The sequence below is a fragment of the Phacochoerus africanus genome, chromosome 7, assembly GCF_016906955.1.
Source record: "Phacochoerus africanus isolate WHEZ1 chromosome 7, ROS_Pafr_v1, whole genome shotgun sequence".
Classification (NCBI taxonomy): Eukaryota; Metazoa; Chordata; class Mammalia; order Artiodactyla; family Suidae; genus Phacochoerus; species Phacochoerus africanus.
In genome coordinates, this window is record NC_062550.1 from 81,999,049 (window position 1) to 82,130,493 (window position 131,445).

The 131,445-nt window shown below is 49.6% G+C and overlaps 2 protein-coding genes across 8 annotated transcripts; one reads left to right on the forward strand and one right to left on the reverse strand.

Moving 5' to 3' along the window:
* Window positions 1-2,006: 2,006 nt before the first annotated feature.
* On the reverse strand, window positions 2,007-63,652 carry VDR (vitamin D receptor). Of its 3 annotated transcripts, XM_047788074.1 has the most exons (10): window positions 63,586-63,652; window positions 42,252-42,335; window positions 39,217-39,364; window positions 25,058-25,188; window positions 16,836-17,020; window positions 16,334-16,454; window positions 13,307-13,478; window positions 6,425-6,576; window positions 6,153-6,269; window positions 2,007-4,630 (listed from the first exon to the last, which is right to left on the reverse strand). In XM_047788074.1, exons 3-10 carry the CDS (start codon window positions 39,360-39,362, stop codon window positions 4,371-4,373), a joined length of 1,284 nt encoding a protein of 427 aa, XP_047644030.1. In that variant the 5' UTR covers window positions 39,363-39,364; window positions 42,252-42,335; window positions 63,586-63,652; the 3' UTR covers window positions 2,007-4,370. The 3 variants fall into 3 exon arrangements, with proteins under 3 accessions (XP_047644030.1, XP_047644028.1, XP_047644029.1); XM_047788072.1 differs by lacking the exons at window positions 39,217-39,364; window positions 42,252-42,335; window positions 63,586-63,652 and adding an exon at window positions 27,234-27,692; XM_047788073.1 differs by lacking the exons at window positions 39,217-39,364; window positions 42,252-42,335; window positions 63,586-63,652 and adding an exon at window positions 27,174-27,230.
* Window positions 63,653-115,793: 52,141 nt separating this feature from the next.
* Window positions 115,794-121,759, forward strand: TMEM106C (transmembrane protein 106C). Of its 5 annotated transcripts, none has more exons than XM_047788077.1 (8): window positions 115,794-115,871; window positions 116,418-116,632; window positions 117,908-117,971; window positions 118,469-118,628; window positions 118,719-118,859; window positions 119,311-119,360; window positions 120,142-120,195; window positions 121,065-121,759. In XM_047788077.1, exons 2-8 carry the CDS (start codon window positions 116,446-116,448, stop codon window positions 121,159-121,161), a joined length of 753 nt encoding a protein of 250 aa, XP_047644033.1. In that variant the 5' UTR covers window positions 115,794-115,871; window positions 116,418-116,445; the 3' UTR covers window positions 121,162-121,759. The 5 variants fall into 5 exon arrangements, with proteins under 5 accessions (XP_047644033.1, XP_047644034.1, XP_047644032.1 ...); XM_047788078.1 differs by having other exon boundaries at window positions 115,796-115,867; XM_047788076.1 differs by having other exon boundaries at window positions 115,815-115,871; window positions 116,369-116,632.
* Window positions 121,760-131,445: the final 9,686 nt, after the last annotated feature.

Sequence of the window (131,445 nt, forward strand, 5' to 3'; positions counted from 1 at the left end):
TCCACTCTGCAACCTAATGATGAGGCTGGCCGGCATGTATGACTCACGCCCAGGTACCGTGGTAGTAATTTACACAGATTATATCCCAACGGCAAACCTAGACGCGACCTGTTATTGTTGCTATTGTATAGGTGAAGATGCCGAGGCTCAAAATATTAAGTCACTTGCCCAAGGTCACACAAGTAGCAAGAGGCAGAGCCAGGACAGGGAGAAGGACCCAGCCGTTTATGCTGTTGCGTGTTCAGCTTCTGCTTGCGCTGCTTGGTGATGGTCTGTTTGCAGGTCTGCCTTCTCCCACTGGACTGTGCCTTTCTTGGGGGCAGTGACTGTCCTATTCATTGCTGGCACTGAGCGCAGTGCCATGTCTGTGCTTGGAGACATCTCAGGACTGCACGACCAGGCCGGACCTCAGAGGGAAACGGGGATCAGCACAGAAGGTGGTCAGAGGCCCCCGGCACAGGGCCTCAGGGGCCTTTCACAGAGATGGAGAAAAGCAGGAGTGGGAGATGGAGGAGAGGGGAGAGCAGCCAGGCCAGCCCCTCAAATCTGTCCGTGTAGCACAGTAGCACCACCTAGTGGTGATGCTCCAACACACTTTGGGAAAAAACCCCAAACCACCTGGTAGTCCAGAGCAGAGAAGAGACTGGAAACTCCTTCCCCTGGAGGGAGCTCCAGGGACTATTGTTGCCCAGTCCCTAAAGCCAAAAGGACGGGTCTGACAGCCTCCTGTGCCACGACAGGAACTCCATCCCTTGTAGGCTTTTTGATAGAGAGCTGGCCCAACCAGCTGTTTTGTCAGGCCCCTCAGCTCAATAGGAAGCATTGCAGTTAGCAGCTAATCAGTGGCTGCCGGAGCCGGCTGCCAAGGGTTCAAAGCCGGTCTCTCGCTTCCTACCAGTCTGGCTTTAGGCACGTCCTCTGCTCTGCTCAGTAAGGGTAATAGCGGTCCATCTCCTCTGGGGTCCTTACAAGGACAAGGCAGGCTGGTTTGCATAAAGCTTTTATTGACAGCAGTACCTGCCCAGAGTAAGCGCTATGGAAGTATGAGCCATTTTATTGCCATACGCAAAGCTCTCTTCACTGGTTTATTGGACAAATTTCTGGCACATGGTTTCTCTTTGAAAGTCACTCAGGAGGCACTCTTCAAAGCCATCCTGCCACCGTATTTAATTCTGGCTTCCACCAGGTCTGCTGCACTTCCCCAGCTTCCCTGTTGGCCTCTTTTGGTTTTTCCTACCACTTCCAGTCAGCCCGAGAAGGGTTTCCTATCTCCCGGAATCTTGTTTAGGTAGTTGGCATTTTGGGGCACACTTTCCTGCTTTCCAATAATATACTTTCTTACTTATTGGCTGCACCCACAGCTCACAGAAGTTCCTGGGCTGAGGATTGAACTTGAGCCACAGCAGTAACTAGGGCCACAGAAGTGACAAAGCTGCAGGATCCTTAACCCGCTGAGCCACCAGGTAACTCCTCCAATAATATACTTTAAAAGTTGGAGATTTATAAATATCTACCTTCGTGTTCTCTCGTTTTATTTTTTTTCTTTTTACGGCTGCATCCATGGCATATGGAAGCTTCTGGCCTGCAGGTTGAATCAGAGCTGTAGCTGCCAGCCTACACCACAGCCACAGCAACGTGGATTCGAGTGGCATCTGTGACCTACACCACAGCTCACGGCAAGGCCCGATCCTTAATCCACTAAGTGAGGTCAGGGGTCAAACCCGCATCCTCATGGATACTAGTCAGGTTCTTAACCCGCTGAGCCACAGTGGGAGCTCTCATTCTCTCATTTTAAAGCAAAAGAGGTGATAACATTTTTTCCCAATTTAGTCCCAGGAAACCTCACTTTTTCTCTTTTCTTTTCCTCTTTTCTTTTCCTCTCAGCTCCTAGACTTTACTTAGGGACTGGACTGGACTGTCGTGTGCCCCAGAGCCGAGGAACTGGTGTTCAGTGTCCCGTGGGCCCACTGGGGAAGGCAGGGCCAGACGAGCTTTGGGAAGGCGGAGACGGTACAAAGACAAATGCACTTTATTGGTAAGGCAACAGCATCATACAGGGCTGAGGCGGAGACCCCATCCGGCCACGGCCACAGAGGGGCGGGGGTCCGATTCACATTGACACAGGCTGAGGTGTCCCTTCTCCTCCCCCTGATGGGTCAGTCAGTGGGGTGACAACCAAGGGAAGCAAGGCAGGGGTCTGGGATCTGGACTTGCTCTGTTGAAAGCCCAGGGCTTCCCCCAGGGAAAGGTCCTCCTCTAGGGAAGTGAGACATGGGGTCTGAGCTCAAGCGTGGTGTAGCGAAACGAGCACTGAACCCTAAGTCCAAATTGGGGTGCAGCCCTGGGGCTGCTTCTAACTAGTTCCTTGAGCTTGGGTGAGTCACACCCTCCTCTCAGTGTCAGTTTTCTTTAACCAGAGGGTTGAACTGGGTTAGTGATTTTCCAGCTTTTTCTTTTGCTGACTAGCAGCCGGGCCAACAGGTTCGGCAGCTAAAATCAAATCCCACTTCTCCCTGCTTTGTAAACTAACAACAGCAATGATTAAGATATAGAATTTTCACCCTGGTCCCGTAAATCTCGCTTCACCTGTGGTCCCTACCACCGGCTAGATTAGCACGTGGTACCACAATGGAGCCTAATTCGGAAGACAACCCCCATCTAATCAGCATCAGGCTGAGTCTTAGGACAGTGGCCGGCAGTAGGAACATGGCTGCCAGATGGAGAAAGCACTGGCCAGGCGGGCCCTGGCGGCTGTCCCAGCGGTTGCAGTGGTAAGTCGTTGGCTCCTGGGGTCTGCAGGGAACAGCAGGTGCAGGGCCGGGGCGGGGGGCGGGGGGGTGTCCTGCTGAGACAGAAACCTCCGTAGGAGCTGAAGGACCCTCTGTGATTCCTGGGAGAACCTTGTCTGCTCCCCTCCCACAGGCCTGCGGCTCACACCCCCGTGGAAGCCCAGAGGTCCCGGGGCCAGGAGTGCCCCCTCCTGAGTGCCTCTGGATGTAGGGAGGACCCACCGCTGATGTCACAGTGGTGCGATGGGAGCGGAAGGAACCAGCCCCGCTCCCTCGGGCTGGACAGCAGACCAACCCGCTGTCTCTCACCCCCACCCCCACCCTGGGGGCCGGGGCACTGGCTCCTGCTTCTTGGGGGAACGGCGGTCTTGGAAGCAGGCAGTGGTGGGCAGGGAGGGCATGGCTTGGGCGCCGGGCCAGGTGGGAAAGACGAGGCCCTGCTGGTAGGCAGAGCGGCACTGCTTCCCCAGACTGTAGGGTGGGGTGGGGACAGTGAGCTGACCTCTGGGTCACCACCCTTGGCCATCCCAGGGTTAGGCCCCTCGGGTGCCCACGGCTGCTGTGTGAGGGGAGCCTGTGGCCGGTCCGGTCCTCTCTCAGGGAGCAGAGGTAAGGCACTGGCAGGGGAGGATGACAGAGCCCAGCGCTTCTCTGAAGCCTGGGGGCCCGTCAGTCTTGCCATGTGGGTTGTCAGAAGGAGAGCTCCCGCCTTGGCCACCCCCTCAGATCCAGGCTGCAGAGCCATGGGCTCCACCACAGGACAGGTGAGGCCTCTGTCTACCACTCTTCCATGAGGCTGGATGTGCCTGCCTCCCCCAAGCCCCCCCGCCTGGGCCCTGCTCTCTTCCCTCCTGGGCCTCTTGGCAGGTGGGTTCTGGGCCAGTGTCCCCAGCCGTGGGGAGGCAGCCTGTCTTACCACAGCTCCTTCTGGGGACGTTACCATAGGGATGGGAGGAAGGTGGGCACGGAGGGCTTAGGCAGGTGCCCTTTGGGCAGCAGAGATGGATTTGTGACCTTCGTCACCCTGGTTTTGGTCATCCTTGGCAGTGAGTGTCCTGGACAGGCAGAGGGCCAAGGCCCCCTGGTGGCTCGCTGCCTGGGGACGGAACAGCGCAGACCGGCAGCAGGATGAGGTGGGGCTGTGGGTCAGTACGTGCCGTGGATGAGGCGGAAGAAGGAAGATCCCACCAGGCTCTGGACACGGGGGCCTGGAGTCGGGTGGAGGTACGGGTGTCTCTGTCCCTGAGGAAGGGGCTATTTCTCCTGCCTGCCTGTTCCCTCGGCATCACCAGCAGCCGCTTCTGGAGCAGCGGGGGCGTCCCCGGGTCCTCAGCCTCTGCCCTCTGCCCCCACTTGAGTTTCTCTGTCAAATAACAGCAACTCCTCATAACGGAGGTCTCGTGGGATTGGGGGCAGCCTGTGGCAGGAGAGAGGATGGGCCGGGTGGGGAGGGGAGGTGGCAGAGGAGGGGCTGAACTCCAGGGGGGGTGGGGAGGGCTGCTGGCCAGACGCCCACCCCAGGCCTGGGCGCAGGGCCCCAGAGAGGCAGCCCCGGCCGGGTGCCACCGCAGGCTGCCCTAGTCAGGAGATCTCGTTGCCAAACACCTCAAGCACAAGGGGCGTGAGCTTCATGCTGCACTCGGGCTGGAAGGAGAGGCAGCGGTACTGCTTGGAGTGCTCCTCGTTCAGGCTACGCAGGTCGGCCAGCTTCTGGATCATCTTGGCGTAGAGCAAGTGGCTGCCCGGGGGCGGGTGGCGGCAGCGGATGTAGGTCTGCAGTGTGTTGGACAGGCGGTCCTGGATGGCCTCGATCAGCGCGGGGTCCTGCACCCCGGGACGGTCTGTGGGCAGAGAGGGTGGTGTGGGGGTGGCACAGGAGATCTGAGCTGGGTCCCTCCCTGTTCGATCCACTCCCCTCATGCCTCAGCCCACATAGATGGACACCTAGCCTCCGAATCCATCTGTCACTCCTGGATGGCTGCTGACCTGTGACACCAGAGTCCTCCCCAACATCTCAACCACTCTCTATTGCCTTTTTTTTTTTAATTTTTTTTTTGCTTTTTCAGGCCATGCCTGAAAGTTCCCAGGCTAGGGGTCAAATCAGAGCTGCAGCTGCTGGCCCACACCACAGCCTCAGCAACACTGGTTCTACACCACAGCTCACGACAACGCTGGATCCTTAACCCACTGACCGAGGCCAAGGCTCACACCTGCATCCTCATGGACACTATGTCAGGTTCTTAACCCGCTGAGCCACAGTGGGAACTCCTAGGAATTGGCTGTACAATGGCGTGTGTTTGATGTCTCCTACACTTGGTGGGAGAGGTCTGCGTCCTGTTTGCTGCTGAGTCTCTATGCCCAGCACAGTGCCTGGTACCTGACAGGAGCCCAGTAAATCACTGCCGAGGGAACAAATGAATGGATGAGTCGGGGAGGGCTCACTGGGCAGGAGGAGGGTGCCCAGGTCCTTCCCTCGGGCCCCAGCCCAGGAAAGCATCCCTGGATGGCAGCCACTAGTTTGTTCCCCAAACACAGTCCAGGGGGAGGCCTCACCAGCGTCTAGAGTCCCCGGGACCACAAGACCCTCCTCCTCAGCCTGTCTCCCTCTTTCCACCCCACACAGGCAGAAGAGCTCGAGACTGACAGCATCCCGCCTCCAAAATCAGTCAGCTCAACTGTCCATCAGGCCAGACGTCCAGCCAGCAGAACATCTATCGGGCCCCAGGGTTTTGTGCCCTGACCTCAGGGGACCTCAAGGGTCAGGGAGGTCAGTCCAGTTCACACAAGAGCAGAGCCAAGTATTGGGAACACCCAGGCCTGTCTGTGGCCTGAGACACTCCATCTAGGAGTTCCCTTTGTGGTGCAGTGGAAATGAATCTGACGAGTAACCATGAGGTTGTGGGTTTGATCCCTGGTCTTGCTTAGGGGCTTTAGGATCCTGCGTTGCTGTGGCTGTGGTGTAGGCCGGCAGCTATAGCTCTGATTCGACCCCTAGCCTGGGAACCTCCATATGCCGAAGGTGTGGTCCTGAAAAGACAAAAGACACACACACACACACACACACACACACACACACACACACACACACGAGAAAGAAAGAAAGAAAAAAAGAAACTCCATCTGTCTGGCTCCTCAAAATCCCTCCCAGCAATGGTTTCACTAGGGAAAGGCCAAGGCCAAGGGCAGTAAGGGAACCCTCAACATACACACACCACCCTGGCTGTGCAAACCCAGCAAAAGCCAGGTTTCCCTGTCGTTCTCTCCTTTTGCTCACTCCTCCCTCCAAACTTCCCCGCTGGTCTTCAGTGGGGCTTCACCTGCACGCTCCCCACATCCCAGGTCCCACGTCCTCACTGCGAGTACCTGGGGAGACGATGCAGATGGCCATGAGCAGCACGTGCTCCTCCTCGTGCAGGTTCAGCTTCTTCAGCCCCACCTGGAACTTGATGAGGGGCTCGATCAGCTCCAGGCTGTGTCCGGCTGCGAGAGAGGATGGCCAGCTGCTGTGGGCACCCACAGGACCCCCCCCCCCACCCCACATCCAGCCTGACGTTGCTCCCTCGGATGTGCCCGGTGGGGCCCCGGACCCCAGGCGGGGTGGAGCTGGGGCAGGCGGAGGCAGAGCCCGGACGCACCTTTGGTCACGTCGCTGACTTGGTACTTGTAGTCCGGGCTGCCACAGGTCCAGGACATGTCGTCCATGGTGAAGGACTGGTTGGAGCGCAGCATGATGACCTCGATGGCACTTGACTTCAGCAGCACGATCTGGTCCTCAGCGGTGAGGTCCCTGCCAGGGAGGGGAGAGGTGGAGGTCAGGTTCCTTTACTGGGCAGCACCTTCTCTCTCTCTCTCTCCTTTTGGTTCTTTTTAGGGCTGCACCTGTGGCATATGGAAGTTCCCGGGCTAGGGGTCGGATGGGAGCTGCCGCTGCCAGCCCTCCCCACTGCCACAGCAACGTCGGATCCTTAACCCACTGAGTGAGGCCAGGAATCGATCCTGCATCCTTATGGATTCTAGTCAGGTTCTTAACCCACTGAACCACAATGGGAACGCCGAGACCTTCAAGTCATGTAAATTAGTGCAGTGTTTTGACAGGTATACACCTGCCAGGTGCCCAGCATGGGCCCAGCTCCTCCACTGAGGAGCTTGCAGCCTGGTTGGAAAGAAGAAGACTTGTTTCTTGAGGGAGAACAACTTGCGAACAACTCAAGACTGTGACCAAATGCCAGCTAGATCAGCTCAGCTACTCAGTGACTTTTTGGGGTGTCCCAGGTCTAAGCAGCCACAGCTCTTCTGGGGTTAAGAAGAGAGAGCTTGAGGAAGCTCCCAGGGCCATGGCATGACTAAGGTGGTCTGCAAAACATGGTAGAGGAGTTTCCGTTGTGGCGCAGTGGTTAACAAATCCGACTAGGAAACATGAGGTTGCGGGTTCGATCCCTGCCCTCACTCAGTGGGTTAAGGATCCGGCGTTGCTGTGAGCTGTGGTGTAGGTTGCAGATGCGGCTCGGATCCCGCGTTGCTGTGGCTCTGGCGTAGGCCAGCGGCTACAGCTCCGATTGGACCCCTAGTCTGGGAACCTCCATATGCTGTGGGAGCGGCCCAAAGAAATAGCAAAAAGACAAAACAAAACAAAACAAAACAAAACACAAACAAAAAAACATGTTAGAGTCATCCCAGTGGCTCCCATGCTTTCTCTCCCTCTCTCTCCTGTCCTCTGGTCCTTCCCCGGAGTGACACCCAGCCATCTCTGGGCCCCGTTCCCACTCCTCCTGACTGCTCTGATTCAGAGCTCCCTCATGTCTTTCAGTTGCCTCTTACTAGAATCCTGGGGTCAAGTTTCTAGTGCACCTTTCCTACCGCTGCTACAGGAAAGTGTCACGCCTGTGCTCAGAAATCTGCACAGACTATCAAACGCCCCGAGATCAAGCCCGTACTCCATAACTTGGTTCCAACCTGTCTTTCCAGACCCTCTTCCCATCGCAGGCTCCACCAACCCTCCCTTCTAAACTGTGGGACTACTCCACATTCAGGTGATGCATTCTCACGCCATTGCCATGCCCTTGAACATGGGACGGCTCCCGCGTGGAGCACCTGTCTTCTTCTGCTCCACCTGGTCTTTCTGGTCCTGAATCTAGGAAGGTCTCTCTTGGGTCCTCCACTCTCTGATTCTCTTCATCGAATGAGAGCCATTCCTTTATGACCTGCTGCACATGGCTCGTACATTGCTTGTATTTTGCCCTTTCCCCTTCACCTCTGTCCTTTAGGTGCTTGTCTCTGAGCTACTTGAGGGTCCGTACCACCTCTTAATTACCTTAGTGTTGCCCTCACATTGAACATTGAACCCTGAGCACTAGGAGAGTGTCAATAACTAGGTGTCGATGAGTCAAGAGGCTGATGACGAGTTCCATTATTCTGAGTCACGAGCTGGGCTTATCTGAACCACGACAGGGAGAAAGCAGGGCCCACGGATTAAATCGCTTCCGGATTTTCCTCCCTTTCTCTTTCTGACTATATATTTCCTCCTGGATATCCTGTGATGGGCTGTCAACTTCTGTGGCTGCACTTTGGAATATAAAAAAAGTGGGAAACGGATGTTAACAGATGCGGGCCCTGTATCAGCAAGTGATGGATGAGGAGGCGTGAAAAGGCTTGCCTGATTAGGATGGCCACCAAAGCGCAGTGAAGGAAAATCACAAAGTGCCAGCATTGGGAGGCCCCCCTTCAACGCTGTGTGGTCCAGTTCCTCCTTCAGCACTCCCAGCAGATGGCGCTCACACAGCCTGTGCAGGATCCCCCCAGGGCCAGGGATACAGCCACGCGGTGCTGTGGGTGAAGCGCCTCTTCTTCTATTGAGCTCTAACCCACACGATGACACAGTCATCTTGCTCATAGTTCCATCCTCTCAAGGAGCACAGAACTCCGACTTCTCCATCAGTTATGGGACATTCCTCTCACCATTTAAAGAAAGACACTATTTCCTCTTGGTGTCTTTCCTGGGATAAATAGCCCTGATGACGTCTTGCCATCCTTGCCACCTTTTTCTGGGTGCTCAGTCCACATTTTGTTTTTGTTTTTTTGGCCATGCCCGTGGCATGTGAAATTCCCAGGCCAGGGATCGAACCCATACCATAGCAGTGACCCAAGCCACTGCAGTGACAATGCTGGATCCTTAACCCACTGCACCACAGGAGAACTCTTCAATCCACACTTGAAAAAGAAAAACTAACATCACCCTCCTTTGGGTTTTAATTCATTATACAGTAAAACATATTCGATTATTAAATCTTTGCAGAAAATGAAAACAAATAAAAATTGCTCAAAACCATGATGAACATTCTGGTTTATTTTCTTCCTATCTGTTTTTTATGCAAACCTCTCTCTCTCTCTCTTTTCCTTTTAGAGCTGCACCAGCAGCATAGGGAAGTTCCCAGGCTAGGGGGCGAATCAGAGCTACAGCTGCCAGCCTACACCGCAGCCACAGCAACGCCAGATCCGAGCCACATCTGCAACCAATACCACAGCTTGTGGCAGCTCTGGATCCTTAACCCACTGAGTGAGGCCAGGGATCGAACCCGCATCCTCTTTTTACTAGTTGGGTTGTTGGAGAACCCTAACGGGAACTCCGCAAATATCTCTTTCTTAACATGTAGGAGGTCACAGTGACCCTGTGTCTCACTTCCTACGTTAGTTCATGGTGGGTTGCATCACATTATAACAACACACTCTATAAGTTATTTATCAATCTCCCAGTCACTTATTTTGGGGTATTTGGGCTGCTTCTAAGTTTTGCTATTATAAGTAATTCTGTGAAGAATATCTTTATACGTAACCTTTTGTTCAAGGGCCCCCTCAAAATGGATGGCCAGAAATGAACGAATATCCCACGCGTGTTTGGCCAGAGAGATTTCACTGGCCGCTGTGATCGAGACATACTCCTGCTATGAAAGCCAACCTAGAACAACCTCAAATTACTACCCATGGCCTGGAAATACAGAGAATTTCTACGAGCCAGCTCGAAGCCAGAACTGGGACTGGCGGTGGGTTGGGGGCAGAGGTGGAGCCAAAGGGGAATCCAGTCAGAGAAGTTTCCTGCTGTAATGGACACTGGCTCGGGCTCTGGGCCTCCTCCCTGGACCTCCTCGTCGGTTTTCACCCCTGCCGCTGCTTCTGGGCACCTACCACACGCTCTGGGAATTCGGGCTTGTCTCCCCTCCCCCATCCCAGGCAAGGCTCCCCCCTCCCTCCATGGCCTGCATTCTGTCTGTGCCTCCAACAGGCATCTCTCGCTGCCCTAATCTTGTCACCACAGCCGCTCACAGGCCTCTCTCTTCCATCAGACGCTGACCCTCTGGAGGCCAGAGGCTGTCCGAGGCAGCTTTCTTCCCTCCCAGTTTATATAAGCAAGCTGATTGCTGAATCGATGAGCAAATAAATAGAGGAAAGGGCAGAGGCGGAGGGAAGCGCTATGACCCCAGGCCTTTGACAGAGGCAGGAGTCCCTGGGGATGGAAATGGCAGCGGGGTTGGAGGCCTTTAGCCCTCTGTGGTCTCTCCTGCACCAGTCTGGGCAGTGAACACTGTGGTTCCACGCTCTGGGATCCACCACTGCTCCTGCACCACCTCCTCCCTGCGTTTCTCTTGCGGGACTGAGGTGGGGAGGCTTGGGGGGCTGCCAGACTGAGAGGCCGAGGGGGAAAAGGTCGGAGGCAGGAGCAGGGCCAAGACTGCACCACAGGGCCGTTGACACCCAGCACAGCCCATCCAGTCCCACCCCACTTTGGTCCCATGCCCGCCCTAGAGCCTCATCCCGTACTCCCACCCCGCTCCCACTCTCCCACACAGAAGTCTCATCCTGCCCTCCCCACACCCTCCACCCCCGCCTCTAGGCAGCAAGATCAAAGCCACCAGGGACGCAGCCACTGTTCTTTCACTTCTTGGAAACACAGAACCTCTAAGTGCAGAAACCGGCAGAACCAGAGAGCTGTTGGGCTGGCCTCGCCTGGGTCCTCCAGGAGCCTGGGCTCTGGCCCCAGTCCTGGTACAGCATCAGCTCCACGAGGTCACAGAGCGTCTGCGTCAGTGTCCTCACTCCCCACCCCCTGCCACTCCACCCCATCCCCAGAGCTCTTGCTAAGGCCTGCTCCACTTTTACTAGGAATCATTCCACTGTGGGACTTGTCAAGTCAGGCTGAAGCGAGAAAAGTCAATCCAGCTTGTTTAGATCGATTTAATTGATTTTCCCTCAAGAGCTGGCTGGCTCCAGCAGGTGCTCTTAGAGACCTCGTTTTGACCATGACGGAACGGCTAGACCAGGGAACTCTGGTGAGTGAGGCCTGAAGGGAAGGAAAGAGATTTCAGCTCATCCTTGGGGAGAAGAAGAGAGGGGCAGATAGTGCTACGGGTGCAAGGGTATGAGGATGGGGGCGAAGAGAAAAACTGGGGTTCCGTTTACTTAGCGGAGGGCGCTGCGCTGGGGTACTTTGGATTCCAGCCACCACTCAGAATCCCCCAACCTCAGCATCTGAGCTGGGCCTCAGGTACCCTCTGGTCCAGCGCCCCACTAGACAAGGTGGGATGAACCCTGGGTGTAGAGCACTGCTTCTCCTTGGATCAGGATGGGAGCCGCCGGCTATTGTGTATCCACCAGCACCTTGAAGTGTTTTTTTCTCTAGATGTTGACACAAAACGAGGCTTTGGAACATGAGCCGTCTGCAAACAGTAACGTGAAGAGTGGGGGAGGGACTTGGAACCTGTGCTAAACGGAATGTGTCATCAGCTCCAAGGAAAGGCTCTGGAGGGTAAATCCCAGGCCCAGTGCAATGCTGACCTCACAGATGACACCTGTTCTGCCTGCCAAAGTGGCCTTTGCTCCCTTTGCTGCAACCAAAACGTGCCACGCAGAACGAGCGGAGTCTCAACAATGCTGAACATTTTTCTCTCCTTTACAATTTTCACATTCATTCCAGGAAAGAGCACTGGCACATTCCTGGTGTTTGAATGCGTGCGAGGCATAAAATAACACAGAGCAAGTTGTCTCAGGACAGAAACAAACTGAGAAGTACTGGGTTTAGCTCTGTGAATTACCATCGTCTAGCTGGCAATGCGGCAATTTAGACAGTGACCGATGGCTTTCCCACACAGCAGAGTCACCACATGATAAATGGTCCCTCATATTAGTTTTCATTCAGAGTGGGCCAATGTCAATCATTTTCCAGCTCCTAGTATTCTAGCACTGAATCTGAGCATCAGTCTTGAGGAAGCCTTCTGCCTCTTCTGCCACAACTGCGGCTATTGCTACTACTGGAAATGATGAGACTATTGCTTGATATTAATTTATTTCTATTTCTCAACCACATTGTATAAGTATTTTATGACAATGTTCTACATGAACTTTTAGAAAGAATGAAGCTATGAATATACATATAGATACAACTGCCTACCAATATACCTGCTAAAAGTGTCAACTTTTAAGTATTTTGAAAAATATTTAGGAGTTCTCTTGTGGCACAGAGGGTTAAGGATCCAGCATTGTCACTGCAGCGGCTTGGGTCACTACTCTGGTATACAGGTTCAATCCCTGGCCTGGGAATTTCCACATGGCATAGGGTGGCCACAAAAAAAAAAAAAAAAAGAGAATATTTAACACTGCATGACTATTTAATATATTATATATGCCATTATTACCAAAACAATAAAACATTTGAATGAATGAATGAAACTTGTATGACTGAATCCATAACAGAGGGTCTTTTTTTTTTTTTTTTGGCTTTCTAGGGCCACACCCGCAGAGTATGGAGGTTCCCAGTTACAGCTGCCAGCCTAAGCCACAGCCACAGCAAAGCCAGATCTGAGCTGCATCCAGCTCACGGCAACACTGGATCCTTAATCCACTGAGCGAGGCCAGGGATTGAACCTGCAACCTCGTGGTTCCTAGTCGGATTCGTTAACCTCTGCGCCATGATGGGAACTCCGTAAGAGAGGGTCTTGACTCAAGTAGAACTCCTTATACTTATCTACTTTGGCAAAAAGATCTTGGTATGATTAGGAAACAGCCTTGGATGAGGGGTAAATTGGATGAAAGATGCCCAGGTTATATACGCCAGAAAGTTCATCTCCCTCTAAATTACTTTACAAGTTTTCCTGCCCAACCCTGGCTAGGGATCAAATCCAAGCTAGGAAAGGAATCCAAGCTGTAAGCTGCAACCTACACCATGGCTGTGGCAACACCAGATCCTTAACCCATTCATTGCACAGGGCGGGGATCGAACCTGTGCCTCAGCAGCAACCCAAGTCACTGCCGAGACAACACCAGATCCTTACCTTGCTGCACCACAGTGGGAACTCCTGGACTGCACTGCTTAAATACAGATTCCTGGGCCTAACGCAGAGATTCTGATTTAGGTCTAGAGTAGGCCCTGAGACTCTATTTTGGGAAGCAGTAGATTGGTAATTTCTGAGTCTTCTTCTGACTCCGTCTAGGATTCTGACTCTTCCCTGGATGTCCCAGAAGCTCCTTACCTGAACCCTGGGATCATCTTGGCAAAGCCGATGACCTTTTGGATGCTGTAACTGACCAGGTCAGCCAGGTGGGGCAGCATGGAGAGCTGGGACAGGTCCAGGGTCACAGAAGGGTCATCAGAGTCTTCTTCGCTCAGATCCAGGTGGGAGAAGCTGGCTGGCTCCATCGTGTCTGGGGAAGGATGAAGGACAAGAAAGAACTACTTGAGCCAGGCTCGCTCCTGCTGGGATCTGTGAGGACGTCCTGCACCCTGGCTGCAGAGCTGGCTTGGAATCCGGCAGTGACCACCTCCCTTCACGGTCGCTTCAGCCCAGTCTTCCCTCTAGGGTTCCTGTGTCTTTCTTCAGCAGAATGCAGTGGGAAAATCAAGGTCAGAGACCCTCTGAGATACAAGACTTCTGCAAGCTGTGACTTTACCCAGTGTTCCTAATGACTTCAAATCAAAGATGGATTTGGACCAGCGTTCCCACTGTGGCTCAGTGGTAATGAACCCGACTAATAACCATGAGGACGCAGGCTTGATCCCTGGCCTCACTCAGGGGGTTAAGGATCCGGCGTTGCCATGAGCTGTGGTGTAGGTCGCAGCCACGGCTTAGGTCCAAGTTGCTATGGCTGTGGTGTAGGCTGGTAGCTACAGTTCTGATTTGACCCCTAGCCTGGGAACTTCTGTATGCTGTGGGTGCGGCCCTAAAATAAAGCCAAAAAAAAAAAAAAGAATTTGGACGAATACACTTGTGGAGAACAATGTTCAACCTCAGTAGTAACCAACGAACAGCCAAGTAGAGCATCTACTTTTCATCCTTAAACTAGAAACAAGTGCATTTATTTTTATTATTTTTTTATGGCTGCACCCAAAGCATATGGAAGTTCCCAGACTAGGGATTGAATCTGAGCCTCAGGTGCAGCCATGCTGGACCCTTTAACCCACTGTGCCAGTTCACACCTCTGCAAGCCGCTGCAGTTGGATTCATAACCCACTGTGCCACAGCAGGAACGCCACAAGTTCCTTTCAATGTTGATACCAGTATTTGTAAAGATGCAGGGAATCAGGCAATCCTTGTGCAGTGCTGGTGTACTAAAGGAGGCATAAATTTGTGAAAGTAATCTGGAAAGTTATTGGACCATGAGGGTCCAAAGCCTACAACTATGTACACACTATGACCAGTAATCCTACTTCCACGAATACAGCACAAGGAAAAGTTCAGAGCAAGTGCAAATATTTAGCCACCAGCATGCTGTTCACTTAATAACAAGCTGGGAAAAAGAAAAATCCACATATCCAAGGAGAGGAGATTTAGATATGTTATTGTACATTATACTGCAGAATACTAAGCAGTCTTTAAAAATTATACTCTAGGCGTGTAGTGGATGGCATGAAAATGACATAACACACTATTAAGAGAAAAAAGCAAGTTGGCAGGCTAAGTATGGCATGATTCCATTTCTGAATATACATATGTATTAAAAATTGGGAAAAAATATATCGTAGTGTCAGTAGTGATTATTTTGGGGTGGTATGATGAAAGATTATATAATATATGTAATCTACATAATTTAGTTTCTATTTTCTGAATGTCTATAATGAACATGTATTACCTTCGTATAATAATTAAAAAAATAAAAAATGTTAATTAGTTTGAATTTTTAAATAAACATATGCTACATTGAACATACCATGGCGGAGGGGGGAGCTCCTCAAATTAACCAATGAGAGGGAGTCAAAACTTCTAAACAAAACCATTAAAAGTTGAAGTACAGACCAATGTATCACATGCAGACTGGCCCTCATTGATTAAAATGAATATACCAGCAAGTAAAAGGAGCAGGAAGGTGGGTTGAGAAAATTAACACTGGGGAGAGGTTTCTACAAGGTGAGGGGCTCAGAGGATGAGTTACCCGTGTGGTGGTAGTGCAGGTGAGTGGACATGACAACCAGCTCCTCTGCCATCTCTGTCCACCTGGTGCATGGACCCTTCCCACCTACTCTGGATCCGGGCACAGACCCATAAATGAGCCGAGAAGTACCCTGTCTGAGGGTTCTAGTTCCATAAAAGGGTGGGGGCTTTTCCATTCCTGCCCTCCCACAGGCCCCAAGCCAAGGGCAGCTGGGTTGGGTGAGGGATGAAGGCAAGGGCAGCTGGAGGGTAAGGCAGGAAGATAAAGAGGAAGGCAGAAAAGGACCATAAGAAAAAAGCAAAGATGAACTAGAAGGAATAGGTCGTCCAGGGCCTTACTGGCCCCCCCGGGGATTGAGGGGAAGATGGGCTGCGGTGGGATCCACATCTCCTTCCATGCCAAGTTTCACTCTGCAAAGACACAGGGTCTGATGACTGTAGTTAACAATACAGTTTATTATATTTGAAGGTTGCTAAGGGAGTACATCTCTAAGTTATCACAGAGGGGAAAAAAAAACAACTTTGTAGGAGTTCCCTGGTGGCTCAGTGGGTTAAGGATCTGGCGTTGTTGCTACTGTAGTATGGGTTCGATCCCTGGCTCAGGAACTTGCCCTTGGCTCATGCATGGCCGAAAAGGAAATAAAATAAAAATCTTTGTAACTATGTGAGATTAACTAAACTTACTGTGGCAATCATTTTGCAATATATACTTCTATCAAATCATTATGTCGTACACCTTAAATTTACACAATGTTATGTCAGTGACATCTCAAGAAAACTGGGGAAAACAAAACCAAACACCAAACAAAAGAAAAACCCCAAAGGCCCAGGCTCAAAATACCATTTAGAGGAACCAGGTCGCTCCCAGGGAAGGAGCCAGGGGCAGAAGGCTGGCTTAGAGGAAAGCAAATTGACTCTACAGGCAGACCCTTACCCCCCCACCCCACCCCCCGCCCCGGACCACAGCTTGGCCTCTTCCTCAGTGTCCTCAGAGTGGACCCTCGTGTGCATTAAAAAGGGGTTGTTCTGAGGACGCCGCACAGCACAGAGTGCTGCCCATCCAGCCGCAGCCAAGGTCAGGGGTCTAGGGAAGCTCCGGGCTCTTGGGGAGGGGGCGATAGCCCCACTTACCTGGAGAGGAGGTGTATTGATCTGAGCAGGAAGAGGACGAGCTTCCGGAGAAGCTGGGCGCATGCGTGGAGAAAGACCTGGAGGGGAGGGTCCCTTCCCCCTCATCCCCGCGAACCGGAGCCTGGAAGGTAGAGGTAGAGTGTCAGAAGCTCGTATTTGGAGGCCCCCTTCCTGCCTCAGCTCTGACCTCCGACAGGATTGGTTTCAAGGAGGGTCTATGGGAGGGGTCCCCAGGCTAGGGGTCGAATTGGAGCTGTAGTCACTGGCCTGTACCACAGCCACAGCAACGTGGGATCTGAGCGGCGTCTGCGACCTACACCGCAGCTCCTGAACCCACGGAGCCTGGCCAGGGATTGAACCCACGTCCTCATGGGTACTAATCAGGTTCATCACCACTGAGCCACAACGGGAACTCCCCTTCCCAGGTTTTGTGCGGGGATCCCCCTGCCCTCTAGCCCACTTGCCAGCCCTGCTCATGCTCCCGGCCAGCGGGTGGACGTACCCGGAACTGGCCGAAGTCAGCATAGGTGGGGTCATAGGTCTTGTGGTGGGCGTCCAGCAGGATGGCGATGATGCGCTGCTGCTCCTCCGACAGCTTGGGCCGCAGACTGTCCTTCAAGGCCTCCTCCTCCTTCCGCTTGAGGATCATCTCCCGCTTGCGCTGCACCTCCTCGTCTGTCAGGATGACTGTGGGGCGGGGAGAGGCGAGTCAGGGGGGCCGGGCCTGCACCGCCTCTGTGGAACCTTCCTCAGGGCGCAAAGGCACGAGATGTGAGGGGGACGCCAAGGCCACGATACGGATGGACCATCAGGTGCTGCACGTTGAAAGGCAGGCTCGGGAGAGAGGAGGAAACAGGATGTGGGAGGTGGGATGGTGGGGAGCCTGGGATCTCAAGGACAAGGTGTCTGACTCTGGACAAACTGAACTCTGCAGGTTTTTGTTTGCTTTTTTCTAAAGTGAGACATTTGGACCATATGATCTCTCTCTTTTTTGTTTTGGGCCACCCTGTGGCATATGAGGTTCCCAGGCCAAGGATAAGATCTGAACTGCAGCTGTGACCTACACTGCAACTGCAGCAACATGAGATCTTTTTTTTTTTTCTTTTCTTTTTTTTGTCTTTTCAGTTTTTTTTTAGGGCTGCACCAGCAGCATGTGGAGATTCCCAGGCCAGGGGTCCAATTGGAGCTGCTATCGCTGGCCTATGCCAGAGCCACAGCAACGCCAGATCCAAGCTGTGTCTGCAACCTACACTATAGCTCATGGCAACGCCGAATCCTGAATCCACTGAGCGAGGCCAGGGATCGAACCTGCAACCTCATGGTTCCTAGTCAGATTCCTTTCCTCTGTGTCACAATGGGACCTCCAATCCTTTAACCCACTGTGCAGGGCTGAGGATGTAAGTTGCATCCTGCTGCCACAGAGACGCTGCTGATCCCGTTGAGCCACAGTGGGAACGATGGAAGTTTGGACCGTATGATCTCTTCCAAGTCGTTTTTTTGTTCCCTCCTTCATAAAGTGAGTGTAGGTGGAGCACCAGACTGTTCTGGGATCTGAATGCAGGCCTAGCACAGAGCAGATCCTCCTCCTCCCCCCTCCCCCTTTTCCCTGACCCTGCGGGAGACGGGAGGTGGGAGGAGTCACCGTATACAGTCTCAGCACCGGAATCTCAGAGATGCCGAGAAGATCCCTCTGCACGGCCACCCCCACGTCCAAGTTTCCAGGCCTGGGAGCCACTGTGACCAATGTAGAAAGACTTTGCCTCTTTGGTTTTCTGCAAAACAACCCCTCCTCCAGCCCTTCTGTTCTTGAAATTTCTGCCCAAGGAGTTTTCAATTCCTCTGGAAGTGCCTAAGGATAGCAGCTCACAGCTCTCATCTGGGAAGTTGTCTCCCCGGCTACTCAGTGTCTGCTGGTGGCGGGGTGCAGGGGATCCCGGCCTCACAGTCCCGGGGCTGCTGTTTGGAGGGTGGGGCTGGGAGCAGGGGTGCCTGGCACAGCAGCCCAGCACCCAGATCTCCTGGCTGGGGCTTGCCGAGCGCTGACGGCACGAGTGGGCACTGGGGCCCTCGGCCTGTAGCTGCTTGCTCTGTGCTGGTGTTGCCAGGGCATCTGCCCACAGAACTGAGACTTTCACAAGAGCAAGGAAAGGAACCAGAATCCCAGAGTGGGCGGGTTCCAGGCTTTGAGAGGGCCCATTGGCCTAGGCCTCTAGGGTTGCGGGGGGTGGGGGTGGGGGAGAGAACAAGAGAAGTTGGTGGAGGGGGAGGGAGAGACTGTGGGGGGCAGGAGTGGGCACAGCGGAAAAGGGAATTTTGCAGCAAAAGATGGCGTGTTCCCTCCATACCTAGAGGAAGGCTGCGAGGAGGCCACGCCCAGGCTCCTGACTCACTTGCCCAAAGAGCTGCCAGCCCTCCTCCCGCAGAGGCTGTCTGCTGAGACCCCAAGAGCAAGTGGGGTGGGAGAGCAGGGAGCAGGGAGCATCCTGTTCCAGACAAGGTGCAAGGCCCCAGCGTGGGGAAGCCAAGATGAGGTGTTGGGTCTTTCCTGCTCATTGGAGGGGCCGGTGGAGGAGGTGATGAGGCTGGAGCTGGGAGGCTGGCTCGGTGGGCCCACAGGCGTGTTTCTCGGCCCGATGGGGCTCCCATAACCCCCTGTGATTCTATGATGTCATGCTCCTGCTCAGAAACTTTCTGGATCCTTCCTGCTTAGCAGGCCCAAACTAAAGGCAAGATCCTCCATGATTTCTCTTCTTTCTAACTTTGCAAGTTCGTTTCCTGGCGCTTCTGGACGCAGCTCCTGCTCTAGTCATGCTGGGTGCTGGGATGCTTGCTGACTTGTGACTATAGTCCTCTCACTCTTTTTTTTTTTTTTTTTAATCTTTTTGCCTTTTCTAGGGCCGCTCCCACAGCATATGGAGGTTCTCAGGCTAGGGGTCTAATTGGAACTGTAGCCGCCAGCCTACACCAGAGCCACAGCAATGTAGGATCCGAGCCACGTCTGTGACCTACATCAAAGCTCACAGCAACGCCAGATCCTTAACCCACTGAGCAAGGGCAGGGATCGAACCCGCAACCTCATGGCTCCTAGTCGGATTAGTTAACCACTGTGCCACGCCGGGAACTCTGATCCTCTCACTCTTTCCACTGCATTCCCCGTTGTGCTGGATGCCTGTCCATCTGGGAAGACCCTTGCCCTGTAGCCATGCAAGTTCCATCTCTTCTCCAGCACCCAGCACCCAGCACCCAGCACTCAGCCTTCTTGTACCACTCACGGAAGCTTTCTTATTGCCCTGATCTGCAATGAACAGTTTTCCCCACACACACTGGCACCCAACTGTCTCCACTCCGCCACGTTTATGGTTAGCACACTTTCCAATAACTGCCTGTTTAGAGAGAGCCTGAGAAGTTCAAGTTCTCCTTCACCATAACTGCAGGCGACCTAAGGGCAGGGGCCACATCTTCCAAGGCCTGCGTCTCTCCAACCAAGCCAAGCCCTATGGGGTTTCCTGGCTGCCATGGTGCTTGCTCAATAGTCTGATGGACTGGACACCCTACATCTCCATACGGACTGTACCTACTACTAAGTGTTGTTTGTTGTCCTGATTCACGAGAAATGGTGAGATGTGCACCAATGCCTCACACCCCATATGATGTCAGAATGGCACATGCCACATGTCACTGAGCACAGCTTCCCTTTTTTTTTTTTGCCACGCCCAAGGCATGCAGAAGTTCCTAGGCCAGGAATTGAACCTGTGCCATTGCAGTGACCTGAGCCACAGTGCTGACAATGCCAGATCCCTACCCACCAGGCCAGCCAGGAACTCTGAGCACAGCTTATATTCTTAACTTAAATAATTCTGATTGAAGTATTTTCAAAACAGAATACCTTGTAACGGAACACCTGTAACATCATATAACATTTTCTTGATGATTCACAGACATCATTCTGAATAATTACGGGACTCTGCAGGAACCAGGTTATGACCTCAGAATTGTATAGGGATGTTTTCCTGCACTGTATGACTTAGCCTGCTATATTTTGAGTTCTTGTGCTACTTTTCTTTCTTTCCTGCTTGCTTTTTTTTTTTTTTTTTTTGGTCTTTTTGCCTTTTCTAGGGCTGCTCCCGAGGCATATGGAGGTTCCCAGGCTAGGGGTTGAATCAGAGCTGTAGCCACCGGCCTACACCAGAGCTACAGCAACACAGGATCTGAGCCACATCTGCGACCTACACCACAGCTCATGGCAACAGCAGAATCTTAACCCACCGAGTGAGGCCAGGGATTGAACCCATGTGCTCATGGATACTAGTTTGGTTCATTAACCACTGAGCCACGACGGGAACGCCAATAGAGTTTTATGTAATAAAAATACTGTTAATAAATACACTGTAAATAAAAATAGAATTTTTCAGACTCATGGATATAGAGAACAGACATGTCATTGTCAAGGGGATGGATTGGGAGTTTGGGGCTAGTAGATGCAAACTATTACATTTAGAATGGATAAACAATAAGTCCTACTGTTCAGCACAGGGAACTATATCCAGTCTCCTGGGATAGGCTATGGTGGAAAAGAATACAAAAAAGAATGTGTGTGTGTGTGTGTGTATATATATATGTATGTATGCATGTATGTATAATGGAGTCGCCTTGCTATACAGCAGAAATTGGCACAATTTTTTTTGACCACACCCATAGCATGTGGAAGTTCCCAGGCCAGGGACTGAACCCATGCCACAGCAGAGACCCAAGATGCTATAGCGACAATGCAGGATTTTTAACCCGCTGTACCAAAAGGGAACTTCCCCCTGGCACAACATTGTAGATCAGCTATGCTTTCATAAAACTTTTTTAAAAATAGTTTTTATGTAGTGGGCATTATTCAAAGTGCTTCTTATATATTAATTAACATTATTTAGTCCTTGTAATAACCCCTAAGGCAGGTGCTATTATCCTCATTTTGCTGATGAGGGCACTGAGGCCCAGGGAGGCTGTATACCTTGCTCAAAGTCACACAGCAAACAAGTGATGGAGGTAGAATTTGGGCCTGAGCAGTCTGGTTCTGGAGTCCAAGTTCCTAACCACTGCCTCATACCGCCTGTGACTATAACTAGCTCTGAAGGCGTAGTCGGACCATGGACCTCAGCCGTGGAATCCTGACACATGCATTCCAATTCATTTGTAGAGTGTGAAAAATTAAAGTAGCAAAGCTATCAGTGATTTACTTGAAAAGGATAAAGTTAAGAGACTGAGGTTAACCTTATGACACTGATCATTTTCCATCACTGCTGTCAAAGAGCAACCACCATCCTGTGTGTGGCACTAGAGGGAGGGATGCTGAGATCTGCTGGTTTCAAACGGAGGCTGCCAATCAACAGGTCTCTCTCCAGGCAACACTGTCTGGGGACTAAGTCACAAGTCTCTCACATATGCGGAAGTCATTGGGATTTATGTAATGTCATTTGTTTAAAGGGGTTGTTAATTTAATAGGAGATTTAAAGAGTCATTTTCTCAATGAATCCTGCTAAAAAGACCATTACGGAATTCCCATCATGGCGCAGTGGTTAACAAATCCGACTAGGAACCATGAGGTTGCGGGTTTGGTCCCTGCCCTTGCTCAGTGGGTTAAGGATCCGGCGTTGTCGTGAGCTGGGGTGTAGGTTGCAGATGGGGCTTGGATCCCGCGTTGCTGTGGCTCTGGCGTAGGCCAGTGGCTACGGCTCCGATTGGACCCCTAGCCAGGGAACCTCCATATGCCGCAGGAGCGGCCCAAAGAAAGAGCAAAAAGACCAAAATAAATAAATAAATAAGTAAATAAATAAATAAATAAATAAATAAAATAATTAAAAAAAAAAAAGACCATTACTACTACATAGGAAGATGTGTTTTGAAGTTAAAAGCCATGGAAGTAAAAAGCCCACTGATGGGCTTTCCAATGAATAAGGGCCATGAGCTGTGTACAAGGACTTAGTGAAAGCCATGGGCCTGCACAGAGCTTCCCAACTCCTTGCTGGCCATGTAAAGGGCCTTGCTCCGTTGGCTACAGCTCCGATTCAACCCCTAGCCTGGGAACCTCCATATGCCGCAGGAGCAGCCCTAGAAAAGGCAAAAAGACGAAAAAAAACAAACAAAAAAACCCAAATAGAATTACTTACATATATAGGGATTGTTGTCCGACTTTAACAAGGAAGTGCTAGTGCCTGACACTGGTACAGTTAAATGGTCCATAAACCCTGACTCCCACTCTCATCCCCTCCGCTTCTTGTGCCTCCTCGAGGGAAGCCACCTCCCTGCCCCGCCAGAAAGGAGCCTGGGTCTGCAGCTCCCTTCCAAGGCAGCCCTGGGCTGGCCTGTGGTTTTTCTAATTTGACCCTCAGTTGTCTCTAGGAGGCAAGGCCTTGGGGACAACAGCCAGCCCAGGTGATAAAGAAGCAGCTCTCCTAGAGATCTGGGTCGGGGCACTCCAGGCCTAGACATATTGACAGGCCTCCCAAGGCTTGGCTAACCCGAGGCAGGGAACGATAACTCTTCCTGGAGGACCTTCCCTTTGGGGCATGGAAAGAATGAGCCTAGGGTTGGCCCACCATTTCTATTTTCACTGGAGCTCCAGCAGCCCACCCCTAACTCCACGCAGCTCTTTGTCCTAGCAGGGTGAGAGTGGCGGACACAGGACTGCGCCGGGCTTAGAGCAGGACAGGGACACAGGGCTCTGGCGGAGGAACTGAGGCTGGGGTTGGGGTGGCTGAGGCACAAAGCTGATGGGGGGCTGGGGGTAGATTGCTGCTTCCATCCCCCCACGTGGTGTTCCTGGGGCAGACGCGCCCTGAAACACCCCAGGCCTGCTCCTCATGGTGGATGCAGGGCTCTCTGTGGGGACCAGCGAGGGTGGAGAAGGGGACGTGGCGTTTGATCCTGGACTCAACGTGCTTTCCGACTCCAATCATGGTATTTTTGCCTTTCTGGGTCTCAGATGATTTCTCTAAGTATTCTCCCTGTTCCAAGCTGATGGAACATCTTTCTCCTGAGACATAAGAGAGGCACCTCGGGGACTTCCATGAGGCTGGCCCTGTCTGGAACTCCTGTGGCAGAGCCTTAATGAATCCCCGTGGTGCGACTCTGGGCCATTCTCTGTTGGCTGGAACCTTGGAACCATGGCTTCCTGCCCTGTGGAGGTTCTGTGGGGCGGGGGCGGGACAGGGGCAGGGACTGCATGTGCCTGGTCCTGTTTATGTCCAGCTTAGCACCTCGCACAGAGCAGGGTGCACTCTGCCAACCCACGTGTGAGAAAACCATGAGACACCCAGGCCTTGAGCCTCCACTGCTCCAGGATAAACAGGAGGCGGGTGGGGCAGAGGACAGGGCTAGGAGGGAGCAGCGTGCCCAGGCTTGCATGCTCACGCGGTGGTGAGGAGGAACGATGGCCTGAAAACTTCTTCCGGGGCTGCCAGTGTTGGCTGGGGAGCTGGGATCAGGAGCGAGGGGCTGTGGCCCCCCAGAAGGGAGCCCATCAAGGACTGAGGAGTCCTCTGTTTCCCCAAAACACAGAATTGTTTTGCCATCAAGGAAGAAATTTCCCCTCCCCTCAGCCGCGTCCTGTGGCTATTTCTCTGTTCCAGACACACCTTCCCTGTATCTGACTTATCCCAGCCCTCCCCCCAGAAACAGCCCCACAAGCAGGAGGGCCTCTGGGATGACTGCATCTGACACTCCTCCTGAGCCTCCTCCCGCTCACAGTTTAACAGGGCACAGCCTCTATCTCAAGCCTAGGAAGGGGGCAACGGGCAGATCACAGAGAGGCTGAGCAAGGGGCAGGGTGGGAGCAGAGTGTGCAGAAGGCACCCAAGCCCAGGCCCACCCGGTGCCCTTGTTTCCGGCCCAGGGAGGGCCTGGCCAGTCCTTCCCAGGGTTTGCTGTATTCAATGGCTACTCTGGTTACCAAGCAACTGGTACTAGCGCTCAGATGCAAAGTCCAGGGATTGTTTTTAACAGTGGGTCAGAACATGTTAATCTGCCCTGTTGGTCCCCTCTTGCAACCCCAGAGCTGTACAGAAAGTCCTAGAAGATTGCCCCTCTTTCTCTACCAGGATCTAGAGGGTCCTCCTAGAGTCTAGTGCTCCCCCAGCAGGATCTTTCCACCTGGCCCTGAGCACCAGCCCTCAGGTCCGCTTACTGGGCCAGAATGGCTGGAAGGCTAGGTCAGGGTGGAATCTCAGAATATTTCTTCCCCCATCACCAGCTCCTCCCCACCCACAGTAGCCCTCTCTCCAAAGTCCAAAGGACCCTGGGGTCCTTGAGCCTCATCTTTTCCCTGAAGGTCCTAGGAAGAGGCTGCGGTAACAGCAGTGATGTTTGAGAGGAAGACTAACCCCGCAGGGGGCGCGCGCTGGGGCGGGGGTGGGGGGCTGGGGAGGGCGGTTGGTACCTGTCCCTCCTCACAGGCCTCCCACTGGAGGCGCCCTTCCCAGGCCTCCAGGACACACACACAGATCCTAGAAGGGCTTGCAGGACCCCTTGGGGCGTTTGACCTTGGAATTCAAGCTGCCCTGCCTGAGGCTGCTGGTCCAACTCACCCCCCCCCCCCAACTGGGGCCCCCAGTGCTGGCAGCTACAAAGGGTAAGCAGACCAGACCTTTCTGACCAAACTTCCATAAACTGCAGCCCTCGCCTTCCCCTGGCCCCGCCCTCCCAGGCCCCGCCCCTCCCCGGCCCCGCCCTGAAACTCACACTCCTTCATCATGCCGATGTCCACACAGCGCTTGAGCCGGCAGGCCTGGCAGTGGCGGCGGTTGTCCTTGGTGATGCGGCAGTCTCCACTGAAGGGACACGTAAACAGCGCCTTGCGCTTCATGCTCCGTCTGCCAAGGAAGCACAGACCCTACGCTGGATCCTCCACCTCCTTCCCAGCCCCTCAGCCCTGCCTAAAGGAGAGCGGCCTCCTGCGCGGGCTGTGACAGGAAACCTGCCCGCCATTCCCGGGCTCCTTGTCCTGCCCAGGGCCCCTCTCGGCGGCCACCCCAGCCCACCTCAGACTTGCTGTGTTTGCCAACGTGCTGTGCTCCTTCATTGGCTGCGCTGTTGCCATCATTGCTTTTACTTAACTTTACAGTATTCTATTTATCCCTCTCTCTCTTTCTCTTTTTTTTTTTTCTTTCTTTTCTCTCTTTTTACTGCTGCACCTGTGGCATATGGAAGTTCCTGGGCGAGGGAACTGGAGCTGCAGCTGCCAGCCTGCACCGCAGCCATGGCAACATGGGATCCGAGCAGCATCTGAGACCTATGCCGAAGCGTGGGCCACTGCATCCTCATGGACACTATGTCAGGTTTTTAACCCACTAAGAAAGGAACTCCCCTCCCTTTCTTTTTTATTGCACAGGAAATATATGAGTGGATTAGCCTAGCCAATTTTTCAAAATCTATAGAGTAGCCCTCACTGCCTTTAGTGCCATCATGAGAGGCAAGGATGCTGGTCTCAGCTACAGGTCTTCTAGAGTCCAGATCTGTGCTTGGAGCATCCTTGGACCAGGGACAGACAGGTGCACAGTGAAAGGAGAAGAGATAAAGGGCCCAAAACATGGCTTTAGACGTTCAGACAACCTGCCCAGAAAGAGAAGCAGCCAGGTGAACACGGGGAGACCTGAGGTCTGACCTTGGCTTTCTGAAAGGCAGAGGAAGTAAGGGTTCTGTAAGAACAGAAAACTACCCCTGGGCTCTTAGCTAGGAAGCTGGCACCCTCCTGGTAACCTATGTAAACTGGTGTGTGTGTGTGTGTGTGCGTGTGTGTATGTGCGTGCTCACATGCATACATGCATGCAGGTGAGTGCAAGCCTGATGGCTCATCTTCCTAATTCTGGCCTTCTCCCCCTGCTGCTGGCCACAGCACGCGGGACTTCTGTGAGGCTGCCTAAAGGACATCTCCCCAGAGGTTTCTCAGCACCCACATCCTGGAGGGTCCTCTTCCTCTCCCAAACCCCGGCAAGGGGAGAGAGGCCCCACTTTTTTGCCCCAGGACAGGTGACAGGATTTAGATGGGAAAAGACAGTGGCAGAAGTGCTTTCTCTGTGAGCAGCAGCATCTTTTAGGGAGATGTGGAGACACTCAAACCTTAGACGCCAAGGCCCAGGCTCAGCCCTTTCCCTCTCCTGGAGATGAGCTACTGACAGTGTCTTCTCCAGATGTCATATACACGTTGGATTTTTGACAAAAAATGACTTCCTGTTCGCATTCACTAGAACTCACATGGGGTTTAGGACAAACCCCAGTCACGTGTCAACATGGCCAGAGGGAACGAAAAACTGGACCCATGGCAGAGGGGAGGAGAGACCAGAAGAGCAGGCAGTTGCCGGTAGTCAGACTCTAGGACCCTTCAGGGACCCAGACATTAGTGTACCCCCTCATTTTGGGGACGGGACCTCTGAGGTGAAGAGACATACTGTGAGGCTCCAAAGCTGGGACCTGAGGAGTGTGAAGCTCAGCTTTTAGCTTCCTGGGATAAACATACTGCTTCATCCCCAGACACCCGAGCTCAGTGAACCTGAGCCCCCAGGAAACAGCTCTAGGCAGCTGGCCCTTGAGCACAACTCCAGGCAAAAGACATCCCAGGGGCCTGGGAGTGGCCGCTGCTGCTTTGGGACCTCAGCCCAGGTACCTTCCTGTCACAACCCTCATTACCCAAGGGGCCACCCGCACCTCCTCAGGGAGGTAGAGGCGTGCCAGCTATTTGGGTGGCTTAGCCCTCAGTCCAGCCTGTCCAAGGCTGTGTCCTGCCCCTGCAGTGACTCCCCAGGGAGAGACTGTACCCCAGGCTCTTGCTCACGGCAACAGGGAGCCCCTCTCCTTGTACCTTCATCCATTTGCCGCAGCTGCCTGAGGGAACAGAAGAATATGGAATCGACTTGCTTACCCTGAAATGAGATACTGTCACCACCACAGGTCGCAGGGTATGAGACTGGCTCCACCCTTTACTCCTTTCTGGCTCTCCCATTTGGTGGTCCCTGAAGCTTCACTGTTACCATAAATGCTCAGGCCCAGAAAGCCCATAATTCTCTAAACCTACTCAAGGGCCGGAAGTTTCTAATTAGAGCAGATTCTCACTTCCTTTTTTTTTTTTTAAGTGGCTGGTCATGTTGCCCAGCGGCTGAGCTGTGGGGCTGCTCTGTCCTCCTGCCCACCGTCTTGTCTGGCCCAGGGGTCTCCCTGCCCATTCTTCAGGGCCATGGGCACCAAGAGGAACACACATCATGGCTCCTCCAGACACAAGAGCCAAAGCCTCTCACCAGCCCTGCACTGGGGGCTGAGAGCTTCCTGAGGCCCCAGGAGAGAGGGGGGCCCCAGCATCCTTTAGAGGCCTGACTCTTCTTCCTCAGGCTCTACGGGGCCAGCTTCTGACTCTCACGGGTGGGCACCCCCCAAGTGGAAATTTGCTTGGAGAGAGATTTTTGATACTTCATCTTTCTTTCTTTTTTATTTTATTTATTTATTTAGTCTTTTTATAGCTGCACCCACAGCATATGGGAGTTCCCAGGCTAGGGAGTAGAATCAGAGCTACAGCTGCTGGTCTACACCACCGCCACAGCAACACCAGATCCAAGCCACGTCTGCAACCTACATCACAGCACATAGCAAGTCTGGATCCTTAACCCACTGAGTGAGGCCAGGGATCGAACCCGCGTTCTCATGGACACTAGTCGGGGTCGTTACCTCTTAGCTACAACGGAACTCTCTTGCCTTCTTTCTTTTATCTTTCTCATGTTATGCATATGAAGCCAACCCCAAGCTCCACACACAGGAGGGTTGAGGATGGTTGCTCAGCCCACCTTCGCCTGACTCCAAAAGAGGCTGGGGAGGAGACACAAAGGACGCAGGGCTGGGTGAAAAGACACTTCTGGGGACCAGTGTCCTTGTTTAAGAGGATGAAGCCCAAGAGTACTGAGAAAGAGGAGGAAGAAGAGGACCAAGAAGATGATAAGGAGGGAGAGATGGAGAGAAAGGAGGAGGTGGAGGGAAGAGGAGAAAAGAGGGAGGGTATGCGAGAGAGGAGACGGAGAGGGAAGGAAAGAGGGAGGAAAGGAGGAGGGAGGAAGGGAGAAAGATGGTAAAAAATCTATCGGCCGGTCACTCAGTGGGTTAAGGGTCTGGCGTTGCTGCACGCCCTGGCGTAGGTCAAAGAGGCGGCTCGAATCCTGCGTTGCTGTGGTTGTGGTGTAGGCTGGCAGGTGCAGCTCTGATTCAGCCCCTAGCCTGGGAACTTCCACATGCTACAGGTGCAGCCCTAAAAAGACAAAAAAAAAAAAAAAAGAAAGAAAGAAAAAAGAAAAAAAGAAATTCTACCTGCCAGGCACCCGATCCCGCAGCAAGACTCAGACCTGGGATAAGAATGCGCTTGAGCGTTTCACCCTTTGCCACACCGTGTCCTGCAGCCCACCAACCTTGCAGTGTGTCTGTCTGCACACTATTTGAGCAGAGCAGAGAGGCGCCTATAAACGTATGGAGCTCTGAAACTATTACTACGAAAACATTCAGGAACCAGCTCGTCCCTGGCTCCTCTATAGTCAGAGGCGCTGGGATAGTGGCTGGGAGGGCAGAGGCTGCACATCACGAAGAACAAGCTCACGCTCTGGATTGTGGGGTCAGCCCTTGCGGGCTGGAAAGCTCTCTTACCAACTCCCACATGCAGACCCAGGCCCCTCCTAGAGCCCGGACTCTGGAGCCAGTCTTTCAGGTGTGTCTGGCCCAGCACGCCTCTTGGCCAGCACACAGTTTCCCTGAGTTCGGAGGCCCAGTTCTTTGCCCTTCTCCTGCCTTCCTTTTTTTTTTTTTTTTCCTGGCCTACACCACAGCCACAGCAACACGGAAGCCAAGCCATGTCTGCAACCTACACCGCAGCTCATGGCAACACCAGATCCTTAACCTACTGAGTGAGGCCAGGAATTGAACCCACATCCTCATGGATACCAGTCGGGTTCTTAACCTGCTGAGCCACAACAGGAGCTTCTCTCCTGCCTTCTAAGGCATTTCCCACACATGCAGCTGTCATGTGGCCTCTGCCCACAAGGAGTCAGGGCAGCCAGGCTGGCCAGCCCTGGCTCTGTGCTTCGTCCTGAAGATCCACACCCTGCCCTGCCTTCTTCCCAACACTGATTGCCTGGGAGCTGGTTTGGTTTTGAGAAACAAGAGCCTCGGGTTTCCTTGGGAGCCCATTTCCTCAGCAGCACTCTGAGCCTGGACCCTGTCATCCTCTGCATGGTTGGCAATTATACCCCAGCTCAGGAAGGAGGGGGTCAGGGTGGTGCAACCAGGCTAAATATAGATGCAGTTTCTAGAAAGCCAGGGGTCAGGGAGGACATTGACTGATTCTTGTGCCAGAGACCAATTCATCAAAACAGGAGACAAGCAGCTTACAAAAGCATCAGGCGCCTGGGGCCAGGGTCTCAGGCCTGGGGCAAGAGGGTCCTTTTTGGGGAGGTGACCCCAGCCAGCAGAGACACACCTTGTAAAACCCAAGATTGAGGACAAGTTCTAGCTTGGGGCTTTCTCCACTGCAGCTCTGGTGTCCCAGAAATCCCAGAGCCTGGTCTGGATACAGGAGCCTGATGGAGCTCCTGCTACGAAAGGCTGGTGTGAGATCTATGGGGCACATTTGTGTGTAGTGACATCAAGGGGTCCTCAGCAGGTAGCTTAATAAAGGAAAACCAACTTTAAAGGAAGGTAGGTTGACACTGGTAAAGAGCCCAGGCCTCTGTTTTGGAGGCAGTTTGGCAATACAGGCATACGTTGAGATACAGTGGCTTTGGTTCCAGACTAGTGCAATAAAGCCAATATCGTAATGAAGCGAGTCACACAAGCTTTTGGTTTCCCAGTGCACGTGAAAATTATGTTTACACTCTACTGTGATCTAGTAAGTGTGCAATAGCATTACATCTATAAAAACAATACACACCCCTTAATTAAAAAATACTTTATCGAGATTATCGCACTCAGTGAAGGAAGTCAGAGACAAATACCATATGCTATCACTCATATGTGGAATCTAATAAAAATGATAGAAAAGAACTTCTTTCTTTCTTTTTTTTTTTTTGCCATTTCTTGGGCCGCTCCCGTGGCATATGGAGTTTTCCAGGCTAGGGGTCTAATTGGAGCTGTAGCTGCCAGCCTATGCCACAGCCACAGCAACTCGGGATCCGAGCCGCGTCTGCAACCTACACCACAGCTCACAGCAACGCCGGATCGTTAACCCACTGAGCAAGGGCAGGGATCGAACCCGCAACCTCATGGTTCCTAGTCGGATTCGTTAACCACTGCGCCATGACGGGAACTCCGAAAAAAACTTATTTCTAAAACAGAAGTTCTTCTGGTGGAGCAGCAGGTTAAGAATTTGGTGTTATCACTGCAGAGACTGCCCGTTCCCTGTGGCTCAATGGGTTAAGCATCTGGCATTGTCACTGCTGTGGTGTGGGTTCAATCCCTGGCCCAGGAATTTCCGCATGCCATGGGAGCAGCCAAAATAAAAAAATAAAAACAATAAAAAATTAAAAAAATAAAACAGAAACAAACTTACAGATTTTGAAATCAAACTTATAGCTACCAAAGGGGACACTGGTGGGGAGGGCTAAACTGAGGGGATGGGATTGGGGTATACATACTACTAGGCATAGAATAGATAACTGGCAACTCAATATTCTGTAATAACCTGTATGGGAAAAAGAATGGATATATAGCTGATTCGCTTTGCTGCACACCTGAAACTAATGCAACATTGTAGCTCAACTATACTCCAATAATTTTTTTTTCACACTCTCCAACACAGATTTTTTTTTTTGAGTGTGTGTGTGTGTGTGTCTTTTTAGGGCCGCACCTAGCACCTACGGCATATGGAGGTTCCCAGGCTAGGGGTGGCATCAGAGCTGTAGCTGCCGGCCTACACCACAGCCACAGCAACTCGGGATCCAAGCCGCATCTATTGCAGCTCACGGCAATGTCAGATCCTTAACCCACTGAGGGATGTCAGGGATTGAACCTGTGTCCTCATAGATACTAGTCGGGTTTGTTAACTGCTGAGGCACGATGGGAACTCCAGATATACATATTTTTTTATTTAAAAATTTTAAAATTATAGTTGATTTACAATGTTATGTCAATTTCTGCTGTACGGCAAAGTGACCCAGGCATACACACACACACACACACACACACACTCACATTATTTTTCTCTCATTATCCTCCATCATGTTCCATCACAAGTGACTGCATATAGTTTTGTTCCCTGTGCTGTATAGCAGGATCTCATTGCTTATCCACTCCAAATGCAATAGTTTGCATCTACTAACTATCAAACTTAAAAAAAATACTTTATCACTAAAAAATGTTAAATATCATCTGACAATGCAGGGTTGCCACAAACCTTCAATTTTTAAAACAAAACAAAACAAAACAAAACAAAACAAAACAAAAAAACACAGTATCTGCAAAGCACAGTAAAATGAGGTATGCCTATATCTACCAATATAGAAAATGCACAGAGCCTTTAACACAGTAAGGTTTCCAGGAATTCGTCCTGTGGGTAGACCAGTCCATGGGCCCAAAGACACATGGACAAGGATGGTTATGACTGCACTGTCTAGGGAAGCAGAGGCCGAAACCTAGAGGCCCATCAAGAGGGGGCTAGCTCATTCCATCACAGGACATCTGGACAGACTGTGAAAAGAGCAGCGGGAAAATGCTGAAATAGAAAACCAGCTGGAAGGAACATTCTTCAGTAGGAAAAAGCAAGACACAGAATGGTGAGAATAGTAGAGTCCCATCTGCAGGTGTGTTCAGGTGTGCACCTACACACACAGTTACACATCCACACTCTTTAGAAAGAATCTGGAAGTGGACACAATGAGCTGGCAACAGTGACAGCTTCTGCGGAAGAGGTGGGGATCTGAGGATTGGGTTGAGAAGGAGACATTTTTCAATTCTATCCCCTTTGAACAGTCTGCATCCTTTTTAAAAACAAAAACAAAAACAAAACCATCACAGGCATTACTTACCAAAGAAACAGAAAAGCCAAAAACCCACCAAACACCAGCCTTTATAACTGTTTAAAAATTTTTTTTTTGTCTTTTTGCTATTTCTTTGGGCCGCTCCCACAGCATATGGAGGTTCCCAGGCTAGGGGTCGAATCGGAGCCGTAGCCACCGGCCTACACCGGAGCCACAGCAACACGGGATCCGAGCCGCGTCTGCAACCTACACCACAGCTCACGGCAACGCCGGATCGTTAACCAACTGAGCAAGGGCAGGGACCGAACCCGCAACCTCATGGTTCCTAGTCGGATTCGTTAACCACTGCGCCACGACGGGAACTCCGTGTGTAAAAATTTTAAATGAAACACAGATGTGGTTAGATTGACCTGTCTGGGTTTAAATTCTAAGGCACAACCTCAGGCAAGTTGCTTAATCCCTCCATGCCTCAGTTTCCACATCTGTAAAATGGAAACAACCATTCAGAGGGGATCGTCTTAAGGATTAAACAGAGGAAGCAGGACCTGGTACAAATTAAGCATTAAAGGGGAGGGAAGGTGGCGGGCAGAGGCGGTAGAGGGAGTGCTGAAGGATGGCTGGAGGGAGCAGTACGTAACCATCCCACTGAGCATCTGAGACCTGGGAAGTAGACATCACATCTTAAGCTACCCCCTGTAGGGCTCTGTGGGCGGAGAGGCTTGAAATGTATTGTTGCCTCATATGTTGCTGCTCCTGATGTCCAGAGCCACAGCCCTTATGCGAGTTACAGCGACGGATGTCCAGTTTCTGTGAGCACCAGCAAGGTCCCGCGGAGCCCTTGGCTGACGTGCGTGAAGGTCTCTGGAGCCCCTGGACCAGCCCTCCCTTTCTCACACCTGATCCTTAACCCTTGTTCAGGGGTCTTTTGTCAGAGACTCTTGCTGACACATCACAGTCACACACATTCCAGGTTCCAGGATAGAGGACAGGAAAGGATTACCTGTTCTCGGAAATGCAGGCACTACAAAGAGACGGTGACCACAGGTACCACTTACTGAGCGCCTTCTCTGCCAGCACCTTACATATTATCTCCAGTGCCCTCAACCACCTTTCTGGATAATAAGTATGACCCCTATTTTACAGGTGGTTTTTTGCTCAATGTCAAAACCTCTGAAAAGTGGGAAAGCTGGGATTAGAATCAAGATCTGTTTGATTCCAAAGCCTCAGGGCTTCTTAGGTAACACGGTCCTCATCATGAATCTACTGTTCCCCAACCCAAGCCAGAGCAGCATCAAAAGTATGCCCCCTACCCCTCACAGTCCACGGGCACGAAGCAGGGACTGTCTGAAGGACTCCTGTGGGACAGGAAGCTGCTTGGCAGGACCTCGAGAGGCAGGACCTGAGATGGGCAGGTTGGAAGTGTGGGGACACATACAGCCATCCTCTCCACTGGCCCATCACTGTCATCACAGTGAGAGGATTCCCAGGGCACCCTGAGAAGGAATTCACACCAGTGAGCCCCAAGGAGAGGGCTGGGCTCCTAGAGTAATAAAACGCTCATCAGGATAAACCCTTCCGTGTAACTGCCTTTCTTGACACCTCCAGAGGCGCTCCCTCTCCCAATATTCCGGCCTCCTCCACCCAAGCGTCCAAACATCACTCTTGGCTGATCCATAAATGACCCCCCTCATGCTCTTCCGCTTGCATCCTTGAGTAGCTGCGGAGGGAGGCCAGCTGCCAAGCTGACCCGGACAAAGTCCTTGCCAGCAACACTGACTTTTTGGTGACTCATTCACTTGTGCCCACAGATGCCCTGAGTGGCCGCTCCTCCCCTCCTGTCTGTTTACTCAACTGCCTTTAAGCACTCGGACGCGCGGGGCATCTGCCCCATTTCTCTGCTTCCCTTCCCGTTGCAGCTCCTGCAGGCATCATCTGGGCGAACTGCCCGAAAGCCAGAACATTCCTCGTGTTCCTGGCTCCTCACCCGCCTGCCCTCCACCAGACCCGTCAGTAACACGGTCCCTGAGACCCTTGGGGCTCGAAAACAAGAAAGCATTTCCCCACACTGTCTGTGTCAGCGTCGCGCTTGCTGCACACAGCGTCACGGCATCCTGGGGAAAGAGGTATCAAGAGAAAGGAAGCAGACAAGATGCAGAAGCACACAGCCATCTGTTTCTCAACCTTTGCCTCCAGGTCCACCTCTTAAACTTTACCACAGTTTTCATTCTCGTCGCCAAAAGGGTCCCTCTGATTTTTTTCTCTGTTCTTTATACTTGTCCCCTTGTATCAGATCCTAGACAAAGCCATCCGTGGCCAGAGATTCATCCACATCCACACATCATCACTATATATGTATATACACACACACACACTATATAGAAACCACATACAAAATATGTAGGTCTACTATACAATATGTATATTTTCATATATATATGTATATATTTCCCCTACAGCCCTTGCTTATGCTATAATTGTTAACATATTGCCAGGACATATAGCCACCTAAAAGCCTGCACATGCTAACCTTTTATTCACATTGGAAATATCATCTTTCTTTGAGGATGTCCATGTGGTCCAGAGGAGCAGGAAGCAGAAACAACATGAAATAGCCTGCAGGAGGAACTAGCCAGCTACAGTTTCTAATCCCTGACCATAGATCAATAGAACTGACCAACCCCCATAATCACACTTTGGTTTGATTATGAGTCTTGCACCTGCTGCAATGACCACAACTAGCTTCTAGGTCATTGCAGTTCTAGCACAACTGCAATGACCTGACTATCTTAGAAGTCCATCAAACACTAAATGGTCAGATGGGATAACTGGTCCCCAGGGCTTAGGAAATAGCCAGTGACTCAACATGAAAGTGATGCTCTTTCCTTGAGCCCTGCTATGGCAGGGTTGAGGGAACTCCTTGAGGACAAGGATGTGGTTTCTCTTTGTGTTCCCAAGGATGCGATGCCCAATGTGGAGAAGTATCCCCCACTGACAGGGGCTTCCTTCCTGGGATCAGGAGTTTACAGATATAAGTGACAATGAAGGGAGTTCCCGTCGTGGCGCAGTGGTTAACGAATCCGACTAGGAACCATGAGGTTGCGGGTTGGGTCCCTGCGCTTGCTCAGTGGGTTAACGATCCGGCGTTGCCGTGAGCTGTGGTGTAGGTTGCAGACGTGGCTCGGATCCCCTGTTGCTGTGGCTCTGGCGTAGGCCGGTGGCTACAGCTCCGATTCAACCCCTGGCCTGGGAACCTCCATATGCCGCGGGAGCGGCCCAAGAAATAGCAACAACAAAAAAGACAAAAGATTAAAAAAAAAAAAAGTGACAATGAAATTCTTGAACAACTAGTTGAACTAGACTAAAGGGGAAGAATACCAAATAGAATTTCATCAATCCATCAGCATATAACTTTGTTTCACGCGTGCTTTCTGTTTAAAGACACCTCATTTAATACATTAACAATGAACTCACAGCCAACAGCACTGTAGCCCACATCTGAATCAAGCTTGTCTAACACATGTCTTTTTTCTGCAAGGCACATGGCAGCTTTCATGTGCTCAGGAACACTTGACAGCATTTCAGCACCATGCTTGGGTGTCACCTTAAACAGTGACATCACCATCAAAAAGTACCAAAATGCAAAGGCAGTGGCACTAAATAGACTGAGAAAAGGACATTTGTTTACAGTGTGAGAGCTGAAACAGAAGGCAGGATGTCCTGCTTGGCTTCAGCTGGGAAAGTGCGTGTGGAGAGACTTGAAATTTTCACCACCCTGCATGTGTTCACGAATGACCACAAAGATGCTATAAGTATTGATTTGGGGATTACAAGTCAATTTTAGCAGGTGGTCAAACTTGAAGAAATGGAATCCCAAACAATGAGGATCAGCTGTGTGTGTGTGTGTGTGTGTGTGTGTGTGTGTGTGTGCACGCACATGCACGTGCATGTGCATGTGTGTATTTATAAAACAAAATTCAAGCCAAAAAAAACAGAGATACTGGCTCTTCAGAGAGTGCAGCCTGGCTCAGTCATCAAGACAGAGACAGTAAAGATATAAAGTAGACTGAGGCCAGGGAACAGGATAAAAGCAGCTGCTGCCGGTCATGCCAGGCCTTGCAGGCAGGGGTGTGGCCGACAGCCCACAGGAGACTGACTCTAAGGGGTCTTGGAGAGAGGGGCTAAGGGTGGGTTCCAGTAGTATCACGTGCCCACATGCAGCAAGCCACACTGCTGGTCCATGGTGGCGTGGGTTTGCCAACGTGCCTGCCCTGTCCACGTTGCCATCTCTCACACTCGGCTCTGGGCATGAGGGAACCTGTCTTCCCTCCACTCAGATGCCTCCCATGGGCCTGTCCCAGGGATTCCCTGCCTGGTGGTGTGTCTGAGGGCAGCAAGCCCACGTGCACAGGGCTTGGAGCTACTCTAGTGAGGAACTGACTCAAGTGTCATAATCCAACAAGTGGCTCCCTAAGAGTCCTACCTTCCAGAGCTGAAACTACCCCCTGCCCCGGGGCGGGGGGAGGGGGGGTAGCCCGGAAAGAGAGAGGATTTGGAGGTAGGGTCCATGAATTAACCAAATAGCCCCAAGAGGTGTCAGAGACCTTTGGGTTGCAGATGGATGAGATATGACCTTTGCTTTTTAAGTTAAAAAAAATTTAAAAAAAAATTTTTTTTTTTCCTTTTTAGGGCTGCACCCATAGCATATGGAAGTTCCTGGGCTAGCAGTTGAATTGGAGTTGCAGCTGCTAGCCTACGCCACAGCCACAGCAACGTGGGGTCACATCTATGACCTACTCCGCACCTTGCAGCAACACTGGATCCTTTAACCCACTGAGCAAGGGGCCAGGGATTCAACCCACATGCTCATGGATACTAGTTCGGTTCTTAACCCACTGAGCCACCACAGGAACTCCAATATGACCTTTGTCTGAGTCTCCATGTTGCCAGCTCCCAGCCCAGTGCTTGGGTCACAGATTCTCACTAAAATCTGGTGACGGGGGAGTTCCCTGGCAGCTCAGTGGGTTCAGGAAATGGTATGGTCACTGCTATGACTTGGGTCACTGCTATGGTGCATGTTCGATCCCTGGCCTGGGAACATCCACATGCCTTGGGTGCAGCCAAATAAATAAATGAATAAATAATAAAAGGGAGGGAGAACTTCAAGATGTAAAAAAAAAAAAAAAATCTGGTGAGAGAGTGCGTGAGAGAAAAATAAGGAGAGGGGATGGCTGGAGAGACTTGTGTTTATTAGGGTGGGGTTCCACCAAGGTCATCAGTATTGACCCATCAGGCTCAAATATATATTGATTTATATTGTGTTCAAAGCACTTTTATATGAGTTATGTCTCAGATTAATTCTACACACTGGGGGGGTCAGGTAAGAATACACGTGTGATTAGTTGAAGTAACTGAAACAGAGAAGTGAAGAGATTTGAGCAAAGACATATGACTAATGAAAGGCATGGCCAATACCATAGCCCACACATTTCTACCCAGTTTTATGATGGGGAGCAGGCCCTGATGCGAGCACCCAGATGCTTTCTCCATTTTCTCTCTGAAGACAGCTCCCCCATGCCCAGGCACTGGCAGGGAAGGGTCCAGGTGGCCCCCAGAGACCTAAGGCCCAGGCTGCGGAAGGCCCATCCCGAGGAAAGCATGGGCTTCAGGCCAGAGGAACGAGACACGTGGCAACAGGACCCGGAGCCAGTGATGCTGCCAGTCTGGTTCCCCGAGCTGGGGAGCGGCCTGCCGGGAAGCCGAGCGGGCAGCCTGTGCCAGGCCAAACGGGCAATTAGCACCCACAGAAACCCTGCGGCCCAGTGGTTGCTCAAGGCAATGAAACTCCAGGCCTGCCAGTTCCGGGGACAGAGGGCAGGTGAGTGGGGAGCCTGTGTGTATGAGGCCCAGACCCGGGGGTGGGGGATAGTCCCTGAGCTGGAGGGGGTAGCACGCAAGACCCGAGGCCTCTCATTCCCTCTGCCCTCAAAGCCAGTGGGCCCTTCAGTTCAGGGAAGCAGGCTGACCTCCGAGGCTCTGTCTGGACTGGAGTCGCTCTTTCCTCTCTTTGATGACTAAAGCCCTGCCCTTAACTTTACTCACCTCCAACCAGACTATTGTACAGAAGCGCTTTCTCAGCTGCCTTCTTCTAGGCTTTTCTCTCTCACCTTCCCTCCAATACCTGCCACGTGCTCATGTCTCGTGTCCCAGTTGCCTCTTGCAACACATCACTTTCCCATCCCCCTCCCTGGCTAGGCTACTTAGGCTTTCCAGGACTTTCTTATACTCCTGGCACTGGTGATGCTGGGCTCATAGGAGGGGAGAACAGGTTGCTCATACAGAAAACCGGCCCTGGCCAAACAGGGTGCCTGGGCTTTCCTGAACCCTCTGAGCCTGGCTTTCCAACCTGGGACAAGCAAGCCACAGGAGCAGATATGGGCACAGATCAGGTGTGGAGGTTCAACCAAGGATGGATGTAGTTTCCCTGGTGGCAAGGAATGGTTTGCTTCGGATGGGGGTGGGAGGCAAGCTCTGAGGCCAAGTTCCTGGGCTGCCCCGAGGCCATGCCTGGCTCTTGAATTAGGATGCTGGGATCAGCAGCGGGTAGGAGGTTCACTCTGTTAGCACAGCCACATGGATCAGTGCAGGGGGCTACTGGTCAAGGGGTAATGGAAAGGTGGGGACATACGTGTGACCCCAGGAAAGCAATTTCTGAGAGGGTCAGAGAACAAGCAGGAGCTGGGTTGGGAAGTGAAAGAAGACAGCCTCCCTGAGACCCTGTCATCCCCGGGGGCTGTGAGAGCTGGCACGTCCCTGGGCCTGGTAAGGAAGGAGACTCAGAAACGCAGGGCTGCTTCCAGGGAAATCCTGTTCCTCTCTCTCCCCTTGCCCTTGGGGAGGACTCACCTGAAGAAGCCTTTGCAGCCTTCGCAGGTCATAGCATTGAAATGGAAGCCGGTGGCTCGGTCTCCGCACACCCCGCAGATCCGGGGCACATTCCGGTCAAAGTCGCCGGGGTCAGGTAAGGAAGTGCTGGCTGCCGTCGCCTCCATCCCTGCAAGGACAGGAGGCAGGGATGGAAGGAGGCAGTGCCAGGACCGGCTGGCAGCCTTTGCACCCACCCGGCCCTTTCCACCGGGAGCTCAGCAAAGCTGAGTGACTCCCCAGGGCCCAGGCCTGAGCAGGATTTCGTTGGCACCTTCCCTTTGTGGTTCTCTGCACCCCAGCTCACCCCCGTGACACTCTGGCCATGAGCTGAAGCAGGGCTCCCAGGCCCAAGTTGGAGCAGATCTGCAGAGGGTGCTGCGTTGAAGCCCACAGCATGGCCTGGAACCAGAGCCCCTGGGTGTACAGGCTGTCCTGCTGCCTGCGGGCTTCTCTGTACCCTGCTGTCATCATCAGAAGAAGGCGTCTCCCTTCGCCAGTGTGAGGAAGGCTTATGTGAATGAACACATGCTCCCCGCTGGCCTCGGCTCCCCCTCAACAGCGGACCTGTCATGGATCAGAGACTCTCTTTTCCAGGGCGCCCTCTGGGGGAGGCGGGGCAGGGGCTCACCAACAGCCTCACACGCAGAGGAAAACCCTCAGCCCCTCTGCCCTTGAGGGGCTGGGGGAGGATGGATTACAAGCCCAAAGCAAACCCTGTCAAAGCAGACCCTGCAGTCCCAGCTCCTCGCAACCATGCAGCTCCGGACTGACAGGTCTTGTGCCCACGTCCCCCAGGCCTGGTACCAAGGTCATCCAGGTCTTTTTTTTCCCCCTCTTTCTCTTTTTCAAGACAAACTCGACACATTGTTCTGAACATCCTTCTGAGTGGTGTGAGTCATCTACAATGAACTAATTCTGTTGCCAGAGGTGGCTTTTTATAAACAGGCAGTGTCATCTAGAGATGGATTTCACACTTGAAGGGGGAAAAGGGCAAGAACAAAATACAATCGCTTTGGGAAATCCGCCTTGGGAAGCAGCTGAGAAGACTTAGGCAAATTGGGACCTCGGCTCCACCTGCTGCCTCGAATCCTCGCCGTCCTTTCCGCTCACAGTTGCTTCTGGGGCTCCTCAGGCCTCCCTGATGTGCCTCCTAGTTTTATCAGAGTCCTCATGAGGGGACTCAGGTTTAAGCGGCTCCCTGGGCCCAGGACAAGAGGGTCTCTCTCAAGTCAGAAGAAAACGCAGAGGCGAGGGGACAGGCGCCTTCCCTCCTTCCACCCCAGAGCGTCGTGTCCTCCCACAGAGGTGAGAGAGGTAGCTTCCTTGGCCCTTGGGAGGCTCCCGGCTTCTTTTCAATGACTAGGCCCTCGATCTGAGCTGAGGTTTGGCATATCAAAGCCTAGTAGAGGAGTTCCTGCTGCAGCTCAGCAGGTTAAGAACCTGACTAGTATCCGTGAGGATGCAGGTTCCATCCCTGGTCCCACTCAGGGGGTTAAGGATCCAGGGTTGCTGTAAGCTGTGCTGTAGGTCACAGATGTGGCTTAGATTCTGCGTTGCTGTGGCTGAGGCACAGGCCAGCAACTGCAGCTCCAGTTTGACCCATATGGGAACTTCCATATGCTGCAAGTGTGGCCCTAAAAAGGAAAAAAAAAAAAAAAAAAAAAAAACAAACCAAAAGAAATAGCCTAGTAGAGTCTTATTTCGTTCCATCTTCATCTCATCCCAATGAGGTAAGTGCTAATATTATCATGACAAACAAGGCCCAGAGAAGCCCAAATGTTGAGGGGTCTCTAGCAACTCTGATTACAAAATGCGCAAAACAAATACTTAATTAAAAAAAAAAATTCTACCAAGAGCTTCAAGTCAGACAAAGGAAGCGGGACAGATATGGATAGATACTGACAGTCTCAAGGGGCAGAGGTATCATTATTATTAAGACACTATTTTGTGTTGTATTTGCTTTTGTATACATAAAATATTGTATAACTGTAAAACAATTAAAAATAAAAGAGAGTGAGTGTCCGTGGGCTTGTCAACATTGTCCCAATGGCCCATCTCAAGTCCAGGCTGACTCCAGGTTTCTGGTGTGTCACACACATGCAAAAAGTGGGCGGGGATCCCAGAGGCCCAATACCGTTGTGGGGCAAGAAGAGAAACTGTCTAGGATGCTTGTGGTTTAACCCCAGGTCAGCTGAGATGTTGCAACTCCCAGTCATGGTGAGGTTGCTACAGAGTCTGTGTCATCCAGCGACCAAACATCCGGTGGATTTGGTGGAAAAAAGAGAAATGACATGTGGGGGTGGAGGGAAAGCAGTCAAATCAGTCCAACAAGGACTCAGCATCATCTGGGCACAGCAGAGTAGTGATGATGCAAGAGAGTTGGAACAATTCGACACCATGGCAGGGCAACTGTGCCTTCCTGCAAGAGATGATGCCATGAGGGCTCCTTGTCTGGGGGGTGGGGACTCAGGCACTGGGTTAAGCTCAACAGAAGGCTGGACCCGGCAGCCAGAGGCCCACAGTGAACAGGACAATGTCCGGTGAGCTGAGAGACAACTTAGCCCTGCTTGGGGTTACCTGCTGCTCCCAAGAAGGCAGGGCCCAGGACCAGAGGCCAGGGGCGGAGAAGAGGCCCAGGCATCTATGGCCTGAGAGCTGGCAGAGCTAGGAGTGATGGGCAGAGCTTGCAGAGAGCAGGAGAGAGGAAGGAGATGGGCTGAGTAGGAAACATACACCATGGGGGATGGCCCCCTGGGGCCCTGGCCTGGGGCCTGGGTGTCTGCAAGCCCCTCCCTCTGAGTCCCCACCCCAACACAGGCCTGGTTCCAGGTCTCAACTGCAGGCTGCTCGGGACTCTGCTGACACAGGACTGGACCAACAGGCATTTGCCAAGTGCAAGGGATTATCTCTTCCTCCCCCTGCTTCTCGCCTTCCTAGCCCCCCACCCCCCCACCTTGCCCTCGCCCCTGGAAACCAGAAAGCCAGCAGGTTGTGGCTGATGAGGAAACACCCACCTGAAGGAGCGGGGTTGGGCAGGGAGGTCGAGCCCAGGCGTGCCCTTGTGCGAGGGCTCCCAGACACTTCCAACCAAAAGGACTCTGAAAGGAAAAAAGGGAAACATTTTACAGCTCAGCGCCGAGCTCACCGCTGGTGCTCCAGAGAGCCTCTTTCCAGGGATTTTAGTCCCCGGATCAGGGAATGAACTCTTGACAGAAGCGATTTGTTGGGGGCGGACCTGTCATGTCATCACTGGTAGCACTCGGGGGGCAGAAGCCCCGGGCAGCCAGGAATGGCCCGACTTGGAAGCCAGAGGCAGTCAGAGCAGCAGGGAAGGGTGACCAGAGGCAGCATCCAGCTGGCGAGCCAATGGAAGCGGCCTCCCTTCTGCAGAGGCCATTGGAGGAAGGAAGGGCTTCTTCTAAGGGAGCTGGGCTGCTCCCACGGCCCCCAGCCCCCTCGGAGAAGCAGAGGATGGCCTGGCAGGCTGCTGAGGGTGGGAAGGAGACAGGAGCCCTGGGCGATCGCAGAGGTGCCTCGGGGGCTGGGAAGGGTGCAGGCTAGGACGGCGGCACAGCCCTGGCTCTTGGGATGGCTTCAAAGGCCGGTGTCTGCGATCTCCTGTCTGTGGAGACTAGGTGTAGGCGGAGCAGGTGCTGCAGGGGTTAAATACAGCAACCCACTGCTTTCAAACAGGATGTTTTCTGCCACATTTAGCTCTTTCCCAGACATGCTCAACACCCCCAGGAAGGCTGAAGGTGGGCTGACCCTGATGCCCAGACTTTGGGTCTTAGTGGCTTGATGGGTCATCAAGGTGGGGCTGGCAGAATGTCTCCCTTCCCACTTCCACCCACCTCCAGCCTTGTGTGTGCACGCGCGCGCGCACACACACACACACACACACACACACACACACTTTTCCTTTGCACCAGTAGAAGGTAGCTGGGGAGATTAATAGATATGCAAGTGGCTGCCCCTGAACCCTGGCAAGCGGGGAAGGTTCAGACCCTCAGCTTTTGTTTCTCTGTCTCCTGGTGGCCCATCTAGCCAGGGAAGGGTGGGGGTGGGGACCAAGAGGCGTCCAAGACCTGGGCCTGGTGCTAGAACCGGCAGCCCACTGACCCATCTGCCTGCCCCCAAGGAACATCTGAGGAAAGTGCCAGTGGCCCAGACTGGGATAACTGGGACTGGGCTGGCCCACTGCCAAGGACCGTGGGCAGGGGAGGGGGACTGGCTGAGGACGGACATGCTGCTACTCGCCCCCCAGCCAGACTCTCCTCTGCTCCCTCTGCTTGAACTGTCCAAGGTCCCCAGCCAAGCAGGCTCTTCTGGATCCTACCCCATGGCCTTAGCAATTTCGCAGACTCTCAGCTGGCTCCTCGAGAAGGCTGAGGGGAGGAGCAAGTGGGCCCGGAAATGACCACTGTTTTCCTGCCCTCAACCCCTAAGACAGTCAGAAGTCAGAGCTGAGAGCCAGAAAGACCACCACCCCTGAGCTTAAAGAGGAGTGTAAGTATCTATTACGTGCCAACCTACTAAGCTCCCCACTGGGGCTGTGAGGTGAGAAGCACTCCCATTTTCCCGATGGAAAAACCAAACCTCACAGCACTGAGTGACTTGCCCAGAGTCCCGTGTCCAGGCCAGTGGTGGTGGCCAGGGGCCAAACAAGGACAGGCTGCCTGCGATGCCCGAGGGCTTTCCTTGCCTCCTGCCGACTCTTCCCTCTGGCTTCCATCACCAGCACGGACACTAGCGCTGGGCCCTGCGCCAAGGGCCTCCTGTGCGTGCATTCACTTGTTTAATCCTCAAGGCAACCTCACAAGCAGGAGCTGTTACTATCGCTATTTTAGGTGTAGGGAAACTGAGGCACAGAGAAGCCTGGATTGGAACCAAGATGGCCGATCCCCAAGTCTCCTCTCTGCCGCCTTTCCTAAGAGAGATAGTCGGGTCATTCCCTGACCCTGAGGCCTGGGCGCCCCTCACTTCTGCTGAGTCAGAGCGGAACGGACTGGGTGATCCCCAGGCCGTGATGGAAGAACATCTCAGCGCTTTTTCTCCTGAGGCTCCCCAAATCACCCAGGACCCCCCTTCTGCCAGCCAGCCTCTCCGAGCCAGGAAAACCCCATTCAGCAGATGGGCCTCTCCTCCCCACACAACTTTACGCCACCGCCGCCGGAGAGTCCTTTCAGGGAAGACTACCCTAGATTAGGCGTATGGGTCCGAGTACATGGAAAGTGGGCCAAGGACACAGTGTCAAAAAAGAAGTGGAAAAAAAAAAATCGTGAATGCTGCCTTTCTTTGCCACGTCATACACTCCCCCACCCCCAATTCACGTTCTGAGTATAAGCACATCCCACTGCTTTTCCTGGGGCTGTCCCCAGAGCCACCCCCCGCTGCCCCTGCTTTAGAAATACCCAACCCCCTAGACTGGAGCCTCTGAGAAGCAGAGGAGGTGGAACTCAGCTCTGCCGAAAGCCCCTGGCTTCATTCCTCCGGGGTCTGCATCCCACACCAAAACCCCTGCCCGCGCCTGACCCTAGACTGACCCGACCCTGCCTTAGCAAGAAATGAAGAGGCAGCGTGTTTCCTTCCAGTCATCAAAAGCCACAACCACTGCCTCTCCCACACGTCTGCCCTTCGGCTCACACAACAGGCACCCCATCTTCCAGTGGCTTCTGCCGAATGCCCAGGGCAGTCTCGTGGGGTGTCCCGAGCAGAGCCCTGGCAAGACAGGGATCTGAGTGCCGCTGGGCCCAGTTTAGCTCCACTGCATTCGCTGGGCCCCGTAAAGCTGTGACTCCCGTAGGACCAAGGGTGGACAGAGGTCTGACTTGTGAGGTCTCTTCCAGCTCTGAAAGTGTGCAACTCCAAGGCTGAAATTCCATCATGACGAGCCCTTAAGACTATTCAGGACGTGAGATTCCCTCACTGCACATTCTCCCCGACCCCCACAGTTACGGGGGAGCCCCTCACCCTCAGGCGCTAAGGAGCAGGAAGGGCAGGAGTGACGTGGCCCCTTTGGGTCCTGTGGAGACTGGGCGCCAAGGAGAGGGACCCCTCAGCAGGGTTGGGACTGGGGTCCCAAAAGGGCACACACACAAAAAACCCTTTCTTTTCTATTCCTTTTTTTTTTTTCCTTTTTAGGGCCACGGCCAAGGCATATGGAGGTTCCCAGGCTGGGATTGAGTTAGACAGGCCTACACCACAGCCACAGCAAAGCCAGATGCAAGTCGCATTTGCAACCTGCACCACCGCTCACGGCAACGCCAGATCCTCTAACCCTCTGAGCTGGGCCAGGGACGGAACCCGTGTCCTCATGGATTCTAGTCGGGTTCGCTCCCACTGAGCCACAACAGGAACTCCAAAACGGGCTTTCTAACTGTGGACAATGACTCAAAGCTCCTCCTCCTTCTAGGAAGAAATGGAAAGCTAAGTGATTTCCCAGCAGAGGGGGAGAAAATTCCTCATCTTCCTAAAACTGGCGCACGCGGAGTCAAGCACACGTGGGGCTCTCTCTGGAGCAGATGGTTCTGTGCGCACACCAGCCCCGCTTGCCTACGTGCTTATGCACGTGTGCGCTTTGCTTGCTGGTCTCATTTCATCATCTTTGCAGCTCTGCCCACAGACGGATAAACACTGTGTGACCTACCCGCCTTTTGACTTCTCGGCTCTTTCGTCTATAGTCTATATGACTTAGGCACAGCAGCGGTGTGGCCATTTGAGCTGATACCCTATCTTCCTCCTCCGCCACCCCCAACGTACACTCACATTCCCATCTACAAGGTATACTCACACTGCCTTTTCAGAACAGTCTCGGTATTACCTCTCAGAAGAAACTGAGCGAGAACAGAGTGAAAAACAAAGGCAAGTGCAAGAAGAGGGTAAAGTTACTGTAGAGTTGAACTTGACCCAATGCTTTCTTCTGCCACCATCTTCCCGGTTCCTACACACACACACACACACACACACACACACACACACTCTCTCTCTCTCTCTATTTATTTTTTTAGGGCTTCGTCCATGGCATATAGAAGTTCCCAGGCTAGGGATCGAATCAGAGCTACAGCTGCCAGTCTATGCCACAGCCACAGCAATGCCAGATCCGAGCCACCTCTTTGACCTATACCACAGCTCGCGGCAAAATGCCAGATCCTTAATCCACTGAGCAGGGTCAGGGATTGAACCCACGTCCTCATGGATACTAGTCAGGTTTGTTACCACTAAGCCACAAAGGGAATACCCCGACACACACACTTTAAATACAGGTGAGAATGTTTGGAAATGATTTTCTGAAGACTGCAAGGTCCAAAGTAAACCCCAATGGATATCAGTCATCTCAGACTATCTCAAGATTGGAAGGGAACTTACCGCACAGTCTAAGCAACTTAAATCCCTTCTGTAATGTTCCAGCCAGTTTTCCAGGCTGTGCTTAAATACCTTTTCTGTTGGAGAACAATTTCCCACAGCAATCCACATGCTTTGGATGGCTCTATGCTTAGAAAGTTCTTCATTATGCACAGATGAAAGAGCCCCTATATTTGTCAACCACAGGTCCTAGGCAAGTTCTTTGCAGCCACCTAAGATGAACCTCCTAGGCTATTCCCACAGGGTCTCTGGAGGAGGGGTCCGTGGGGCCACCACATGGCCACCACCATGCACATTAGAAAAAGAAGCCCATTCCTCATCTGCTGGAAATCTGTCATGAAAAAAAAATAGAAAAAAAACCTTCAAAGATTTTATTTTTTTGCTTTTTAGGACTGCACCCACAGCATAATGCAGGTTCCCAGGCTAGGGGTCGAATCGGAGCTACAGCTGCTGGCCTACGCCACAGCCACAGCAACCGAGGATCCAAGCCGCGCCTGCGACCTACACTGCAGCTCATGGCAACGCTGGATCCTTAACCCACTGAGCGAGGCCAGGGATCGAACCCACAACCTCATGGTTACTAGTTGGATTCATTTGTGCTGTGCCACAATGGTAACTCCACAGAGATGCTTGATGTATGATGTGAGCAAGGTTTCAGGGGAGAAGCAGAGGGAGCTAGGCTGGCTACATTTAATGCTGATTTAGATTTTGTAAACTTCCCAGATATGACCGTGATTCCCACAAGGGCAGAGAGAGGGTGGTGAGCATGGACAGCCTCTGCCTCCTTGGCTTCACCTGGAGAGAATGGTCTCCAGCCCAAGAAAAGGGGCCGGTGGAAGAGAGAATAGCTGTGTGAGCCCTGCCAAGCCTGCCTGCTCTCGCCGCCTTGGCTCTGTTGTTTCCAGGGGAGGCTGGCCCCCAGCAATGCAGCTCTAAGAACACGCTGGAGGTGGACCAAACTATTCAACAACTGACTGAAGGATGAGAAATTCAGTGGCTGATGACCCAGCAGTCACAGGAAGAAGGTTACCCCTGAGGGTGTTTTTTGTTTGTTTGCTTTTTGTTTTTTGGCTGCAGCGGCATCATGTGAAAGTTCCCACATGACGGGCCAGAGCTTGAACCAGCATCTTAGCAGCAAAAATGCCAAGTCCTTAACACATTGAGCCACCAGGGAACTCCCTGGAGGTGCCGAATTCATCCTTCGGGAATTATACCTCACCCCTGAAGACCTGATAAAGGTCATGGCTGACACCTCTTACAGTGTCAAGGTCACTCCATAGAAGTCATGCTACTGACTCCCACTCTACTGGCCATTCATCAGGACTTTTTCTTGGCAGACTGTCCTGTCACTCATGGGAGCACTGGCAGCTTCAGAAGTGGAACCTGTGTGGCTTCAGGCAGCAGGGCCAAAGATACAAAGCTTACTTAGATATATTTCCACTTCTTATCAACAAGATAATTATTCCTGCAAGCTGCTTTTTTCCAGTGGAAACTCAGCCCTCAGCTTTGTCAACAAGATTTCTGGGTTGATTACTTCTCTCCAGGTAACAGGGCAGGCCGTGCCCTGTCACTGCTGGAAAGCGTGGGCAGTGACAGTGGCCGGTGAGGCACAGGGAACCAGACGGTTTGTAAGCTGCAGCTCAATCTCTCTGGTTTTATGGCTGAAGAAATTGTGACCGCCAGAGGGGAAGTGAATGGTCGCAGGCCACGCAGGCAGGGAGGGTGCTTTTCCACCTCCACCCTGGCCGGGTCCTCAGACCTCCCATCACCAGTCTGAGCAGCTTCCTGGGGCACAGAGTGAGGCAGGGGCGAAACAAGCCACAGAGGAGGCCCAGATGCGGACGGAGGGAGACCAGCGAGCATTGGCTCCATCCTTATAAGCAATGCAGAAAAGCAGCAGTGGGTGAAGGGTACCCACTGGTTCCAACCTGACCAAGCCCAGCTCCTGGTTCTGGTTTCTGCAGCCTGAAGAAATGGATGAGGACTCAAAAGATAGTCAGGGAATATTTTAGAGGAAGCTGGATATACCTGGCTTGCCCTTCCCCTCCTCTGGGTGGCTGTCCTGGGATACTGGGGTCAGAGTTCGTCCCTGCGACAGGTGAAAGTTGACTGGACAAGGAGCCTCTTTGTCCAGTGACTTGGAAACCACAGAATAGAAACTGAGGCAGCTCACAGGGAGAGCCCCAAGAATGCAGGGAGAGCAGATCTAAGCCCTCCTTTGGGGTCACCTGAACCCCTGGATTGCCGATGTAACTGATGGTGAAACGGGGATTTCCTTGATTTTCTTAAAAAAAAAAAAAAAATGGCTCCAGGATAACAGGAGAGAGCTGTGTCTTTCTCCTAAGCAATTCCCAAGCCCAGGTTCTAGTGCCCCATGGCCTCTGCCCAGTCTAAGCATCTTTTTATTTTATTTTGTTTTATTTTTGTTTGTTTTTCGGGCTGCATCTGCGGCATGTGGAAGTTCCTGGGCTGGGGGTTGAATCGGAGCTGCAGGTGCCGGCCTAAGCCACAGCCATAGCAACACAGAATCCGAGCCGCATCAAGACCTACGCTGTAGCTTGTGGCAACACTGGATCCTGAACCCGGTGAGAGAGGCCAGGGATTGAACCTGCATCCTCACAGACACCACGTCGGGTTCTTATCCCACTGAGCCACAAAAGGAACCCCACTAAACATCTTTCTTACTGCCAGTTCCCCCCAGCCCAAGTTCGTGTAGGCCCAAGTTCACCCTTGCTCAGGCAGACAGTTTGGAGGTCCATCTCCCCTCACCCCAGTCCACTCTGGCCAGCCTTCTGGGATCAATGCCATCTCTGAATCACTCAGACGCTTCCTGCTGTGTGACAAAGGTCAGTAGCCAAGCCCCAGGTCCTGCCAGCCTGAGCGAGATAGCTGGGATCCTTGGCGTGTGAGCCCCTGCTCACCTCCACCACTATCTTGGCCAGCCACACACCCTTGGCTACCTGACTACTGTCCAGCTTCCTCTGAAGCCCATCCCCGTGTCCTCATCGACGAAGGAGGACGTGAGAGTGTCTGGGCCACAGGGCTGTTGTGGGCACCAAGATCTCTGCATAGCACTCAGCACGGCACCTGGCGCTTGGTAGCTTTCTGGGTTCGCTCGCATTATTAGAGCAGTTACTGTTGCTAGTACAGTCACCAGAGCGTCCAAGGCCCAGAGGGGCACCATGGAGGGCAAGAAGTCCGCTCTCAATCCCAAAGCTCCACCCTGAACAAAAAGCCACATGTCTGCTGAACTGGGAGAAACTGACCACCCCACCCACTGGTTGTGGCTTCCAAAAATCTGGCTGCTTGGGTGGGGAGAAATGGACTGTTCTAGTCTCTCCGCAACAAGCTGAGCGACACATCTGGACTTTTCCTCCCTGATCCAGGGGGCCCGTTGCCCGTCCTTTTCCCTCTCACCCGGTGCTTCACTCTCCTACCTCCTCCGCCATTCAGGCCTTATCCTGCATCTGTTCTGCCCCTGGTGGGACCCTAGCTCAGCAGCCGGGGCACTTCCTCGCCCCACTCCCACCCTCACTGCAGGCAGCAGGAGGGAACATGCCGGGAATGGCTGGCAAAGGCCAGGGGGCTGGAGGCAGGAGGTGGCAGTGAGGGCTGCAGCTGCCCTGGCAGCACGGTGGCTCCGCCATGGCCGCAACCCAGACGCTGAACACTGGGCTGGCTCTGGCTCAGTGGGCCTGGACTCCCGGCTGCCCCCAGCTCTGGGTGACCCTGGAAAGGCTAAGAGGCAAAAGGGAAGGAGCGTGGTGGAGGCAGAGAAACTGCTTCCATATGGGCTGGAGGGAGAGAGAGGACACCAGGAAGAAAATTCCATTTTTTTCCCCTCTACCGAGGACTTCTAATAAACCCATTGAGGCTTGAATCCCAGGAATTTGATTTATTTTTTCTTTTTGTCTTTTTAAGGCGGCACCCACGGCATATGGACGTTTCCAGGCTAGGGGTCGAATCTGAGCTACAGATGCCAGCCTACACCATAGCCACAGCAATGCCAGATCCTTAACCCCCTGAGTGAGGCCAAGGATCAAACCTGCATCCTCATGGATCCTGGGCAGGTTCTTCACCTGCAGAGCCACGATGGGAACTTCAGATACCAGAAATTTTAAATGATTGCAACGGTATTTTGAAACGGAAGACGTTCAGACTCCATTCGGCTTCCCACTCCGTCCTGAATGGACCTGGAGCACTGGGAAGGAAGAAAAATTGGGCCTCCTTCCCAATGGCTCGTGGAGGAAGGGCCCCCAGGTCAGCGGGCCTCCTCTGCCTCAGTGGGGTGAGGCGGGGGTTGCTTTACCCTGGGAAGGAGACCCTCAGTAATTGAGCTGGAAGGGAGAGGAGAGGAGAGAATTCTGCTAAATCCCAGCCCAGCAGAAGGAGAAAACACATCTTATGAGAGAAAAGTGACGGGGGCAGATGGACATTGTGAACAGCTCAGCCACACATCACCAGTCAATCCTATTTAACGCCCCAGCCTGTCCAGGGTGGCCAGATACAGTTGCCGGGCACTGGGAGAGCTGAGTTACCACACAGCCGACTGGTCCCCGGACCTGCCCCCCACCCGCCTGACGATGGTCACAAGCAACGTGCCCCATGGGGGACGTCCCCCTCATGGACACATAGGGGAAGTCCCCTGCATGTGTGGGCACATGCCAGCCCATACGCTGAGTCCCGATGGCCAGGCTCATTGCCTGCCCATGACGTGACATGAGCTCAGCCTTCCCGTTAGAGCCGCCACTGAAGTCAGCCCTCTAGTTTCAATGCTTCCAGCCAAACCCCTGGAGGATTCGTCCCCGGGGCCACAAAGTGGTAGGAAATAGTGGCCTTTGTCCTAACCCATGAACCCTCTCCAATCTAACCCCCCTTCCCCAACCCTATCCTTTGGCCATCTTCCTCTTCCTTGCTTTTCTTTGGTACCCGGGGGCAAAGATGGAACAGATGCGGGCACAGAGCAGCATTCATGCTGTCCGGGCCCGGAGTGGGGTGGGGGGGGGCGTCTCTTTCCCCCTCGACAGTCAGCTGTCCGCTGTTCCCCCACTTCCCTCAAGCTGCCCACCTGGGCCTCCCCATGTGGTGACACAATTTCCACTCCCTTCACTCAACACTCCCTCAGGCAGAGGCAAATATCTCTGGAGAATGATATATATATATATATATATATATATATTTTTTTTTTTTTTGGCCAGACCCAGGACAGGTGGAAGTCCCTGGGCCAGGGATCGTACCCCACACCACAGCAGTGACCCAAGCTGCTGAAGTGACAGTGCCAGATCCTTTACTGGCTGCACCACCAGGTACTCCTGGAGAAGGAATTTAATGCACCAGCTCAGAGCCTGCACTCAGTGAAAGGAGCTGCGAGGGAACCCCCAGTCCAGCTGGCTGCATGGGCTCCAAACGGTCAGCTGGAGTAGCTGCTCGTCAGGCAGCCCCGATGGGCAGCGTTCTAGGGAAGAAGGCCGGCGCCTGTGGCCATCACGGCCCCGAGAGGGAGAGGAGGTGCCCCTCCACCCACTGTCTCCTCTTTGCTCCTCCACCCTTCACTTTTCCCAGAACTCCCCCTGACCTGAAAAACAATTCTGCCGCCAGGCTGCTCAGTAGCCCAGGATTGAAGTTTAACAGACACAAAAATAATTCTCTTGAGTGAGCTATTTTCTGCCCAAGTTCAGGAAGAATAGCTCGGGGTGGCAGGTAGCGGGGGAAGACGCGGAGGGGAGGCTGGTCGAGGGCCACCCATGCCCACACTCCACTCCCCTGAGCAGGACTCTCAGGGAGGCGGAGACCTTAGCCAGGGGCTCCAGACTTATTGGCTGCCCCCCTGCTCCCCCTGCCCCCCTCTCCACCTCAGGTGAGGCATGAGAGCAGCAGGGAAGCAGGTTCGGGCTTGGGAGGTGGGCAGGGGCTCCCTGCACACCGGGATTCACTCTTCCACGGCTACTGCTCTCTTACGGGATGGAAGGAAAAGAATTACACACGCTACTTTACCCGGCTTCCAAAAAGGGCCTTTTACCCATTTGCCTATCTCACGAGATGGTTGTTTCAGCTGAGATGACGTATTTCGAGAGTGTTATAAAAAAACTATCCTCCATAACCATGTTCGTTAGTAGTTTGCTATTCCTCGCCCAGGGGTTTGAGAGGCGGGAGGAGGCCCGCATTCGGGAATCAAGTGCAAGCCTGTGAGAAGATATTCTGAAGCATTAAACGGAGCTGGCGGCACAAGGTGTCCCAGTCGGGACAGCCCACCAGGCGGAGAGAGTTTCCTATCCCACAGGATAAGCATCATTCACTGCCAACAGAGCCCCGGCCCAAATCCCACTTCACTTTCGAGTCTAGAGAACTTGGCTTTGACCATGAGTTTCCTTTGGATTTTCTCAACATAGAACGTTCCTTCTAATAGCTCTCGGAAAATATCTGGGAAGATAGAGGAGGGGATGAAGGAAGGAGAGGAAAGAAAGAGGGAGAGAGAGAAGGAGGAAAGCGCAGGATTCGTTCATGGAATATCATCAGACAGAAAGCTCTCATTAGAATGCTCCAGAAAGAAACACCCCGCATTATACAGTATCAGCACGCACGGGGAGGGGTACCCAAGGAGAGGGATCATTCGTGCCTTTAGTAAGGACTTCTATATAAACTAGGGCTGTCCTGCTCCCCCTCTATGTGACAGTCATCTGTTAAAAGAAAGAAACTTCCAGAGGACACATGGAAGGCCTGCAGGCTAAACCTGACCGTGGATGAGTTCTGTCTCTCATCTGCCCCCATCGCTACCAGTGATTACACATTTTTAAACTCATCGTCAGTGTTTAAAAAACATAGAGAGAGGAGTTCCCACTGTGACTCAGTGGAAACAAATCTGATTAGTATCCATGAGGACGTGGGTTTGATCCCTGGCCTCAATTAATGGGTTAAGGATCTGGTGTCGCCGTGAGCTGGGGTGTAGGTCACAGACACGGCATGGATATGGTGTGTCTGTGGCTGTGGTGCAGGCTGGCAGCGGTAGCTCCAATTTGACCCCTAGCCTGGGAACTTCCACATGCTGCAGGCATGGCCCTAAAAAACAAACAAACAAACAAACAAACAAACAAACAAACAAAAAACCTGGATAGGCGTTCCCAATGTGGTGCCATGAGATCAGCAGCGTCCCTGGAGCACTGGGACGCAGGTTTGATCCCAGCCTGACACACTGAGGGATCCATAGGGTTGAGGGTCCAGAGCTGCCACAGCTGTGGCAGCTGCAGCTGGGATCTGATCTCTGGCTCAGGGAGGCAAAAACAAAACAAAGCAAAAACCTGGATAATCTGGCCACACTGCACTGTAGTTCCAATGGCAATCCTGCTGGCCTGAGGCGGTGCTGCCTCTCCAGAGCAGGCTTATGGCCTCCAGTCCATCTTGCCAGGGTTTGCACTGACTGTTACCCACCTGGCCCTGGTCCCCGGACCCAGGCCCCTGCAGCAGCCGAGCTCTGCTGTGGGGAGATTGTTAGAGATAAAACTGGAGGCAGCCTGCCTGGCTGCAAACCCTGCCTTTCCTCCCCTCCAGCTGTATGACCAGAAACACTGACCTGAGCTCTCTGAGGTCCTGTTCCCTCACCTGTAAAAGGAGAAGAATAACAATACCTCCCTGATTCGTTGGTGTGGATTCAACGAGATAACGTGTGTAAAGTACTCAGCACAGGCACAGCAGCGGCTCAGAGAGTGTTGGCGAGTGTTATTATGCACAATCGGTTCCATAACTTCGAGGATTCATCTGAGTTGCTGCCTAGCTTTTTAAGGATGTGTTGTCCCCAAAGAGACTGTCCTTCAACTCTCCTTTCCAGCTTAGGGGACCCGGTCTATCAACAAATGTATTTCCACCCAATAAACATCTATTGAGTATGTCTGTGATGAGTTAGGTATTGTGTGGGGTGGTGACACCTCAGAGATGGGGCTCAGACTTGTTCTCAAGGATTCACAGCACAGGTGTCGGGGGGAACAATTGAACAGCCCAACCCTGTCCCCTCCCAGCCTTGCCCAACCACCTGGGAGCAGGGCATTCACGAAGGAACCGGGGTGCATCTGATTCTTCTCCTATGCTCCAAACCCTCCCAGAGCCTAACTCAGAGATGATCAAGAGTGCATTACTTCATTTCACCTCCAATTTCTCAAGTTGCATCCTAGAGTTCTTCCACTGCACCCAGGTTAGCATAATTCCATTTCAACAAAGCCATTCGGCTCTTCGATGGCGCCTTCACTCAAATGGAATTTTACCCGAGGCAGCCCATCCCCCACTTCTTAACATCATGGCACCCAAGAAGTCGGTGCGCTTGCCAAATAGGCTGGGCAGAAGTAACTTCCCGCGTCTGGCAGAAGTCCGGAAATTCAGAGCCTTTTGGAACAAAGAACTCTGCCCTGAAGGTGTTTTCCAGTATCATCCTAGCCAGCCTGGAACTGTCCCATTCACCCTCCAAAGGCACCACCTACTGCTCCTTCCACCCTCCTCCGACAGGAAAGAGGGTGGGGTGGAGACAGGGTGAAGGACGCCGGGGACACTATGCAGAAGGGGCAGCAGGCAGGTGAGGCTCGTCTCAGAGGACCTGAATTTAAGCTCTCAAGTTTTGGGAAAGAAACTTTGCCTCTTAACTTCTTTGAATTCAATCTCCTCTTTTGTAAAGTGGGAATAACAATCTTATTCAGGGTTATTGAGAGGCATATGGGAGAAGATGCAAGAAAAACATTTAACACAGGGCCTGGAATGTATGAAGTTATAGTCACCATTTGGTTTCCTATTACACGACCTGATTAGCAGCTATTACATGATATCTTAACCTCGAAAGGGTCAAAGGGTGGAGTTGAGAGAGACACTGAGGCAGAGTTGGAGGTGGCGGTGGCTGAAGGGTAGGTGGGGCCCTGCCACTGAGCCCAGCATGGGCCTGGTGACCAAGATGAGGCCCAGGGCAGAGGCGCATGCTGACAGGCACAGACTAGATGGGTAATTACAGGATTGTGGGCTGGGGTGGCCCATGCAGCTGGCCAGCCAGCCACATTCTTTTGTCCCGTGGGTGGCTGGGTGGGTGGGCAGCTGGCTGTTTATGTGGCTGCCAGGACATTGAGTATATCTAACACCTTTTACACCAGCACCCTCCTTCCCCCCCGGGGCAGAATGTTCAACCCTTGGAAGGGAAGGGACCCTTTGGGCCTCCTGCTCCTTTCCACATGGCACCTCCTCTGTTCTCTTCACCCCATCTTCCAGCGCCCCCTGATCTCCAATCGGACAAGTCAGAGGGTCAAAGATCAAGGCCAGACTCTGAACAACTGTTTTATGGAGACTATTAACTTCAGTTCACCACAGCTGGAACCTTTACAAGATCATGAAGCCCTGGACAGGAGTTCCCTCTGGGGTGCAGTTGGTTAAGAATCCAACTGCAGCAGCTCAGATTGCTGTGGAGGCACAGGTTGAAGGATTCTGTGTTGCAACAGTTGCAGCTCAGATTTGATCCCTGGCCTGGGAACTTCCATATACTGTCAGTTCAGCCATTAAAGAAAAAGAAGAGGCCCCAGACAGATGCAAATGCCATCCCTATCCCCATCCCCGGGTGTTTTGATTAGCTAGCATGCACATGATTCTGATACTTCCCATGTCCTGTGCCTAAAATCAATGCCCAGGGATATATACGTCCCTCCCAATCCACTTGGCAAAAATGCAATTCAGTAGGTATTAACTGAGCCCCTGATATGTGCTCAGCCCAGACATCAGCCTCTCGGTTGAATTGAACAGAAAGGCAAGTGCTGGGGAGGATGTGGAACCAGAGGATCCCTCACTCACTGTCAGCGGAAGCCCAGGGAGCAAGGGCTTCAACGGAGCCCGGGGACCCTGCTCAGGGCTCTCAGAGTCAGGCTGTGGCATCCACAGGGCCGTCTGTGTCCAACACACCAGACAGGCACACACATAAGCTAGAAACCAAATCCTTAGGTTGAGGACAATACAATTATTACAGCCTAAAGGACTTAAGCTCATCGCGTCTTATATGAAGTGTTTGAAAGGATGGGGGACAATGGCAACTTTTATCCGCTGCTTAAAGGAGTGTTTTTGGTACAATCACTATGTGTAATTTATGTGACCCAACAAGTCCATTCTGGGTATTCCTAGAGGAATCCCTGTACATGCGCCAGAGGACAAGATGACATCTTCCTAGCAGTATTAGCTTATCAAACAGCCCCAAACTGGAAACAGCCCCCAAGTGCATCAACAAGAGGAAAGATGTACAAACTGTAGCTTATTCGTACGGAATACGATGCTGCAGGGGCAACTACTCACCTACAGCCGTGCCCATCAATGTGGGCGGGTCTCAGAAACAGGAAAAACGTGCATCCTAGACATCACGCATGTATGTAAACACCACAAGACATGTAAAACTCAACAATATATTGTTTTGTAAAACATACAGAGATGACAACCTACAAAGAAAAGCAAGGAGATACCAACTAAAATTCATAATAGTAGACAGTGTGGTGGAGAGCGAGGAAGGGGATGCAAAACGGAAAAGGTAAGGGGGCTTTTTTTTTTTTTTGGCTGCACCAGTGGCATGCAGAAGTTGACAGGCCGGGGATCAAGCTCGAACCATTGCAACTACCCGAGCCACAGTAATAGAGCCTTAACCCACTGCTCCACCAGGGAACTCTCTTAAGGGTCTGTAAATGTTTCACTTTGAACTTAGGAGGTGGGTATAGGATATGCTATACTATCCTTTAATCTATACATAGGCCTATTGTATGCTCTTTGTATAATATGTTTCACAGTTTAAAGAAATCAACAAAAAGAATCGAAGTCTCTGAGTCCCAGAGAAGCGAAACAAGTTTTCCAAGCTCATCAGCTAACACAGGATGGCAAGAGAAATCAACTTACTGAATCTGAGTTTAGCCACTTCTGGATTCTAAAAGGACCTCTCACCATGAGTTTCTGGTCTAGCAAATTTGAAAACAATTGCAAGAGTCTTTTCTTTTCACTCTTAAATTCCCAGTATCCTAAAGAGTGCCTGGCACACAGTAGGTCCTTAACACCTATCTGCTGAATGCTCTTCTGGGGCTTCCTTGCTGTCAGGTGCTTGGCTTGTATCATCTCTAACCCTCACACAAATCCACCAGGGAGCTATTCTTATCCCAGTTTACAGATAAGGACACTCGGATTCCAAGAGATTAAGAAACATGCCCAAGGTTGTGACCGTGTGACATAGCCAGAATCTGAATCTAAGCATGTCTAACTCAAACCTAGTGTTTCTCCCATTCCGCAAGGCTGCTAGCACAGCTTCTGACAGCACTGCCTAAAATTTCAATCACTCACCAAGAAATTCACCTGGGACCCCCAGCCGAGGGGCGGCTGGGGGTTTTCTCCTCCTTCTACCTATCTCCAGCCTCTGGCACCTAGAGTGGCTTGGACAGCCAGACCTAGCACCCGCACGCCGTGCAGCGCTGTGGTCATGGCTTTACAGCATGGGGCAGATCATGGCATCTCTTTAAAGCCTGGATTCCCATATACATGCTGGAGAAAACACTCAGCACTTACTCCAAGGAGAAGCTGGGAAGATTAAAGGAGACATGGGAAGTCATCAGCACAGTGCCTGGCAGAGGCTGGCAGAGGCTGGCAGGTGAGACCAGAGGCCACTTCTCCTTCCAGGTGAGTAGATTCGGCAGTGTCCCTCAAAGGATAGCCAGGAGGGGAAGAGGTAAACAAGGTGAGAAGAACCCCCAGGTGGCCAACAGAACAATGGCCTTCCCCCCCCCCCTCGGTGCACTTAGAAGGTTATCAATAAAGTGGCTTGTTTAAAAGTGAAAGATAGTTTCTTATTTGCCTTCCAGACCATCCAAGTCTTACTTGATCCCGGCCATCTCTCTGCACAGAGCTAGCTCTCTCCGGTCCTTGTTTGCTATGTTTACCCGAGTAAGGTCCCCACGGTGCTGGAGAGGCAACGAGGCCTGAGGGTGCTGTCAGAGGGAGCCCCTTTCTGAGAGGCCACTGTCCCCAGAGTGTGCTTTGGCCAAACCTTGCTCCCTCGTCAGCTTGTTCAAACTGGTTAATTAATCTAAGCCTGCCACTCAGGAACATTTCTGCAGGCTTACTCTGTGCGAGGCAGGCCCTGAATGCCTGTGACCGCAGAGGAGGGCAGAGGTGGCAGGCTGCCAGGAGGTTAATTCAGGCCCAGTGAGGGTCCTGATTCCCACTCACCAGCCGTGTCACCTTGGCTCATTGCTCAACCCCCGAGAGAGCCTGTTTCTCCTGGAAAAGGAGGACAGTGTGGGTTCCCATCCCACAGGCTGTGACAGGTCTGGGAGGCCAGGCACACGAGGTCCAGGTCCCACCACCTGTACCACTGATCTCAGCGCTGTTCCTGAGTAGCTTTTCCTGGAGCTGAATCTCTGGTGCCAGCAGGTGGCACACATTGGACATGTCACCAGCAGAGCCTGGGGCCTCCTGGGTGCCCCGCAGTGCCTGGAATGTCACACCTTGCACAACACCTCAAAGCTTCAACCTGTCATCAGAAGGCCAGTGAGAGGCAGCAGCTTCCCAGGAACAGGCTGCTGGGTCCTGCCCGAACTCCACTTTCCCGCTGGCGCAGCTGCCCACGCCCTGCTCAGGACCTGGACTCTCCCCTGGGCAGAATGGGGACTTTGTGTGGCATCTGGTTCTGGGAACACTACTGGGTCTATTCCTTGGCACGGGACCTGCTTGGCAAGTTTGCCAAAGCATGACACACACTCAAGCTCCCCGAGCGTCTGCTGCTTCTGCTGCAGGCTCCTGCCATTTACCTACCAGCCTGTCACCTCTGCCCCTCCTGCCACCCCAAGGGGTCTCCCCCCCCCCACAAAAGTTACTTCATAGGGCGGGACTTCCCAAGAGGGCTTCACCTGCCCTTTCCACTTGCTGAAGCTGAGAATGACTTCCTTCCTGCCAGCGTAGATAGGAGTCATTACACAGTCATCAGGGAGACTCCACCCCCACACCCAGCACCCCAGCCGCTCTGATGCTAAACCCCCAGGGACTCTCCAGGGAACCCCTCCTGACCATCTGGACCACAAGGAGCGAGGCTTCATATGGGAAGGCAGTTTCTCTTCCACATGTCACTACGGCAGGATGCAGTTGCCGCCACCAACGCCTATAGCCTGAGTTGAGCAAGAAACAGTCTGTCCCCACCCTGGACCATTTCCCCAACAGCCACGAGTCAGACTCCAGTGTCCAGGGGAACCGGCTCCATCTCCGGCTATGCACCTTCTCTCAGCGGCTCTGACAGCCCTCCACGTTATCTGTCATTTCCCTGGAACCTGATTACAGGTGACCGTGCCCTTTACCCACATGAGCAAGGTTTGACTACCCTTCCCTTCTTGGCTGTTTACTCGCCTTAATGCTGAACTTTATTGTTGGAGAGCGTGGCTCTCAAGGTCTGGGAAGCTGGATGGACAGAATGAAGAGGCCGCTTGCCGATTTGGGGGAAGACGGAAGAGGAAGCATGAGGCTGAATCTTGGCTCCAGTAGAAATCCCAGTGCCCCCAGGGCCACCTGAAGGGGAATTGGCAGGCCTTCCTGTCCCCATCTGAGGTACAGGTGGGGCAGGAAAACCAAAGGTGAGGCCAGTCACAAGTCAAGGGTGAAGGGAAGTCACGGGGAAGGGGAGGGAGTGAATGGTAGGCTGGTCCCAAGAGAGGGAGGTCCTGCCCTCAGGGAGAGACTGGGATTGGAAATAACACCACAGAGCAGGCTGGGGTGTTGCAACCACCCTCAGGATCAAGCTGCCCCCATCTCCCCCCATCATCAAACACCTCCCCATCTTTTCTTCATTAAACCTGCCTCCACCCATCCTCCCCTCATCACCGTGACCTCCACTGAGTCTGGAGTGGTATGCTCGAGAATGTCTCGATGTTCCAGTTTGCCCTGAATAGTTTTGATTGAGGTCTAGTGTCCCGAGATACCTTTTTTTGGTTTTTTTTTTTTTTTTTTTTTTTGGTCTTTTTAGGGCTGCACCCATGGCATATGGAAGTTCCCAGGTTAGGGGTTGAATCAGAGCTGCAGCTGCCAACCACAGCCACAGCTGCAGCCATGCCAGATCTGAGCCATGTCTGTGACCACAGCTCATGGCAATGCTGGATCCTTAACCCATTGCATGAGGCCAGGGATCAAACCTGTGTCCTTGTGGATAGTAGTCAGGTTCATTACCACAGAGCCATGATGGGAACTCCCCGACATAACTATTAATCACACCCCTTTCACTCTTGAAAGCCTCTTAGTGTGGGCAATAAATTATATAGTCACTCTCTGTAGCACATCCAAGAGGGCACTGACACAAGAGAGGGTCCGTGGAGCATCGGAGAAAAGCGTAACTAGAAGCAAGACCTGAGTGGTTCAGAGCAACAGCTGGGCTGGCTTTCACCCAGCTGGATCCCTTGAAAATGGACAGTAGTGGAGGGAGCCGCTGGCTATGGCCCGGCCCTGGCTCAGACCATCTAGAGGGAGGAGGCCCTGTCTGGCTGGTGGGTCCCTGCTCCCTGTCATCCCTCGGAGGGTCTAGTACCAGGCTAGAGCAGGCTTTTCGGCAAATCTTGTCACTTCCTCACTTCTCTTGACTTGCATCCAAGACAGACTTGGGCAAGGTTAAGCTGTAACCCTATATAACTCATCCTGCCCAGCGACACACTGGATCGCCTGCCAGCTTGGACTTCCAGGGGCTCCTGACTCTGGCTCTTCGGTCACAGAACCCACCTGCTGGACATAAGCACCGGCAGGTTTCTAGCAAACTCTGGTTTTCCGGCAGGATGGCTGCTGCCTCCCCAGGGTGTGGGGTAAAGAAATGAGCAACGGCAAGTCCTCCTCCGGTCTTGGATAACCACTTGGTCTGGCCCACCAGACCCCAGGCCTTCCTCCAAATGTGGAGGACATCGGCTTTGGACCCTGGCTATTTGTTCTGGGAGTGGAAGGTTGGGGTGCAAGAGGTCCTCTTGGTGCTTCCTCTGGGACTCAGTCCCCAAAGGAGATCAATTCTGAGGTTGAATAAGGAAGGAAGACTGAGAAACCATAAACACAAGGGACCAGGGCCCCTCAAACAGCATCAGGCCTTTCACAGTATTTATACAAGTCAAGTCTGATGGTCTTGACTGAAGGGCTGCGAGGACTCAGGAAAGCTTCCTATTCCTTCTCTCCTGCCTCGTCCCACTCTCCTCTTTTCTTATCCTTTTTCACTTTCCTTCCCTTCTTATCCATTACCCTGGAAGGGGTCCAAGTCGTGGCTGATGAGGGGCCAAGCCAGAGCACAGATTGTGAATTCCCCAGCTTTTTTGTAGTTTGAGTCAGCCCCATAGCCTGTGGTGGATTCGTCTCAAATGGGTCCACAGAGGCCACTGAGTAGGGGGGACGGGAGCTCTGAGGCCCCTACTTCTACTCAAGGATCTGAAGTACCCAAAACAAAAGCCAGAGAGAAATTCACAGTCTTAAAAACCTCCAGGTCTGGCTGCATGCAACCCTGACACCATTCCAGAAGGATCCTCCAGCACAAGGACAGGGAAGAGATGAGAAAAGTTCCCCGACACTCTTGGTTTATAGAATGGAGGCTCTAGTGTCCAGATAAACAATTTCCACCTCAGCAAACCACCCCCACTTCCTGGCCTGACTTAAAACTTTTGCCAACACCATGGCTTCCCTCATCCCAGAATCTTTCCTGATTTCTTGTGCACACCCAGCTCCCTAACAGAGATGGGCGGCTCACAAGATAGCTAGGCAGAAAGGGAATGAGGGGCTAGAAACGTCTGCCATGCTGGGATGCACCTCCTCATCCTAGGAGAATAAGAGATGTGGATTTACCACAAAGCCACAATCCCTTCCCAGGCAACTCGTTCTGGAGTCATATTGCAGCCATCCCATAATCATCCCTGTGTTGGGTGTCCCCTTCAGAAATGGTAACCACCGGCCATGAGGAAGCCAGACTTCCAGCAGAGAGCTGGGGCAGAGCTGAACTCTGCCCAGGAGAGCTTTTGCAATGCTCAGAAAATGCCTGCCCAACTGCTTGCCTGGGCTCTGGCCCCTCTGGCTGCAACTGAGCCCAGACAGGAGGCTGACTCACTCACCGCACAGAGAAGGAGGAAGAGGAGGAGGAGAAGGAGGAGAAGGAGGAGGAGGAGATGCGGGAAGGGCCTGGGCTCAGAGACCCAGGGCTCTCCCAGCCCAGGCAGCCTGTGTCTCAGCCTCAGCGGTCCATGGGGGGAGAGCGCAGTGTCCACTGCTTCTCAGATACCATATGATGTTCGCTCCTAGACACTTCCCTGAAATCCTCCTCGCCTGCCACACACAGATGTGGGGGCCCTCACTCCCCAAACAGAACTACTCCCTGAGCCCCCTCCTCAATTAGATGCTTGTATCTGATTTCCTCTGAACATCAATGGACAAGCTCCTCTGAAAAAAATAAGTCCAGTGCACTAGGGTCAACCAGGTCTAAAATAATTGGTTAAGAAAAAAAAAAAAAAAAAAGTCAAGAAAAGAAGAGAAAAACCAACTCTACTTAAAAGATCTGGCTCCACCATCGCAGAGGACCATACCTGGGTTCTACAAGATAACAAAGCTAACCACACTCCACCCCCAGAAGACCTCAGTACTGTTTGAGAGGCAATCTCTCCCTTTCTTATTCCTCCAGTCCATGCCAAGGCGCCCGACAGAAGAAGGAAACAAATGCTTCTTGTTGCCGAAGTGCTGAGCACTGTGCTGGAGGAGCATTTCTGCGATCGGCCGGCTGAGCACTGAGGGGGTCGCTGCTCCCCTCGCCAACCTGGCACGAACTTCGGCTCTTTCTCAGACCTCAGTGTCCCCTCGGTGCTCCAGCCTCAGGGCAAAATCTCAGTCGCCAAGTTTGCCCAGACTCCAGCGCTTGCACCTGGGCACTCAGGCCAGTACCCCCGACACCTCCACCTCCGGCCTATCCTGATCCTGGGGGACCCCCCGCCCCGCTTCCCGCCGCTCCCACGTCCGCACCTGGTCCGGCGGATGGGCACGCTGCTCCGCGCTCCCGGCGCCTAGGGCTCGGCGGCCGCCTTTTGACAAGCAGAGACAGCCCGGCACCTGGCCCCGCCCTCGCAAGGCCCCGCCCCAGGCCCCGCCCCGCCTCTGGGCCCCGCCCACAGGTCCGGTTCTCGCTTGCCGAGAGCTCCATTCAGGCTGCAACCATCTTGACTCGGACTCAACCGCTGCACTGTTGCCTGAGGCTGCCCAGTGTAGTCCTCCACGACGGCCGTCCATAGAGCAAGGAAGCTCTGCCCTTCGTGCGTGAGAGCTTTCGATGGTTATGTGTGTGCAGAGCCACGATTCTGCCTGCGATAATTCCTGAGGCCTCCCCTCTCCCTCCGCCGCCATGTTTCTGCCCAGCTCTCCGCGGACGCCTCTTCAGGCGCGTCACCCCCACCTGGGCTGACCCCGCCAGGACTTCTCCGCGGTTTGCGGGGCTCTGGGGGGCGCGCGCAGCCAGCCTCCGCGGCGCTCTCCGTGCTCTTGGGGATTCCCGGGCGCCGCCCACCGTCGTGTGACTCCTGCTAAGCGTCAGGAAGCTGAGCCCGATCCCACACGCTAGGATAAAATAGCGAACGAAAACGGGGCCGAAGTGGAGTATAGCGATGTATCATCATCCCTTCTCTGTCCCCTCGGGCGCGACTGAGTCTGACCACGTTCTAGGCCCCTTCGAAAACCTCGTCCAAAAAAGCTTAGTCTCAGCGTCCCTGGTCCCTAGTCCCCAGCTTCAGCCACCCACCCCATCCGACACTGGTGTGAAGAGAAGGGAGTGCATCCTGAGACCTGGACTTGTAGGTGGGTGCCAAAAATTCTCCATAGAAAATCTTGGCTAAGATCTCCGTTTCCTTGGCTTATGAGCTAGGCACCGCTCTAGATGCTAGAGGTCGCGGAAAAAAAGACAGCTTCCTCCTTAGAGCTCACTGTCCAGTGGGAGAGTGCAGATATAAATAGTAATTACAGTGAAATGTCCCATAACAGAGATGCCCACCAAGTCATCCAGCAGTTGATGACCCCTTTTAGTCAGGGAAGATGTTGCCATTCACCTTCTCCAAAGGATGAAACCGTGGCTCAGAGGGACAGGCTGAGAGGGTGGGAAACTGAGGTACAGAGAGGTTAAGTTATTTGCGCAACATCACACAGCTATTGGATGAAGGGCAGTACTAGAGCTCAGCAAGCCTGCTGCTGCAATAGCCTTGTAGCCATTTCTAAAAGTTATGTGAAACTGTAGGATAGCCAGCCTCTCTCAAACTTTCAATAACTGGATCAAGAGAAATTGACTGGGACGTAACAGAAAAAACAAAAACAAACAAAACCCCTTTCAAACAGGGAAGTTTGTTAACCACTGGAATAGTTCATTAAGGGAGTGTCATGGACAGTTTCTGGAAAGATAAAACAAAAAAATAGAGGAGTGTTTGATTGAACTTGGGATGGACAGTTTATTCCGAGAAACAGATGAAAGGTGGTGTCCCTTTGGAGGCCCTGCCAGTCTGATGGATGGATTCTTGGCTTGTAAAAAGAGATCAGAGAATCATGGGAAAGCTAGCAGTGATTCTCACTGGGCAGGAAAATAGACGAGGACATCTCTAACAACCAACACCTTCGGACAGTTTCAGAAAGTTCCATACGCCTCTGGAAGAGGCTGATCGCCTGAAAGTCATTTTTGTAGTGCTTAATTGGCCAAATAGGTGAACCTGGCATCTTGAGCAGAAACCTTATCATAAAAATGGTGGGAGATGAGTGCTAAGTATTCCATAGTAATTGGCTTTTAGAGTCTTTTCATAACTCTTCATTTGATCTTTAGTATAACCTCTTGAGTCAGGCAGGCTAGAAAATATTCTCCCCATTGTACAACCAATGTGCTGTGTTATCAGAGCCCTTACAGCTGGGGAGTGACAGAGCCACTTGAGCCCATGTCTTCTTGCTGCACTTTCTACACTATTCTATACTCCCTCTTAAAAAAAAAATACACCCATAGGCTTTTCACCTGTTGGACCGTAACCTAGATAACCCAGCCTTGGAGAACTTAGAGGTTCTAGGCTTGGCAGATTTGCAGGATTATACATGTGACCAGTCTCCAACCCCGTACTCATCAGCTCCATCAGTATATCCCTAATCAACTTCTTTTTGTCTTCCTCCAGTGCCTGAACTACTCCCTTTCCAGACCCTAACCTCGTCCAGGTTGCTCTCCAGGTAAAAGTGTGCCCTTTGAGCTGTCTTTGGAGCACTCCCATCTCACTGTTTGCTTTTCCCTTTTTTTAGGTCCCTTTTTTCTCCTTAAATATTTTATGGTTATGGGTTTAGTGAAAATGGAGGAACGACTCTCACATAGCAAACTGCAGGACATCAGAGAGACACAGCCTCATGGATTCATAGAGCTAGAAGCCACCAGGCCATCTCAGTTGTCTTGTTTCAGAGATTTTAAAAAAATAAGACCAGAACGGTGACCTTATTTATCTTTTCTCAGCCTTGTTAAAGCTTCTCGCTCTGTTTATGTTCCAGATGGTGAAAATGGAATGAATAAATGGAAGCTGTAAGCAATGAAGGCAACCCAAACAAAAGAGTCTTCTCAGGACAGTGTTTATCAACGTTTTAACTACAACCCATAGTAAGAAATAAGTTTTTATTATGACTTAGTACACTTAGGCGGATATACATTTTATAAAATAAGAGGTGCCCTCTAAGGTTTTTGATATTTTTTCCCTTCCTTTCTTTTTTTTTTTTTTGTCTTTCTGTCTTCCTTTTGGGGATCCACCAAATTGACCCAAAGTTTATTCAAGTCCCTTTTATCATGAGATCCCTTATTGAGAACCTACGACAAGAGATTCACAGAAAGGCCTTTGAGAGCCTAGCCTGGCTTACACAGAGCACCCTCAGAACCTCCTGGGGGTTCCAAGGCTTTGGAGGATTCTACCTCCCAGGCCCCAGTGTCAGGGTTAAGTCACTGAGGCATTATGGATCCACACAGTATTTACCCCTGTGGCCTAACTCAGCTGTTATCCTACCACGCTCCTGTATTTTCCAGCTTGTTGGTGGGTGGGTCGGGGGATGTTCTTTTAGCCTCAGGAAGCTTTATGGCATCTCAGAAATCCTGACTGCCCCAGAACAGGACATTTGTGAGGGACTTATTGCAAACGCCATAAGAAGTGAGTGTCCACAGACTCAGCTTGCCCCAGAAAGAGTAGGGCACCATTGTTTATTCAATCCAAGTCCATTTGGCTCCAGGGCTCCATTCCCAGTGGCCCAGCTCAGTCTCCATCCTCGGGGCTTTTGGCACTTGCCTTTCCCACCTGCTCCCACATCCTTGAGCCCTAGGCTGCCAGCCTGCTGGCCCGCACACCATGTCTGCTGGCATGGTAAAGCAGAGCCTAGGGGCTGGACGAAGGAAGGTGTAGACTCCCACCTGCGTCTCCAAGCAGAGGCAGCTCAGAGCCCTCCCAGGCTCCCAGGTATTTGCTGGGCTCCCATCCAAACCCCAGCAGACAATGATGAGTCTTCAAGCCCCAACCCCAACCATAGAGACCAACAGAATAAACTAGGGGCTCAGGGTCCTTCCCATCTACAAGGACCCTTGGCTTTTTAGTTTTGCAGCAACTACAATCACTCTAGGAGGAGGCGAAGTGACCCTGTCCCCTAGCCCTTGGGGATTTCCTATTTTGCTCCTCTAGGGAGGAGGATCTTGTGGGAGAGCCTGGTGAGGGAGGCAAGTGGAGAGGCTCTGTGTTGTGGGAGTAGGTATCCCGGGAGCAGGTGAGAGTGCCATTAATGTCACATTGCTGAGAGTGCCGTTAGTGTCACATCGCTCCTGGAGAGGTCAGTCGGGAAAGGCTGTTTTCACAAGAAGCTCTCTTGCCCCAGAGGAGAGTCACCACAGAAGGCAATTATGCAATGATCTCCTTTTCTTCATACCAGTGAACAGAAGCCTCGCAAGCCTCATCCTAGGCCTGCCTGCTTCTTTCTCCAGAAGAGCAGGAAGGACATTCCGTAAGCAGCCCAGGAATGCATTAAACAACTCTTCCCTGGGGCCTCAACTCCAGAAATATGTGGCTGTTGACAGCTCTTCCCCTTGCCTTTGGCCTCTGGCCTGAGCATGTGGAACAAACACCGCCGAGTGTGGATGCCCCTCTCTTTGCATTTGCCTCATTGTCCTATGTCTTTAAAGATGTCACCATCATTTAGATTGGTGTTTCTGGTGTCCATCTCCACTTCCAAGAGGGTTTGCCCCAGACTGAATTACAGCGGTGTTGTGTTGCTTTGTATTATCCACATGTTTTACAGCCAAGACCTGGTCTCTAAACATTTTGATTGATTGTAAAATCTTATTGGCAAAAAAAAATTAGTCATCCCCATACATGTATATGACTCTAAGGTCTAGCATTAGCTCACATTTCAAGTCAAACTACACAGTTAAGGTGTGAATCACTGCCAACATTAATAAATGTGAATTCATATTTCAAATGATGTTCTTAAGACTTTTGAAACTGTTTACTGACTCCCCTAGCACTCCTTTGCACTCAGATACCTCACTTGGAGTTCCCGTTGTGGCTCAGCCATAATGAACCCGACTGGTATCCATGAGAACTCAGGTTTGATCCCTGAACTCACTCAGTGGGTTAAAGATCCAGTGTTGCCATGAGCTGTGGTGTAGGTCACAGAAAGGGCCTGGATCTGGTGTTGCTGTGGCTGTAGCTCCACTTCAAACCCTAGCCTGGGAACTTCCATATGCCACAGGTGTAGCCCTAAAAAGACAAAAGACAAAAAAAGATACCTCTCTCAACATACCTGACCCAGGACCCTCCGATAAGAGGACCAAGTGAGGGTGCCTTGTTAATCTGTATGTTAAGCATATTAAAATTCAATTTTAAAAAAATGGCTGTACCCAGGGTATATGGAAGTTCCTGGGCCAGAGATCTGAGAATCTGAGCTACAGCTGTGACCAACTGTAGCAAGGCCAGATCCTTTAACTCACTAAGCTAGGTCAGAGATGGAACTTGCACCTCTGCAGTGACCCAAGCCATTGTGGTTGACTCTTTTTCTTTAAAATTTTTTTAAAAAATTAATTAATTTATGTATTTCTTGGCTACACCCATGTCATGTGGAAGTTCCCTGACCAGAGATCAAACCTAATGCTGGATCCTTAACCCACTGTGTCTCAAGAGAACTCCAGCATTTTTAACCCCCTGTGCCACAGTGGGAACTCCTAAGGCTCAATTAAAAAAAAAAAAAAAAAGAGCAAATGAAAAAGGAAGACTTTGATACTGTCCCCCTGTATCTAATGGATCATGTAACATATCCTGCCATGGAGACCTCTGCTCTAGAGAACAGAGAAGCAGGATTTAGATCCAGAGCCTTCAGCAAGTTTAGGTGACCCATTCAAGTTCATAAGTGGTAGATTGCAAAGCAGACATCAGAGAGAACAAGTCTACTACCTTAAAATCCAGGCCTGGCTCTTTCTGCCGCCCTGTGCCTCTTCTTCCCTCTGCTTTGTGGAGAAATGGAAGCACATCATGTGTGTGTGAGAATCTCTTGAAGGCTGGGAAGCTAAATTCTTTGGTCTAGTTGGCTTTTTTAAGCATAGCCTAAGGCAAGATCCAGGTGGAATTCACTGTGGTCTGTGTCTGGGACCACAGCTGCCAATAGTCTGATGCCACAGGTCCCCAAGCAGTTGGAACCAGATAGGCAAACAGGACAGGCTCTTCTGACAGTGGCTACCAGCAGGAAAGTGTGTGTTGGGCATTTCTGGGTAATTAGAAGTAGAGAGTAGCCCTTAAATTCTTAGCTTGACCACCACCACGGACCTTCTTGTAACCCACATTCTCAAGGAGAGGTGTTGTTCAGTTGGGGTTTCTGGAACCTGGGAAGGAAGGAGTATCCAACTTGTCTGACGTCTGAGTGCCAGCTGCCAAGCCCAGAAAAAAAATGTGGTGAAGAGGCCCAAACCATCAAGGGTTTCCATCGCTTTACCCTTGAACCCTCCTCCTCTACACCCTTCTTCTCTGCACAGACAAGTCAATTACTCCTTTCTAGAACTTTCTTTCCTGCCTTCCCTCTGCTCCCCAGTTTATCTCACCTACCTTATACACCATTGTACCCTATTCATCACCAGGCTCCTCATCTGTCAAGTGGTAGGGAGTTTGAGGACCGTCAAGACTGATGGTCAAGTGAGTCTATCACTTGGACCTGCCCGGAAAGGAGAATAATATCCCAGTTGCCAGCACTCGTCCATATTCTCCCAAAACATGGGTCCAGATGGGTCAAGAGGGAACACTTAGGCAAGCAGTCCAGGTGCCCAGTCATGAACACACCAGCTATTGGCTCTTCATAGGGCTGGGATGGAGATACTGAGCAGGATATTGGGTCCAGAACGGTGAATTACAGCAACTGAGCCTTTATTCTGTGTCCTTGAAGTAGTCTTGGTATCCCAGTTCCCTGTCCTCTCTTCCTCCTCCCAAGAACCTTATGCTTAATCTTGGAAGTGAATCCCAAAGGCAAATGTCAGAATCTTCACTATTGCTTCCTAGAGATGATTAAAGTAATTGAACCACTTCCACCATGTTGGGAGCTGGAGCTCTGGGGAAACACATATATCTACATCACTTTCACTCCCCTAGCATCTCCCCCATTCCATGAGGCTTAAACTTTGGACTGATACCGCACACCCTGTCAGTTGTGACATGCAATCTAGTCTGATAGAGAAGCTGATTTGGTGTCTACAGCTGGTGTACTTCCTTGTTAGAGCCCTGAATGTAAAGAGACACAATTCCTGCTTTGTGATTAATAATAGTCTCCCCTCTAATCACTTGTTATCTTAGGGTATTAGACTATACGTTGACATTTGATCTGTAATAATTAAGGATTTATTGCCATGTTTCTTTCTCCCAAACAGCATACATTCTGTATGTAAGTGGGGGACATTTGAGGACAAGTGGTGTTGGAACTGGAACAATTGACAAAGAATTTTGTGTGTCAAGGTTGTATTACCTTCCTCTCAACCTCCTCTAAAAACGATGTTTCATTTCTAACAGTGCAGTGGATTCAATACCTCAAATGACCCTCTCGATTGAAACAATTTTAATTAAACAACATTTAATCTTAAATGTATCACCAAGCTGGCACAAAAGAAAGAAATCTACAGAATTCACAATGAAGTGAAAGTAGGAACACAGGTTGGAAAGAAAGGACCAAAGCTGATCTTCACTCTGGGGGTGTCTTTAGAAATTTGGGAACCTTTTTTTTTGTCTTTTTGTCTTTTTAGGACTCCACCCATGGCATATGGAGGTTCCCAGGCTAGGGGTCCAATTGGAGCTGTAGTTGCCAGCCTGCACCACAGCCACAGCAATGCCAGATCTGAGCCACATGTGCAGACTACACCACAGCCCACGGCAATGCCGGATCCTTAACCCACTGAGTGAGGCCAGGGATCGAACCCGCAACCTCATGGTTCCTAGTCGGATTCGTTTCCATTGCACCACGACGGGAACTCCAGATTTGGGAACCTTGAGCTTCCACTTTGATGGTTTCACAGGGCATGGGACAGGAGGTACAGCCAAGGAATTATCGTGCATAAAATTGGGTGCTCAAAGGGTATACCCCAGAACTACCTGTGTAAGGAAAAGGAGAAATAAACCTCCACATGGAAGGGAGCAGCAAGAAATCTGGCCTGTGTCTTTCTGGATGGTTGGAAAAATAATAAATATCTCCTCAGAATTCACAACAACAAATAAAAGCAAAAATAAACCAATGGGACCTAATCAAACTGACAGGCTTTTGCACAGCAAAAGAAACCATAAAAAACAAAAAGACAACTTATGGAATGGGAGAAAATAGTTTCAAATGATGCAAGGGACAAGGGCGTAATCTCTAGAATATACAAACAACTTATACAACTCAAGAGCAAAAAAAGCCAACAACCCAATTGAAAAATGGGCAAAAGACCTGAATAGACATTTCTCCAAAGAAGATATACATATGGCCAACAAGCACGTGAAAAAATGTTCAACATCACTGAATATTAGAGAAATACAAATCAAAACTACTACAAGGTACCACCTCACCCTGGTCAGAATGATCACCATTAGTAAGTCCACAAGTAGCAAATGCTGGAGGGGATGTGGAGAAAAGGGAACCCTCCTGCTCTGTTGGTGGGAATGTAAATTGGTACAACTATGGAGAACAGTGTGGAGTACCTTAGAAAACTGTACATAGAACTACCATATGACCCAGCAATCCCACTCTTGGGCATATATCCAGACAAAACTTTCCTCGAAAAAGACACACGCACCCGCATGTTCATGGCAGCACTGTTCACAATAGCCAAGACATGGAAACAACCTAAGTGTTTATTGATAGATGATTGGATTAAGAAGATGTGGTATATATACACAATGGAATACTACTTGGCCACAAAAAAGAACAAAATAATGCCATTTGCAGCAACATGGATGGAACTAGAGACTCTCATACTAAGAGAAGTAAGTCAGAAAGAGAAAGGCAAATACCATATGATATTGTTTATGTCGGGAATATACTATATGGCATGAATGAACCTTTCCACAGAAAAGAAAATCATGGACATGGAGAACAAACTTGTGGTTGCCAAGGGGGAGGGGGAGGGAGTGGGATGGATTTGGAATTTGGGGTTAATAGATGCAAACTATTGCCTTTGGAATGGATAAGCCATGAAATCTTGCTGTATAGAAGTGGGAACTATGTCTAGTCACTTATGATGGAGCATGATAATGTGAGAAATAAGAATGTATACATGTATGTGTAACTGGGTCACCATGCTGTATAGTAGAAAATTGACAGAACACTGTAAACCAGCTATAATGGAAAAAAATAAAAATCATTATGAATTAAAAAAAAAAAAAAGAACTCACAACAAGCCAGTGCTCAGCTGAGTTTGCAACTCAAGTGCATGTGCTGTGTAATTCAAAAAAACTCGAACAGAAAAGTTAAAGTGATCCTTAATTGGTTGCAATCCTCTTTGTAGGAGCTCAACCATACCCTAATACTTGCTGCAAGTGAAATCCCAGGAACAATTGGTCATGGTCAAAGCCACAAAACACACATGGAGTAAAGCACCCTGAGTGAGAATCAGCAGAAACAGACCTGCAAGGCTTTAAACCTGCAAGTTTTAAAATTGTGTGCCCAAGGGATGGAAGAGGAAAGCGTTTATCCAATAATTTCCATCCTGCATTGGGCATTGGTTGCCACATGGGGTATTAACTTTCTTGAAAGCCCAGATTTACAAACCCTCAAATCCTTGGCATTTCTCCAGGTTCCCCTAACAGAGGTTGTGGAGAAGCCTGAGAACATAAAGTGAGATATTGGTGGGGTGGCTTAGACAAGATGCTGTCAGTTTACACCTGTGCCAAGCTGGTGGTCGCTGCCACAGCTGTAATAAAAGAGGTGCCAGATGGATGTAAGGTAGGCACAAGATGTGATGTGTACAGGAACTTCTAGCAAGCATTCAGGAAAGGAAGTCCTGAACTCATTTTATGAGACTAGTACTTGGACTTTGATTCTAAAACCAAATAAGACCAGTATAAGAAAGGAAAATTATTAGCTAATCTCACCCCTTAACACAAACAGAAAAGTCCTGGACAAAACATTAGCAAACCAAATCTAGCGATGTGTGAAATACTAACAGATTAAAGAGGGAAAAGAGCCACATGGCTATCTAAACAGATGCCCCTCCAAAAATGTTCAATAAGATGTAACATTCATTCTTGACTTAAAAAAAATGCAAACATGATATGGATGGGAACTTCTTTAACCTGATAAAACACATATAAAACAGTATACTTAACAATGATGCTTTGAACTATTTCAATTAAGGTCTAGAACAAGATGAGTTCCCACCATGGCTCAGTGGTAACAAATCCAACTGGTATTCATGAGGATGTGGGTTCCATCCCTAGCCTTGCTCAGTGGGTTAAGGATCTGGCATTGCTGTGAGCTGTGGTGTAGGTCACAGATGAGGCTCAGATCCTGTGTGGCTGTGGCTGTGGCATAGGCTGGCAGCTGTAGCTCCGATTCAACTCCCTAGCCTGGGAACTTCCATATGCCCACAGTCATAAAAGAAAAAAAAAAGGTCTAGAACAAGATGAGAATGCCCATTATTACTGATGCTATTCAAAAACTATACTGGAAGTCCTAGAGAGTTGATACAAGTCAAGAAATAGACATGAAAAAAAAAAGAAGAAATAGATATGAAAGTTATGAGGATTAGAAAGGAAGAAATTTAACTGTCATTATTTGTAGGTAATGTGATTATCTGTTTGGAAAACTCAAGATTACTTACAAATAAATTTTGAATCAATAAGAATTCAGGAGAATTGCTGGATATAAAATTCATGTGTAAAAGCAATTGCATTTCTATACACCATCAGCTATCTGATGGAAAAAATTTATAAGTGAAAAGCAGGAACTTACAATAATAGCAAAAATACAAAGTTCCTAGGAATAAAATCTAACAAAAAGTATTCAAGTTCTTCAAGGAGAAAAACATAAAATTCTATGGAAATATATTAGAGGAGATCAAATAAGTGGAGAGATACACCATGTTCTTGGCTAAGGCGAATCAATGTAATAAAGATGTCAATTATTTACAAACTGAATTATGAATTCAATATGCAATTCCAATAAAAACCCCAATAGAGTTTTTCTTGGAACTGGGTAAGCTCGTTCTAAAGTTTATTTGGAAAATCAAGTGCCAAAAGCAGACAAAATACTCCTGATAAATAAGAACAAGGTGAGATACTCATTCTACCCAACATCATCATAATATAAGATTCTAATAATTAATATCATAGGATATCAGGGCAGAGAAAGACAAATGGATCAGTGGCTCAGAACTGAAATACACATGTTTGGAGACCTATTTGTAAGAGAGTGGGCATTGCACATTAGTGGGGGAGAGGATGGACTATTGAAATGGCTGAAACAAATGGTTATCCATTTAGAAAAATATTAAATTGGACCTCTACCTCAAATAGTACACTCAAACCCACTGTAAGTTGATTCAAGCCTTGAGTGGGAAAATGCAACCTACAAAACTCTTAGTAGATGATAGAGAAGACTACTAATGGGGCCTTGACATTAAATGGTTTTCTTTTATATATACTTCGGGTCATAATCCAATACTCCTCATTTATTCTGTTGTTCAAATTATTCTGGCTTTGGCCATGGGGAGCTCTGAAGGCTTCTGTGTCCCTTGGACATGCCTCCATCATTGTGTGTTCGGGGAGGGGGTGCGGTTTGAGCACTTCCTTACTTTCTGGCACTGTGTGATGCTCCAGGCTGATCTTGTATGCTTCCTGTCCAGTCCTAGAAGCAGCCATTTCTCTAAAGATCTCTGATTCTTTTTATTGGAAAATGACATTAGAAATTAAGATCTTGGGACTGGGTCTGTTCATAGCTATTGGGCTACTGTAGGCTCTCCCAGCAGACAGAATTAGGAAATATATGTATGTTAACTATATATGTGTATACATACATCTATGATTATTTCCATATATATATTAAGCCAAACATGGGTTCATACTGATGCCTCCAACTCACATCCAGAACCTTATGGTTCATTCCTGCCTTGGCCCTCTGCTTATCTGTAACCTTCTTTCCAATAGTGAGAAACTAAGCTTCCACCATTCATGTTCCATAAATAAATATCTATGATAAATAAATAAATATTAATTAGTGACTGAATATGTAAACAGAGGAAAATAGACAACTTTCCATAAGAAGAATTCTAAATTATTTATAGGTACTTCCCTCAAGGAAATGGAGCATAACTCTACTTATTAAGTATGGTATGTACACTATGACTTCCTTCTAAAGAATACAGCATAGGAAGAGGTGGGGAATGTAACTTTACAGTGGAGACACCTAACAAACACTTCCTCAGCCAGATCAAGGCCAGGAGATCAAGGTTAACGTCGTCAGTGATAAATAACATTAATAGCATATACTTTTCATATGACATGATGAAAACGGCCCTTTACCTCTGTGGTTTTCTTCCTAAAAACCCGTAATTCTGTCTAAGCGTGAAAAGAAATCAGACAAACCCAAATTGAGGGATGGTCTACAAAATACTTGACCAGTCATCCTCAAAATTGTCAGTATCCTCAAAAATAAGGGAAGGTCGAGAAACCATCAGTGTCTAGAGGAGAAATGATGAATAAATGTGATGTATTATCCTGGATGGGATCCTGGAACAGAAACACTAAGGAAATCTGAATAAAATATGGACTTTAGATAACAATGACATGTCAGTATTGGTTCATCAGTTGCGACAAAGGCACTGTAGTGATTAAGTAAGATGTTAATGCGAGAGGAAACTGGGTGTGGGTGTATGAGACCCGCCTGTAAGACTCTTACGACTTTTCTATACATCTAAAACTGTTGTAAAATTAAAAGTTCATTGAATGTTTATTTTATTTTATTTTTTTGTCTTTTAGGGCCACACCCATGGCATATGGAGGTTCCCAGGCTAGGGGTCAAATTGGAGCTACAGCTGCCGGCCCACACCACAGCCACAGAAATGCAGGATCCCAGCCATGTCTGCAACCTACACCACCGCTCACAGCAATGACAGATCCTTCACCCACTGAGCAAGGCCGTGATCGAAACTGCGTCCTCATGGATACTAGCCAATTTGTTTCCGCTGAGCCATGACGGGAACTCCTCCTTAAATGTTTAAAAGAAGAATTCCTCAAGCAAAAAGAAAAGGGGTAAACTAAAAGAAAAAGACTAAAAAATCCAACTGTATTTGAATAGTGAGCTCCAATTTACAAAGAGACACTCCCAAACGAGTAGAAAACCAAGCCAAAGAATGGAACAAGATATTTGCCCCACAGATAACCAGCAAAGGTTCAATATGAAGGATGTATAAAGAACAACTTTGAGTCAATAAGAAAAATACAAATTATCACAGAAAAAGGCGAGCAGAGGTCATGAATAGGCATTCACCCTAGAGGAAACACGGATAGTCCACAAACATATGGGCTGGGTGGGTGGGGGGGTCCAACTTCATTAGTAATCAGGGAAATACAAATTAAAACCACGATAAAATACCGCTTCTCACCTCCCAGAATAAAAAGAAGGTCAACTCCAATTTTATCAAAGGTGTGAGGCAAGCAGAACTCTTATTCACTGCTGAAGCCAGGGTAATTGGAACCCCCAGAAAGAACACAGACAGCTTGGGACTCCCTAGTGAGGCTTGATGTGGCTCAAACCTTACCACCCAACAAATGCACTCCTGGATAGGATCTCAAGAGAAACACCTGTTCGTGTGCACCAGGAGACAGACATAAAACGTTCACTTAAAAATAATTTACAATAGCCAAAAAAAAAAAAAAATAGCCTGGACAAAGACAGAGATCCATCAATGGCATAATGAATAGGTAAATTGTGGTATGTTAAAAAATGAAATACCATATGGCAGTGAAAAATGAAGGAACTACAACATATGTCTACATGGGCGAACCCCAAAAATAAAGTAAAAGAGGCAGTATATATATATATATTCTGTATATACACAGAATAGTTTCATTTATTTAATGTTCTAAACATGCAAAATAACGTGATCTAATAGCTAGGGATACATACATAGGTCACAAAACTATAAAGACAAGAAAATGATTAATACAAAGTTTAGGATAATGGTAAACTGGGGGGTGGGAAGGAGCATATGTGGGCTTCTGATATACTGATATTCTCTTTCATAATCTAGGAATATGGGTAATCATTGTAATATTAGCTTAGTATTTAACTGTGTGTAGTAATATGTTCTTCTGTGTATTGTATGTGTGTCCATTCATCGATAATATTTAACTAGCTCGGTGTGCTGATGAGCAAGCTATGTGGATAGAGTTCTTTTTAAAAAGTTTTCTTTGGAGTTCCCATTGTGGTGCAGTGGAAATGAATCTGACTGGGAACGATGAGGTTTCCGGTTTGATCCCTTGCCTCACTCAGTAGGTTAAGGATCCAGCATTGCTGTAAGCTGTGGTGTAGGTCAAAGATGCAGCTTGGATCCTGCGTTGCTGTGGCTGTGGCGTAGGCTTGTCAGCTGTGGCTCTGATTCAACCCCTAGCCTGGGAACCTATATATGCCGCAGGTGCTCCCCCCAAAAAAAAACCAAAAAGGCAATTTTTTTTTCTTTTTTTGTGTTCCTGTGTGTGTGTGTCTGTGTGTCTGTGTGTCTGTGTGTCTGTGTCTGTGTACACATATTTCTGACAGTAAGAGTGAGCTGGGAGCATTTAGTAGGTAGAGTCCCTTCCCCACTTCTCCTTTGTAAGGCTGGCTCCCTTATCCAGTCCACACAATTTCTCATCTTAAACATGTATTTAAAAGTCTTTTAATTTTCCATCAGGTCATTCCAGGTACAATCACCGTGAACTTCTTCCTGAGTGCCCTCTGACCCTCCCTGTTATCCCTGTGCACGAGCTTCCTCCAGATGCTGCACGAGCAGATCCTTAACCCCCTGTGTCACCAGGGAATTCTGGGACCAGATTTGATGATGCCTGGACCTCTCTCCAGATTCCCCCACTTCTGGCTTTACTTCCCAGTCCTGTTATCCCCACGTTTCCTGTGAACCTCTCTTTTGTGGTCATTTTGCCTACTCACGACATCCCAGTCTTCCTCCTTTTGTGCTGCTGTTTGTATCCTTTCCATTTCAAGACAAGAAAAATATTCTTTTAGGGGTCTGTATCCAGACATAAGATAAAGAGATTCCTTTTCCTCACCTTACCTTCAAATCCAACTTGTTAATGATCCATGTTTTGCCTCCATGTTTTTTTTTTCTTTTTCTTTTTTTTCTTTTTAGGTCCTCATGTGCAGCATATGGAAGTTCCCAGGATAGGGGTCAAATTGCAGTTATAGCTGCTGGCCTACACCACAGCCACAGCAATGCCAGATCTGAGCCGTGTCTGTGAACTACACCACAGCTCACAGCAACGCTGGATCCTCAATCCGCTGATCGAGGCCAGGGATCGAACCCATGACCTCATGGTTCCTAGTCAGATTTCGTTTCTGCTGCGCCATGACGGGAACTCCGCCACAAGCATTTTGGCTGCAAATGTTTTCACAGCATAACTAATTGGCCTCAAGGCAATTTTGCTATAAAAGTTAAAATAACTGACAGTTTGGTTTTGACTGCTTGGCATTGACCTAATACTCTCATTTTTATATTATCTAAATCTTAGCCCTCATAATGGTCTATATGTTGACGGGTATGTGGCAGTCTTTAAGTAGTAGATGATAACAACTGTGGACATATATTGACTTGATGGAACATGTGATAAAACTTACTGGGAAATAAGAGAGTGTAAAGCCAGTTTGCACGCTCTACTAGAAAATGATAGCATATCATTTTGCAAATCCTTCAATGATTTGAAGGTGCAGAGTTGAACCCACATTTACCATTGAACTTTGGAGCTTCTATCAACGGACATGTAACAATATGCCAAGAACAACCAACTGTGTAGAGGCTCTCACAAGGCAATTCAAAGCTAAGTTACAAATATGCATCCTAAGACTCGGAAACTGCTACCCCTCTTAATGAAGAAGAAATTTTATGGAAAAAGGAAAAGCGCAATGATGTACAAGGAAACGAAACAACAAGCAAAAAAAAAGGCATAAAATGCTATAAATGCACGACTTGGAAGCCACATGCCTAGGTAAAACCCACAAAATAAGATCAGTTATTTGTGCAGTATTGCCATGAATATGCATGTAAAGACATTCAAATGTCTTGTATTTTGTGATAGTCTTTTTAATTTTGTTATCATTTTTCATGTTTTGTGAAGTCTTTCTTAATGTCCTTCTTTTTATTTTTTTGTTATTTTTATCTTTCATGGCAAAATTTCTGTATGGTTAACTAATAATGCACTGAAAATGTTTGTGGCAAAAATGCTTGTGGTAAGGATGCTTCCTGTGAAAATACTGGCTACAGTATTCTTCCTGCTTCACTGAGACATCACGAACGTTAAATGAAAGCACTCAACAGGCTGTCTGAGGTGTATTGAGCCCACTCAATAAATGTCAGATATTATTCCTTTGTTTTTTTGTCTTAAAAAAGAATTTTTTTTTATTAAGTGGCCCATATAGGTCAACTTTGAGAGTCATTTAAAGATGCCAAGATGCCATTACATGTTCTTTTAATAGCAATGAAACCATCAAGCCACAGGTCCTTTTTTTTTTCTTCTTCTTTTTAGGGCATATGGAAGTTCCCAGGCTAGGGGTTGAATCAGAGCTGCAGCTGCCAGCCGACCCCACAACCATAGCAACTCAAGATCCTAGACGTGTCTGTGACCTACACCACAGCTCAAAGCAACACTGGATCCTTAACCCACTGACCAAGGCAGGGACTGAACCGGAATCATATTAGTTGGGTTTGCAACCCACTGAGCCACAAAGGGAACTCTGTTTTTTGTCTTAATAGTGCAGATTTGCTTTGGAACCTGAGTTCCTCCTCATGGTAAAATTATTTCTTATTAACTTCCTAAGACTCTGAAATGGTCCTTTCTCCAACTTACTTACCCTCCTACTTCACTTCCCCTGCCTGGGCAGTAAAATGAGATTCCATGAAGTTAACCTAAAGTTTCCCTGGGCCGATGGGAAGCCTGTCCACATCCTTCAGGATCTTGAGCGGCCAGAACACTCTATACTATTTCTCAGTAACTCCTTGAAGTGCCACAGTCTTCTGCTAATCAGGAGTTTCTTCCTGATTTCTGACTTCTGTTCCTTTTACTGGGGTCATGCCTATTTGCTCATTCATTTCTCACTGAAGATAGGGAATAACTGGTCTTTATCTTTAACTTGATGATAATAGCTGAAAATACTCTGTCCTCTTTCTTATCTACACAGATGAATTTTTTAATATTCTTCAAAAAATATTTTTTCCATTATGGCTTATCATAAGACATAAAGGTAGGACCTTGTTGTTTATCCCATCCACGTACAATAGCTTAGCATCTGCTAACTCCAGCTTCCCAGACCACCCCTCCCCCAACCCCCTCCCCCTTGGCAACCACAAGTCTATTCGCCTTGTCCATGGGTCTGTTTCTGTTTCATAGAAAGGTTTATTACTGCCATATTTTAGATTCCCCATATAAATGATGTCATACGGTATTTGTCTTTCTCTTTCTGACTTACTCCACTTAGTATGAGAATCTCTAGTTGCATCCATGTTGCTGTGGATGGCATTCTTTCTTTTTTATGGCCGAGTAGTATTCCACTGTATATATGGACTACACCTTCTTTATCCATTCATCTCATATAGAAGAATTTTCATTGGTTTGTCCCTGCCTTCTGTCTTTCTGTCATTCACACTCATTTCAAAACTTTTTAGGCTGTAATGAAAAAGCCAACACTCGAGAAGCATTGGCATTAAAATATTTAAAACTTATACAAGCAATAATTTACATCAATAACCTTTTATAAACTTTTAAAATAACCTTTGACAACCAGGGCATGTTTTGTTTTATCATTGGAAACAAAAATCAAAATGAGAGAGAAAAGAAAATACACTCCAATCTACTAGCCAAGGTCTGCAATTTACTTTAGAACTTTATTCTGTCAGAATAAATCCCTGTTAGAATGCAGAGTCCTCCAAGAAGATATGAACATTCTGAGAGGGATAATATCTTAGACCTGAGTGTTGCAAACTGATCCACAGCATACTAGTTCTATGGGAGGTTAGTAGGTATATTTTATACCAGGAAAAAAAGTTCTATGAAAAAATAAGGTTGGGAAATGCTGGGTAAATAGCTTGCTGTGGATGACAGTCACGAATAATCTGTCCCCTTTCTGCCTCTCAGGTCTCACCTGGCACCACTCCTCTTCTCTCTGGTTCAGCTCTACCTGCCTTCCATCTTTCAGACCCAGACATGCAAAAGCTCACTCCAGCCTCAGCATCTTTGCATTTGCTGGTTCCATGTTAGGGATGCTCTTCCCAGATCTTCACGTAGGTGGCCTGTTCTGATGATTCATTTCAGGTCTTGATTCAAGTATCAGATCCCCAGGAGTTCCCACTGTGGTGCAACAGGATCAGTGGCATCTCTGGAGCGCTGGGACACAGGTTTGAACCCCAGCCCAGCATTGTGGGATAAGGATCCAGCATTGTTTAAGCTACAGCATAGGCCCCAACTGCTGCTTGGATCTGATTCCTTGCCAGGGAGCTCCATCTGCCACAGGAAGGCCAAAAAAAAAAAAAAAAGAAAAAGAAAAAGAAAGAAAAAGTCACATCCTCAGAGAGGGTCTTCCCTGTCCATGCCATTTAAGACTCTTTATAACAATCTTTAACATTATCTGAAATTACACGTTTTACTTGTGTATTACCTGCTACCGATTAAAGTGAAAAACCACATCTGTCCTATTTGTTGCCATAGCCCTGGTGACTAGAAAAACATGTGGCACACCATAGAAACGCAACAAATATTTGAATGAATGAATGAATGAATGAACCAACATTAAATAGATTTCTTCAACACAAGACTTCTCAGGGCCTTTCATGCATGAATCTGTATTGGAACTCTTCAACCAGGAGACACAGTATTCAGGCTTTTCCAAACCAAAGTGTTTCCTGGAGCTTTTCATGGGAAATCTTTTTCTTGCTTATTCTTTGGGAGATACTGTTTTAGGTTTTATAAATAACTTTATACCTATAGGAATTTTAGATTCCCTCTGAGTGCTAGTTTAGAGGATTGGAGAGTCACGATGGTTCAGTGAAGCTATAAATAGAGAAAGATGTATAGAGAATTCGAGTGGGAATGCAAAAAGATCCCCCAGAATTGTATATGGAGACCTTGGCCCAAGGTTGACCCCTAACATCTAGATCTTTAGATCTCTTTGAGGATATGTCTTTGAATTAAGATCTTGCTTAGCCCAGCTGTACTTAACATTGGCCTTAAGTGATTTTTGCTGCAGCTTTATTTACAAACAGAAAATTGCCACCCTCAATAAAAACAAAGTTACACCTACACACCCCATACACAACTTCAATAAATGCTCCAAATTACATCCTAAAGGTAAATTAGAATGTAACTAGCAAGGATGTTATTTTGTAACTAACAAGTGTTCCTGTGCCTCCAACATTATGGCTGTGTCTTTCTTTGATTTTTTTTCCCCCCAATGTTTCAGTCATTGCCTACTTGTTGCATCCATGAAGGGCTAAAAAGTCAGGACAGGCTGGGGAAGTACCAGGGAGAGGATTTTGTTCACTTTTTGTCTTCTGAAGAGAAAATATTGGAATGTCCTTTAAAATGTCTTTCTGAACTTCCTGACTGCTTTCATCTGGAGAGCAGACAGGTGAACTGGGAAATGAGGGCACGGTGGTGGGAAGAGAGGAAGCTGTTATCTGGAGGATTAAAATAACACCTCATCTTCATCTTGGATGAACTGTAAACAGGTTCAATACTTTAATTTGCCTGAAAAGTGGTTTTGCTAACTGCTTCTAAATTGGCTTAATAGTTCAGAGAAGAGAAAACGATCTTTATGGAAATCAGGCCCAATTAAATTGTGTTCTAGCTGCAGAAGAATTACTATTGAGCTGAAAATGCAGGTACCATAGTTTTTTTTCCTCTGGAAGGAGTTCTAATAAACTGTTGACAGTGGCAAACTTTGGAGAGAGGTTCCTCTCCAAACTTAGATTTGGATCTTAGGGTGGGTGAGGATTTTTAATTTTTGTTTAGTATTTCTGTTCAGCTTATATATAATTACATGTATCAGTTTTTAAAAATATCACTGCATCAAAGGAATGTATTTCCTTAATTGGGTTTCCTCTCTCATGGTGGTACCTGGGGCTGGGGTAGGAGGAAGGGGAAACTGGAAACAGGTGAGAAGAATCAGAAAAGGCCCAATGAGAACTCCTGCAAGTGGAGCTGGGGCCCTGACTTTGTCTTTTGTGGCCTGTCTTCTTGGTCCCAGCCCTTTGAGCGAGGGAATAACCACTGGGCTTTCACAATTTAAGATGAATTTCTTGAATTGGTTCTCTTGATGAATAGACTATGTGCTTTGCTAGTAAACAAAGGTAGGAAACTTTAGGTCTTGCCCCTTGGGGTAGTAAATGAGTACTGGGTCTGAAACTTTTCCAAATCATGTTTGAGGAAGAAAAGAGGAAAAGGATGAATAGGAACAGGAGGAGGGGAAACCTTTTTAAAAACTGAAGTAGTCCTAGTATCCTCAATATCTTGATAGAGATGTAATCCCTTCAGACTAGGTGACCTCTTAGGTGCTTGTCCTTATGTCTTTGTAGCCTCTACCTCTTCCTCCCTCCCTTCATTCCTTCCTTTCTTCCCTCCTTCCTTCCTGTCTTTCAATAAATGTTTATTGAGCAACTACTAAGTGGGAGGCATTAGTGCAACAAGATCAAGACGTGGTTCCTATTCTCAAATTGCTAATCAATACAATGAGATAAGAAGCTGAATGGAGGGCCAGCCACGTGCTAGGAGAGCTGTTAATTCTGAGTGAACTGACCGGGAAGGCGTTACAGTGGTGGTAGCATTTGAACCAAGGACAGACGGTGTGGTGAGCAGGATTTTAAGGTGGATAGTTTTAACTCCTGTGATTATGTGGCAAAAGGGAAATTGTCCACCTGGGCCTAATCTAACCCACCCGAGACTTTTCAAAGCAAAGGATTTCATCTAGCTCATGTCAGAAGAGTAATGCAGAGAGTTCAGAAGCATGAGGAGAGCTCAACATGCCATTGCTGCTTTACAGATGCACGGGCCACATGGTAAGGAATGAGGATGGATTTAAGGCTCTAAAAGAGACCCCTGGCTGACAGCTAGAACCACAGTCCTGCAGCCATGAGGTAATGAATTCTGCCAAAAGTCTGAATGAGCCTGGAAGCAGATTTTTCCCCAGAGCCTCCAGATCAGAGCTCGTCCTAGCCAACACCTTGATTTTGGCCTTGTGAGACCCTAAGCAGAGACCTTAGTGTAGCTGACTGAACTTCTGACCTATAAAACAGTGAAATCATAAATGGATATTGTTTTAAGCCATTACCTATGTGATACTCGTTACATAGCAATATAAAATCTAGAAGAGAAATGCTTTCTATTCTGAAGGGAAAGCATTAGTGCTTGGAGCCTGGGGGAAAGCAAGCAGCTCAGAAACTTGGGGTGCATGAGGCACAGGGAGCAGCATGGAAGTCTGAAATGCTGGGTTTGAGCCAGACCAGGAAAGTCACTGAATGCCATGCATGTTGAGGAATTTGGGCTTTATCTTAAGCGCCACCTTCTACCTTTCTTCCCTCCTAGCAGCTCCATCATCTCCTGCCCAGCATGGAAATAAATCTCTTATTTGATTAATGTCTGGGATGGCTTTTTCTCTTTCCTTTTCTTTCCTGTAATACCCACCTGCATCATTCCTGCTCTTCACTTTTGGCACTGTTCCCCTTCAGGTAGGAGAATGCCCAGGAGTCCTGCCTGGTGATGGTGGGAAGAAGACATAGCTGTAGGACCATAGACTTGACAACATCCACCAATGTCCACCACCAGGCCCTTATGAAGGGACTGGCAGACAGCGAGAGAGAGCAGAACCAACTTCTCCAAATGGAAGGAAAAGAATGGATCAGAGCCAAGGTGGCTCACTTAGAAAGAAACAGAAGACAATGGAAATTGAAGACACATTGTAAATTAACTACACTTTAATAATAATAAAAAAGTAATGGAAAAAGTTTGGACAGTGGGGCTCTGAGACTGACCCAAGGATCCTATTAGCCAGAGAAAGTGCTGTCTGTTTAGGGAATGGAAGAGGTGATCTGTGTCAATCAGGGCCCCGGCAGGAAATAAAATTTGTCTCAGAGAGTTCAAATGAAGAGACTTTGAAGAAAGGTCATTTCAAGGTTAAGGGAACAAAAATGGAGCATATGAGTGACAGGAAGTCATTACCACCTCAACCGCAATGGTCCAAGGGATAAGGGAAAAGATAGAAAACCCAGGACCAATGAGAGCTGGAGCCGTGGAGAATGGGCCACCTGGAAGAAACTCTAGTCATGGAGGCAGAAACTATTGCCAAAGAATTATTTTGAAGCAAGGACAAACAGGGAGAAATACCCAGTCTCACTCTCTTCCTTCTGATCCCCTGAAAGTGGCCCCCTCAAGCTGGACCTGATCACACATAGGCCAGCAAGAGAGCCTGGAAAGATGTGGTCCAGAGGTGTCATCCTCCTGGGGCACAGAACAAGGACAATGGATCTGGGGGAGAGGTGGGAGTGAAAAGAGAACAGTGAACATGTAAAGGAAGCAAGAGACTCACTGGTTTTGCCATCGTGTTGACTTTGCCATGACCTGGGTCATGAGTGGGCTCCACCATGGCCACTCTCAACCCTGGGACCCTCACTATGGCTATGCTCTTGCTGGGGCGGGGGCAGGAGGGCAAAGTAGGGAATATCTGAAAGGGGCGGGGATAGATCCCATAACAGCAAAGCTCACATGCTGGCCCTCCAGGTCAGGGACCCTCTATGAGTACAATCACCTCCCCTAACAGGAGAGGGTTGGGAGGAATAAGCACAAGGCATCACATGCCACTGTGGGAGCTACCAGCCCAAGGACATTGGGGGCTTCCCAGAGATTGCAGCCTGAACCATTTAGGGTCTACATCCTGAGAGTGGTGGGAAACCATGCTTAGAGTTGTGGGCTGGACTGGCCATTTCTGCCTGGCCTGTAAGGCTGTGTTTTGGAGGGAGAGGGGCAGCAAAGAGATGGCACAGGGGAAGGATGTGGTTAAGTCCTTCTTTAAGAGCACATCTTGTTATCTTTTGGGTCAAGAAAATTATAGGGGATTGATAAATTTACTAGAACAGCAAGAATCACACTGGTTTTTTTCAGCTTTAAATAAGGACATTCTTTTCCCAAAATATCCTCCTTGGGCTTAGAATGATCCTAGGAAAGTTTCTGACCAGCCAGAGACATAAAAATTAATTCTGGGGAAGAGCCACACAGTCAGTACTATTAGAACAGACGGAGCCCTCAGATGACCCAGATCCCACTGCGTGCACACCGGCCTGTCTTGTCCATTTCAGACAACCCCCCCCCCCCCCACCGCCACCACCACCACTCTCAACTTTTGGCTCAGAGACACTATACGATCTCTCACCTCCAACCTAACCCCACTGCTGATCCAGCCTCCAGAAAGCTCTAGGGAAATTTCTCCAGCCCTGTGGAACTTTAAGGACAAGGTCAGTGATTTTGAGCAAAGATAAGGCAGACAGAAGCTGGCCAGAAGGGCCAGGGAAGGTGTTGGGCTCAAGAGAGGATTCACCCTTTGGCTGCGTACGGTCCCCCCTCCCTGCAGATGATTCTGTGTGGCCTGGCCCACTGGCTCTGGGTCTGGACACCAGGCCTTCTCCCTCAACCTCAAGTGGCTCTCCAGGGCAGTTCTTCCCAGGAACACAGTCTGTTTATTTTGCCCCGTGGCCCCAATTCCCTTTTGAGCCCAGAGAAAGCCCCCACAGCTGAGGGCAGGCCCCAAACTTGCACAATCAGGCCCTCTTTCCTGGGTCCCCAGACACAGAGAGACCAGGTCAAGCTGGGGGTGGGAGGCCCCAGGCAGCGTGGCCAGTGGGGAGGGTGGAAGCTGAACCCAAGACCACGCTGCCCCGCGGTATCCACCGCCTGCCTGAGACCACAGGCGAGACGCGCTTGGAGGCGTCACAGCCTTGCAGTCCAGGCCCTCCATGGCTCCCCACGGACTCCCAGAGCTCCTGGGCTTGGCATGAAGCCCTGAGTCAGACTTTGGACCCATTAAATGCAAGCTAGAGAGATGGAGGAGGGGACCGGGGCTGGGCAGTGTTGGCAGCCACTATCAGATCCTCCCTGGTTTGCTGCCCAAAGACAAACTAAGGGCCAGATGTAACTTAGAGTTTATTAGCTTAGAGTGAAGCAAGAGAAACCCACTGTAAGCAAGTGACCCAAAAGTGGGGATCTCTGGGTACCATCAGTACCTCCATCCTCACCCTGATCCCTGACTCCAGGACCCAAGGCTCCTAGGGTAGAGCACCAGGTGCAGGGGTGCTCTCCCTGTCAACAAGCCAGCTTTCAATTTCCTAAACTCACTTCGTTAGGTTCCAGTCCCCCACACACACCCCACAACACACACCCCAGCCCAATTACACACCTCACCTGCCATGGCGGTAATCAGTAATCTGGCCAATTACTATAACTGCCTTGTGCTGGGGAGGAAGGGACGCACCCACACACCCGCTGTCTGCTGAGATACTTTCCTCCAATGCTGTTTTTCTCCTCTGAGTGTGGCTGAGACCAGGGTGCCCTCTGGGACCTTGTTGTCCCCTCTGCTCCCAAAGATTCCCTTCCTAACCCCCACCAGGAGGGAACAGAGCCCAAGGCAGGTCAAGGGGGGCAGAGAGCACTTCCAAGGAGCTACAGACAAAGCTTGAGTCTGTCTCAGCTGAGCAAGTAGGTGACAGGGCTCTGTGATGTCTGCACAGATTCCACTGAAAGATCTGGGTTTGTACTGAGCTGCCTGAGACACATACCCTATGCCATGCGCTGCTGTCCCAGGCCCACAGTTTCTTTTCTTTTCTTTTCTTTTCTTTTTTTTTCTCTCTTTTTACAGCCACACCTTTAACATCTGGAAATTCTCAGGCTAAGGGTCAAATCAGAGCTGCAGCTGCCGACTTACACCACAACCACAGCAACTCGGGATCTGAAGCACATCTGTGACCTACACCACAGCACATGGCAACACTGAATCCTTAAACCACTGAGCCAAGACCAGGGATCAAACCTGCCTTCTCATGGATACTAGTTGGGTTCGTCACTGCTGAGCCACAACAGGAATTCCCCCAGCCCGCTACTCTTGATGCACTGCTCCCCAACTGAGACTGCCATCCTTATCTAGCTCTGCCCAACCTGGTCAGTCTCGAACAGCTGATGCTAGGTGGCTTGATTATACCTGGGTGTGCCTGGGGACAATACAGAGTAAAGGAGGAAATTCCCAAGTGAGAACATGTCTGCATTGCTAGGGTAGATGAGAGGGCCAAAGATCTCCCTGCCATCAGCACTTGCGGGAGCTTTGATCTCTTAGTTTAATCGGAAGAACGTGTTGTGCAGCTGTGTTCACCTACTGGTTGCTCCCTATTATCCCATTCCTGAGTACAGAAAACTTAGAGGCTTGCCCATAGGGTGTTGTTTTGGAATTTGTTACAATGTGTCATTTGGGGTCATTGACGTGTGCGAACATACGTTTTTTATTGGGGTTGTTTGGTTCCCCCACACAGATTATGGTGAGAGCCCCCTCTTACTACCAAGAAAACCTGGTCCCTTGGATTGTTTCCCCGCCAGCAGGAATGGCGGGGAATGCAGTGGAATGCAATGGAAACCACTCCCTGGCCCCACCCCTAGTAGGGTCTCTGATGAGCTGGTCTTCAGATCCTGCTGGTTCAGTGAAGATGGGCTGGTGGCCGTGAACCTGGAGATACTTACAAAATCCCCTTGGGAACTCCCACATCCAGGCTCTGCCTCCCTTGTCTCTCTGGTTTCCAGTGTGTCACCTGGCCCCTGATCAGACCCTAAGGGAGCCCCCCCTTGCTGGGAAAAGGTAGTGTGGGTTGCGAAAGGTAAGGTGTTCTTTTGCTCAGAAGTCTTTTGGGGCCTCCCTTGATTTGCCCACATCACACCCCAGATTACCAACGTGCCGAAGGCCCTTCAGGTCCCTTGCCTCCTAACTTGCAGGGCTTTCCCCAGACCACAGACACTCACGCAGCCTCCACTGTCTCCAGCCTCTGAGCCACCAGAGTGGGACTTTCAGAGATGATACCACCTGCCCATACTAGATCAGCTTGAGGTCTAACCTCAGGTTGGGTGGGGAGAGAGCCTGGATACTCCAAGCCCAGCCCTGTTGTGGGTAGGAAACAAGGACCCACAACCGAGTAAATATGAGTGCTTCTTACACCTCCCTCACTGACACCGTTTGGTCACTGGACCAGTGTCCCTACCTTTCCCTTCCCCGCTCCTGCCCTCAAAAATATCTGCTTGGCTGACTTCAAAGAAAAGCAGACACATTCCTGATAATGACACTCAGAGCAAAATTCTCCCTGGCCAGTCTGCACTGGAGACAGCATAGAAATCTGCAGGTGTGTGTGTGTGTGTGTGTGTGTGTGTGTGTGTCCCTGTGCATGCAAAGAGGCAGGTGTTTGAAGGGAACTATGAAATGCGAGAAACCACAGTGACACAGAAAGGGGAAGGCAGAGGAAGCTCCAGGTGGACAAAGCCTAGGAGAGTACAGGGTTCGGCTCAGACTCGTAGATGCCAGTAGAGCTTGCCATGTGGAACGGAGTCAGCCTGTTAGTACATCCCTCCTATGTGCTGAAGGAAATGGACAACCATGAACGACACCCTCCTGTGGATTGTGGGAGCCAAGCAGTGGGGCACAGAGGTACACAGGACAGATCCAGGGCTTATAGATACAGATGGCAGAAATGATGACTGCACCTGAAATGGATGATAAAGGTAAACTGAGTGCAGGATAATGGAACTCCCAGGGCCAGGGCTCAGGAAAAAGAGGGAATAATTCGCACGCATTTTCTTAGGAAGAGCCATGTCATCTCAGTTTCTCCCGGTTAAAACCCAGGGATACTAAAAAGTAAATATGTATATAATAGATATAATGCATCTGCTAAAGGACAGAGACTCAAACTGGATTTTTAAAAGTCAATCTGTATTTTGTTTATAATTCATAGTAACACAAAAATGTTGACAGTGAAATGATAGAAAAAGAAAGTTGGTTTAGCAATATTAGCATCATCAATAATATTTTAATTAATAATTATTATCAAATAGACATAAAATACAAGCATTGTATGATGATGATAAAGAGAATCATTACTTAAGCTACTATACCAGGAAGATACAGTAATAACTGAATGTGCATACATTTAGCAACAGTCTTGAAATACATGATGTGAAAATTGACAGAATTATAAGCAGAAATTAACAAATTCACAATTAGAATGGAAGGTTTCTGGGGGAGATTTCCATTTATCATTTTTAGAAACTCAAAGCCTAAGGAGTAAAAAATTGAATAAGAATATAAATCATAAATCATTACAAGACAACTTATTAAGGAAGGCCATACCTAAAAGCTTGCACCCCCAAATGGAGAATACACATTTTTTCCAAGAATACATGACAAAATAGTCAGAAAGGTAGACAATAAGCCAATTCTCAAAAAAAAAGACCAAAAAAATTTATATGTTCTGTAACCACAATGAAATAAAATAAAAAATTCAATTTCAAAAAGGTAAATAGGAGTTCCCTGGTGGCTCAGTGGGTTATGGATCCAGCTGTGGTTCCATCCCTGGCCTGGAACTTCCATATGCTGCAGGTGCAGCTGTAAAAAGAAAAAAATAAAATAGTGAAAACCATATGTGTCAAAATTTGTGGATGAAGTGAAACCACTCTATTGGAAAATGTAGTTTAAAATATATTAATAATAAAATAAGATTGAACATTAATGAATTACACATTCAATTTTAGAAATCAAGAGAACATTCCAAGAAAGGAGAAACATAAAAATAAAAGCAAAAATTAAAGAAGAATCTGGAAACAAACAATAATGGACACACTCCATGGAGTTCCTGATGTGGCGCAGAGGAAACAATCCGACTAGGAACCATGAGGATATAGGTTCGATTCCTGGCCTCACTCAGTGGGTCAAGGATCCGGCATTGCGGTGAGCTGTGGTGTAGGTTGCAAATGTGGCTCGGATCTGGCGTTGCTGTGGCTCTGGCGTAGGCCGGCGGCTACAGCTCCGATCTGACCTCTAGTCTGGGAACCTCCATATGCGGGGGGTGTGGCCCTAGAAAAGATAAAAAGACAAAAAAAAATAAATTAAAAAAAATAATGGACATACTCCAAAGCTGGTTTCTGAGCAGATTACTGAACTTGACAAACTTAAAAGAAAATAAAATAGTAAGATTCATTTAGTAGAGAATAAAAAAAAAGGGTGGCAGAAACAGTGTGAGTGGCAAATAGAGGTAGGCAGGTACAAGAAAAGCCTGAAAGAAAACCATGTCCTCCCGGGAGACAGTGCTCCCTTGTCCTTCTCCGCTGGCTCTGCAGTGCCCATGGCGTATTTATCTTTGTATCTTCTAAGGCTGGCCGCCTGGGACGAAGGAGACATTCAATGGGTTTGTTGTATAAAATCAAATCCTCTCCTTGAGGATTTAGTCCTTGGCCTCAGTATTGGAGCAGAGTTCATGGACAGGGTGCTCAACAATGATCCAATGTCACTATTGGTTCTCACTGTTAAACAAAGCACTCAAGTTTAGAGAGACTATATTTAAAACAAAATAACAGTCAGAGTAAATCAAAGCTATCCTTAGCATAACATTGTTCTCTCTTCATTGGATGAGATTGGCCTGAAGAAGAGAGAAAAGGGTAGAGTTATACCTGGGGTGGGGTGGGCATGGTCTTCATCAGCTAGGGCACTTGGAGGAGACTGTCCCACACGTGACCAACAACAGCCAAGGCTGTCGCGGGGGAAACAGGTTGGGAACCCCTGGCTCCTCACGATGTCTTGGCCCAAGCTTCTAGATGGCTGTGGCTGAGAAACCTGGACCTGCCAGATTTTCACATCAGTCTGTGAAATCTAAGGAGTAGGTATCAGATTTCACAAGCACCCATGCGGGCCAGGAGCAAGATCAGGGACACCGAAAGGCTGGAATGTTTCTGGCTGAAAATGGAGATTTGGACACCCAGACGCAGGACACCTAACTCTAGGATTTCAGAGGGAGTAGGGAGCCCTCCTAACCCCCTTCCCCAAATGCCCTTTCCAAGCATGGGGGCCTGAACCCTTTCCTTGTGGTTCTAAGTGCCTCTTGGCTTTGTCCCCTAAGGAGAGGTCACCCTAAGTCGTATCAGCCATTGCTAAGCCTGAACTGAAGAAGTGGATGCTTCCCCGGCTGAGGATATGCTGGGTGGCGCGCACTGAAGGACAGAGGGCATTGGCTGCCTGAGGGAAAAACAGGGACTTAAAACTGCCTCGTGCCGAGTTCTGCCCTGGCCAGCCCTGAGCAGTCAGTACGGAGGGGAGAGTTCTCAAGGCACAAGGTGGGGAGAGAGGAATGTGTTCCGGATGCCCAGCCCAGCTGGAAGCCACGTGGCCTCTCTGGCTCGCAGGCCAGGAGAACCAGCAGACCAGCAATCAAGGGGCGGAGGGAGACACACAGAGCATCTCTCTCCGAAAATAACAGCTTCCGGGGAAACGGTGTCACGGATCGCACAGTGGAAGTGAGGCGAGGATGCAGGGATGTTGGTGGCTATCGCTCCATCAGTCCACCCCTGTCAGCAGCGCTCTGGAGCCTTTGAAGGCGAAGCCCGGCAACCCCAGAACAATAATAACAAATATTTGTAAGGCATTTTATAATGTAGGGCGTTCAAACTCCTTATCTCCTGTGAGCCTCACAACATCCGCTGGGAGTATGTATTTAAAACTGTTTTGATTTTGCAAAAGAGGAAACTGAGGCTCATCAAAGGTAAGAAACTAGGGACAGATGGGCCGTCTTACTCCAGACCCAGTAGGCTTAATGCCTTTGCTTCTCAGAGTATGGGCCATGGACCAATTAGAGCTTGTTAGAAATAAGAAATTTCACAGAGCTCCCTGTTGGCCTAGTGGCTAAGGATCCCGCATTGTCACTGCTGTGGCTTGGGTCACTGCTTTGGTGTGGGTTTTTATCCCTGGTCCAGGAACTTCCATATGGCCAAAAAAGAAAAAATAAAATTTAAACCCAGACCTAGTGAGTCAGGATCAGCATTTTAACAAGATCCCTCGGTGATTCACATTTAATCCATTACACCTGCCCTCTTCCTATTTATTTACAAATTTTTCCTCTTAGGAGCTTCTCATTTGGGGTTTTGGTCTAACAGCAGGCTTTCTTTGCCAATATGTTCAAATTAGGCTAATAGTAAATGTCCTTGCATTTTCCAACACATATTAACAGAGAATGAAAACAGTAACAAGAACAGAAGCAATAATGGCTTTTTCCTTGTTTAGCATGTCCCACTTTTTCAGTGTTTTATACTCATGGTTCAGTCACATGAGAGGCAGCTGTAGAAAACCAGCCTGCTATGAAAGATTGGTTCTGGATAATCTGGGACAATCATTGAGTTGGTTATAAATATAAATTTGATGTAATAACATGTGGAGAGATACACCTAATAATAGTGTGTAGAGAGAGATCTGTGTATCTATGAGATGCAGGCCACACTAAAACTGTGTCTGTCCAGTGTAAGGGCAGGACTTTGGCAATTTTCTGGTTAATTTTCTAAGTCTAGAAGGCCAAACCAGATCAGTCAGGCCAGGGGTAGATTTTTGAACCCAAATATTCTGGTTTGGCTGCCTTCATTTATGAAGTTAACCTGATACTTGCCAAATCACTGCCTCATTCACGCTCTATCAAGGGAAAAGAAATGCTCATGGGTGAACACACTTTTTTTTCTTTTTTGTTTTTAGGGCTGCACCTGTGGCTTATGGAAGGTCCCAGGCTCGGGGTCTAATCGGAGCTGTAGCTGCCAGCCTACATCACAGCCACAGCAATGCCTGATCCGAGCCACGTCTGCGACCTATGCTACAGCTCATGGCAACACCGGATCCTTAACCCACTGAGCAAGGTCAGGGATGGACCCGGCATCCTCATGGATACTAATCAGGTTTGTTACCACTGAACCACAATGGGAACTCCCTGAACGTACTTTTTTTTTGGAAGTATAGTAGATTTACAATGTTGCGTTAATTTCTGGTGTACATATATATATATATATACACACACACACACACACACATATATTCTTTTTCAGATCCTTTTTTATAATATAGTTTCCCATGCTATACAGTAGGTCCTTGTTGTTTATCTATTTTATAGATAGTGGTTTGTATCTGCTTGTCCCAAACTTCTAATTTATCCCCCCCCTTCCCTTTGGTAACAAGGTGTTTGTTTTCTATGTCTATGCATCTGTTTCTGTTCTGTAAATAAGTTCATTTGTATCATGTTTAAAGGTATAAGTGATATCATATCATATGATATTTGTCTGACTTACTTTGCTTAATATGATGATCTTGGGTCCATCCATGTTGCTGCAAATGGTGTCGTTTTATTCTTCCTTATGACCGAGTCAATGAGTCACTTCCATGTCTTGGCTCTTGTAAGTGGTGCCACTCTGAACGCTGGGGTGCATGTATCACTTTCAAATTAGAGTTTTCTCCTGATATGTGCCCAGGAATGGGATTGCCGGATCTTATGGTAACTCAGTTTTTAGTTTTTTAAGGAACCTCCAAACTGTTTTCTGTGGTCACTGCACCAATATATATTCCCACCAACAGTTAACACACGTTTTAATACATACATTTACATGCAACTCAGCTTGCAGCATTTGTTCTTTGAGATGAGATAGCCACTCAAACATTCACCTCACAGGTGGTGGGAATCCAAGGTCCCTCCCAATATGGGGGTGTTGGGGATGGAAATGGGATTGGCCTCATGTCTCCATCCACTGGCCATCTCAGTCACTTCTGGCTCTAAGTGCATGCTTCTGTGGGATTATCTCTCTCTTCGGTCTTGCCTCCTGTGGAGATAAAGCAAAGAAGGCACCCAGTCCTGCATCTGGGGACAGTGGGTGCTGGGGATGGTTTTTCTTGCGGGCCAGATCATGCAGTTCAGTGCTCAGACACTGAGGGCAGGGACAAGTCTACTCATCTCTGTGCCCTGGCCCAGTACCCAGCACATGCTAGGATATCCAATAAGTGTGTGTTGAAAGGAACAAAATTTAAGAGTGAGTTGGAAAGTCATGGAAAAAGAAGGATCAAATAGGTTCTGCCTGTGACCTTGGAAGGACAATGACCTCACTCCAATGTTCATAGAAGCATGATTTAGAGTAGCCAAGACATGGAAGCAACCTAAATGTCCATCAACAGATGAATGGATAAAGAAGATGTGGTACATATATATGAAATACTACACAGCCATAAAAAAGAATGAAATAATGCCATTTGCAGCAACATAGATGAACCTAGAGATTATCATATTAAGTAAGTCAAAGACAAATATATGATATCACTTATATGTGGAATCTTTTAAAAAGATGTAAATGAACTTATTTACGAAACAGAAACAGATTCACAGACATGGAAACAGATTCACAAACTTACGGCTACCAAAGGAAATAGTGTGTGGTGAGGGGAGGGATAAATTAGGAGTTTGGGGTTAACATATTCACACTATGTATAAAATAGATAATCAACAGGGACCTACTGTATAGCGCAGGGAACTCCATTCAATATCTTGTAATAACCTGTAAAGGAAAAGAATCGGAAAAGAATGTGTATGTGTGTGTGCATGCATGCACACATAACTGAATCACTTTGCTGTACTCTTGAAACTAACACAACATTATAAATGAACTATACTTCAATTTAAAAAATAATAATAAGAAGAAGGGCAAGGACCTGAATCCCCACCCCCAGCCCAGGACGAGCTCCCCATGCCCCAACAAAGTCTCAGTCTCTCTGAGCCTTGGGCCACAGCCTGAGGGCCAGGGCACTGCACAAGCTGCACTGCTGACTGGCTCTGCTTGTCCCTGTCAGGTCTCAGGCAGCTCCAGCCATCCTCACCTGCTCTGCGTACTGTCTCTGTATGCAGCCCTGACCCCACGCCCACCCCACCCTCCTCACTCACCTGGTTGCCAGATAAAACACAAGACGCCCAATTAAAATTTTATTTCAGACATACTTCTACTGAGAAGCGATTTGTTGTTTATCTGAAATTTGAATTTAACTGGGTGTCCAGTATTTCCATTGGCTAAATCAGGCAACCCTGAGCAGGGAGTACCTTTCCACCAACCATGCCCTCCCTTCCTTCACACCTTCCTTCCAGCCCCACCAGCACCTAACTGACCTCAGCAGCTGAAACCATTCATTCATTCATTTATCATTCACTCATTCAGCCATGTTTTATTGCACATCTACCAAGCCCCAAGCTCTCTGCTAAGCATTTGGGGTACGGTGGTGAAAATGTCATAGTCCCTGCCTTCATGGAGCTTACGTTCTGGAGCAAATGACAAAAGTAAAAGCACATAAGCAGGGAGCTCCGGTTGTGGCTCAGTGGTTAATGAACCCAACTAGGATCCATGAGGATGCAGGTTCGATCCCTGGCCTTGTTCAGTGGGTTAATGATCTGGCGTTGCTGTGAGCTGTGATGTAGGTTGCAGACACAGCTCAGATCCTGTGTTGCTGTGGCTGTAGCATAGGCTGGCAGCTACAGCTCCAATTGGACCCCTAGCCTGGGAATCTCTATATGCTAGGGGTGCAGTCCTAGAAAGACAAAAGACAAACAAACAAACAAACAAAACAAGCAAATAAGCAGGAGTTTCCCTTGTGGCTCAGTGGGTTAAGATCCTGACATAGAGAGTTCCCGTGGCTCAGCGGAAATGAATATGACTATCATCCATGAGGACGCAATTTTGATCCCTGGCCCCGCTCAGTGGTTTAAGTATCCGGCATTGCTTGGCTGTGGGATGGGCTGGTGACTGCAGCTCCAATTCAACCCCTAGTCTGGGAACCTCCATATGCCTCGGGTATGGCCCTAAAAAAGACAAAAAAAAAAAATCCCAACACAGTGTCTGTGAGGATGCCAGTTTTATCCCTGGTCTCGCTTAGTAGGTTTAGGACCCAGTGTTGCTGTGAGCTGTGGTATAGGTCAAGAATGCGGCTCGGATCCTGAGTTGCTGTGGCTGTGGCATAGGCAATTTGATCCCTAGCCTGGGAACTTCCACATGCTGCAGGTGCGCCATAAAAAATAAATTAATTAAATTTAGAAAGTAAATAAGCAAGTAAATACAGTAAATGCTATTGTGAAAATAAACTAAATAGAGAGTTGAAATAGGAATTAAAGGAGGAGGGCTGGTGTAGACAGGACAGCAAGGAAAGCCTCTCTGAGGAGATGACACTCGGGCCAAAACTGAAGGATGAGAAGAGGGCTGGCTGTGGCCGTAGGGTTCTAGGTCCTGAGGCAGGAAAAGAGCTTTGACCATCAGGGACTGAAAGACCCAGGGCCTGGCCAGTAGGGAGGGCAGAAGATGAAGCTGGGGAAATGGTAAAAGGCCAGAATCACTGAGGGCCATGGTAATATGCTGAGCACGCGCACACACGCGAGTGCGCACACCCACATTGAAGGTCTTAGGGGGAAAGGCTGCTATGATCTGAATGGCGATCTTGGGTTTTGTGTGTTCATTTGTTTTGTTTTTTGGCTGCCCCCTCTGCATGCAGCAGTTCCCAGCCCAGGGATCGAATCCGCCCCATAGCAGTGACGATACCAGATCCATAACCACCAGACCACCAGGAAACGCCTGAATGATGATTTGTAATGCTTCCTGGAGATTGAGATAGAGGAGGCTCAAGTTGGAAGCAAGGGGACGGACGCGTTGTGAAGCCACCACAGAGTCCAGGTGAGGAGAGGAGGGTAATTTAGAAAAACCTGAGTGTGTGTATGTGGGGGGGTAGCCCTTGAGAGAAATGGAGGAATTAGAGTACACTTTGGAGGCAGGGTTTGCTGGACTTGCTGATAAAATGGATGTGGAAGTTGAGGAGGAATCAAGGACAACAGTCTTTAGCAACTTGGGAGGTGGAGGTGATAAAGGCTGGACTGGCTGGGCGGGTAATAGGGTGAGAAGTTGAGGGGGGAGGTAATAGGGTGAGACTTGAGTTCAGGACAGGTTAAGTGCGAAACGTCTGGGAGACCTCAAGGAGAACCGCCAGGTGGGACCTGCTTCTGGAAGCTGGAGCTCAAAGAGGAGGAATGGACCAGTCACCCTGTGGGTGGTGTCTACAGCCATGGAGACCTGGAGAGACGTACCCAAGACCAGGTCCAGGGGCACTGCCATGAGGGTCCCTTTGAAGCCACCAGCGGGGAGGAGGAAAACCAGGAGAGTGCGTGTGGGGCAGCCCAGAGAGGGGAGGGCTTTGGGGGGTGTCGGATGAGTTAAAGCTGCTGAGAGAAGGGGTGCGGGAGGTGAGAGTTTGGCAAATTTAGCATGAATGTTGGGGTGGGGGCAGAAGCCAGACTGGGGTGGGGTGAAGAGGGGATGCCTGGGGAGGAAGTAGAAGCAGCGAGTGTGTCCCCACGCCCCCCTCGTCAGGAGTGTGGCTGTGAAAGGGGCAGAGCCTGGGCTGTGGGGAGGGGTGTGGGTCTGATAGAGGGATTTTTTTAAAGGCCTGTTTCTGTGCAGATGGGAACATTCTAGGGGGAAGCCAGAGAGTGAAGGTATGAAGGAAATGGGGGTTAGTCCTCCCTCAGATGCCCCTGACTCTTCCAGTGGAGATGAGGAGTCCCCTGCCCGTGGACATGCACCCAGAGCCTTGGCATCTCCCCGGGGCTGGATGGAGAGGAAATGCAGGGCCTGGGTGAAGGAAGCCAGGAGGGGAGGGCCTGCCCTTGCTCTGGAAATAGAAAACCCATGCTGGTAACTGAGTAACTCCTGGAGATGGGGCAAAGGCCCTGGCAGAGTCTGAAGGAGCAAAAATAATCTGTGCCGCTTGGGCAGTGAGGCAGATCGGATGTGGGGGGCGGAGAGGCCCGGCCTGCGGCCCCTCAGCCCTCGGCACCCCTCCCTGGCCAGCAGAGGCGAGCACTGCTTTGGCCTTGCTCTGGCCTGGCTCAGGGGGAGTGATGGTTCCTGGCAGATGGAGCATCCTCAAGTGAAGGCCACACACTAGCAGCCAGGCTGACGCGCTTGGTCCCCTCTGCCCCACAGCACCACCTGCTTTGGACCCCAGATGAGGACCCCACCCAGAAGGCAGACAAGCAGGGCAGAGCCCCACCGAGCCCCGCCAGGCAGACACAGCCTGAGCAGCCCCAATTGCCACTGCTCTGTGACCACACCAGGCTGTGGCTACGTCTCAGCTGCCCCCCGCCCAACTTGAGGAGGCCAGCCTTGACTGCCCAGCCCCCTCAGCCCTCCCTCGTCCGAGGTCCAAAAGCTGATGCACATATCTACCTCCCCTGCCACACACACATACCCCTACACACAGAATACAGGTTCCTCCAAGGGGATGCTGATCTAACCGCATCTATGAACTGACTGCGTGGTGGGTCGGTTTGGGGTGCAGAATCTGCTGAATGAGCATCTGATCCTTCCTTTTTGCTTCAATCCCGCTTTCTTCCCTCACCTTGGCGCAAAGGCGCCCCATCTCTCTCTGCTTCACCTCCTGCTCCCCAGGCTCACCTCTAAGATCATCGTGGGCAGCAAGAGGCACCTCTTCCCATCCAGCAGATGGTGCCAGGAGATGGCGTTAGCCTGCGGGGTTGAGGCTCTGCCCTGGGTCCAGCCCCCAGGCCTGCCCCTCCTCCCTGAGAAAAGCAAGGCTTGGAGTGAAGGAAGGTGCCAGGCTCCAGAGAAGGGGGTGGGGGGTGAGTCCCTCTCTGCCGAGGAGGAAAGGAAGGTGAGAATCACTGACCTGAGAAGTTTCCATGAACTCTGGCCATGCGGGAGAAGGGGGAGAGGCCCGGAGGAGCAGGGCAAGGCGCAGGGGAGGGAAGCAACCTCCTGAGTGGTTTCCTTACCGTAAAGTTCTAGTTGACTCCCGTGGTGTAAACAGACACGCTGGACCTGCCCAGGAATGAGAAGGGCTGGGCACCACGTGCCTCCAGGACATTAGAGGAACTGGAGGTCTTAGCAGCGAGGGACCCATGGCCCTGAACCACAGGGAGATCGGTCCTGGGTGAGGGGAGGCAGTTTACCCAGGAAGGACACAGGGGCTGTACCCATCCCTGTGCCCTCTGCCTCCTGGCATCCAGGTGCCCTCTGTTTACAGGCAGAGTGTGAGTGAGGGTGAGAGTGAGAAGGGGTTGTGGTCAGTCCTTGGAAGCACCAGGGTCCGTACCCCCCAGCTTCTGACTCCGCCACCTCCTCCTCCCTTCTCGACACCTCCCCCCCAAACTGATGGGAACAAAGAGGCCGCAAGTTTCCAAGTTTCCAGGGAGGAGCAATCAAGAACAAAGATCAAGGCTTCAGATTTTCCATGACACTTGTGCAGGGGTGGGGCCACCGTGCCCACCTGGCACCCGTCCCATCAGCCATGCCCTCTGGGAAGCAGGAAGCTGCCATCTGGGCCGGGGGGGCAGTGCCAGCCTCAGCATCAGCATGGTGCCCTCTCCTGGGGCCACCTTGGCAAGAGGTGAGCTCCCTGCCGTGCCATGTCCTGGCAGAGCCTCCTGGACTCTGGGTGCCCCCAGCCTAATTCCTCTCAGCTCTCTGAGATTGGACCATCTCAGAGGCCACCCAGCAGTTCCCCCAACCTACTGCTCGGTGCAGAGGTCAAGTATCAAGAGAGGGAGGGGAACATGTGACAGAAGGCAGGAGGAGGGGCTGTGTGGACTTTGGGTAGGTATGGTTGAGGTATGGTTGAGGGGGCTCTACTTGCAGGACGTCAAAGCTGGACTGGGTGGCCTCCCACGGTGGGGCCAGTCTCCCAGTTCTCTGCCTCTCGTTACACCTGTCTCCCTCACCTTCTGGGGGACTGGAGGATCTGCGACATGGAGGGGTCCTCCCCAGTTAAACTCATGATGGCACACCCTATGTAATGGCATACTCTTCAACTTTTTTGGAAAAAGTGAAACAGATCCAGGCATCCTGACAGGGAGGATGACCAAAGTAAAGCAAGTGGAAGAGAGAGTAGAAAAACCATAAGTAGATCCTGAGACAAGGTTGTTAAAAACACTTAAGCCTCAAATCACTGCATTTGGACATGCATATCTAAATAACTAGATACTTGAATCTGCTTAGAAACAAATATAGAAGGATAAATGTCCCAATGTCCAAATTCATTTGGATTAGAACTAGAGAAAAGGAGAAACTTCCATGGTTGAATTTTTTGTGTTAGGCATGTGTTAGGCTGAGGGTGGGGGAGATGTTTCAGAGCAATCCAAGTGTGTAGATAGAACTGGGCACACACACGGACATGCCAAGCATGTGTGCATGCGTGCGCACCCCCCGCCACCAAGCACATCTGGCCCACCAAGGAGGGCACACCTGGTAAACCTGGCAAACACTCAGGCACACACCTGGCTCAGGCACATCCCCACCGTCCCAGGCACCCTCGCTCTGTGCAGGCAGGGCCCGAAGCCCTCTCTAGGCACCAATCCCACCCCAGATCAGCTCCTGGCTCCACCTGTTTCCCCAGCCTCCAAATGCCATCACTTCCTGCCAGGTACTCACACAGCAGGGCCCCGGGGAAGTCAGGAGAGTCAGCGAATCCAGGAGAACACACAGCCTGGCTATGAAGACCCTGGGACACTGGGGCACCTGTCCCCAAAACCGGGCTTGTCCCAGGGTTTCCTGTGGATTCTGCTTTGAGCAAGAAACCAGCCAGGCATCAGCTGGTCCAAATAGGACCCTGGTTCTGCCGCCAACTTATGAGTGACCTTGGATTTGTTATTAAAACCTTCTGAGGAGTTCCCATCATGGCGCCACAGAAATGATTCCGACTAGGAACCACGAGGTTGCGGGTTCGATCCCTGGCCTCGCTCAGTCAGTTAAGGATCTGGCATGGCTGTGGCTGTGGCATAGGCTGACAGCTGTAGCTCTGATTTGACCCCTAGCCTGGGAACCTCCATATGCCCCAGGTGAGGCCCTGAAAAAGCAAGCAAGCAAACAAACAAACAAACAAAAACCCTTCCGAGCCTCAGTTTCCTCATCTGTAAGATGAGAATTATAAGGTTTATTGTGAAACTCAAAGATGGTAATTAACATCTAAGAGACTAAATGCTTCGGAAGACAAACAAGGAAAGGACGATCAGAGGTGAGGATTCTGGTTCCCTCCAGGGCAGAGGCTTAGGGCTGGGATTGGGAGGGACACTGGCAGGCTTCTATTTCTTGACCTGGGTTATGGAAACATGGGTGTTTTATAACTGTTTATTAAACTCTACATACATATATTTAATATGTGTTTCATAATTAGAAAAAATGCTTTGGGAAATTTCCTGTTCAGCGTAAGTGTAAAATAATATTAGCAAATATAAATTCCCTTTCTCATGCTGTCTGAGAAGCCAGTGGGACGCTAAGTTTTGCTGCGGTCAGGGTTAGCTGGGCGGCAAGGATCAGCTAGTAAGTAGAGTTTTCCGCTATAAATCTAGACCTGGGTGTTCCCATGGTGGCTCAGTGGGTTACAAACCCAACTAGTCTCCATGAGGATACAGGTCTTGATCAGTGGGTTAAGGATCTGGCGTGGCTGTGGCTGTGGCTGTGGCGAAGGCTGGCAGCTGTAGTTCTGATTCCACCCCTAGCCTGGGAACTTCCATATGCTGCAGGTGTGGCCCTAAAAAGAGAAAAAAACCTAGACCTGTGCTGTTTTCCTTGCTAGGGGAGGCCTCAGAGGGCAGAGGTATCCAAGGGGTGCAGATCACTATGGGGAAGCCTTGAAGAAAGCTCTCCATCCACGCAAAACTAGCCTGCCCTTCCGCCACAGTGAGCTGAGAATGGTAAGCACCTTACCCCCCCAGGGGGCACAATCCCCTCCCCAGCAAAGCTCCCTGACCCCCAGACAGCCTCCTTTCCACGCTCAGCTGCCACCCCTCATTCCTCAAAGCATGGTCCTTTGGGCCAGCACTTTCCTGCTCCACTAGTGCCCTGCCTGGGCCCAGAAGGTCTGCCCCCTGCTTCCCAGCCTTTCCTGCCCCTGGTGCTGGCTCCCCTAGACTGTGGGGCACTCTCTGCCACCCACAGCGTCCCTGGGCTGCACAACCCTCTTTCTTGGCTCTGATCGCAGTGGGGGGAGCCCTCGGGAGAACTGGGCCTGCTGCAGGGCAGGGCCCCTCTGCCCTCCCAGGCCAGAGCCCCTCTGCCTTCCCAGGCCAGAGCCCCCATGCTGGGCCCCGGCACCCCAACAGCCCTCAGGGTTGAGCCCACCCTGCCATCAGAGGCCACAGGAATGTCCATGGGACCTGGCCAGGCAGGCTTCCTGGTGACTGTCCACTCCCTGCCCGCATATGACCTGCTCCCTGTTTCTTTCTGACTTAGCTTCTGTTTGACGCTGTGATGGAGTTTGTCTCTCTCTGCCCCCGATTTTCTGTGGGCCTCTGTCTCCACAGTCCTCCCCAGCCAGCTCAGGGGCAGCAGGAAGCTTCCATCTGTGTGTGGGGCAGCCCATGGGCCTGGGCTCCTGGCTGGGGGCCTGAGCTGCTTGCCGGCTCCTCTTGGGGAGGTCTCCCCACCTCCCCCCATCTGGCGAGGTGACTGAGGTGAAGATTTAGGGAAAGAGCCTGAGGGCTTTCGTGGCAGAGCGGAGCCGAAAGGAAAGAGGAAGCTGATGAAACTGGGGTGCAGGAGGATGGAAACTCTCTTGTTAGGGGAATGAAGAGCAAGGGGGTGTGGCATGGGGGTCTTGGGTAACAAGAACTAAGAAGGAAGTTGAGTTCTGGAGAAAAACAGCCTCCTGAGTGACGTGAGGGTGGGTTTCTGGGATAGGTCCTGATAGAAAGTTCTTTTCAGAGTCTAACCTCGATCCTGCCTGCTGCAGAACTAGCTCTTTCCGATCTGTTTATTTCTTGCATCTTCAAAATCCAGGCAGGGCACAGAGTGAAAGCAAGAACAAGAGGATGCTCATGAGGGGCAGAGTGTCTTTGTCCTCGGCTTGTGAAGCCATCGGGGGGGCCCCCTCCCCACCCCCACCCACCTGACAGCCCCCAGACCTTGGCACCACATGCAGACCAGGCTGTAGGCCGAGGTCGCTCTGAGGCATTTAGACAATCTTCCTTTCACAAGCTTATTTATTATTCTTTGGCCCCCTCTCCACCCCTTCCCCACCAGCTGCTTAAAATATTTTTCAAGCAGAAAAAAAATCCAACCACAGCTGGAAACCAACCCTAAAGTTAGTCCAGAACGTGGGAGCTGCCAGGGAAAATTGCCGGAGCTCGGGCGGGGCTGTGGGAGGGGGGGCCCTCAGCCAGGGAGACAGCTCCACTCTGCAGGGGCCCGGGCCGGACAGCCGGCCAGGGAGACGGCCCTTGGAACCCATCCCCCTTCCACACACCGTCAGCAAGGACCCTTGGGGGCCAGGCCCTGCTCTGGGACTGCAGGGGGAGGGGGAACACAAATTGGCTTCCGTAAACCAGACCGACTGTCTCCTCAAGGAGCTGTGAGCTTCATGAGGAGATAAGGCACAGACACCCCAGTGACAAGAGCAGATGCAGCGTTTCCTATATGCGAGGTCCTGACTGAAACGCTGGATGTGTGTTACTTGATTAAAGCCCCATCAGCCCTGTAAGGAAGGTAGGGTTGTTTGCCCATCTTCTAGAGGGGGAAACTGAGGCACAGCGGATTTGGGAGACTCTTGCCCCACCATGCAACTGGTACAGGTCAGCGTCAGAATCTAGGCCCGGGGGGTGGGGGGGCAGAATCCATGCCTCCAGCGCTGTACTCGGCCGCCTCTGTGTGATCGTGCGAGAGGCAAGGCAAAGCCCCATGAGAGACTATAAACAGGAACATTCCAAGGGATGGTCCTGGGCAGAGGGTCAGAATCAAGGAGGGCTTCGTGGAGGAAGTAACACAGGCACTAACTTCTGGGAGGAGGGCGGGGTTTGAGCCTGTGCTCGGTGGCAGGGACAGAAGGCAGAGCACAGAGGAAGCTGAGGCAGGAGCAGGGACCAAAAAGAGGATCCGAGAGGCCCAGCTCCCAGCTCCTGGCCCCCACCTCGCACAAGGCCGTCCTCACCCCCACCCACTGCCCAGATGGGAGGAACGTGCCCTGGCCCGGCCAGTCTGGACGGTGGTCCAGGGTCATGCTCCATCTCTCCAGCATCCTGGGCTGCCTGCTCCCTGCCCGCTCAGCCCTCTCCCTCTGCCTGCTTGTAACTGGTCCCCTTGCGCACCTGTTCACAGAGGTGGGGAAGAGGCCAAAGCTGCCACACTCTCAAAGCTCTTGATCATACAAATGCTGGGTGTCATCTAATGAGACTAATGTCACCAGGCTGTCTTGGTTGGGATGAATGGCCCAGGAGGGTGGCCGCACAGCCCCGAGACCCCAAGAGGTGGGGCAGTGAGTCAGTGGGCTGGACCCTTCTTCTTTCTGTCCTGCCTCCTCTTGTCTCTGTAACCTCTTCCACTCTCTTGGCCTGAGCCTCAGTCCTCTCTCTGGGTCTGCTGGGTGTGCTCCCTTTTCAGGTCCAACCTCCCTGTGAGCACAGTACCCAGCCCTCTTCTCCACACCTAAGGACATGACATGGCAAGACCAGCGGGGTGGGTGCTCAAGTCTAATCTAAAGATGGTGGCAGTGACTGGTCTCCTGGGGGCTTGCAATGCAAGCTTCTAAGGGCTTGTTTTAGGTTTTTTGTTGTTGTTGTTGCTTGTCTTTTTTTTTTTTTTTTAGGGCCACATCCAAGGCATATGGAAGTTTCCAGGCTAGGGGTCTGATTGGAGCTACAGCGGTTGGCCTACACTGCAGCCACAGCCACGCCAGATCTGAGCCACGTCTGTGACCTACACCACAGCTCACGGCAATGCGGGATCCTCAACCCATTGAGCGAGGCCAGGGATCAAACCCGAGTCCTCCTCCTCATCACAATAATAGCTAATAAAAGCTGCCTTTACTGAATGCTTATTGCCTGGCAGACACTATTCTAAGAGGCTCTCATGATGAGCTCATTTCATCATTTTAATGATGTTACGTGGAAGGAAGCTGAGGCGCACAGAGTAAACGGTGGTGCCCCAGGTCCCACGTGGGTGCGGGGCTTCCAAGGGGAGAGGGGGTCGTGCCTGGAGGGCAGGGACTAGGTCGTGCTCATCGATGTCTCCCAGCCCAACGCCCTGGGAGGTTGGCCTTGACTGGCGTGGGGTGGGAGGACAAAGCTGTGTGTGCTAAGCAGTTGCTTACTGTTTAGGAATTTGTGTAAACTACCTCCCCCAGGCCTGTTCCAAGCTCTGGACCTATTTCGCTCCAGTCATAGCCTCCAGCGGCAAGCACCTACCTGTCCCAAGGTTAGTCTTGCCTGCGTACATCCAGATCCAAGGTCAGGGAGCTGGTTCCTTCTGGTCCCACCAGGCAGGGCAGGCCAGGCTAATGCCAGGTCTACTGCTGTGGTAACCCAGCTTTGGGTGGGCTCCTTCCTCCAGGTCCTGACTGCCTCCATGAATGGAGGAAAACCACCCCAAACCTCTGTGGGTATAAAGGCTGAAGCTCAGGAAGAGCCTACCCATCTCTTCCCAGCTCTCCGGGCTCCTGTGCCCTCTGGTGGAAAGAATGGAGCAGTGCCCGGGCCTGCACTGCCTTCCAAATCTAACCTTCCCTCTTCCCTCCTCCCCTCCATCCTTTCTCTTCTTTTGGCCTCCATTCATTCGCCCTTGATGGCACATCCACTGGATGCAGGGCACCTGCCATGAGATGGGGACACAGACTGTGTCTGGTGACTGTGACCCTGTCCCTGCCCCAAGGGGCTCACCATTCATCCACTCAATTCACTCACTCAACAAATGTCTGTTGAATGAGGAGCTCCTACCCTCTGCCAGGCTCGCCTCTAGGCTCCAGAGACACCATCCCTGTCCTCACAGAGTTTACAATCTAACAGGACAGTCAGCCTGGTCAACAGACAATTATAATAGAGCGAGAAAGCACAGGGGCTAGAGAGGAGTCCGACAGAGGACACAGATAGGTTTGAGGATGGCGGCGCCAACGCCAAGCACCATGTGTGTAGGGGCAGCAGATGGGTGTGCAGATAGGACTTCAGGGTGACATCTGGGCTGCACTTGGATGGTTGCGTAGGATCTCTCTGGGCATAGGAAATGGGGTGTGGAGTAGGGTGGGGCAGAGAGGAAAGAATATCCTACACAAAGAGGACAGAACGAGCAAGCACATAAAGTCCCGGCATGTTTAGGGAGCTACAAATAGTCTTCTGTGGTCAGAGTGTGCGGTTAGTGGGAGGAGGGCAGCAGGACAGTGGAAAGGGCCTTGCAAGCTGTGGAAGGGGTTTGGGTCTTTTCCTGCAGCCTGTGAGGAGCCACGGAAGGTTTTGAGAAATAGGATGAGGGAGTTCCTGTCATGGCTCAGCAATAACAAGCTCAACTGGTGGCCACAAGGACGAGGGTTCTATCCCTGGCCCTGCTCAGTGAGTTAAGGTTCCAACGTGGCTGTGAGTTGCAGAGCAGATTTCAGACTTGGCTCGGATCTGGCACTGCTGTGCTTGTAGTGTAGGCCAGCAGCTGTAGCTCTGATTTGACCCCTAGCCTGGGAACTTCCGTATGCTGTGGGTGCAGCCCTAAAAGAATAAATGAATAAAAATAAAAAATAGAAAATAAAAAAATAAAAAATAAGAAACAAGAGGAGACCATCACGTTTATCTTTTAGACAAGGACCATTAGACCGAGGGAGTGTGGAGGAAAGGGCCAGAAGGGCAAGAAGCTGGGCCTGGTGGGGCACTTGTACCCCAGCTGTGTGACACCGGGCAAGCTGCTTTACTTCTCTGAGCTGCAAACTCCTCATCCATCAAAGGGCATGATGACTTCCATTCGTTGAGGGGACCAGATGAGATAAGCATGCCTAAAGTGCCTACTCCCGGGCCTGACACATAATAGGTACTCAGTCAATGCTTTTATTGTTTTTTTTCCTCTTCTCTTCCCTTTTTTGGCCGCCCTGCAGCACATGGCAGGGCAGGGATCAGATCCAAGCTGCAGTTTTGACCTTAGCCACAGCTGCAGCAATGCTGGATCCTTAACCCACTGTGCCAGGCCGGAGATCAAAGCTATGTCCCAGTGCTCCCAAGATGCCTCTGATGCTGTGTTTGTGTGTTTGTTTGTTTGTTTGTTTTTAAGTCAGCCTACTATGCAGTCTACTGTGGTCGCCTAGGCAATGGATGTAGAGGACCTGAATCCAACCACTGACTTTGGATGGCTGGGGAGGGAAGACACCAAGAGCTCTTTCAGACAGATGGGTGTGGTTAGGATTTTGTTTCACTAAACACCTTGGTGTTCATCCTTCTGTCCTCAGGTTCTCCCTGGGGCGTCCTCATTCCTATCACCCGCTGCGTCCTCCCAGTCTTCTTTGCTCAGAGTGTTGGCTTGCTCAGAACTAGTCCCTCCTCTGGGCAGAGACTCTGGGCGTGATGCCCAGTGCAGCAACAGACACAGAGGGGAGCTGAATGGTAGTTTAGGATGAAAATCAGATGTGGATCCGTTCAGCCACCATGTTTGTCCTTAAAGATGGCGCATGGGGTGAGAAAGTGTGTGGGGATGTCAACCAGGGTCTCATCAAATGCTCACAGCACAGTTAAAATCCAGCAAGCCCACCCCTGGCCTCCCCCACAGGCAGCCTCCCTCCCATATCTGCCCCGAGGGTGCCAGCTCCTAACAGAGTTGCCATTCAGGAGGTGGCCCAGAGCTTCTGGGGGAGGGATGCTCAGGGGTAGCAATTCCTGGAGGGGGAGGGAGGGCCATGCGGTTTACCCACGATGCTGTGACTTGGAGGGCGTTCATCTGAGGTCAACGGAGGGGCCTTGGGAATTATAATGATTGACACCCCCACATAGACCCATCACATAGACCCTGGGGACAGTTGCTAACAGTGTTCAGGGTCCAGGTACCGATCTCCTCCATCCGCAGGGCCCCCCACGACAGAGTCCGGTTCAGGTGTTGTTTTTAAGAGAGCAGCTTGTGTTTTGGTTCTCTCTGTATTTCTGGCCCCTGTTCCAAGAAGATAAGAGCCCTTTGGGTCTCTTTGATTTCTTAAAAGAGAAAGTTTCTTAAAAGATTGCTTTAAGACTACCTCTTAAGCTGTCTTCTATCAGTGGCTCAGCTTATTGGAGAGCCATTGAGGAGAGAAAGGAAAATGTGGGGAGGGAGAGGAGAGATGGAACCTTTGGGAACCTCCCACGGGCAAGTCTGTGGAGGAGGGGTGAGGCTTTGAGATCTCCACCCTGGCTGCATCTGCCCTGTGCACTGGACATGCAGACCCCAGGCACCAGCTCTGCCAGCCAGAGCAGAGACACCCAAACCTCAAGAAAGCAGTAACACCCCCCAAATCAAAAGTCTGTGGGGTGTTGGACGAGGAGGACAGAGATGACACAGGGCTGAGTGTGTGAGGCCATTCCTGCCCCTGCTTCCTGGGCACTAAGAAGCAAGTCTGTAGGACTCTTAAGACATCTTGGGGAAGGGAGGGCAGATGAAATTCTCTGCCAGCCAGTCAGGAAGGGGCTCTGAGTTGATTTAGGTTGGTTTCCATTAAATTTTTTTTTTTTTTTCCTAGCTGTGCCTGCAAGTACGCAGAAATTCCCAGGCCAGGAGTTCCCATCGTGGCTCAGTGGTTAACGAATCTGAGTAAGAACCATGAGGTTGAGGGTTCGGTCCCTGCCCTTGCTCAGTGGGTTGGGGATCCGGCGTTGCTGTGAGCTGTGGTGTAGGTTGCAGACGTGGCTCAGATCCCGCGTTGCTGTGGCTCTGGCGTAGGCTGGTGGCTGCAGCTCCGATTCGGCCCCTAGCCTGGGAATCTCCATATGCCGCGGGAGCGGCCCAGGAAATGGAAAGAAAGAAAGCAAGAAATTCCCAGGCCAGGGATGGAACGTGTACCACAGCAGCAACCTAAGCGACTGCAGGGACCATGCTGGATCCTTAACCTGCTGAATCACAGGGGAATACCTCCATTTAAAAAAAAAGAAAAAGGACATATTTTGTCCCCTTGGGTTTGTGGAGGAAGGTTCATGTCTCCCACTGCAGCCAATACTCAGGACCGTTTATTGGCTCTTCCAGGGTGCACCCCTGAGCCAGGTGTGCCTGAGTCCCACAGTCAGCCTCCTCTGTGCCCCTCAGGGAAGGAGCTGAGGAGACCCTGGGCTTGAGGACCACGTGGTTGATGGTGGCTCCAATAAAGGGCTAAGATCTTCGCTGGCTTGTAGTGGATCATCAGTTCCTTGAACACACAAGCCCCTACATTCCCACAGTGTCTCCCCATCACAGGTGACCTCTCTGGGCAGGGTTCCTGCCCCTAACTGCTGTGGGCCCATCACCCATGCAGCCCCTCCCCGACTCTAGACCCCATGGCCCACTTCTCTTCCTGGAACAGGTCTGTAACCATGCTTTTCCTTTTTTCTTTTGTGGCCGCACCTGCAGCATATGGAGGTTCCCAGGCTAGGGGTCGAAATCGGAGCTACAGCTGCCGGCCTAGGTCAGAGCCACAGCAACGTGGGATCCGAGCTGAATCTGTGACCTGCACCACAGCTCATGGCAACGCTGGATCCTTAACTCACTGAGTGAGGCCAGGGATTGAACCCATATCCTCACAGACACTATGTTGCGTTCTTAACCCGTTGAGCCACAACAGGAACTCCCCTGTGACCATTCCTCATGGGAAATAGCACAGTAAAGTACAAAGAGACAGAACACGGGAGCAGAAATCCCACAACCCAGTTCTGACCTTACTGCTCTAGCTGGGGCCATCAGCCTCTCTGACTGTGACATCTCAGCTCCGTGATTTCAGTGTAAAATGGAAATAACACTGCTCCACATCAAAGGAAGCCCCAGGTAAGTGACGAAATGCTCCACTGTTAGAAGAATTCTTAAATGTCAGGGACTCTCTTCTCCCCCTTCTCCCTTTAGCCCTTTAGAGGAAGGACCTGGAACTTCAGACAGGGGCCAGTTTCACTCTTTATCTAGATGACATACGCACCAGAGCTTGGCACACTGAGCCCTCTGATCCGAGTTAGGATGAACACAGAATCCATTAAATAAACAAGGTTGTGTGCCCCCTTAAGTCTGCCCATGGCCACAGTGGCTGCAGCAATGGGGCTAAGACCTGGCTCTGCCCCTCATTCTAGCAAGTCCCAGACCTCTTTGGAAAGTGAGCAGAATGAGGACACATCATATTTGGTTCTGGAGTTCCCATCATCGCGCAGCGGAAGTGAATCCAACGAGGAACCATGAGGTTGTAGGTTTGATCCCTGGCCTCGCTCAGTGGGTTAGGGATCCAGCATTGCTGTGAGCTGTGGTATATGTTGCAGATAAGTCTTGGATCTGGTGTTGCCATGAGCTGTGGTGTAGGTCACAGATGTGGCTCGGATCCTGCGTTGCTGCGGCTGTGGTGTAGGCCTGCAGCTGTAGCTCCGATTCGACCCATAGCCTGGGAACCTGCGTATGCCGTGGGTATGGCCCTAAAAAAACAAGTAAAAAAAAAATTGGTTCTGGTCTGGATTTTTTCACTTATTGGATATCATTCAACCTCAAGAAAGTTTTCTCTACTGTGGAATAAATAAAGGGGACAGAGTGAAAACATGAAGAGCACTATTCCCTGAAAGCCGTTGGTTTTCCTGTCAGGGCAGAGGGAGGTTAACACAGACCTACACCCCCACCCCCACCCCATTCTGAGCCAGTGTGTGAGGGGTTGGGTGCAGAGCCCAGCAGAGCTCATCCCTGACAGCCTCCTGCCCTTCAGGGCCTTTCAGGAGGGCAGTCAATCAACGCCCTATTCTCCCCAGCCTGTGGGGCCAGGGGTATATAACGCCCAAGGAGAAATTGGAGCGGCTGGGAGGGCAGGGAGCCTCACTTGGCTGCACTCTGCCCCGGCCCACCCGGAGAGCCCCAGTGAGCTCATGTCTGCAGTACCCTCACTGCTCATAACCGGGAAGGTGAGGCAACCCTGGAAGCCAAGCACAGGTGAGAAGTGATGGGTGTCTCCTCTGGAATGTGCTGCCCAATTAAAACCACCTCCTGGATGGCTGAGGCGGATGCAGGACTTCTCCCCCAGGCGGTGCTGGCCAGCCTCCAGGCTGAGTCCTTCTGCAAGAATTTTGAGGGCCTACTATGCACCAGGGTTCAAGCTGGGAGCTGGGGAGACGAGGAGGAATAAGAACAGAAGCCAAGGAGTTCCTGCTGTGGTGCAACAGAATCGGGGGCGTCTTGGGAGCCCTGAGACGCAGGTTCAATCCCCAGCCCACCACAGTGGGTTAAGGATCTGGTGTTGCCACAGCTGCGGCTTAGGTTGCAACTTTGCTCAGATCTGATCCCTGGCCTGGGAACTCCATATGCTGCAGGGCAGCCAAAAAAAAAAAAAAAAAAAAAAGAATAGGAGCCACATCTGCACCAGAGTCTATCTGCTGCAGAATGGGCTCTTAACTAACATTCAGAAATGAGTTATCCCAAGAGATACATCTGCTGTCAAAGCAAAAGACTTTACTGGGAAGGGGCGCCAGGCCGAGAGTAGCAGGGTAAGGGAATCCAGGAGAACTGCTCAGCCATGTGGCTCGCAGTCTCTGGTTTTATGGGGATGGGGGTAGTTTCTGGGTTGTCTCTGGCCAATCATTTTGCTCGGCCCAGACTTGGTCTGGCTCAGGGTCCTCGTCAGTGGCATGTGCACCTCGCAACAAAGATGGATTCCAGTGCCAAGGCCCCTGGGAGGCTGGTTGTTTCCTCCTTCCTATTGGCCCCTTTCAAATTGTCCCGGTTCGTCTTCAGGGCAGCACGAAGTTCCTTGTCAGGGCCTCCTGTTCTGAGACAAGTCATGCAAGTGGCTATTATCATGCCTGGCCAAGGTGGCCATTTCAGTCAATGGTCCCCTAGCACCGCCCCCCCCCCCCACCCTGAGAGACTTCATACTCAAGATACTTCTTGGGAATTGGGGGCAGAGGTCTCTTTCTTCCATAATTACTTCCTGCTGGGAGTGGGCTGTTTCAGTCAATGGTCCTCCTTAACATATCTGTTCCAGAAAGCCTCATGAGTTCTGCTGGTTAATTCCCCAGGCCCCCTTGACAGTCTCCAGCAAACTGAGCCCTGCTTTTCCTCACCACAGGCAAGCCCTCAGCCTGTTTCCCTTCCCTTGCGAAGCATCCACAGCCTTCAATCTTCCCCTGATCTTTTCTTCCTCTTAGGCTGGTATGAATCAGGCCTCCTCAGCTCTCCCGCCCCTGGGACAGCCTGGACCGCCCTCAGCAGTGCCCATCCATAGTGTGGGTATTAGGCTTACTACCTCTTGCCCTTGGCAGGCTTCCAGCAGAGGCCATAAAGTGAGGTGATACTTGTATAACTAAAGGATGGGCTTATTCCCCAGATTCCCCAGGTGGAGTCTCTGTCAGTAGTGGGTCTTCAGACAAGAAATCCAGACTTGGAAGACAGGCCTCAGACAGGCCTCTCTCTAAAGGCAAATGCCCTAAGGGCAGCTGTTAAAAGAGACTAGAAACCCAAGTGTGGCCTACATGGTGTATGTGTAAAGCAGTCACACTGCCTGTGTTAAAATCCAAGCTACCCCCTTAACCAGCTCTGTTTCTATATCTTCCAGGACTGCACCCCACTTTGAGAAACACACACACACATGCACACGCACACACACATACAGAATTTGTAGGGCGGGGGGTGGTTATTTTTCTCATGCAGTGAGACGTCAGAGTCTGAGTGTGGCTCTAAATGATATCAGGCACCCAGATTCTTTTTACTTTCTCTACCCAGCCTTCTTTAGCCTGCACTTCTTGCCTCATGGACACAAGATAGCTGCCCCATCTTCAACATCAAGTTCAAATTCCAAACAGGAGAAGGTCAAAGCAGCACTTGAGTATCCATCCATTTTAAGGCACTTCCCTGATGATAAACACATCTCGTCATCTCAAACTGTCATATGAAAAGTAAGGGGAGCGGTGTATTTTTCACTGAGCATATTTCTGCCTCCAACAAAATCAGGTTTGTATGAATAAGGACTACAAACTGGTATAGAGCTTGAAAAGAGAGAGGTGAAGAATGACTTCAGGAAGGAGAGGGTGCAGGCTGGAGGTGGAAAAAGAAAAGCAATAGCTCCTTGTTGTTTCTGACAAATATTCTTTGCTTGACCAAAACTTAGCCAGGTTCCTCAACCTTCTTCTAGGCTCATCTGTGCACTCATCATAAAATCCAGTTTTAGCATGAACCCTGCTAAGTCATCTTAGCAAGAACACCTGACTCTCAACATCTGATCACCTTCCATATCTGATCAGATTCCCCATCCTCCACTACCCCCCAGGTGATGTCTGGTCACCATGGCCTGTCTTCAGCAGGAATCCTGTTAGGTCAGTTTTAGCCAGAATTCCCCCTACCTCTGATGTTTCCTCTTAGGAATTTTCCATCCACTGACTCTCACCCTGCTCCTTGGCTCTCAATTCCCATGTGCCCTGCTATATTCAGACTTGAGCCCAACCTTTCTTCCTCACTGCAAGACCCCACTGGTGCAGGGGTCCCTACACCTATCGCCATGACTCCCCACCTTACTGTCTTCAACAAGGGGTGGTCAGCATTTTTTTTTTTGTCTTTTTGCCATTTCTTGGGTTGCTTCAGTGGCATATGGACGGGTCGAATTGGAGCCGTAGCCTCCAGCCTACGCCAGAGCCACAGCAACATGGGATAGGAGCTGCGTCTGCAACCTACACCACATCTCACGGCAATGCCGGATCCTTAACCCACTGAGCAAGGCCAGGGATTGAACCTGCAACCTCATGGTTCCTAGTCGGATTCGTTAACCACTGAGCCACGACGGGAACTCCGGTCAGCATTTTTATTTTTACTTATTTATTTACTTTAACATTTATTACTCTAAAGGCTCAGTGGACTGATTGTGACCAGCAGTTAGCAGGTGGCTAGACAGCAGCAAGGGCATCAGTCTTCCTCAAAGAAAGAGAGATGGAGGTGGCAGAGAACTCACAGGTCGCCAGCCTCATTTTCAGATACAGTGCAGACCCCCCCCCCCAATCCATTCACCCTGTTCAGAAACTCTCCTGTCCCCAGTTATCATCTTTATAACTTCACCTGCTTAATGTCTGTCCTTGTTCCTTTCTGCTGCAGGCAAAGCTCAACCAGGCAGTCTCTCCAAGCAACCTGCCCATTTAAAAGTGCCCTCTAACCCTTTATGTGCATGTCTTATGTGCGCGTGTGCGCGCGTGTGTCTAAGGCTGGGAAAGAGGATGCCCTAAAGTAGGATAAGGGCAGGTTCTGTGTCTGATGCATCTTTGTCCTCTCAGGGCTCAAAGAATAGTTGAGAATGGCTTTGGCTTCCGGAGCTTCCTGCCTCCCCTTCCTGTGGAACCTTAACTTGAGCCTTTCCGAGTGTTTCTGGTGGACCACTGGCCACCCCTTCTGGCCCACCTCCCCCAATCCCGGAAAGGGCCTGCTCTTCTCTACTCTCTACCGCCCTCTACCGCGGCGTCAGCGGGGCCACGAAGAGCGCATGCGCGCGTCCACGCCGGCATCCCTCGGCGGCTTGCCATTCGGAGCATGCGCACCGACTGCGGGCGGCTGGGAAGACCTAAGAGGCAGGTAAACCCGCTGAAGCGGGCAGGTTGCGGGTGGTGTGGTCTGAGGAGGAAGTGCCAGGAGTTCGCGGCCTGCAGGTCTGGGGTCTTTGGCGTTCGGTCACGCCTGGGCGACTCTGGCCGCTTTCTGCTGAGGGGCGTGACCTGAGCCCGCCTCCAGGGGCTGGGATTGGAGGGGGCTGGGAGTGGCGGGGGATCGCTGAGGCCTATTAGTGATTAGGTGCCTGTTGTTTGCCAGAAAGGTTTTCTCGAGAGCGCGGAGTTTGCAAATAGCGGACGGGAAGGGGTGAGGCTGGACCACGTGGAAGCTGGGGTGCCGAGAACTGGAGTCTCGGGGCGGTGGGGAGCTGGGCAGGTTGGCGCAGACGGCCCATCTCTTCCGGCTGAGGTCGGAGGGGAATTAGTACTACGAAATGAGAGGCTTGGTAGAAATTGTGCAGGTGTTTGGGATCACACTCAGAAGGGCAATTTAGCCATTTCGTGTTCTCACTTTTTTCATAGAAAGGCGCACGGCCACTGACATGCATTCACTTGCCTCTTCGCATCCTAGGACATGACACAAGTGGCACATCCCGGCCATGGGGTCCCAGCATTCTGCCTCTGCTCACCCCCCTTCCTGCAAGAGAAGGAAAGCAGATGACAGAGAGGACTTGCTGGCCGAACGGGAGCAGGAAGAAGCCATTGCTCAGTTCCCATATGTGGAGTTCACTGGGCGAGATAGCATCACCTGTCTCACTTGCCAGGGGACAGGCTACATTCCAACAGGTGAGAGTCTTTGGTGATCATGGGAAGGATGATTCCCCAGCGAGAATCCTAAGGTACCCACGGGGCTTCTCTTGTCTCTCAGGTAGAGCTTTTCTCCTAAGCAGAAATACCACAGTCAAAAATGGTGCCCTGAGCAGGAAGGGGCCAGCTCAGCTGACCTGATAAACTCGGGCAGGTCCTCATAGTTGAAAGCCTTGCTTTTCTTTACTTCCACTCTTCTATTTGTCGTTTCTTTGGCCTGAAACATTTGGTTTGTTCTACTTTGTGGACTTTGTTGACAGGCATGTTTCTTTATCGCTCTCACTCTTAAGGCCTGGCATGGTTTGGGTGGGGTGGGGTGGGGTGGGGGGTGGGGGGTGGGGGAGCAGACACCATCTTGGAAGCTTCTGTTCAAGGAAGCAGATGTTGAATCATTAACAACCTGAGATCGTTCAATCAAGTGAGAAGTGGAAAAACATGCATAGGAATGGAGCCTGGATGGGGTGCAGAATTATCCATCACTCAGTTGGCCCTCAAGAAGTCTTAACGGATTAGATGGAGGGTCACAGAGCTTTAGAGCTGATAAGGACCTTAGAAACCATCTGACATTAAGCCTTTGTGTTGTAGATGAGGACACAGTGGTCTGGAGAGGTATTGACTTCCCCAAGGCCTATCAGCAGCTGAGGGCCGTGGAGCCCCTGAAGGCCATGCAGCAGCTGAAGGCTATGCCGCAGCTGAAGGCTATGCAGCGGCTGGCTGAAGGCCATGCAGTAAAGCTGGAACAAGATCCTAGATTTTTGGGAGTTGCGTCGTGGCGCAGTGGTTAACGGATCCGACTAGGAACCATGAGGTTGCGGGTTCGATCCCTGCCCTTGCTCAGTAGGTTAATGATCTGGTGTTGCACTGAGATGTGGTGTAGGTTGCAGACGCGGCTCGGATCCCGTGTTGCTGTGGCTCTGGCGTGGGCTGGCGGCTACAGCTCCGATTAGACCCCTAGCCTGGGAACCTCCCATATGCCGCGGGAGCAACCCAAGAAATGGCAAAAAAGACAAAAAAAAAAAATCCTAGATTTCTCAACTTCCATGTTATTGCCCTGGCAGCACTGATGGATGTTTTGTAATTTGTAGCACTTTGCAGATTTACTTGTTTCTTGTTCATTAGACCCAAATGTGAAACCAATATCTTAGAAACACCTAATTCCACACAAGTGTATGTTGTGGTAGGTTGCTGTATATGTGAAAGTCCTGCAGCATGTGGGATTTATTTTACTGAAGTTGTTGTTTGGTTGTTTTCTAGAGCAAGTAAATGAGTTGGTGGCTTTGATCCCACACAGTGATCAGAGATTGCGTCCTCAAAGAACGTAAGTCACCTGCCTCTCTCCTGTTAACGCCTGCCACTGTCCCCAGTCCCTTTTTAGGCGTGTGAATGCCAGTTAACTTTTTGAAACCTTTATCAGTTCTTGTAAATTCCCCACTTCCTTTAATACTGTTTGCTCAAGCAAGATGTCTCTGCCCCCGCCCCCCAATCACACTCTGGGGAAGGAAACTTGAAGTTAGAAGCATTTTCAGGGCCAAATGAAGGGACTGAATTGGAAGGAATTGGAGAAGAGGGTGCCCTGGGCGGGGAAGAGAGGTTTCTGTCCACACAGCTCCTCTCGTCAGCTTCTCTTCCCAGATTGGAGACAGCATGTGGATCGGTTTGAAAGGCTTCTTGACTTGCCTGGGTTGTGGTTCCTGGCTCTTTGCACTTTCTTGTCCCTCCCCTCTCATTTCCGGTTTCATGTTTAATCTTGACTGATTGGACTTTGATATCTGACTGCCTGTGTTGGTCATGTGCGCTTTTTTTTTTTTTTTGCAGTAAGCAATATGTCCTCTTGTCTGTCCTGCTCTGTCTCCTGGCATCTGGTTTGGTGGTTTTCTTCCTGTTTCCACATTCGGTCCTCGTGGATGATGATGGCATCAAAGTGGTGAAAGTCACATTTAATAAGCAGGACTCCCTTGTAATCCTCGCCATCACGGTAAGGTTAGGGCTCCCGTTCCTGGGTCGTGCACCTTCGAGCCTTGGACTGAGGACATTTACACGTGTTTCCTCACTTGCCTTGATGCAGGCCACCCTGAAAATCAGAAACTCCAACTTCTACCCAGTGGCGGTGACCAGCCTGTCCAGCCAGGTTCAGTACATGAACACCGTGGTCGGGTCGTACTTGACCTCCAACGCCTCCCTCATTCCACCGCGGAGCGAGCACCTGGTACGCCGTCCTTGTAGGGGCCTGGCCCCTTGGGCCCGAGAGAAGAGTAGGGGCGGTGGAATGCCATACCTTGTTACTTCTCTCTTCCTCTCCTCATTTCCACTTGGAGGAACTGGTTGATGAGGAAGTCCTGACGGGCTCTGTAATTAAGAAAAATTAAGGCAAGAGACAGCTAGCACTTAAGTGTTATGGGAACAAAAGAATTTGTAAGAGAAAGCAGTTTGCCCACAGTCAAGAAGAGGCATTGTGATAGTCTGGCATCCATTGGCCTCTCAAAAGGGCAGAGGTTGGGAGATTTGTTAGAGGCTCATAGTGTGTAGCAGGGACAGTCTTGAGGCAGTATTTTGTATAATGATGGAAGAATGCTCCCAGGTCCTTGGGTTGCTAATAATAGTACTCTTCTCTATCAAGCCTGCCCAGCCACAGATTGACTCTGGTGTCTTCTTTTCAGGTGAATTTTACTGCGAAGGCTGAGATGGGAGGACCATTTTCCTATGTGTAGTAAGGACAGCATTCTGTCTATGTGTGGTTTTTACTGAATGAAAGGGGTTCAGAGTTGAGCCTAGTTGATTGGGGCTGGTGCAGACTTAAGTTCCAGCTTTTGGCCTGTGGGTTCCCTATCTTTGGCCATCTTGAGGTGAATTTGGAGGGATGTAGTCTAATGTTATTTTTGTTTTATCTTTTTAGGGCTGCACCTGAGGCATATGGAGGTTCCCAGGCCAGGGATCCAATAGGAGCTGTAGCCACTGGCCTGTACCACAGCCACAGCAACGCAGGATCCAAGCCACATCTGTGACCTACACCACAGCTCACGGCAATGCCGGATCCCTAACCCACTGAGAGAGGCCAGGGATCGAACCTATGAACCTACGTCCTTAGGGGTGCTAGTCAGATTCCTTTCCACTGAACCACGATGGGAACTCCAGGATGTGGTCTTTGATATGCGACTGAGGTGCTGGAATTTCTAAAAGAGAACATTAGGCCACTAGAAACCTTTCTGAGCTCTAGCATTTTGTGATGGGTATGAGAAACAAAAAGATCCTGGCGCGGGAGGATGGAAGGACACCTGGCGGCAGCGGCGGGGGTTGGGGGCTCAGAACAGTTCCAGGTTCTTAGCTCCAGGAGTTCCAGCTCTTAGACTGGGAGGTTGGGTGTGGGGCAGAGCAGGCTGACTGCTCCTCAGTTTGACAGTGTAACTCAGCAGTCCTTTGGATTCTCTCTCTCTCTCTCTTTTTTTTTTTTTTAAACCAAACTGACTATTTTCCTGTTTGCTGTTTGGCAGTTTCTTCTGCACTTTGCCCGACATCCTGGTGCACAACATAGTGGTCTTCATGCGGTACGTTGCTGTCCCCCCCCCATGCCCGGGGCCTTTGCGTGTGAACCTGGACCACCAGGCCGCCTGAGCTGACCACCTCTGTCAGGAGAACCTGTGGGGCCCACATACCGAAGCGGGGACACCCAGTGCCTTGCAGGACAGATAGGGTAGACACTCGGTGTCCTCTAGATGCAGTGTCCAGATCCCCGTCACCACAGAGTCACAGCAAACGGTTAGACATAGAGTTTTCTCCGTGAAATGGGGTCAAGTTGTGATCCCTTTAGAATCCTGATGAAACTAGTGAAAGAAGAGAAGAGCTTTCTCAAGACGTAAACCTTGGGCATTTGGCCACACTTGTTCTCTAGCCACACAAATGACCACATGTCACGGATCCGTAGGGTTATTTCTGGAACCACAACTGATAATTTGCAGGTGACGAGTCAGCTGCAGACATTTGAAATATGGGGGTTTAGAGCAGCACTTCTTAGCCTTGGCACTGTTGACATTTTGGGCCAGACAGTTCCTGCCTGCGAGGGGCTGTCCTGTGCATTGTAGGATCTTTAACAGCATCCCTGGCCTCTACCCGCCAGAAACTGATAACACCACCTCCTCCCCCACTCAGTTGTAACAACCTCAGATGTCTCCAGATGCTGCCAAAAGTCTCCTGTCAGGTAAAATCGTCCCCGATAGAGAACCACTTATTTAGAAGGTCAGCTCAGGGCACAGTGTCTCTGGGGATGTGGAAAGATCCTCTGACCGCCTGATTGTGTAATCATGAAGATATGCATCTGGGACCTGTGGATATTGTCTGAGCTTGCAGGAAATTATTTCGGCAGTTTTTTCTTCATCTCGGAAATAGAATTCATTTTTCTTGGTTTTCTTTTCCCTAGGACTTCAGTGAAGATTTCCTACATTGGCCACATGACCCAGAGCTCCTTGGAGACACATCACTATGTGGATTGTGGAGCCAATTCCACGGCTGTTTAGAAACTGGCCTTGGTTTTTCCATGGCAGTACCTGTCAGAAGAGACAGCAGCGCCTGGGCCTGAGCTCTATACCTACCCCAGGTGGTGGAACTGGGGGAGAAATTGGTTCTCTCAATCCCCAGAAAACACCCTCCTGCCCCTTGGGAGGAAAACTCCTTTCTGTAGCACAGTGTACGCTTCTCAGAACCAGCAGGATCACTGCCTAGTGCCTAGCATGTGCCCAGCAAATAGTAGGCACTCGGAGGTTTGAAGAGGTTAATTGAGATCTTTTCAGCTGTTCTCGGGGCATTATAAATTCAGATCATACCGTGATTCTCGGTTATCAGTGACATGGAAATAGGACTGTCAGGGCCTCATCACAGAAGAGGCAGCAGGAAAGGAACATTTGAATACATAAAAGAAGAAAGCACAGACCATTCAATATGTGCAAATGATCTGCTCCCAGATGCCTAGGAACTTTATTAAAACTTATTTTTTTCCTGTAGGAAGTTATAACTGTTTATACGAGGAGTCTATGTGGGGCGTGATTTACCCTTCATGCATAGGCTGGAACATAGATTAGTGAATTTGCTAGAAAAATAAACCCTGCTTTTGATTCATCTTTGTCTCCTCCGATTGCCTGGATGTCTTGGTGGGCACCTCTGGGGTTTGCCTGCAGAGTGGATCAGCACAGGATGGGCAGGGAAGAAAAGCAGCCCTGATTGACTGTCACCATGAGCTCTTATTACAGAAAGCAGCCTTCTGCCAAGGCAGGCTAACTTTTGTCCCTCTGTCTGTGGTGGGGACAGGCCACCCTGTTGCTGTTCTAGAACAGAGCATTTAATGCCCCCTGGAGGTTGGAAGAGGTGGGGCAGAGATGCTTGAGGAGCAAGAAGCTGCTTCCCTGAGGAGGAACAACTTGCTGGTTTGAAGTTGAAAGTTTCTTAAACTGTCTCCATTCTCTTGGTCACTAGAATGCAGGCTCCAGCCACATGGTGCCAGGGCGTGTGGGTGGGAAGGTTGAGTAATCAGGTTTCAGAACTCAAGGTGGGATTCAGCTCCTTCACCAGCAGCAGTTCCTCAGAAACACTAACGGCAGCAGGTGGTGGCATGGGTCTGTTTTAGTTTTTGTCCCCATTCCCATAGCTTGACTTTTAATATTGATGGTTTTGTGCACTCTGAATCTTCACACTAAAGCTAAATTTAGTGACTCTGGCTGATAATGGTGACTGAGTAACACAAATGCCTAGGGTTGAAAGCTGAATGTCTGTGTTTACCTGGATCTCTTAACGGTCTGTGTGTACATAGGGGTGATGACTGTTCTGTGTGTAAATGATGGCACACTGCTTGTATGGAAGCAAATTGCACATTTTTGAGATCATGCCCTAAGCACATGAACATGGTCTCATTGCTACATTTTTTTCTTTGGTTTCCTCATTTTCCTAATAACTTCTAGCGTATTTTCCCATGTAGTTTTGAAAAGCTACTCCTATTGGTACTTCAGGATTTTTTTTTTTTTTAATTTTTATTATAGTTGATTTGCAGTGTTCTGTCAATTTCTGCTATATGGTAAAGTGACCCAGTTATATGTTCATTCTTTTTCTCACATTATCCTCCATCATGTTCCATCACAAGTGATTAGATATAGTTCCCTCTGCTATGCAGTAGGATCTCATTGCTTATCTACTCCAAGTGCTATAGTTTGCGTCTAACCCCAAACTCCCAGTCCATCCCACTCCCTCCCCCTCACCCTGGGCAACCGCAAGTCTGTTCTCCACGTGCATGAGTTCGTTTCTTTTCTGTAGATAGGTTCACTTGTGCCGTATATTAGATTCCAGATATAAGTGATAGATGGTAGTTGTCTTTCTCTTTCTGACTGACTTCACTTAGTATGAGAGTCTCTAGTTCCATCCATGTTGTAAATGGCATTATTTTGTTCTTTTTTATGGCTAAGTAGTATCCCATTGTGTATATGTACCACATCTTAATCCATTCATCTGTGGTTGGACATTTAGGTTTCCATGTTTTTGCTATTGTGAATAGTGCTGCAGTGAACATAGTGGTGCATGTATCTTTTTCAGTGAAAGTTTTGCCCAAATATATGCCTAAGAGAGGGATTGCTAGATCATATGTTCTATACTTGGTTTTCTGAGGTACCACCATACTTTCCATAAAAGTTGTACCAATTTTCATTCCTACCAACAGTGAAGGAGGGTTCCCTTTTCTCCACACCCTCTCCAGCAATTGTTGTTTGTAGACTTACTAATGATGGCCATTCTGACTGGTGTGAGGTGGTATCTCATTGTAGTTTTGATATGTATTTCTTTAATAACTAATGATGTTGGGCATTTTTTCATGTGCCTGTTGGCCATCTCTATGTCTTCTTAAGAGTAATGTCTTTTCAGGTCTTCTGCCAGTTTTTCAATTGGGTTGTTTGTTTTTTTTGTGTTGAGTTGTATGATTTGTCTGTATATTTGAGGGATCAAGCCCTTGTCGGTTGCATCATTTGAAACTATTTTCTCCCATTCTGTAGGTTGTCTCTTTTTTTTTTTAATGGTTTCCTTTGCTGTGCAAAAGCTTGTAAGTTTGATTAGGTCCCATTGGTTTCTTTTTGGTTGTTATTTCTATTACTTTGGGAGGCTGACATAACAGAGCTTTGTATGGTAGATGTCAGAGAATGTTTTGCCTTCGTTTTCTTCTTGAGTCTTATGTTTGAGTCTTTAAGCCATTTTGAATTTATTTTTCTGCATGGTGTGAGGTGTGTTCTAGTTTCATTGATTTGCATGCAGCTGTCCAGTTTTCGTAGCACCACTTACTGCAGAGTGTCTTTTCCTCGTTTTATATTCTTGCGTCCTTTGTCGAAGATTAATTGGCCATAGGTGTCTGGGTTTATTTCTGGGTTCTCTACTCTGTTCCATTGGGCTGTGTGTCTGTTTTGGTACCAGTATCACACCACCTTGACTACTATAGCTTTGTAATGTTGTCTGAAGTCTGGAGGAGTTATGCCTCATGCTTAGTTTTTGCTCCTCAGGATTGCTTTGGCATTTCTGAGTCTTTTATGGTTCCATATAAATTTTTGAATTGTTTGTTCTAGTTATGTAAAAAATGTCATGAGTATTTTGATAAGGATTGCATTGAATCTATAGATTGCTTTGGGTAGTATGACCATTTTAACTATATTAATTATTGCCATCCAGGAGCATGGAATAGATTCCCATTTCTTTGAGTGTTCTTTAATTTCCTTGATTAATGTTTTCTAGTTCTCACCATGTAAGTCCTTCACATTCTTGGTGAGGTTTATTACTAGGTCTTTAATTTTTGGGGGTGTGATTTTAAAAGATGTTATATTTCTATATTCCTTTTCTAATATTTCATTGTTAGTATACACAAATACAACCTATTTCTTTTTTTGTTGTTGTTCACTATTGCTGCTTTAATTTTATAATTTTAATTTTTTTCTTACTAAAATGAATTTATCACATCTGTAGTTGTATAGTGATCATAACAATCCGATTTCACAGGATGTCCATCCCACAGCGCAGGCACATCCCCCCACCCCCCAAACTGTCTCCTCTGGAGACCATAAGTTTTTCAATGTCTGTGAGTCGGCATCTGTTCTGCAAAGAAGTTCAATCTGTCCTTTTTTCACAGTCCACATGTCAGTGAAAGCATTTGATGTTGGTGTGTCATTGTACGGCTGACTTCACTTAGCATGATAGTTTCTAGGTCCATCCATGTTGCAAAAAAAATGCCGGTATTTCCTTCCTTCTAATGACTGAGTAATATTCCATTGTGTACATGTACCACATCTTCTTGATCCACTCCTCTGTCGATGGACATTTAGGTTGTTTCCACGTCTTGGCTATTGCAGACAGTGCCGCAATGAACACTGGAGTACATGTGTCCTTGCGAGTCGTGGTTTTCTCTGGATAGATGCCCAGAAGTGGGATTGCTGGGTCAAATGGTAGTTCTATTTTTAGTGTTCTGAGGCATCTCCATACTGCTTTCCACAGTGGTTGCACCCATTTACAGTCCCACCAATAGTGTAAGAGGGTTCCTTTTTCTCCACACCCTCTCCAGCAATTATTGCTTGTAGACTTCTGGACGATGGCCATCCTGGCTGGTGTAAGGTGGTACCTCAGAGTGGTTTTGATTTGCATCTCTCTAATACTGAGTGACGCTGAACATGTTTTCATGTGTTTCTTGGCCATCTGTATGTCTCCTTTGGAGAACTGTCTGTGTAGATCTTCTGCCCATTTCTTGATAGGCTTGTTTGTTTTTTTGATATTGAGCTGCAGAAGGTGTGTATAGATTTTAGAGATTAATCCCTTGTCAGTCGATTCACTTGCAAAGGTTTTCTCCCACTCTGTGGGTAGTCTTTTTGTGTTGTTTAGGGTTTCCTTTGCTGTGCAGAAGCTTTGAAGTTTGATTAGGTCCCATTTGTTTATTTTTGTTTTTATTGTCAATACTCTGATAGGTGGATCTGAGAAGATGTTGCTGTCATTTATGTCAGAGAGTGTTTGGCCTATGTTTTCCTGTAGGAGTTTGATAGTGTCTGGTCTTGTATCTAGGTCTTTAATCCATTTGGAATTTATTTTTGTGTATGGTGTTAGGGAGTGTTGTAATTTCATTCTTTTCCATGTGGCTGTCCAGTTTTCCCAGCACCACTTATTGAACAAGCTGTCCTTTCTCCATTGTATACTCTTGCCTCCTTTGTATAGATGAGTGGGCTGTGGGTGCGTGGGCTTAATTCTGGGCTTTCTACCCTGTTCCGCTGACCTAAGTTTCTGTCTTTGTGCAGTACCATACGGTTTTGACGACTGTTGCTTTGTAGTGTGGTCTGAAGCCTGGGAGCCTGATTCCTCCAGCTCCATTTTTCCTTTTCAGGATGCCTTTGGCTATTCTGGGTCTTTTGTGCTTCCAGACAAACTTGAAAACATTTTGTTGAAGTTTTGTGAAAACTGTCCTTGGTAATTTGATAGGGATCGCATTGAATCCGTATGTTGCCTTAGGTAGCTATAGTCATTTTGATAATATTGACTCGTCCAGTCCAGGAGAAATGGTATGCCTTTCCATCTATTTGTGTCATCTTTGATTTCTTTCGTCAGTGGCTTGTAGTTTTCAGAGTACAGGTTTTTGGTCTCTTTAGTAGGTTTATTCCTAAGTGTTCTTTTTGATGTGATGGTACACAGGATTGCTTTCCCAATTTCTCTCTCTGATCTTTCATTGTTGGTATATGGTAATTCACTCGATTTCTGTGCATTGATTTTGTATCCTGCGACTTTGCCAAATTCGCGGGTGAGCGCTAAGAGATTTCTGGTAGAGTCTAGGATTCTCTAGGTGCAGTATCATGTCATCTGCAAATAGTGATAGTTTGACTTCTTCCTTTCCAGTTTGGATTCCTTTTATGTCTTTTTCTTCTCTGATTGCCATGGCTGGGACTCCCAAAACTATGTTGAATGGTAGTGGTGAGAGCAGACATCCTTGTCTTGTTCCTGATCTCAGTGGGAATTTTTTCAGCCTTTCACCATGGAGAATGATGTTAGCTCTGGGTTTGTCATATATGGCCTTTATTATGTTGAGGTAGGTTCCCTCTATGCCCACCTCATGAAGGGTTTTTTTCAGAAATGGGTGTTGGATTTTGTCAAAGGCGTTTTCTGCATCGATTGAGAGGATCGTATGGTTTTTATTCTTCAGTCTGTTAATGTGGTGTATCACACCGATGGATTTGTGGATATTGAAGAATCCTTGCATCCCTGGGGTAAATCCCACTCGTGCAGCATATTTTTCTGATTTTGGTATCAGGCTGATGGTGGCCTCATAGAATGAGTCTGGAGGTGTTCATTTCTCTGCCGTTTTTTTAGAATAGATTCGGAAGGATAGGTGTTAACTCTTCTCTAAATGTTTGATGGAATTTGCCTGTGAAATCATAGGATCCTGGACTTTTATTTGTTGGAAGTTTTTAAATCAGAGATTCAATTTTAGTCCTTGTAATTAGTCTGTTCATATTTTCTATTCCTGGTTTAGTCTTGGGAAATTGTATCTTTCTCAGAATTTTTAAAATTCTTTTAGATGGTCCATTTTATTGCTATATAGTTGCTCGTAGTAGTCTCTTGTGGCCCTTTGTGTTTCTGTGGTGTTGAGTGTACCTTCTCCTTTTTTGTTTCTCATCATACTGATGTTGGCCGCCTCCTTTTTTTTTTCTCCCTTGATGAGCCTAGCTAAAGTTTGTCAGTTTTATCTCTCTTTCTGAAGATTCAGCATTGATCTTTTCTATTGTTTTCTTAGTCTCTGTTTCATTCATGTCTGCTCTGACCTTTGAGTTCTTTCCTTCTACTAACTTTTGGGTTTTGTTGGGTTCTTCTTCTTTCTCTAATTGCTTTAGGTGTTGTGCCTTTCCCTTCTGGCCTGCAGAGTTTCTGCTGAAAAATAAACCGATAACTTTATGAAGATTCCCTTGTGTAGTTGTTGTTGCTTTCCCCTTGTTGCTTTTAATATTTTATTGTTATCAGAAGTTCCCATTGTGGCTCAGTAGTAATGAGCCAGACTAGTAGCCATGAGGGTGCAGGGTCAATCCCTGGCCTCGGTCAGTGGGTTAAAGGATCCGGTGTTGCTGTGAGCTGTGGTGCAAGGTCACAGATGCAGCTCAGATCTGGCATTGCTCAGGCTGTGGCATAGACTGGCAGCTGTAGCTCCAATTCACCCCTTTGCCACGGAACTTGCATGTGCCATACGTGTGGCCTAAAAAAAAAAAAAATAATGATAATAAGCCTCATCTTTAATTTTTGTCATTTTGATTACTGTTTGTCTCAGCACGTTCCTCCTTGGGTTAAGCCTGTATGGGCCTCTCTGCTTCCTAGACTTGAGTAACCCATGTTGGGGAAATTTTCAGCTATCATCACTTCAGATATTTTTCAGGCCCTTTCTTGCTTCTTCTGGGACCCTTATAATGTATCCCATTTTATGTTGTCTCTTAAACTGTCCTCATTTCTTTTCATTCTTTTTTCTTTGTTCTGTTCCATGGCAATGATTCCCACCACTCTTTTTTTCCAGCTCATGTATCTGTTCTTCTGTCTCATGTATTATGCTACTGATTCCTTGTAGTGTACTTTTCATTTCAGCTATTCTTCAATTCTGTTTGGCTGTTCTTTATATTTTTTAACTCTTTGTTAAAGACTTCTTGTAACTTCTTCTTACTTTGTGCGTCCATTCTTTTCCCAAGTTCTTGGATCGCCTTTACAGTCATCACTCTGAATTCTCTCTCAGGTATGACGATTCCCCATCTCCATGTCACTCAGTTCCCCTGGGGTTGTATCTCTTTTTTTCATTTTTTTTTAATTACTCAAATGAATTTATCACATCTGTAGTTGTATAGTGATCATAACAATCCGATTTCACAGGATGTCCATCCCACAGCGCAGGCACATCCCCCCACCCCCCAAACTGTCTCCTCTGGAGACCATAAGTTTTTCAATGTCTGTGAGTCGGCATCTGTTCTGCAAAGAAGTTCAATCTGTCCTTTTTTCACAGTCCACATGTCAGTGAAAGCATTTGATGTTGGTGTGTCATTGTACGGCTGACTTCACTTAGCATGATAGTTTCTAGGTCCATCCATGTTGCAAAAAAAATGCCGGTATTTCCTTCCTTCTAATGACTGAGTAATATTCCATTGTGTACATGTACCACATCTTCTTGATCCACTCCTCTGTCGATGGACATTTAGGTTGTTTCCACGTCTTGGCTATTGCAGACAGTGCCGCAATGAACACTGGAGTACATGTGTCCTTGCGAGTCGTGGTTTTCTCTGGATAGATGCCCAGAAGTGGGATTGCTGGGTCAAATGGTAGTTCTATTTTTAGTGTTCTGAGGCATCTCCATACTGCTTTCCACAGTGGTTGCACCCATTTACAGTCCCACCAATAGTGTAAGAGGGTTCCTTTTTCTCCACACCCTCTCCAGCAATTATTGCTTGTAGACTTCTGGACGATGGCCATCCTGGCTGGTGTAAGGTGGTACCTCAGAGTGGTTTTGATTTGCATCTCTCTAATACTGAGTGACGCTGAACATGTTTTCATGTGTTTCTTGGCCATCTGTATGTCTCCTTTGGAGAACTGTCTGTGTAGATCTTCTGCCCATTTCTTGATAGGCTTGTTTGTTTTTTTGATATTGAGCTGCAGAAGGTGTGTATAGATTTTAGAGATTAATCCCTTGTCAGTCGATTCACTTGCAAAGGTTTTCTCCCACTCTGTGGGTAGTCTTTTTGTGTTGTTTAGGGTTTCCTTTGCTGTGCAGAAGCTTTGAAGTTTGATTAGGTCCCATTTGTTTATTTTTGTTTTTATTGTCAATACTCTGATAGGTGGATCTGAGAAGATGTTGCTGTCATTTATGTCAGAGAGTGTTTGGCCTATGTTTTCCTGTAGGAGTTTGATAGTGTCTGGTCTTGTATCTAGGTCTTTAATCCATTTGGAATTTATTTTTGTGTATGGTGTTAGGGAGTGTTGTAATTTCATTCTTTTCCATGTGGCTGTCCAGTTTTCCCAGCACCACTTATTGAACAAGCTGTCCTTTCTCCATTGTATACTCTTGCCTCCTTTGTATAGATGAGTGGGCTGTGGGTGCGTGGGCTTAATTCTGGGCTTTCTACCCTGTTCCGCTGACCTAAGTTTCTGTCTTTGTGCAGTACCATACGGTTTTGACGACTGTTGCTTTGTAGTGTGGTCTGAAGCCTGGGAGCCTGATTCCTCCAGCTCCATTTTTCCTTTTCAGGATGCCTTTGGCTATTCTGGGTCTTTTGTGCTTCCAGACAAACTTGAAAACATTTTGTTGAAGTTTTGTGAAAACTGTCCTTGGTAATTTGATAGGGATCGCATTGAATCCGTATGTTGCCTTAGGTAGCTATAGTCATTTTGATAATATTGACTCGTCCAGTCCAGGAGAAATGGTATGCCTTTCCATCTATTTGTGTCATCTTTGATTTCTTTCGTCAGTGGCTTGTAGTTTTCAGAGTACAGGTTTTTGGTCTCTTTAGTAGGTTTATTCCTAAGTGTTCTTTTTGATGTGATGGTACACAGGATTGCTTTCCCCATTTCTTACCTCCCCAATAAACCCCCACCACGCCCCCCCCCCTCCGCCTCCTTTTTTTTTCTCCCTTGATGAGCTAGCTAAAGTTTGTCAGTTTTATCTCTCTTTCTGAAGATTCAGCATTGATCTTTTCTATTGTTTTCTAGTCTCGTTTCATTCATGTCTGCTCTGACCTTTGAGTTCTTTCCTTCTACTAATTGGGTTTTGTTGGGTTTTTTTTCTTTTATTTTGTTTAGGTGTTGTGCCTTTCCTTTGGCCTGCAGAGTTTCTGCTGAAAAATAAACCGAAAACTTTATGAAGATTCCCTTGTGTAGTTGTTGTTGCTTTCCCCTTGTTGCTTTTAATATTTTATTGTTATCAGAAGTTGCCATTGTGGCTCAGTAGTAATGAGCCAGACTAGTAGCCATGAGGGTGCAGGGTCAATCCTGGCTCGTCGTCAGTGGGTTAAAGGATCCGGTGTTTGGCTTGTAGTGGTCAAGGTCTCACTCATTAGCTGCATATGTTCACTCGCTGCCAGCTCCATTCACCCCTTTGCCCCCACGAACTTGCATGTGCCCCGTGCCTGGCTAAAAATTATGTTAATACGTCTTTTTTTATTCTGCTTGTAAAGGCCATCTTGACCCCTGTCCACTTGCTTTTATGCTTTTATTATTACTTGTTTCTTTTGTTTCCCCTCCTTTACAAGAGTTTTTTATTTCTCCACAGGATTTTCCCGGTGCTCCCTGATTTCTTCTCCCTGTGTTCTGAGTTTTTTCACTCCCATGTTCGTCTCTGTTCTTCGGTTTTCAAGTTATTCAGTAAAGGATCCTGTGTGTTTCTCGCGAGTGAACGGGGTTTTAAATGTCACCGCAACCGCTTTTTTCCCCCGGTGCTCGTTGTACCGTTGATTTTCGCCCCCCGCCTTTGGTTGCAACGGTAACAGATGCCGCTAAGATCTGGCATTGCTCAGATTTCCTCGTGGTTTACTTAGACGCCGGCAGCCCCCATCGCCCTCCTTCACGAAGATGAGCAGCTCCAATTCACCCCTTTGCCACGGAACTTGCATGTGCCATACAGCTGTGGCTTTCCCCTAGTACGAACCAAATCAAAAAAAAAATAATGATAATAAGCCTCATCTTAATTTTGTATCTTTGATTACTGTTGTCTCAGCACGTTCCTCTTGGGTTAAGCCTGTATGGGCCTCTCTGCTTCCTAGACTTGAGTAACCCATGTTGGGGAAATTTTC

Coding starts and splice junctions, on each gene's coding strand:
- VDR (XM_047788074.1), bottom strand. CDS start 39,362: ATGGAGGCGACGGCAGCCAGCACTTCCTTACCTGACCCCGGCGACTTT. Junction 17,021..25,057: donor CATCGGCATGATGAAGGAGT/GTGAGTTTCAGG, acceptor CCCGCCCCACAG/TCATCCTGACAGACGAGGAG. Junction 4,631..6,152: donor CATCTGCATCGTCTCCCCAG/GTACTCGCAGTG, acceptor CTCTGCCCACAG/ACCGTCCCGGGGTGCAGGAC.
- TMEM106C (XM_047788077.1), top strand. CDS start 116,446: ATGGGGTCCCAGCATTCTGCCTCTGCTCACCCCCCTTCCTGCAAGAGA. Junction 116,633..117,907: donor GACAGGCTACATTCCAACAG/GTGAGAGTCTTT, acceptor GTTGTTTTCTAG/AGCAAGTAAATGAGTTGGTG. Junction 119,361..120,141: donor GGACCATTTTCCTATGTGTA/GTAAGGACAGCA, acceptor GCTGTTTGGCAG/TTTCTTCTGCACTTTGCCCG.